The sequence below is a fragment of the Leguminivora glycinivorella genome, chromosome 1 (assembly GCF_023078275.1).
Source record: "Leguminivora glycinivorella isolate SPB_JAAS2020 chromosome 1, LegGlyc_1.1, whole genome shotgun sequence".
Lineage (NCBI taxonomy): Eukaryota > Metazoa > Arthropoda > Insecta > Lepidoptera > Tortricidae > Leguminivora > Leguminivora glycinivorella.
The window spans coordinates 7925593-8042147 of record NC_062971.1 but is presented as its reverse complement, the minus strand read 5'-3'; the positions used below and the strand labels follow the sequence as shown (position 1 = coordinate 8042147).

At 36.0% G+C, this 116555-nt stretch overlaps 1 protein-coding gene and 1 pseudogene across 1 annotated transcript; both read left to right on the top strand.

The window, feature by feature from the left end:
* The first annotated feature begins 5476 nt into the window (after nt 1-5476).
* On the top strand, nt 5477-10780 carry LOC125233617. Its single transcript, XM_048139681.1, has one exon. It carries the CDS (start codon nt 5477-5479, stop codon nt 10778-10780), a length of 5304 nt encoding a protein of 1767 aa, XP_047995638.1.
* A 17030-nt stretch (nt 10781-27810) lies between these two features.
* LOC125230707 lies at nt 27811-94905 on the top strand (annotated as a pseudogene).
* Nucleotides 94906-116555: the final 21650 nt, after the last annotated feature.

Below are 116555 nucleotides of genomic sequence, written 5' to 3'. Positions count from 1 at the left end.
TAAGAAATGCATAAAATAATGCACAGTAACAGAAGCCATGCAACTTAGTGCCTAATTTAAATAAAGCAGTGTGGGATTGCAAGAATCTCAGCATGGTAATGGACAATCTCTCGACCTTGCTCGAGTAAGTGACGTTTACTTTCGATATCTCTGAAAGTGCGCAAGGATCTCTAAGAGCTAACTGGACCTGTAGCCAAAAATGCAATCGCTGACGTTCGGTATTACCTTAACATAGTTACCTCTCTCCACAGACGATCCAGACGTGCAACGCATTGTGAAGTATTTATAAAGAGCGCGTGGTCACCAGACATCATCATGCATCCTGCTTGCGTTATCCCGGCATTTGCCACGGCTCATGAGAGCCTGGGGCCTGCTTTTGACAACTAATCCCAAGATTTGGTGTAGGCTAGTTTTTACGCAAGCGACTACCATTTGACCTTCCAACCCGAAGGGTAACTAGGCCTTATTGGGATTAGTCCTGTTTCCTCACGACGTTGTCCTTCACCGAAAAGCGACTGGCAAATATCAATGACACGAGCTGGGGATCGAACTCGCGACCTCCGGATTGAAAGTCGCACGCACGCGGGTTTTGAACGTTGACACAACTGGATCAGGTGATTGCGATCCCATGTTAAATTACTAAGGGCCAATTGCACCAACTATAGTGGAGGGTTAACCCACCATTTTAAATATGGTATTTGACAGATGACAGCCCACTAACCCTGAGTTAAGTGGTTGGTGCAAGTGGGCTTAAGGGAAACCATGTGTGTGGTGACTTTCAGTTAGCTCTAACAGTTGAGGTGTCCTGTGCCTCTCTTTATCGTTGTTCCATATTGGTCCGAGAGAACCAGTTGCGTTGCGTTGCGCTAAAATGAGAGAGAGAGAGAGAGATAGAGAGAGCCAGTTGCGTATCGTTCGACACGGAGCATCAAGAAATGCACTCTTGGCTATAGGTCCTTGTCTCTAAGCTGGAATTTTAATTAGGTCTGAGAGTACACAAGTGCTCTTTAGGTACTTAGGCCTTCACTCGTATATATATTTAGCTTCCGTCTGATTAAAAACAACATAAATATACCAACCACTTCGAATATAAATTAGGTAGATGCATATTAGTCATATTACATAATATTTAATCGGGTAGAATTATCAGGTTTTTGAAGAAGCAAATCTTCAGTAAAATTAAGTATATAAATTTAAAATTTTGGGGAAGCCAGTACTTATAAATGTTGTTCTGTACACCATGGGTATTCCGAGACTAATTTTCTTTGTGATTATAAACAAACAGCAGCCCGTTAAACTAAGTGAGACACGTTGCGACCTTTGTTTGAAGGCAAAACAATACTTTGTGGTCGGTTTTGACTAATTATATGTAATTTCGGAAGGCTTTTAGATTTAAACTTAATCATTTACTAATACGTGATTCGACAAATAGATATACACAAATTTGATACAATTACAGACTACTTGGCGGTGACCGTGAACGTTATTTTGTTTGCACCCTCGCCTCGTCACACAGACCAACCCTCCTAGATCTCATTAGAGCGCTCTTGCTAAGTAGGTATGTACCTAGGTATTGAACTCTCAAAATAATTTTATCTCGACACCATGCAGCCCGACTATTATGCTTCCAATTTTATCACTTATCTACATGAATAAGGCCTGATTTAGACGACGTGCGAACTCGCATGCGATTTTAATTACATTGCGGGCTTTTGAGGTTATATCGAATTTTGCACAGCCATCAAATACCGCAATGTCAACCGTCCGTCTAAATGGGCCCTAAAGCATCCGTCACGTTCTGGCAAGTATATGTCAATGTGAGAGTGACAGATGTCTTATCCACGTGTATAAGTGATAACATTGACGACCGGTCTGGCTCAGTCGGTAGTGACCCTGTCTGCTAAGCCGCGGTCCTGGGTTCGAATCCCGGTAAGGGCATTTATTTGTGTGATGAGCACAGATATTTGTTCCTGAGTCATGGATGTTTTCTATGTATATAAGTATGTATTTATCTATTTAAGTATGTATATCGTCGCTTAGCACCCATAGTACAAGCTTTGCTTAGTTTGGGGCTAAGTTGATTTGTGTAAGGTGTCCCCAATATTTTTTTTTAAATTTTTTTTTTAATTGTAAGCATAATAGCCGGATGTCTTTGTTGCGGTGTATATTGGACTTGGGGTTTGTAAAAATTATGTGATATCGACGGTACCGCTTATATTGGTTGTCTCATGGCGCTAGATATAAATAGTTAAGAAAAGCCCAGATCGTAGAGATATGAGCAAGCATAGACTGCTCAATTGATCATTCCGTACAAAGATAAAAAACTTTTCAATAAGAAGTTGTTATCAGGGCTTTTCAAAAACATATCTATAAGATTAAAGCTCAGTTTTAAGCAAGTATTATAATGTGTTACCTATTAACATTGGCGTTATATGTCAATACTACACGAAAATTACAAAAAGACGGTAGTTCTCTTTCACGTATTCTGTTTTTTTTTATTATTATAAATGGGCTTACTCTTGGCCAAAGACTAGCCAAAGGCAAAGACGTGGCCTACGATGGAGTGAGCTCGCCCAGGTGATGCCTGTTCACTCAAAGTTCGAATCCCGGTAAGAGCATTTATTTGTGTGATGATGAACACAGATATTTGTTCCTGAGTCATGGACGTTTTCTATGCATATAGTATTTGTATATTATATACATCGTTGTGTGAGTACCCACAATACAAGCCTTCTTGAGTTTACCGCGGGGCTCAGTCAATCTGTGTAAGAATGTCCTATAATATTTTTTCAGTACAGCTGGTGTTTTTTTTACGCACTAGAGCGAGAAGTGGTTCATTATATGTCAGGTCGAAACTTCGGAGGTCCATCTGTACTGAAAAACGTCGTTCGATACCTACACGTGCGAAAAGGAAATTCGTAACTCGTGTAGATTTAAAACACTCCCTTCGGTCGTGTTTTAATTTATCGCCACTCGTTTCGAACTTCCTTTTTTTCGCACTTGTATCGAAATGTACTAATTTATTATAAGAGCTGGGAAATATAGCCGGCGGCAAGGAATTTCATTCCTTGGTTTAAGTGATTATGTATGAAAATTTCTGCTCAGTGAACATAGGCAGTTTATGCTTACTTATTTCTCTATGGCCAGAGCCGCACGATTAGGGCCCCTAATCAAGTCGAACGGCAGATTGACTTAGGATCTATCTGCGCCACGTCTAATTGGGTTCGACGCCTAATTAGAGATGGGTAGTGAGTAAATACTCAAGAGTAAATATCGAGTAAATACTCAGTATTTACTCAAAATACCCGTATTTACTCGTTTTTACTCAAATTGATGGGTATAAACTATTTCGCGTGCTGAAATGGAAATACAAATTAGAAATATTGGTGTATTTTGTTATCGACTACTAAGTTAAGTAATCAAATTTATATTAATTTTATTTTAAAGACGTGCTCTCCATACATGTAACTATTTTTCACAAAAATAAAATTCAGAAATTACCAGTGTGTTATACATCATCTGATAGGTCTTTAAAAATTAATTGAATGTTTCTAAAAAAGTTTTTTAATAATATGAACAGTTTTGGAATAAAACGATAATTAAGGCCGAAATAATGTTTATACCTTTATAACTTTCGAATTCGTTGTTGGAAAAATATCCAGAAACCGTCAAATTATTGGCCATATAATACAAAACACAAAACTAGTACTTTAAACGTCACCAGCTGAGCCATTTTTGAGTTTTCTTTAGAAAACCCTTAATAAAAGGTCGTAAGTGCCACATTAACAATCACTTCCGAACGTCATGCCGTTATCTAGAACATCAATTTCATTGAAGTCTCATACTTTTACTGTAAATACCTGCTTTCTTAAAACAAAACTGCTAACTAAACATTATCACTATTTTTTTCTCACAAAGATTACCTTTTTTTCGACAAACTAAGACTCCCATAAGCTTCTAATAATATAAATCTCATTTAAACATGTCCACACAGTTAAAATAAACACGACTAAGTACTTAAATCTCATTTTTTTAATTATTTTTAGGTAACAGTTTATACTCACCCAAATGAGTAAATACGAGTATTTACTCGGTGCTTTGAGTAAATTACGGGTAAATACTCAGTATTTACTCACCCCTACCCATCTCTACGCCTAATGCTGTGTCCAATTACTTTTTTTGAAGTGAAACTTCTAATGCGACTTGGGTTTAAAGACTTTATTACTCATAAAGAACAAAAGTTCACTTACAATGAGCTTAAGATATAAACAATTTTCTTAATATTTATAGTTTTATCCAGCTAGTCTTTGATACTTAATACACATTGTCACTGATATATGTATTTTTTCAACTTGGCTTTAAACAATTTTAATGATTTGCTGTCTCTCACTTCCAACTGACAGTCTTACTTAAAATAGTTATAAGTACTTATAAGAGTGCATAACCTCGCCGTTAAACTTCGGTTTGGCGAAATTGTAGTAGTAAGCATCTTTGTATTGTTTTTAGAAAAAAAAAAAACAACTCAGTATTGCCAACTCGAATTTTGAAATACCCCTTCCTATTTTCATTTCCACATTAGGAAGTTTCACTTATTCCGCGCGGAGGAACTTCGCGCACTATTATTTAAGTACAAATTGTAGTTTATTTGCATAATAAGGTATTTGACTGAATTTACAATAAATTATTGACATAAATCACGAAAGAAAGCACCAGAAAATTTATAGTAAAATGTAGAGAGCAGTTATTTATGGAAACAATTTTCTTTTTTATAAATTGTACAACTATGAATAGTAGGTAACTCGACCGTAACTACATTGTTTCATATAAATTCCATTGTAACAGGTCGTTTTGAAAAAATGAGCTGATATGATTAATAGTCAAGTGTCTTATTAAACCAACCGTATATCGTGTATATTCGGATACATAACGCAGGGAAGTTTAACTAATTAGTTCGTAGATAGAGTTAAGTGGCTCGCCCCGTAAAGTTTTCCCACCCATCAAGTATACGGTTACAGCGTACACAATATTAACTGTTAAAATTTTAATTCATTTAAGTCCTCGTCCATGTCACCGATACGCAAGATTGCTGCGACTCTGACGCAGGCGCTTTTTTAATTTTAAGTCAAGTCATGTACGTGTCACTTTTGGACATTATACGTTGGTTAAGAGAGCGAGCCGTTTCAATTTTTTCCCTACTCCTGTAATACTCCAATACATGGTCCTGGATCGAGCCAGATTGAGGAATAATCCAGATTTAATAATAAAAGGAGCTGACGAGTGAACGATAAATTAAGAAATTCGTCCGACAAGAGCAAGAGGTATAGAGAAGATCGTGTTCCTGTTGGATTGCTGGACTTGACAAAGTTGAAGAAGAGTTAAGCTTTCAGTTTTCTTAATTTCACCCTTCACTCGTCATACAGGTAGTAGTTAAGTGTAAGGATACAATTTAATACGTTGACAACACACGCCTCTCAAAATGACCGAAGAAAAGGATTTAATCAAAAAACGTGGCAGTTATAAGGGTCGGCTAACTAACTTCTCAAACTACATGAATTCTTTGGAAAGTACTTCACTTACCTCTGTGGCCGCCAATGAGTTGCAGTTAAGAGTCAGTAGAATGGAATCATTATTTAGTGAGTACGATGAAGTGCAGTTAAAGTTAGAATGCTTGTCGTCTAGCATTGACCTTCAGTTATCTGAGCGAGCTGAGTTCGAAGCCCAGTACTTCAGTGCAATTGCTAAAGCACAGGATATTTTACATTCATTTAATAAAAAGCAAGAAGACCTGGGTAGCGAACGTGCAAGTAATTCTAGTGCTAGCAATCATAGGCTTGTTAAACTTCCCGTCATACAGTTGCCAAAGTTCTCAGGTTCATATGAGAATTGGCTCGAGTTTCACGACACATTCCTAAGCTTAATTCATTCAAATGACGAAATCGATGAAATAAATAAATTTCACTATTTAAGATCGTCACTAGAAGGTTCAGCGGCAGTGGTTGTTAAATCGGTCGAATTCTGTTCTAAAAATTATCAAACTGCATGGAAACTTCTGTGTGATCGTTTCGATAACAAACGTTTATTGCTGCAGAATCACGTTTCAGCAATATTTAACATCGAAACAATCACCAAGGAGTCTTCATTTGCGTTAAAACGTATGATCGACCAATTGAACAAAAACTTGCTCGCATTGGAAACACTAGGCGAACCCGTAAAACAATGGGATACATTACTTATTTACATTGTGTCACATAAGTTAGATGCTAAGTCGTATCGGGAATGGGAAGAGTACAAAGGTCGCTTAGATAAAGATAAGCCAATAACTCTCGAAGCGTTTCTAACATTCATGCGAAATCGTTCTGATTTATTGGAAACGTTGGAACTGTCCACTAATAACACTGTCGGTCGAAATAACACTTCTCACAAAAACACTCCGAAGTTGAAAACTTTGTCCGTACAGGACACTAAACAAAACACTGTGGCTAAGTGCCCTAAATGCAGCGGTGAACATTATTTACCTAGTTGTTTACAGTTTCTCGCCCTTAGTAACGCCGCGCGATTGGAATTATTACCGAATTTAAAGGTTTGTTACAACTGTTTACGCGGTGGACATTATGCTAATCATTGCAAAAAGCCAGGATGCAAGCTATGTAAGCGAAAGCATAACACATTAGTGCATGTTACCGATAGCAAACCTACATCGAGCGGAGCCTGCGCGTCCGGCCGCGGCGAGGAGGAAAATGCAACTAAAAATAATAAATCGATTTTTCCTGTTAATCAATCGTTACCTGCCGCGCCCGTTGCATCTCATTCTGGTTTAGGGAATATTTCGCATGATGTCTCGCCCGCCTCGGTACAAACACTATCGGCTCAAATTATGTCTAACTCGCCACCAGCGAAACATGGCATGCTTGCGACTGCGCTAGTCAAGGTTTACGATGGTAATAATAAAGAGCAGGTAGCTCGCGTCATGTTAGACAACGGTAGTTTTGCTTGCTTAATATCTCAGAGTTTTTGTGAGAAATTAAATTTACCTACAAGTCAAATTAACACTACAATTTTAGGTGTAAATAAACAACCTAGTGAAATAGGAGAAATGTGTCTTGTTCCTATAAAATCTTTAAACGACACATATTCAGTAACAGTTAACTGTTATGTTCTGCCATCCTTAACTGATGACGTCCCCTGTCGTCAAATTAATCTGGCAGACCTTAATATCCCAAGCGACATTTGTTTGGCTGATCCAAACTTCTATGAACCCGCACCTGTCGATATTATATTAGGCGCTGAGGTGTTTTGGGACTCATTTCCTACACGACCTCAGATCATTCGACTAGGTATTGGACTTCCGATGCTCTGTGAAACTCGCTTTGGCTATTTGGTTGCTGGTCGGGAAATTACCGACAGTCTACCTTCCAGCATTCAGTGTTTCTTTGCTTCTGGTCTTTCGCACACAGGTGATAATGATTTAAAATGTAACGACGACATCCAAACCCAATTAACGCGGTTTTGGCAGCTCGAAGAAGTTAGCCATAAGTCGTCACATTATTCACCTGAGGAAAAAATGTGCGAAGAACACTTCGTTGAAAATACTTCGCGGCTAGCCGACGGACGATTCTGCGTCAGGCTGCCTTTAAAACAAAGCGAAAGTGTCCTAGGCGACTCATTTCAACGCGCAAAACACTGCATGCTCTCATTGGAGCGTAGAATTAAAACCAAGCCTTCATTTAAAGCTTTATATCATGAGTTCATGGCAGAGTACGAAAGCTTGGGTCACATGTCACAAGGTAGACAGATCGCACATGAGGAAAAGGGTTATATAATACCTCATTTCGGAATTTTGCGCGAAAGCACCACTACAAAGCTTCGAGTGGTGTACAATGCTAGTAGCCCGTCTACCTCAGGTGTCAGTCTGAATGACATTCAGATGGTCGGACCCACTGTGCAAGACGACCTTCTGTCTATTCTGATTAGGTTCAGGCAGCACAGGTACATCATTTCTTCAGATGTTGAGAAAATGTACCGTCAGATATGGGTGCATCCTGACGACCGCCATCTGCAGAAAATTCTTTGGCGCAGCTCAGAGACCAAGCCACTATTAGTGCACGAGCTCAACACTGTCTCATATGGGACAGCCAGTGCTCCCTTCCTGGCCACCAGGTGTCTCAAACAGATAGGCTTAGATTGTGAGGACGATAAGGTCAAAGAAGCCATCGTTCACGATTTTTATGTTGACGACCTGCTGACAGGAGGAGATGACCTTACTGAGGTGAAAACTATTCGCCATAAAGTGACTCAAGCACTTTCTTCCGCAGGAATGAACCTGCGTAAGTGGAAGTCAAACGAGGCTCGCCTATTATGTGAACCCTTTCAATCCTCTGTGGATTTGAATATAGGATCAAATGAGCCCAGCAAAACGTTAGGCTTAGGCTGGCACCCTGAGTCTGACGAGCTGTATTTTCCGATAGGGAAGATAGTCTCTAAGGGAAATACCAAGCGCGACATGCTTTCAGTGATTGCTCAGATTTTCGATCCATTAGGGCTTCTATCTCCGTTCGTAATCACCATGAAAATGCTACTGCAGCGGCTGTGGCTTCAGAAGGTTTCATGGGAGGACGAACTGTCTCCAGAGATCACCACGCAATGGGTAGAACTCTTGGAAGGATTGCCGGCACTGAATAACGTTAGAGTCCCTCGTCATGTTATTTGCAGCTCACACGTTGCCTTTGATCTGCACATTTTCTCAGACGCATCTGAACGCGCGTACGGCGCTTGTGTCTACGTGCGTAGTGTAGACAAGGAAGGTCAGGTGTTAGTTAGGTTGTTGATTGCGAAAAGTCGAGTTAGTCCAATCAAGCCTACAACCATACCTAGACTCGAATTGTGTGGAGCTCTCGTTAGTGCTCATCTGTATGAAAAGGTCACGTCTTCACTTCGAGGTCAGGCCAGAAGCACGACTTTTTGGACTGACTCAACGATTGTGTTAGGTTGGCTCAAGATGATGCCGAGTAGGTTGCAACCCTTCGTGAGGAACCGAGTGTCAGACATTTTAGAAATCACCGGCAGTTGTTCTTGGAGGCATGTTCCAACAGATCAAAACCCCGCGGATTTAATTTCCCGTGGAACTCATGCTAGCGTTATTGACTCGTTAGATTTGTGGTGGTCGGGTCCTAGTTTTTTACAACAGGACTCATCTCAGTGGCCGTCGAATCCTGCCACAAAACAATGCAATGAGCTACCTGAAACCCGCGTTGAGGTTTCCTTGCACGTCAACGAAACTCAAGAGACTCAAGAGTCATTGATAAACTTCAACCGATTTTCCAACCTGTCACGGCTCATTCGTGTTATTGCGTACGCTCTGCGCTTCATTACGAACTGTCGTAAAAGTATAACGTCTACGTCGTCGACGTACCTCAATCACGACGAACTAAATACCTCATTGAAATTGATTACCAAATTTAGCCAGGTCGAATCATTTCCCGAGTATGAAGTTTTAGCTAAAAAACAAAGTTTGACTAAAAAGAGTAAACTTTTAAAATTCAACCCATTCCTAGATAGCGATAATTTAATGCGCGTGGGAGGCCGTCTTTCCAATTCTGAATTTACGTATGATAAAAAACATCCCATTATTTTACAGTCCACACATCGATTTACCAAATTATTATTCAGTTATGAACATAAGAGGCTCCTGCATGCACCGCCTCAGATGTTGTTATCAACGATTAAAGAGACCTATTGGCCCATAGGGGGTCGTAACTTGGCAAAAGCTTGCTACCATCAGTGCATACGATGCACAATTATGAAAGGAGAAACAATGGCTCCATTGATGGGTAATTTGCCGAGTTCTCGGGTATCACCTGGAGGCTATCCGTTTAGGAATGTGGGCGTGGACTACGCAGGTCCACTTATGGCAGCCAGCCGCCAAGGTCGTGGTTGCACATTGGTCAAAGTTTATGTTGCCGTTTTCATATGCCTCACAACCAAGGCAATACATTTAGAATTGGTGGGAGATTTAACTAGTAAAACTTACTTGTTAGCACTGTCTCGATTCATGTCTCGACGCGGACAGCCAGACAACATTTATTCCGATAACGGCACTGCATTCGTCGGAGCTTATAATGAAATCACCAAGTTTCTTAGGGATAACTGCAACTCATTGGCTGAAACTTTGGCAAGTGAAAAGACTAAATTTCACTTTCTTCCTGCTTACGCACCTCACTTCGGAGGCATTTGGGAGGCCGGTGTTAAGTCTGTCAAATATCATTTGCAACGAGTGTTGGGCAATTGTAACTTAACTTATGAACAGCTTAACTCTACACTTATCAGCATCGAAGCACTTCTGAACTCCCGGCCACTAACACCTCTGTCATCACACCCGGATGATCTCTCAGCGCTCACACCTGGACATTTCCTTGTCGGACGTTCACTCACGTCATTGCCGGTGCACGACCTGCGAGATCACACATATCAGCATCTTTCACGATTCCACCGAATTGAACAGCTCCGTCAACATTTCTGGGCTCGGTGGACAAAGGAGTATATCCCAGAACTGCAGCATCGAATCAAGTGGAGACTCAACCAAGATTCCCTGCAGAATAACACCCTCGTTGTCTTGAAGGAAGACAACCTGCCTCCGTTGAAATGGCGACTTGGACGCATTATAGCCACTCACCCTGGTAAAGATGGCATATCTCGAGTGGCTGATGTGAAGACATCTGGAGGAGTCGTTCGACGGGCTTTCAGCAAGATATGTCCGCTTCCTGTGGCTACCGAATCTGCTTGAAAGGCTTCCTTTCAACCCCGGGGGCATGTTAAAATTTTAATTCATTTAAGTCCTCGTCCATGTCACCGATACGCAAGATTGCTGCGACTCTGACGCAGGCGCTTTTTTAATTTTAAGTCAAGTCATGTACGTGTCACTTTTGGACATTATACGTTGGTTAAGAGAGCGAGCCGTTTCAATTTTTTCCCTACTCCTGTAATACTCCAATACATTAACCCTTTGAACATTATATTAAATTACACAAGACGTATATTGTTAGACATTAACTATGAAACAAGCGTTAAAATGAGCATACAGCGTATGTAATAGATACTCATAACGACTAGAGTTGTCCATATATGTTAGCCTATGTCTAGAAAGCATGACTTATGGTGTTTACGTTATTGTCCTTCAATAGCAACAAAGTTTTTACAGCATTTGAATACGAACACAAATAAATAAAACATAAATTAAATATGTTACTGTTATATCGAGTGGAAGATTAAAAAATTATACGATAAATGAGAAATTATTCTAGACTAGACAATCACTTCATAGCATCATATTCGAGTTACAAATTCAATTTAGGTCGGATGACAAATAAAACCACATATCTGCTCGGATTATACATATTTAGTATTAATAAAGGCTATTATTTAAATTAGCACCAAAAAAAGTTTTGGTACCCCAAACTTGCAACCAAAAAAGTAGTTGAGCACCAAAATAATGTTACTTAAAATTATACAACTGCCACCAGTTTAAAGTAAACCGTTCATATTAAGCACCAAAGTTAGGTTAGAACTGCAACCCACACATAGAGCAACTGCTACCAAAAAGCGGGTTAGGTTAGGTCAGAACTGCGACCGACAGCACACAGACAATATTTAGGCCTACAGTATCCGAGTATCACTTTGTATTAAAAAGCGGCAGCAATATTGGTGCTCATTAATTATTTTTGGGTTTACAACGATTATTTTGGGTGTTATGTACTTTAATAGCACGGCAAGATGTTAAAATTTTGGTTTCCATTTCACATTAAAATAAACACCATTTTGGTGATCATTTACAATTTTTGGGTAATAAATTATTATTTCTTTAGCAAAAGTTACCATATTTGGTTACCATTTTTCATTAAATTGGTACACTGATTTTGGTGCTCATTTACTAAAATTGGTGCTAAAATGTATTTTATTTGGTGTGAAATGTTACTAAATTTGGGGCTCAGTTAAACATGAGCCATAATTAAATATATGTATATTCATGATGAATGCCATATGTGACATACCTAACTAACATGTGCATTAATGCATGGGTACATTTATTAACATCCATCATTTTTCCACAAATGACGACCGACCGGTCTGGCTCAGTCGGTAGTGACCCTGCCTGCTGAGCTGCGGTCCTGGGTTCGAATCCCGGTAAGGGCATTTATTTTGTGTGATGAACACAAATATTTGTTCCTGAGTCATGGATGTTTTCTATGTATGTATTTATCTACTTAAGTATGTATATCGCCGCTTAGCACCCATAGTACAAGCTTTGCTTAGTTTGGGGCTAAGTTGATCTGAACATTTTTATATTAAAGGAAAAAATGGAAAAATTTACGCTTCCGGCGGGACTTGAACCCGCATCATTTGCAATCCGTGCAAGGCTCTTAACCAATTGAGCTACGGAAGCCACGCCGGACATCGCAAATCTTTCCATGCCTTTCCTTATGTACACACGTCTTGGGGTGACGTCTAGCGCCATCTACCGACAGACTATTACATCTTGTTACGGCACTGGAGTCTCAAGTTATAGTAACAATGTGCTAACCCATACTAAATTTATTTTTAACAAGCAGAAACGTCTGCTAACGATTCTAAACATTTTTATATTAAAGGAAAAAAATTCAATTGGTTAAGAGCCTTGCACGGATTGCAAATGATGCGGGTTCAAGTCCCGCCGGAAGCGTAAATTTTTCCATTTTTTCCTTTAATATAAAAATGTTTAGAATCGTTACCAGACGTTTCTGCTTGTTAAAAATAAATTTAGTATGGGTTAGCACATTGTTACTGGTGAATTCTCAATATAACTTGAGACTCCAGTGCCGTAACAAGATGTAATAGTCTGTCGGTAGATGGCGCTAGACGTCACCCCAAGACGTGTGTACATAAGGAAAGGCATGGAAAGATTTGCGATGTCCGGCGTGGCTTCCGTAGCTCAATTGGTTAAGAGCCTTGCACGGATTGCAAATGATGCGGGTTCAAGTCCCGCCGGAAGCGTAAATTTTTCCATTTTTTTCCTTTAATATAAAAATGTTTAGAATCGTTAGCAGACGTTTCTGCTTGTTAAAAATAAATTAAGTTGATCTGTGTAAGGTGTCCCTCAATATTTATTTATTTATTTTATTTTTATTTTCCACAAATTACTTATTCCTCTGTTTGTGTGTGTGTGTGTGTGTGCGTGTGATGTATTATTAGGTTAGATCTAGTTTTTAAAGGCCATGCCAGGATAAGCTAAGTGAATCTGCCCCCGGCGAGTTTTGGCTTGAATTTGTTTTTATTGATTCGTCTTTGTATTAGTATCGAGTATGCCAAATTTCAGCTCCCAAAACTTTATAGTTTAGTAATAAAAAAAAAACGAAATTTGAACTTTCTTCGATATTTTTTTTTCTGGGCAGCCGATTTTGACGTGCGTCACGTATATTGTGCATGTAGGTAGGACAAATATATGATATTAATTTTGTGTTATATTGCCATACAAAAACTTAAAAAAAAAAACATTTTCATATATGTATTTTTTTAATTTTTGGGAGCTGAAATTTGGCATACTCGATACTAATACAAAGACGAATCAATAAAAAAAATTCAAGCCAAAATTCGTTGGGGGCAGATTCACTAGCTTATCCTGGCATGGCCTTTATGCATGTTAATGTAAGATTTTTAATGAATGTTTGTGATATTGTTTTGATTTAGTTTGATGTAATTACTCAATATATTAATTAGTTCCATATAGTTCGTTGGGTATATTATAAATGTGATATAAACTTATAACCACTTGTTAACAGTGTTATAGGCACACTGCCTCCCAACATCGATATAGGCCTCTTGGAGAAAGTTATTTAATATCATAGGCCCGAGAGCACAATTGCCGCGAAGACGGAAGTTACGGGTTAAATTAAATCAGCAACCCTGTGACTCATTCAGAAATTAAAATATGACATACTTGTTTATTTATTTATTCTTCATCGGAAAACAGAAAATGACTTAGGGTCCCCCCACATCTAGCGTCTCGCGAACGTCGACGCCTCTCCAACGGCCGCGCGGCGTCATGCCAGGAGTCATTCTCTACTAGGAAACCTTAAACAACATACATATAGTATTATAATAATATGGTTAATAAATACATGAACTTAAATAAATAAAGATTAAGAAAAAACTACGGACACCACCAGTGGCGAAGGCCGGATGGTGGTATCCGTCGTTTTTTCTTTAACATAATTATATGACATCTTTTTTCGACCTTAAATTTATATTGTATATAGTAGTGTGACTATTTAAAAAACACAAATAAATATTTGTAAAAAATATTCTGATTTGTTTCCATAGTTATAAACATTATATGAACTCACTCAAATAACAAATTTAAGATAACATTCAATTCTACCCTGCCAGCAAAAAAGTCGTACACTGATCATCTTCGCTGCGGCAATTAACGTAACTCGTAATTAACTTACTAGTTAGTATAGTTATACATTGAAGAAATAGTACTGATTCGTTGGAATAACTTTTCTGCTAAATTAAAATTAAATATGCGCGGAAGCGAAACACTGACTAAAAATGTTTTATATTCGATTGAAATAAAATTGAGATAATCTGAATGAGGCATCTGCCTTCGCGTCTAGAGATGGGTAGTGAGTAAATACTCAAGAGTAAATATCGAGTAAATACTCAGTATTTACTCAAAATACCTGTATTTACTCGTTTTTACTCAAATTGGTGGGTATAAACTATTTAGCATGCTGAAATGGAAATACAAATTAGAAATATTGGTGTATTTTGTTATCGGCTACTAAGTTAAGTAATCAAATTTATATGAATTTTATTTTAAAGACGTGCTCTCCATACATGTAACTATTTTTCACAAAAATAAAATTCAGAAATTACCAGTGTATTATACATCATCTGATAGGTCTTTAAAAATTAATTGAATGTTTCTAAAAAAGTTTTTTAATAATATGAACAGTTTTGGAATAAAACGATAATTAAGGCCGAAATAATGTTTATACCTTTATAACTTTCGAATTCGTTGTTGGAAAAATATCCAGAAACCGTCAAATTATTTATATAATAATATAATATATAATACAAAACACAAAACTAGTACTTTAAACGTCATCAGCTGAGCCATTTTTGAGTTTTCTTTAGAAAACCCTTAATAAAAGGTCGTAAGTGCCACATTAACAATCACTTCCGAACATCATGCCGTTATCTAGAACATCAATTTAATTTAAGTCTCATACTTTTACTGTAAATACCTGCTTTTTTAAAACAAAACTGCTAACTAAACATTATCACTATTTTTTTCTCACAATGATTGCCTCTTTTTCGATAAACGAAGACTCCTATAAGCTTCTAATAATATAAATCTCATTTAAACATATCCACACAGTTAAAATAAACACGATTAAGTACTTAAATCTCATTTTTTAAATTATTTTTAGGTAACAGTTTCTACTCACCCAAATGAGTAAATACGAGTATTTACTCGGTGCTTTGAGTAAATTACGGGTAAATACTCAGTATTTACTCACCCCTACCCATCTCTATTCGCGTCTGTTCACGACAGTGTAAACTTATCTGAACTGAAATGACGTGCTTTTCCACCACAGTTCACATAACAATCTATGTGTTAAATGTAATTTAGATTTACAATTTAATGTTTATTACAGAGGAAATAATGATTGTATACGCATTTAGTAGACCATTAATGAAATACAAGTTCGAGAAATTAAGTGTGATAAATTTATTATAAATATCAGATATTAAATAAATAAAAATGAAATTGTTTATTTTCAGACAATTACAGTCCATAGTTGTTAGTGTACCTACACTTACATGCTATGTTAGTTACGTTATTATAACCCACTTACATAAAAGTGAATATTACACAAACATGTATTTTTGAAGCGCTGGTGGCCTAGCGGTAAGAGCGTGCGATTTTCGATCCGGAGGTCGCGGGTTCGAACCCGGCTCGTACCAACGAGTTTTTCTGAACTTATGTGCGAAATGTCATTTGATATTTGCCAGTCGCTTTTCGGTGAAGGAAAACATTGTGAGGAAACAGGACTAATTCCAATAAGGCCTAGTTACCCTTCGGCTTGGAAGGTCAGATGGCAGTCGCTTTCGTAAAAACTAGTGCCTACGCCAAATCTTGGGGTTAGTTGTCAATGCAGACGGGGCTCCCATTAGCCGTGGCTAATGCCGGGATAACGCAAGGATGATGATGTATTTTTGAATTCCAACAGATTTGATTTGTGTTTTTTTGCGCAGATTGTTGAAGGGATGGAGAGTGACATAGGCACAAACTACTAAGAAGATACTACGTTGGCGTTGACTTGACATTTGACTTGTTTTAAAAGGGTTAAGTGTACTGGACAAAACTACCACATGCAATTTTAACAAACAAAGGCTTGCGGCGGTGAGAGACAAAAGAGACTGATAGCGACAGGCGGCGGGCGATAAGACAATCATGGACATAGGCTACATTTTGTCACTTTCTAAGCCCACTTCCCTAAAATGGAGGGTGAAATTGTATGAAGCATTCCGCAATTTTAGAATTTAACGCAAAGCCGCAGGCAAAAGCTAGTGTTTTATAAACCAAAGCAAATAAGTTGTAAATTTCAAGATTATCTTGTTAATATTTTACAAAAACAAGAAGATATCTAATTAAAGTTCAAGGATCAAGTTCAGAGAAAGGCGTGTATGTGAGTGTAATATGAGTCGTTATCACAAGGCCGAGAGAGCAAAACTACTGGTACAATCCGATAAGTAATTCTAAAAATGTAAAAGTGGCAAAACTCTAGTGTCATCCCTGTCAAACTAATACGGAAGAAAACGGGACAGCACCACAATGCAAACACATTTAAATACAATTTCTTGTCTGACTGCAGCAGGATACCGTACTTTCATACAAATCGCAGCGCATATGTTGCAATCAGCGACATCTTCATTTTTATAGTGTCTGGCGAATCTGGTAATGGTTCAACCTACTTACGGTGAAATTTTGAGTTAGTAGTTAATGTACGAAATGAGGAAAAAACTATTGAGCAGTGGATATACATATACATAATATATATGGAAATAATCTTGTATAAACGGCAGTAAAATTAATGTCCGCCAATATATTTTAGTGGGAAATTAATTATTTACTTACACGAAAAAATGTATATATAGAAACTTGTAGTAATTTTAATGTTTTGTAATTATTTGAAGGTAAGTGAAAAGATCTATAATTAAATGTTATGACAGTACAGTCACCGTCACCGGCATAATGAAGTGATGATTTCTGTACCTTGTCGCTTTTAATCGTTTCACAATTTCGTAAGACATTTCAAACAAGAAGTTAATATAACAAGGTACAGAAATCATCACATACTTATTAAGCTGATGACTGTACATCTAAACAATAGGTACTTACATCGTTTCTCAAATTTAGGCGAGACAGTTTAGTGAGCCAGTTATTAACTAAAATAAGATTAGTACTCCACTTGCTTTGACATTTAGACAATTAAAAATAACTAGAACAATATAATTCACGATGTCATTAGGTCTTACAGACAGTGGATTTCCAATAGTAGAAAATCTAATCCAGTCAGAGCAGGCAGTGGAAATTCGTGATATTTGAAAACAGGAAACAGCATAAACGGCAGTCCATGACTGGATTGAACAATTATGAGAACGCGGCGACGCCGCGCGGACGTTACTCATTACCACAGCGATTAATTACCTAAATTAACATTTCATTTTACAATTAAAAGATTTCTTGTGCCAGTTCAACACTTTTATGTCTCATTTGAACTGGGAAACTTATCAGCATTGCATCCCCGATTCGCATTAAACTCATTTCTCATTCAGATGGCAAATTATTTAAATCCTGGGCAGTCAACTGAGTTTGTTCGGAGACTTTTATTGCTACGTGAAAATATTTAATGTTATTTATATTTCGGAATTCAATTCGGTTTTGCGGTAATTACGAATTAAGTTTAAATGATAATTTATTTGGCTTTGTGTATGACCAAACGTTTTGGCCGTGCGCGCTAATGATTTAATTTAAAATCAATTTTGAAATGATTGAAAATGGTTGAAAAGGTTGAAAGCTAACTATAGTTAGTCGACCGTGGCAATACCAACAACAGAATCTGAAAAGTTGTTTGCATAGGCGCTAAACTTGTATGCAACTCTATTCTGGTGCCTGCCTATCATCTCTGCCGACTAATCAACCTGTACATACTATTTATATCTACTTCGGCCAACCTACACGAAAACAGTCAGCCAAATATGAATGTTACTAGAATACTTATGCTGAAGGGGATGTTCCTGTAAATAATTTAGATTTCACAGTAGGTATACACCATTAAATGATGATCATGAGTTCACAAGCAGACGACTGATACCTACAACCCTTAAACTTCTCTTAAGTCGTCTGACGGCCTAGACAAAATGACAACCGTTGACGCTAAACGCCGATCGAAATACAGTCTGTTTCTGCCGCGGCAATATGGTAGAACGATAGAGATAACAGGTTACGAAAACAATATTAGGCTTTACGAACCTGATCTGCTTCGTATTCAGATTCTATATTGACATTATAGACAGTGTAGCGGACAAATGCACGGACCTAATAATAATAAAACTGTTTCTTGCAGACAACATAAGGTCCAAACAGTACAATTAAAATAATTAAATAAATAAATCACAGTTCAAAAATACATAATTTAACAGAAATTTAATATTTTCTAATATCTCTCGCTTTAGGTAATAGAAATGAATTTGTTCTTCGATTTATAAGTACCTACTCAGATAAGAAGCTAGAACACTGTACAGTGAATCCTTAAGTTCCTTTACCTCAGATTTCATTAGCTGTGAAGTAATGTCAGGATGAATAATATTTCGCATCTGTCCGTCTTAATATTCGTTTGTAGGCTCCCATTTATCTGGCTGAGAGATTGTATAAGGACATCACTAGTCGAACGTCCCCTTCACTAGCATCGCTGTCAAAAATGGCGGCAGACGGACTCAGAGCGTCACTTGAAGATAGCTTGTCATTGAACTTGTATTTTTGAGATTCCGTTTAATAAACTGTATAATTAATAGTGGTATCCTGGTGTTTTTACTCTAACAGTTTCAGAAGCGCGATATTAAGTTACCCATATACGCCCGTACTATGAAATTTGTCCGAAATTGACAATGTCATCATTCTCGCGCCGCGCTCGTAACCATTCATTGTCATCCAACAGTATTTAATTAACACCAGTCGATCTGATTCGACGAGTAAAGACACTAGCACCATATACTACAGTTAAAAGTCTAAGGCAAAGGCTTTGATCAAATACCTGTCCGTAATTGTGCCAACAAAGAGATAGAACATGCCTAGTGTGCTGGCGTGTCTTGTGTTTTCTTTCAGCTTATTCATTGCAGTTTACGAGATATTCACACTTTGGAGTAATAATTGATCATAATGAGTGTGAAATCGGAAGTAAAAGTGATCCAAACACAGTGTTCTGGGGTTGAAGTGATCAACATCCACTATTAGCCAATAGTGTGTTGTTTCTTTCTTTCAGATCAAATTATGTACATGTTGAAGAAGTACTAATACTTGCTCCCAAAGTGTATCACAATAAGTATCACAGTAACCCATGGACTGTGAGATATGAACCACATCCAAGTTGTCATTCACAAAAATGCTCCGGGCAAAGAATATTATTAGTATAATATGTGTAGAGGGGCCGCAGTAATGAATAATCATTAGCTCACTTGTGTGTTGTGTTTTTGTGCTTCCAGATGAGTTTCAGATTCATAATACATATTGTACTTGGGATATATTGACAATTGTCACGGTGTCACAGTGAAACAGAGTATAAGATACAAGTACTTAGATCTAAATTACACCTAAATGATTCCTTATAACAGGTGACTTTATGAGTTTTATGATCTACAAAGAGAGATGATCATTATCTTGCCCTATTTGTCATATTAAATATAAGTTTGTCCGGAATGACATGGAATAAGGTATTTATCCTACTCAATAATATTGTACCATTGCATCTGGCTTATGTAAGTATACTGACAGTAAATACATTTTAAATTCACTACAGGTTGGTATAAAGGGATGAGTAAATAAGCATAAGAAACTTTGACAACTGTTGACTATAAGTTCACTAACACTTCTCCGGGGCCTGTACCGGGGACTGTATTTTGAAATCTGTCTTAGTGACATTCTTATGCATATAAACTCTGTATGATCTTGCATTTTTCTAAATGAGGAAACATGTTGCTATATTACATGGCACAAATTTATCAAAAATGTTGAGAAAATAATAATAATATTAACATAATATTTTGATGAGGTTAATTATGCATCTTGTTAAAACCATAATGTGTGTCAAAATTAAGGGCATAGCACTGAAGTATAGTGTATTGTTGATGCTGTTTTGTGTATAATAATGTTGGTTTAGCATTGCAAACATTTTTGACAAGAAATGTAATCATGTTCTAAATTGAACCAAAGACAAATATATTCCCTAGACAGACACTTGGAACATTTATTATCATGACATAGTCCAGTGTCCATTTAATGCATTATCAGTGATATAATTTGTTCCTTAATTACATTCCTTTCCAGATTAATTTATTGATTACAGTAGTTGCCTGCCGGTAACCTGGTGAATATTGACCATAAGTTGAAAATACTTGCATTGATAAGGCATGATTCCAGAAGTTCCTGAGGTTAAATCTTGCTAAAAGCTGGAAACACCAAACTGGATATCTATTGAACTATTTATGACACTGGTAAAATTTGTCATAGCTAATGGTAAGAGATTTTGATATTTATAGACCTGATGGACTTTAACGGTCTACATGCTATACTTGTCTGTTACAACAAATCAGTTTGATTTGGAATTGGGCTTGAAACATGCCAATCAGTTAAGTTTTTAACAGATGTGCAATAATCTGAGGTAAATAACTTAATTGGAGCTTCTAATAATTTTAACCCTTCACTGCGAAGGAATGTTTCTAAACCGAAGCATGACAAACAGGTTACCGTTTGAAGTTGACAAGTATTGTCTACTTTTAATATGTTCTGTTCCTTGAAATATATAATATTACATTATTTGAATGTAGTGAAACCTCGATAAGTCAAGCCAAGTGCCATATGATTATTCTTGCTTGACTGGAATGTATTTCAATAATGGTATATATAGTAAGCGTGTAATGGTATATATAGTAAACCTTGTTTAGGGGCACGGGAAAAATAAGACAAGTTGCACGCCGGATTAAGAACCGAGTTGTGTTTTGTCTTATTACTCTCAGATTAAGAACTGAGTTGTCATTACATATATGCACGCCGGATTAAGAACCGAGTTGTGTTTTGTCTTATTACTCTCAGATTAAGAACTGAGTTGTCATTACATATATGCACGCCGGATTAAGAACCGAGTTGTGTTTTGTCTTATTAGTCTCAGATTAAGAACTGAGTTGTCATTACATATATGCACGCCGGATTAAGAACCGAGTGGTGTTTTCTGCTATTACTCTCAAATTAGGAACCGAGTTGCCATTGCATATATACACGCCGGATTAAGAACCGAGTTGTGTTGCCTATACATGATGTTAATAATATATTCTGTTCACAGGGTTTCCTGATAAGCACATTGTACCTGAATCTTGTGGTATCCACGGTAGTGTAACTAATGTGATATCCACAAGTAAAAATGAAGTGATTTCCGTCACTTAAAGTGTGAATCATAATTATAATGATTACTTTAATGTCTGCTATACATTTGTTACTTTGATTATTGTTTCTTAAGTAGTTCTGTTTATGCAATGTTGGCCTTAGGAGGCGGATCATGTGCATAAGACCTATTATTGTGATGCAGGTCTTTGGAGACGGGCCATCATGTGTTCTATAGACTATCCTTGTGAGGTTAGTTCTATTTCTAGTATTTGTGATGTAGGTCTTTACAGACGCCATCATGTGTTATATAGACTATCCTTGCGAGGTTAGTTCTGTTCTGGTATTTGTGGTGCAGGTCTTTGGAGACGGGCCATCATGTGTTATATAGACTATCCTTGCGAGGTTAGTTCTGTTCTGGTATTTGTGGTGCAGGTCTTTGGAGACGGGCCATCATGTGTTATATAGACTATCCTTGCGAGGTTAGTTCTGTTTCTGGTATTTGTGATGCAGGTCTTTGGAGACGGACCATCATGTGTTATATAGACTATCCTTGCGAGGTTAGTTCTGTTCTGGTATTTGTGGTGCAGGTCTTTGGAGACGGGCCATCATGTGTTATATAGACTATCCTTGCGAGGTTAGTTCTGTTCTGGTATTTGTGGTGCAGGTCTTTGGAGACGGGCCATCATGTGTTATATAGACTATCCTTGCGAGGTTAGTTCTGTTTCTGGTATTTGTGATGCAGGTCTTTGGAGACGGACCATCATGTGTTATATAGACTATCCTTGCGAGGTTAGTTCTGTTCTGGTATTTGTGGTGCAGGTCTTTGGAGACGGGCCATCATGTGTTATATAGACTATCCTTGCGAGGTTAGTTCTGTTTCTGGTATTTGTGATGCAGGTCTTTGGAGACGGACCATCATGTGTTATATAGACTATCCTTGCGAGGTTAGTTCTGTTCTGGTATTTGTGGTGTAGGTCTTTACAGACGCCATCATGTGTTATATAGACTATCCTTAAGAGGATTGGTCTGTTTTTGTTATTTGTGATGTAGGTCTTTACAGACGCCATCATGTGTTATATAGACTATCCTTAAGAGGATTGGTCTGTTTTTGTTATTTGTGGTGAAGGTCTTTACAGACGCCATCATGTGTTATATAGACTATCCTTAAGAGGATTGGTCTATTTCTATTATTTGTGATGTAGGTCTTTACAGACGCCATCATGTGTTATATAGACTATCCTTAAGAGGATTGGTCTGTTTTTGTTATTTGTGATGTAGGTCTTTACAGACGCCATCATGTGTTATATAGACTATCCTTAAGAGGATTGGTCTGTTTTTGTTATTTGTGATGTAGGTCTTTACAGACGCCATCATGTGTTATATAGACTATCCTTAAGAGGATTGGTCTATTTCTATTATTTGTGATGTAGGTCTTACAGACGCCATCATGTGCTATGTAGTCTATCCTTAAGAGGATTGTTCTGCTTCTGTTATTTGTGATGAAGGTCTTCAGAGATGCCATCATGTGTTACATAGACTTTCCTTAAGAGGATTGTTCTGTTTCTGTTATTTGTGATGTAGGTCTTCACAGACGCCATCATATGTTATATAGACTTGTTATATACCCTTACGAGGCTAGTTCTGTTCTGTTATCTGTGATGTAGGTCTTACAGACGCCATCATGTGTTATATAGACTATCCTTAAGAGGATTGGTCTGCTTCTGTTATTTGTGATGTAGGTCTTACAGACGCCATCATGTGCTATATAGTCTATCCTTAAGAGGATTGTTCTGTTTCTGTTATTTGTGATGTAGGTCTTCACAGACGCCATCATATGTTATATAGACTACCCTTACGAGGCTAGTTCTGTTCTGTTATCTGTGATGTAGGTCTTACAGACGCCATCATGTGTTATATAGACTATCCTTAAGAGGATTGGTCTGCTTCTGTTATTTGTGATGTAGGTCTTACAGACGCCATCATGTGCTATATAGTCTATCCTTAAGAGGATTGTTCTGCTTCTGTTATTTGTGATGAAGGTCTTCAGAGATGCCGTCATGTGTTATATAGTCCTTAAGAGGTATATCCTTAAGAGGTTAGCTTGAGACCTTGTTTGTCAAAAGCATGTTTTATGACCTTAAAGAGTTGTGATCTCAAGGTTACCTTGAAAGGGTTGCTTGCACTAATACTTTCCAGAGGTTGCTGGTGGAATTACGGTTTCCAATAGAGTGCATGCTACAGGCTGCGCGACAACCTTGTCATGAAGGGCCAACGTCTGCGGTCGTTGCGCCGCCAGCCTCGAAAGCAGCCGTATCACCGTGGCTTGCGTATGAAGCTTTGATATGGTAATGTTTGTTGTCTTATAGCAAAATTGGTGGCTAGTACACATTTGATTATTACCTTTTATTAATTTTATCATGTTGATAGATAAATAATTAGCAGTTGTTAAAGGTCCTGCCAAGGAGCAGCCATGTATTCTGCTTAATATATTTTCATAAAAAAAGATTACATGACAATATTTTCTAATATCTTCATTGTCATTGTTTATTACTAAATTATTTTACGGCTATGTAAGCCGGATCTGTATTTGAGAGCATCGACTATGCCAATTGTACATTAATTTCTCGTAACCTTATCATGTTACTTGAACGACAGTTGTGTTGTACTGATTCTATCACCTACTGGCTTAGTTCCAAGGAAAAATTATCACGTTCTCGTTACATTAAGGAACTTAGTATTTCCCATGTATGTTACAGAGCTTTTTAATAAGAGCTTTCTTGCTGCTTGCTGTGTTAGAAGGCGGCTATGCTCACACATGGAGTGTGTCATGTTCACCTCTCACGAGTTTGATGTACGCGTTGTTGCGCGTGCGGGGAGCTTCACAGCCTACAGTGACGGAGCCAACTGTGAGTTTGTTCCATGTATTTGCTATTTTAACAACGCCAATCATCATTGTTATATTTAGCGGTTAGTTTGGAATGCACCGCTCACGTAAGGTCTTACTTAGAACATAATACTTGCCTGAAATGAAATGTATTGATGGGTAAAGATATTTACAAGCAAATATTGGGTGGTGCTTTGTACACCGGTAATTACCTGCCCGCCGCTATATGTCATATATTTTACATAATTAATTTGACTAATATATAGTATCGATCATGGCGGTAAAACATGTAGTTTTCGTACCATTGGCACCTTAATAGTTTTAAAGCCTTACTGGCCGTGGAATTGTTAAAAAAAAAATGATCTGACTTACTTGTACTAGGCTAGTCTGGTCATGCAATCTTGAGTTAGTTATGTCATACTCTGATTCGACTATAAAATGAGACAAATTACATATCTTGGTGTAAGTTAGCCTTAAATTACACCGGCCGTTTCCAACGGTACTCGAGTTAATCACTTCAAAGGACCAGGGCCTGAGTGTATAGCTGGAGTATACAAAGTTCTTGTTCACTCCGCAGAAAAGAAAAGAACAAATGAACAGATGAAGTCTACCGACATCAGTTGGAGGCGCAGCCTGCTTCGGCTGTGTTGACTGCGGCAGTCATCAGTAGCAGCATGGATAGCAGAGACCTTCGGGACGAAAGGTCAAGGTCAGAATGGTCGAGTATAAGGACATCACTAGTCGAACGTCCCCTTCACTAGCATCGCTGTCAAAAATGGCGGCAGACGGACTCAGAGCGTCACTTGAAGATAGCTTGTCATTGAACTTGTATTTTTGAGATTCCGTTTAATAAACTGTATAATTAATAGTGGTATCCTGGTGTTTTTACTCTAACAATTGTTACAGCCAATTATCTTGCAGGATTGGGTGATTTATCTCGTGTCGTACTTATATACGAATAATAATTAATATATTTTGTCACTGAAGTTCTATTTGAGTGGGAATTAAATAATAAATATACTTAAGTTAAATAGGCTAAATCATATTTATACAAATATATAATTATTGGTAAACTTTATATGAAAAGTTTTACTACTATTAGAAAGGTACACTATTTGTGAAACTCCTTTGGTAAAATGTTTAAACATATAATAATTACTAACTCTGCAAAAATAAGCCTAAATCACACATTAAAAATCGCCATAATCCTGTTTTTCATGCTTTTCCGCTATTTCATCATAATCCTTATATATTAGTAAATCATAATACTATTAAGTTTATTATATTATTTATTAAATACTAACAAACAATGAATAATAATTAAGTAGCAAATGTGATTTTAGATAGCTACATATTGAGCCACGTCAAAGATATGATGCATATATACATCATCATGCATTTAAGGGTTAAAGAAAGCTTTGGCCATATTTAAAAATATTTTGAGCGGGTTACTCCCGTATTAAGTAAGGCGATATAACGCTCGATATGTTTCGATCCATTTCCGAGGATCCTTGAGGAGCCTTGGTAGTGTCAAGTATTTACAGTTAATATTACACATTATTACAGAATTAATAATAAACTATATCAACTTTTTTTTCTACGCTCGACGCACGCTGTTGCATCATTGTTTTTGTAATAACCGTAGTGTTGTGACATATGGATGAGTGGAAAGACAAACATGAGCTCTAATAGTTCCGCATTTGCCATTATGGCTACGTAGCCCTAAAAAGTAAGGAGTAATTAGTTCCCGTTGAAGTCGTGTGTAACAGGGAGTGGCTATCAATGGCGGGCATCGGTGTTAGCTGTTGGCATGCTCCGTTAATTTTGCCTATTTTCTAGCTTCGTTTTCATTTGTTCCAAAGTGTAGGTACCATAGGTCTGTTTCCAGAGTGTAATAGTTTGTCACTAAAGTTTTGTAACATTATTATACGAAACCATCTATGTAGATCTTAAATCTAATTGTAGGTACTCGTAAATAATTGAATAATAAATCAAACAGTACGTGTACTAGGTACGTAAATAAATTACAAACGAACATTCTCTCAAACATTTTTTTACACGAATACCAAGAAAACTGCTTAATTGATATGGAAATGTTATTAAGTATTTATAAACATAAATATTTTTATTGGGTTCGTACGTATGTGTACATCATAAATATCATAATAAATCTTCAATAGTGTATTAATTTACTGTTGCCCATGTTATTGGGAAATTATTTTGTCTATTTTAATTCATAAATGTGAACATACGCAAAATTTTCAAACGGCGAACAGTATTTTGAAGTAGCCGAGCAACAAATTGCATATTTTAATTAAATTTACCAGTTCATGCAAATACGGACCTCCCCGACATTTGCTATAGCATCGGTTCCATAAATTACCTGATAACAAATGAATTGGACCTATTCTGTTTTCAAAAAGGCTTACGTAGACGATAATCTGAACGTGTTTCTGCTTCTTAAGATTTCGAGCTTGATCGATAGAAGCTACACGATACGGGTTAAAATCCTCTCGGCGAGACGCGTTAAAGTCGACCTCATTTCTTGGCCCCGTACCTAACATTGCAGCAATTTATTATCATCTATTTTCTTAGATTAGGGCTTATCTTGGTTAAGGTTGCATCCTCAGGTGCCGCTTTGGTCTAATTTAGTGTAATCTGATAAATCATTCTTACTAAATCACAGACCATCTATCTAGAGGTACTAAACGCTATCGTCGCCGGGGTTGCTGATGGCATAAATAAATCATAGTAATTATGTATAAAAAATATATTTTATAAAATACTTCACTATCAGTACTGTGTGTACCAGCCATTTTTCAAACTTTATTCCAGTTCCATTACAAATAATAACATTGAATTTAGTATCACCCTTCTCTATTATTTAGTACAGGCAAATGATGTAACTGAGCTTTACGATATTATGTTTAAATAAGAGGTACAAATAGATTTATCAACAACCACTCTACAATAATTTCTAATATTGCCGACTGACTGTCGGTGATTGCGTGGAAATAGAACCGACAACATCCACGCGGCCACGATTTCCGCATCGAACATAAAGTTATTGAATATCGCGCGTTTTCGTGCTGATAATCGAGTTATGCGCACATGTCAATTGTTCGGTTGTCAGCATGTCAACAAACCCTTGTCTTCCCGTAGGGCGACCCCACTACGTAGAAAGTGAACGTGCGGCCGGCGCCGGCGCGCGCGCCGCACACGCGGATCGGCAGTGACGCGCGAATCACGCCGCCGCGTTCGAATTTCGAATTGATTCTAAACGAATTATTATTTTTTTTACTTTTTTTGGAGCTGTGATAGTGCTGGCTGAAAAATGAAGACGAAGATTTTTGTACTGTTCGGTAAGTGGAGTTTTAGAATTTTCAATTTTTTTATCATTAGCTTGATGAAATAAATAAAATGTATTTTTGTTTTTTTTTTATTATAGGTAAAGTTGACTTTTATGCTCAGTCAGGTTACTAAACAAAAAGTAACTCCTTTTAATAATATATTACCTAATGCAAAAAAAAAATGATTAAATAAAATGTACTCACATACATAATCGTATACGTGCCTAGAAATGTACATTGTTAATATTACCTTATTTAAGTTAATTAATAACTATGGCAACAATGTAATATTTACAAAAACTATAAAATTGGCAATTTATTCTGACCACCATTATAGTAGTTATAAAATTTTTACTTAAATATTCCACATCATGTTCAATTTTTAATTTAATTCATTACTTTCATTGGTTCATCTTCTCTCGCTAAAGATTTCCCGCGTCACTACTTACCGCATGAAATTATACGCACGGCGCGTGCGCCCGCGCCGAGGAAACCGCTCGGGGTGTAGAAACGGTTAATTTAATATTTATTTTCTTCTATAGTAACAGCACACTTAAGGCGGCACGATTCTAACTTTAAGACACGTTAAATATTAGCTCTTGACTATACCATAATTATTCTGGAGCGACGTTTCTTCAAACAAAACCATCATTTTTGACACGGAAATGAAGATGAAGAAGCTTACACGGATAATTATTTAAGCTTTTTCTTCATTTCTCATGCGGAGTTCCTTTAAATAATGGATGCCCGGAAATTCCAGTGCTGACAACCCTAACCTTGACGTCAGATTCAATACAGGAGTTCGGGCACGCATCTAAAGCTAACATTTGATTTGACATATGCTGCAGAACTCGGACTAGCAAAAATTGCTAACTGGCTACAAAGACATTTGCTCACCCTTAATACCAGTAAAACCAACTACATATGCTTCGCCAACTATAATCGGTCACAGCCAAAATGTGAGTTTTCTATAAAAATACATAACTGCTGTAACCCACTGTCCACCTGTTCCTGTCCAACGATTTGCAAAGCAGAATACACTAAATATTTAGGAATTACCATTGACCAGCGTCTTACGTGGCATCTTCATGCAGAGAACAATAGGATCCGTAAACTGATCTGGACTTTTAGTAATCTTAGACATGTGACTACAAAAGCTGTGCTAAATCAAGTTTACATATCACTGGCTCAATCAGTCATCACATATTGTATCTCTGTATGGGGTGGTGCGACTAAGACTAAGTTTCTTGAGCTTGAGCGGGCTCAAAGAGCACTACTAAAAGTTATGTATCAAAAGCCGTTTAGATTCCCAACTAATGAACTCTATTTACTCTGTGATCTACTATCAGTGAGAAAATTATACGTCCTCCATCTAATTTTAAAAACCCATAAACAAACCACGTACAAACCAGATCATTCATGCACACGTAGGAGAATTAGACTAACGTTATTAAGACACATACAGTGAAAAGCGTATTTGCTAGGAGACAACAACAGGCACAGTCTTGTAATATTTATAATGCAATAAACAAACACCTTGACATTTATTCCTGCACTACACATGAGTGTAAGCGTAAATTAACAGAATGGCTGAAAACAAAAACCTACAACGATATAGAAAAGTTAGTACAAAATCAGTATAAATGAAAAATATTACATACGTACAATTATACATAAAGACACACACAGACATACACACACACACACACACACACACACACACACACACACACACACACACACACACACACACACACACACACACACACACACACACACACACACACACACACACACACACACACACACACACACACACACACACACACACACACACACAGACACATATATGCATGCCTTAAAAATTAAGTTATCTAATATCTATCCCACATTCTCATTATGAGAATGTGTAGTTATAGGTAACAAACTCAAAAATTTTGTTTATTATTTGTATAAGGTTAAGTAGTATAATTTTGTGTTATTAATCTAAATTTACATACCTACTTATAAGATAAACAGTGTATACCGTGGAAGAGCGGTGCTCTCTTAGCACAAGTGTTTCCTCACTTAAAAAGAGACACCAGCGCAGATACTTTGTAAAACATTTGTTGATACAGAATAAAACATTTTTATTTTTTATTTATTTATTTATCTTGAAGTTCGAATCGCGCCGGCAATGAATTGTACAAAATTCAAAACTAAAATTGTTATGAAGGTATTTCAGATACACTCACGTTTCATGTTCATACATGATATATACACCGGGTTTTTATTGAATTCCATTAACTTTATGGGAAGGTTCCTTAGGTCAAATACAATTAATTTCTCTAAGAAACTAGCGTCCTAACTCTTACGATTATCGAATTATTAAAAAAATAATAATGACTGAGCACGTGTGTGGCATCCCTTACCACTTCCTTATGTTATTTGTTTTGACATTTGCCGTCAGACACTTGACACTGACTTTAATATATTGATTTAGACTAACACGATTTGCACTCATAATTTTAGAACAAAACGGGACTTAATCGCGTAAACCAGTCTACCCGTGACCACGAACATAATGTGATGTTCGAAACGTCGGGCCTAATATAAATGTAAGTGTTTACGCGATTAAGTCCCGTTTTGTTCTAAAAATACTGACTTTAATGTTGAGATTAAGGTCCTGTCACACTAATTAATTAATTTATTTATGTAGGTATGGAAAGGAAAAAAAATCGAAAATAACGAAAAGCGATATACAGGACGGTTCCTGATGATAAACCTAACTGCGTGTCGAATTTAACGGAAAACATAAAAAACACGGCGTAATAGTAAAGAAAATGTGAACGTAAACCACTAGGCGCCGATGGCCGATGTGAACGCATAATGTATGCGAATCTTTCTATTGTCTATAGATAAGGAAACGATTGAGAGCGTTTAAAAATAGAACGTTTTCCCATTTGTTTATCGAAAGTAGGTTACAACATAGGAAACTTGGTCGCATCGGGGGAAAAAAACCTTTGTTTTGGAGGAGAACTTCCTGCGCAAAGCAGAATTTATTAACGAAGTTTTTCTTTCACTAATGTTTTTTTTTTTTTTTACCTTTTTACCTCCAGTGAAAAACTAAGAGCTTCTTGTCCGTTTAGGCTATCCTTTATCCATGTATTAACGGCTAATCGAGTGATTTGGCTGACCCCAGTAGCCCTAAGTAAAATTTAGTGTGATTATACTGATTAAAGTCGCCGTCAATAGAATTTGTGAACAATGTAAACAAACCTTGTAGTCAAAATGTTTATAATTTCCATTCTAACTCATCAGATACTGGCTAAATCCATGTGTTATTTAATCTATTCATCTCACATTATGACCCTAAACCTTTAAAATAACAAAATTGTGCTAAAATATTGATATTTTATATAATGGTTGGTTTACATTGTTGGCAATGTCTATTGACAGCGATTTCATTTCTATGACGGCACAGTAAGTAATCTGTGCCTGTTTAGGCCTAACAATAATATTGGGGGCAAAGTTGTATTTTAACACACGAGAAGTAAAATACATTTGCACCCGAGTGTAACACAACACTTTTCCCCTCACTATAGCGAGGAAACTACAACGCAAAAAATGCGTTTATCACTGCTTCCAGTAGTTCCACAGGTGGTAAATCATCTTAATTACTAGATTCACTTACTTTTATCAATTTTAAAGCAGTTAATTTGACTTTATTCAAGGTCAAATTACTTTACCCACTAGTGGATAAAATGCGTTTTTGTCCGCTAGTATTAAAAGACAAAACACGTGTTTCCGAGCTAGTGAGGGGAAAAAATTTTGTTTTGGAAGTCCCCTTCGTCAATATTAAACGCTTCCAAACCTAAAATGTCACGAGCACAAACTAGCAACCTGGTCATTCACCAACTTCCGTACAGTAATAACCGTTGCAGTTACATGAATATTCATAATTAAGATTTGAATTTCCCTATTTTCCATTCCAATTTCAACTTTGTCGGGTAATTCAGCGAAGCACGGCAACACTGTCAAGTCCTTTTTATAGCGTTTCTCGTGAAATTTAATAAAAATGAATTTATGTTCGAATTACTGCGTCCACGGTTCTCTTTATAATGAGATTTGCGTTGACAGAAAATATTTTAGTTTGAATTATAGATATTTTCTATCTTATTTTCATGTAGATATTTTTTTGTAATGCTATGAACACTTTCAATATAAAATATAAATATGGAGCAAATACTTATGCTGCTATTATGAACAACAGTACATAGTAATTTTTTTACGATAATTTATTGTAATAGGAAGAATAATACATATTTATGAACTCAACGGTATTTTCACTTCGTTATTTATTGTGGGGTTGAGTTATATTTGCACAATTTCCTCAATAATCGCGGTTATTAGCGACAGCTATTTAGTATTTCAAAATTAACTTCTTAAATAATATTGAAAAATATGGTGTTTTCTATTAAAAAGTAACATAAATGAAAATTTATTACTTATTTTTTTTTGCTGAAGAAAGTATGAATGTTTTAAGTTTTTTAACCCCCCAAAAACGACGGGGTGTTATAAGTTTGATGTCTGTCTGTCTGTCTGTCTGTCTGTGTGTGTGTCTGTCTGTGGCATCGTAGTTCCCGAACGGATGAATCGATTTAAGTTAGTTTTTTTTGTTTGAAAGCTGAGTAAGGCCGTTTTCACATTATCCGATCCGATATCGGATGTCGGAAGGATTTCAATGGAAAAAATCCAAGATGGCGGCTGTAATGTATGGGATATCTGTCCGACATCCGATATCGGATCGGATAATGTGAAAACGTACTTAGTCGGGAGTGTTCTTAGCCATGTTTCATGAAAATCGGTTCACTATGTCGGGGTTTTTTTCAATTTTTTTTGCTTTAGTTTTATATGATAAACAAATACGATAGCAGCCTGGTCATCTCGCAATAGATAGTGATCATTTTTATGTAGAGTATTCGCATTGTGTAACGCCGGGGTCAATCGTGCAATCGTACGACGTAGTTAGTATCGAATACGATTATCTCCTTACTTTAACGATCGGAATTTCGATAGGCATCCTAATTATTTTATACATGACGAAAGTCGCGTTATCTTCATTGAATTCGCAACATCAAATTATTTTAGTGTCTCAATTAGTGACCTACATACAATATATTTCTTTTTATCGAATTCATTTATTTTGTTCTTTTACTTGATCTCATTTTTTTGTTTTTATTTTAGGCTGAATGTAATCTAACTATTGGTCACGAGTATGATCCTGTTTTGATATGGCTTTTAATATAAGGTACAGCGGGGCAACTCTCGACGGAGGGGCAATTGTAAGTAATCCATTTTTTCCATTATTACACTATGATGTTGAGTTTTACATGTATCCACTGAACACGCCTACTATATCGTCACTACTTTAAAAAAAACTTGTATCTTCATCTGTTAATGAAAAGAAAATTGTAGTAAGTATGTATGGAATGCATATAGACTTACTGCGTTTTAACTTTGAGTAACAGCGTGAGATACGAGATTTTTTAAAAGTAGTGACGATATGTAACCGGTGGACACTCTATTTAATAATGCAAACACTGTAAAACATGGAAAAAATGGACCAGTTACATTTGCCCCCCAGTCGAGATTTGCCCCTATGTACCTTACATAGGTTACGTTCACCGCTTTCCATCAGGCGGACCGTATGCTTGTTTGCCACCGACGTAGTATAAAAAAAATATCTTACCTTACGTGGATGGATGCGTGGGAATTTCAAGTTACATTAAACCTAGACGGCGCTTTGGCGCAAGTGTACTTTAAGTGCCGATATTCCATACATTTAAGCAGCCATCTTTGATTTTTGCCTTTGAAATCCTTCCGACATCCAATATCGGGTCGGATAATGTGAAAACGCACTAAGTCGTGTCATAACTAGATAGATTAAATCATAAATTGGTATACAAGCATATATTCAAAAGTGTCTAGTGTCTAGAGCATATATGTTCTGCTAGCATTACATACACTAGAAAGCCAACTTAACCCTTATCAAGACAAAGGCGACTTAGCATGGACGCCAAATTGCGCCTGCCTTGATATGGGTTAAATTGGCCGACAGTTCTGTTCAAAAATGACAATAGATTGTCAGCCTTCAACATTACGTATTTAACACATACAGAGTTGATGTGTTATCAGGGGCCTTTTGCATAATAAAAAAAGGAGAAATCTTTGTGATTCTGTATGAAAAGTATCGCGAATATTTAGGTACTTTATTAAATATGCATTCCGGTCCTGTAAACAAAAATCATGTCGATTAGGGTTTAATGTGCAAAATATGGATTTGGCTAATTAACCAACAAGCCGAATAAACAGTCAATTAAATAAACGTTGTAGCTTAGTAGAAATTTGACGACCGGTCTGGCCTAGCGCGTAGTGACCCTGCCTGCTACGCCGCGGTCCCGGGTTCGAATCCCGGTAAGGGCATTTATTTGTGTGATGAGCACAAATATTTCTTTGTGAGTCATGGATGTTTTTTATGTAAATATATAAGTATTTGTATATTATACATATCGTTGCCTGAGTACCTGCAACACAAGCCTTCTTGAGCTTACCGTGGGACTCAATCAATCTGTGTTAGAATGCCCTATAATATTTATTTATTTGTTTAGTATAAAATACTTTCAAACCGGCGATCACGGATTCCAACCCAAGTGGGTACCAATGAATGAGCTTTCATTATTGGGTTAAAAAAATACCAGACTAACCCTATCGAGCGGTCCGATTTCACATTATCCGTTCAGATATCGGATGTCGGAAGGATTTCAATGGAAAAATCTAAGATGGCGCCTGTAATGTATGGGATATCGGTCCGACATCCGATATCGGATCGGATAATGTGAAAACGCACTTAGGGTTAGTTTTCACGAAGTCCCCAGGTCTCCTAACTGAACTTAAGCAACCACGTCCGGAACACATTAGGAAGTTAATGATGAAATTAACTTAAGTACTTTGTAGTAATATTATGTGTAACATTAACAAAATATGTATGTGGCCGTACACCTACCTAATATATTGTCTTGCTTAGTTAAAATGGCTTATATTTCGCTCAAGCATAAACGAACTTGTGACGTCCGTAACGGTCCTCATTAGTGATCAAACAATCCACCATCCAACTTTTCTATAATGACGTGACGCTAAGTTTTTGTGAGGAAGTGAACTTGTAGCCTATTCTGCTTGTATTTTAGCCCAGAATTTATTAATAAAATAAATAAAAAAATAAGTTAACTTTCGTGCGACGTATTTTAAAATATTTAAACATGTGCAGTCGCCGAACTACTTACGTGAGTTAAATCCTTACATTTAAAAAGAAACCCGCAATGCAGTGAAGTACACCACATGCAATGCAATATGAATAAATTGACAAATAACATACTTACTTACAGTTTAACTAGCATAAATTACCTCTTGGTATGTAGAAGAAAAAGACTAAAGGATACCAGTATGTTACTAGTACATAAAGCTACAAAAACTAAATTAAAAAAAGATAAGTCTTTATGTCCTTTTTAGGGTTCCGTACCTCAAAAGGAAAAAACGGAACCCTTATAGGATCACTTTGTTGTCCGTCTGTCCGTCCGTCCGTCTGTCAAGACCCTTTTTCTCAGGAACGCGTGGAGGTATGAAGCTGAAATTTATATCAATTACTCAGGTCTACTGTCCCTTGAAGCTGTGAAAAAATCAAACTTCTAAGCCAACGCAATCAAAAGATAGAGCCGTTTATGCCGCAAATTTTCGACACTTGCAAGGGAATCAAAACCTACAGGGTGCTTCCCGTGAACTCAGAATCTTGAAATTTGGTACGAAGCAACGTCTTATAGCATAGATAAAGGAAAAATTACGAAAACCATAAATTTTTAGTTACATCACATAATATATTTTTTTTAATAATTTTAACCTTACTACCCATTTCCTCATAAACGCGTAGAGGTATTAAATTGAAATTCATACAAAATACTCAGGTCTATAATACCTTTAAGCTGTAACAAAATCAAACTTCTATGTCAACGCAATCAAAAGAAACAGCAATTTAAGCTGCATATTTTGAAACTCGCAAGTACTCGCAAGGGAATCAAAACCTAAAGGGTACTTCCAGTCGACCTAGAATCTTGAAATTTGGCATGAAGCAACGTTTTATAGCACACATAAAGGAAAAATTCCGAAAACCTTAAATTTTTAGTTACATTACAAAATATATATTATGACTCGATTGTCGTAATGAACGAACTTTGTAAACCTTGCAGGTTTGTACGGAACCCTCGGTGCGCGAGTCCGACTCGCACTTGGCCGGTTTTTTTTAAATGCAGGACTATATTATATCAGTGCTGCAGTGCCACTGCCAACCAAGAGCTTGTCTGACTTCTGTCTAATATTGCGGTTTAGCGCGCGTTCTCAAATGAATTCATATTAAACTAGAAAATGTACGAAATAATAAACGCGAGTGCAAACCAACGAGGTCCTATCTCGTTAACTTAGTTGCGCCAAATATGAACTTCATCATAAATAAATCTAATATTTATAGAAATGTTACATATCTCGTATTTAGCCATTGAACATCTAATAATATAGGTGGTTTATTCCCTGATCCATATAAGACTGGTTAACCTAGTTTAAGGCTTAGGACACTAATCCGAGGCTATTATTTACATTATTTCTATATTTACTCATAATACCTACTTCTAGCATTAGAATACCCACATCTCATGTAACAAGCTGCATTCTGATACCTACATAAGTAAAAATCATTCTTCATTTTAATTTTTCATAGCTTCCAGAACCCTTCACCTTCGCTGCGGCAGTTAACTCGCAGTTATCCATACTTTGTACAAGGTCTTCCGGCCGGGTCCATATTGGCTCATATAAAATTATTTGTTATAAAATTATTGTTTATACCGATTTGTGCTCCGAATGATCATTTCTCATAATTTTACTTATCATAATTTTGTTTCATTATTATCAATAGTACTACTATCACTGTTCATAATAATCATTTAGTCGAAAATTTTTAATCATAAATTCTATACAAATATTTAATAACATTCATAATTTTGTGTTTAAGAAAATCATTCATCATAAAATTATTTAAAAAGTTTTGGGGAAGTTCTATGAAAAACTTGTGCCATTTATAGAAGCGCGCTTGAAGCTTTTACAGTGACATATACAATTTACATTAAAAATTCGTTTCTGGTTCGCTCACGGTCAACCTAACACGCTCCTCCTCGCTCCGCTCGGCCCGGTACCGCAGAGAACGTGTTAAAATTAAATTTCATATGGTAGTTAGACAACCCTTCAAAACTTCCCATTAAGTACCCATTAAGTATTTTTCTCGATTATACATGCGACACGTGCTTTTAAAACAACAACTCTAATTTTGTATGTGCATAGAATTTAAAAACTTAAATTTTATTGCTTCATTCTTTTTACGGCGACGGTAAACGCTTGTTGAATTGCAAGTTGCTCTTGTCTTGTAGCATTGAAAAGTGCGTTTATGAATAGCGTGGGAATTTGTTAGTGTGTCAATATCACTATTAGGAACATTAGTACAGAAGATTACTATTATTAATTATAGTACAATTCATACTTGATCGTTGTATGTATATGACTGAACAAGTGCATCACAACCTTGATTACTTCGTATTATTATTTATTTTGACATACTTGATGCTAACTAATTAATTTTAAATTTCTGAGAGAAACTTATTGAGTTATTTATTATGTAGGAAAAACATTGTATTTCGAATTTAACGTTATGTATCAGGTAACTTCTGTTAATGAGCCAAACGATGTATCGTATTTATCGTAAAACAAAAATTACACGGTGTTATTACAAGAATATTGCAAATGTTTTATATAACAACCGTCCTCAGAGCAGAGATAATTTCCCGAAACACAATATGTTTTCAAAAGAGATCGATAGGAGGAAGTAATCAGATATTCCGGAATTGTATTACCTTGTTTTCCAATAACTTTTCATGATTGAGTTGTCAAAACTTTATAAAATATTCTCAAAGCAGTACGTAAATGAACAACTGTTATTTTAATAGAAATTCTACGCCAGTTTTAAACGAGTACACGGTCCGACTGATGGTAAACAGTCTTTAGTCTATGAACGCCTGTATCTCCGGGAACCTGGCCAAATGTTACAACCGCCTACTCTTATATAGTAGGTAGCTCTGACTCGATAGAAAGCTAGCTACGACGACGATATTATCGTAAGCAATTATCGTAAGCAATTGCGATGTTGAACTATGCTTTAACTATGAGCTAGAAGTACCATGTTACCATGTTACATGCGCATTGCCGACCTTAACACTCCGCAATCTCGTTGAGCTTTAGCATCCTCACCAGCAGGAACACAACATGATAAGTAGGTACTTAACAATTTCAAAGCTATAATTGTCATTAGCTAGAAACATTACCTCAACAATCCACGTAACATGAACACATATCAGCACCTTATCTCATGTGCGAACAATACAGACAGACAATAACTAGACATATCGCAGGTTCTCATGAGAGCCTTTGCCGATTGTGGCGGAGGTCATGCATTATGTGCAAACCTGCGGTTTTTGCGCGGTTGGCCAACGCCTATTGATCCTGACTAGTGTTACTACATCCGGTGAAAAATGGTGGGTTTTAGTTCCGAGTTAGACATAATACGATTGCAATGGAGTTCCGGGAAGTTTATGAACTGTAATAAAAGTTTGATTTGATTTTTCCCACGTGTTATTGCTTTCAATGCTCTTAATGTTATAGAAATGAATTAGAAGTGTGGTAAGGTGAATTCACGGTTTATTAGACATATTGTAGTCGAGCTTCCGATATTTAGACGCAGGTGCATGCATTAGGGTCACTAGGGAAGTAATTTTGTGAATAAGAATAATTTTTGGGATGAAGTGATGGAAACAGAAATCATTGTTCAAAATGTATTAAAACAACTTAGTGCAAAAGAAGAGCTTCGTTACGAGAGTCGATGTGGAAATCTTTCCTTGAAATTTGATAGCAATCCGGCGCAATCCCTAGTACAGTAAGTGTAATATGTAGGTGTATTTGAACATAATAAAATATTATAAAACATGGTCTCAGTATCTAATTAGATTCATAGGAAATAAATAAAATGTAATGAAAGCTACAAAACTGGTCGGCTCCAATTAGCCATATTTATGGAAAACATTGCTATTAAGTATATCACATCTCACAATGTTGACACAGCATTTTAATCTATGCAAATGTCAATAAAAAAATAATACAGTATAGTTCTGAATCTAAAATCAATTTCTGAAATGTGTAATCGTTGGTTTGATCTTAATAATATTTACTCGTATAGGTAAATATTAAATTATTGTGTATTTTTTTTGCTTATTTCACAAAACTGATACGAGTAGGTATTAATAAAATGTTAATTAAAGCAATACTATGAAATGAATGGCCAACAATACAAATGCACATAACAAACAGCCAGTAACGGTGTCTGTTACAATGTACTGTTAATTCCACTCTTCACTTCCCCGGCTATAAATATTTAAAACGTCAAATTACGAAACCTCGACTTTCAGGAAAATATATCGGCAAATTAATGTTTTTCCGATACCGGGCGTTCGGTAATCATCGGCGTCGGCGCTTGGCGACAGGATATTACGAACTAACGAGTCTTCGGCTCGAGACTAGGCGTGGGTTCCTGCTGCAATATACTAAGCCTACTTAGTCCTACCTATCTTTAAAGCATTTTGACTAATATACCTGCGATCCAGCACAACATTGCGCTCTCTCGCGCGAGTCCATAATTTTATTGAGGTCACGCTAATAGATATAGTAAAAACATGTTTACATGACATTACAGTAAAACCAATGCGTCAGGTTTACTGACGATTCGCCGAAAAACGTTTCCCAAAGTTTCACATCCCAAACTATTATTCCCAAATTATCATTTACCAAATAAACGTTTGGCAAAACAACTTATCGCAAATTGACATTTAGCAAAACTTTTTTTGGCAAGTAATTTCCCAAAATATTTACTTGGTCAAATTTCATTTTACCAAATATTATTTAGTCAAAGGTGTTAGGCAAAATTTCCATTTCTCAATATATTGTAATTAAATGGCGCACTAGAAATGTGTTTGTTGATATTATACTTTGTGTCCAAGATTTGTGTGAAATAATGTGATTGTCGTACTTTTTATTTCCTCCTGCTGCAAATCTCAAGGATGACATTTTCACTTGCATGTCCGGGTACATTTTATTAAAAAGAATTACTTTTAAAAGTCATTTCCGGTTTGCTCACTGTCAACCTAACACGCTCCTCCTCGCTTCGCTCGTCGTCGCACCTAAACTGACTCTGTAACACACGAGTTTTCTGTCACAATAGTAATAAAATTATTACATTACATTTATGCCTTTTAATATTTATTGTCAAACGTTGTTTTGCATGATAGGTATAATTTGTAGAAACATTTTTTGACAAAAAAAATAGTTGACAAAATAATTTTGTCCAGTAATTAATTTGAGTAAAATAAAGTTGAGCAAAGTTAGAGAAATAAAGTTTTCTTGTCCAAGTGAAGTACTTGGGAATAAAACTGAAATTATCATTTGACAGATTTTAGGTTAAATTTGGCAAAAAAATCTTCGGTAAATTAAATGGATCCCGTAGAAATGAAAATGCAAATGCCTAAATATTTTCGAAATTTGCGATGTGAAATTTTTACCAAACATGTTTTTGGGATATAAGTTTGCCATTAAAAACATTTGCGAAATAAAGTTTTGTCTAAATAAAATTTGACTAAGTAAAATTTTACCAAATGATAATTTGGCCAAACAAATTCATTGCGAAACATACCTTTGCCAAACAATACTTTGGGAAATGAAACTATTGCGATATGATTATTGGGAAATGAAATTTGACGAAACGTTTTTTGGCGAAATGGCAGGACACCCGTCAGGATACTTAGATAACAAAAAAAAAGAGAAAAAAGAGAACAATAATCATAGAGAGAACAATAAAAATAAAATTAAACAAATGATTTGGGCGATGACGTCACAGCGTCAAAGCTCCGTTGCGTCGTTTGTCCCGGTGTGGGATTTGGCAGGTATATATACTTATATATATGTAATTATTGTAATTATGTACATATATTACGTACTTGCGCGGGAGAATGCAAGCTGTGCTTAGACCACCTGACCACTGTTTGCTGATATATCTCGATCACTTCCTAGTATCTTTGTAAACTAGCCCAGCAATTTGCCGCCTTTATCAAAGAAACGTGATTGATATAATTTCCGTTCCCTCTAAAGCCATTTAGATCTAAGATTCTAAGACGTAACGAAACAAGGGCAACTCAGTTGTTTAGTGCTTTGTTTCGCAACAAAGACAACAGTACCTTATGCTAGTGGACTACACAAAACCCAATTTTCACATACGCCTGTTTATGGCGAACAACGTACAAGGTCGACCTTTTTCACATGCTGAGTGACCGATGGTATTATGGGTAGGTACTCTACTCTCAATATAATTATGCGACGTACCGTACTTGCAATATAATGCGATATGCGTAAGAAGGATAACGTTTACCAATACATAATTGATTATTTTTGATTTATTTCTGCACTACAAGTATAAATAGACCAAAGTAAAGGTTAAAGTTAATATTATATTACGGAGTAGGTAGAGCACTGTATTTAAGAAATATGATGTAAGTACAATATTTTGGAAATACATACAAGAAAAAATAAGCTTATTGTTGATATTTAAAGTGAAAGTCATAGGTAACATGATTATAATTATAAATATCTACATTGTCACATTATAAATTATTCCACACACGTATAATCTAGTGAAAACGAGATGGCGATCTTACCTACGTTCGTAGGGTTTTTGAGGCGAGGCGTGATAAGGCCTAGCGGCCTTGGCGGTATTTCTCCGAGTTTCTCCAGAGATGCGCCCGCCATGCTAATGAGCGTGACCAGGGTGGCTAGCCGAATGGCACAATCGCTCACGAAACGCTCACGAAACGAAGCGCTAGTAGATATCTATCTCTATCGCGCTTGCGTATTGGCGCGACAGAGCCAGCGGCGTATCGCTTTCGTTTGGCGTCGGAGAAATGCCATTCGGCTACGGGGCCTGGCCGGGACGAGTAATTACTGGCTATTAGACGCAGCTTTACAACTTTTACGGGTACCTACTTAGATTGATTCAAAGTGCAATCGGTTGTTAGAACGACAAGTTTTATCTATGTAATAGTACATTTCGATACAAGTGCGGAAAAGAGCAAGTACGAAACGAGTGACGATAAAATTAAAACACGATCGAAGAAGTGTTTTAAACCGACACGAGTTACAAATTTCCTTTTAGCACGTCTATCGAACGAAGTTTTTCAGTAGGGTAAACTCGCCTCATTCGGTGACACGCCTAATTCGGTGAAACAACCAAAAATGGCCCTACAGATGGCCCTCCGAAGTTTCGACCTGACAAGAAATACTTCGTACGATACACGTGCAGTACGGAAATTCGTAACTCGTGTCGATTTTAAACACCAATGGAATTAGTCGTGTTTTAATTGATCGCCACGACATAATCTACAATTGTAGTTTTAAATTTCGGTGGAAGTACATGATACATTGTTTTTGTTAATGTGATTTCCTTAACATGTAGATACCTACGAGTAGCTGCAATAAAAAGTGTTTCACGTGACACGAAAGATTTTTGCGTGACAATTTTGTTGACTTTTTAGTAATTAGTCGCGTGTGGCTAACATCTATTCGATGACACGAAATATGGGTTATCTGTATTTTCCCAGTTCTACTCTAGTATAGGTACTACCTAGGTACATGAGTATGTATATAACTATTATTGTTAGTTAAATAAAGTGATGTTACTTATGACAAGTATCCATCTGGTTAGTATAGTATGAATGTATTAAATAAGCCGGTATAAAGTAGAACACTTCGTGACTGAAAAGAGCGAAAAGAGCTAAAATATGAAATGCATTTAATACGAGGTTCTCACATGAAATTATCTAAATATTACTGCATTGCCAATTCCAATTACAACTAGAGACACGACTACATAAATCTAGTTTATTTTAAATCTGCCCTCAGGGGTCCAGGCGTGCTGTAGAACTAAAACTGCAACCTGACCCATATTGAGAATTCAAATCAATTTCATATGATTTGTGCAACCCGTTCACGGGTAATTTAATTGGTGCGACAATCAGTCCGGCGTGTAATTTGCCTTTTTGCAACGATGCCACTTGCATATGGCCGGCCTGCGTGGCGCAACTTCCGCGTGATGCCAAAATAAGTGCAGTTACCCAATGCGGTTAGTATTAATGACTATGAGGTCATAAACAACCTATGAATTATTTTGTTCTTTGCCGTAACGTAACTGACTATAAAGCTATTACGTTTACAGCGCCGCGTTAAAGATTTACATATTTAAACTACCTATATTGTGAATAGAGGTTTATAGTGTCAAGTGCACCAGATAATAGCCGATGTAACAATGATATTTTATTAGGACCTTTTAGGTAATTTTGTGGTACTTACCAGAATGCATACAACCTATATATGCTACTGCTGGTTTGCATCCTTGTAACTGAAAAAGAAACAAACTGGTATACCTAGATAATATGTTCAAAAGGTAATAGCAATAAAAATATTCTAACATTATCACTAGGTACCATTTGTAATCTTTTTTTTTTTTAATTTATTTATAATAACAATATAAAGTTCCTTTCTACTACAGTTTCACCAACCAAAGTTTAACAAGTCGTAATCAATATCTCGTTTAGAATTCCTGCGCCTGTCAACGCCTCTACAAACTAATAGTAAACTATGTAATTATGTACTGAATTAAAAAAAAACTACTTACTTAATTTATTAAAACGTCCTTGTGTAGTGTTTTCCCAATTATACCCGAATACCACCAAACAACAAACCAACAAACCCAACCAACAAAGATTATCGCACACTTTGTAAGACAATGAAAAGGACAAAAGTAACAGATATGCCTTTTTAGGGTTCCGTAGTCAACTAGGAACCCTTATAGTTTCGCCATGTCTGTCTGTCCGTCCGTCCGTCCGTCCGCGGATAATCTCAGTAACCGTTAGCACTAGAAAGCTGAAATTTGGTACCAATATGTATATCAATCACGCCAACAAAGTGCAAAAATAAAAAATGGAAGAAAATGTTTTATTAGGGTACCCCCCCTACATGAAAAGTGGGGGCTGATATTTTTTTTTATTCCAACCCCAACGTGTGATATATTGTTGAATAGGTATTTAAAAATGAATAAGGGTTTGCTAAGATCGTTTTTTGATAATATTAATAGTTTCGGAAATAATCGCTCCTAAAGGAAAAAAAAGTGCGTCCCCCCCCCCCTCTAACTTTTGAACCATATGTTTAAAAAATATGGAAAAAATCACGAAAGTAGAACTTTATAAAGACTTTCTAGGAAAATTGTTTTGAACTTGATAGGTTCAGTAGTTTTTGAGAAAAATACGGAAAACTACGGAACCCTACACTGAGCGTGGCCCGACACGCTCTTGGCCGGTTTTTTTCTCAAGATTTATTCAACTTCGCCAAAAATGTAAAAACTCGACCCTAATTTATAGCCCGCACAAAACTTATCTTTCAACTGTTTTCCCTACAATAAATCAATATAATAGGGTTCCTATTATTCTAGAAATAAATAAATTGCTTTTCCTAATGACTGAATCGCATGAAACTTTCGCAACTCTGTTGTGAAAAATACCTACGGTCTACATTCTAAGGTGCTATTAAGCAGTATAGTGTAGCAATATTAGAGGTAGTTGGCACGTTATCGGATTGTTGCTGCTACAAAGTTGGGACAATGCAAACCTTCAATCACCATCTATACGGACGTAGATAGCAATCTAAACACAATTTGAAATTGTTATGACAAATAGGAAGGTACTCCACTCAACAAAGACAGTGAATACGATGCCAAAATTTACAGTTAAAAGGCGCAATGGCTGGCTTTGTTTTTTTTTTTAACTATCAACTATGTTTTTAACTTTTTATATGTGTTGATGATCTGTTTCTATTCTTTTAGATAATGTATAAGTGTTCTTTATATTACTAATTAATACCTGCCGCCTAGATCTTGATGAGCACGCAAAGCACGAATGTAGGTAAGCCACACGTGGGATTAACGTTTTTGTTCGGGATTAAGTGTTACAGTAACCTGCGTACGGTAGAAGTAGGCAAAATCGGAGGCCGATTCTATTGTACTAGTTTGACATGCTGATGCTGATATGACCAAGAAAAATAATCAGCATAAACGGCTCACGTTCATTGACATTCACTAAATGCATGCAAAAGCTTCGCGTAGGGAATTTGGCTCGAGCTTATGGAAAATTGAACCATATCCAAGTTTAACCATTTCTAAAACTACGTTGAGTGAGAGGCTTGCAAATTGGCTAATTGGTGGCTATGTAAGCTTTTCTACCGCTCTAGTGACAGCTTGCAAATTTGATCTGTGTTCTTTATTAGAATTTTAATTGTACCTATTATAATAAAAAAAAAAACAGAACATGAAAAAGCATATTCGTCGAATGGAGTAAATTCGGCCTCCGATTCGTCATTAGCTCGCTACGATTGGTTGAATCCAGGACGAAGCCGCGGTTCTGCAAATCTAATCATCTCCGATGAGAGTCGCTCGTGGCTATGTCAGCTTTTCTACCGCTCTAGTGACGGCTTGAAAATTGGATCTGTGTTCAATTGACTGAATTTGAATTCAAATTTGAGTTCAACTTTAACGCCTTATCTGAACAATTGTATTATTTAATTTAAAATCTTGAATTAGGTATTTAAAAAATGCGATTATTTTGACAGGCCTGCTTTGACTTGGGTTTTGAAGAGTTAAACGCATTGCGTGTGTAAGAAAATTAACTTTAAAACGAATTTTAGATCCATTATTGAGTAATTTGTATTTTATCATTATTAATATCTTTAAAAATGCCAAACGTGACTATCACGACCTTGATAGGATAATTAGTCTTGATAAGTAATTTACTGTTGTATTTTATATAAAGAGTGAATGCATTGTATTTGTATCCTTGTAAGTGCTATCCGGTTAAGGATATGACGTGTCCATTGTAAATAAATTCCGATTTGTAATTATTGATTTTTTTAAAACAATTCATTTTTGTCCTGTAAAACTCCGTCTCATTGCATATGATAGCCATTTAAATCTTCGCCTGCTGGCTTTACAAAAGATGAAATTACTTAGTTTCAAATTATTATTATCAGTTCCGCAAAAAACGACATTCTAATTTTAGTAATTTAGTAAATTTTGCGCTAAAAACTAGGCTATATTCATTTCAACTTTTATTTTAAAGCCTCGCCGAAGACTATCCTAGGCGAAGATACACCTGGACATATCCGAAGAGAAGGGGTCTTGTCGTTCATATCTGTATTTGTAATTAGTTCATTACATTTCTCATTCATCTTATCTTACATCTTACTATAAATTCAGTTGCTGGTCGACAAATTGTGACCTTCCGTGGATTAATGATTGTGGGACACGGATCTGCACCGCGGGCCGGCCTCGGAATCCGTTCGCACTGTTTATTGCCGATCATAAATCTAAAGTGTAATGAATTATCTTTTGTTTCTACATTCCGACGCGTTGTACAATTGAGGATTTGAATGAACTTGAAGATCAAGGAAAGCTTTTATTTGAGAGTCAGGATGTTTTGTTATCTTGTATGTATATATAGTATACATATAATACAAGTTTTTTAAGAGTTCTGTGCGATTACACGGTTAGTTTCACTAGATTCATGGCATCCTGTGTATTAAGCCGTGATATATTTATGTGTATTTAAATAATGAATATTAAATACCTACCCGTAGAGTTTGTTCGGAAAGAGAAGAGTCGTGAAATGTATGGGGTCCACTACATTCCACGACTCTTCACTTTCCGAACAGACTAGTTACCTTATCTACCTGCTCAGACATAATACAAATGTAATTGTTCTAATAATTACTTATACAATTATTTATTATTATGTCAGTATTTGGTGATAGCTCTTTTAATTATCAGAAGAATTGTTTGATGAATTGTTTTGATTTTTCCATTATTTGTCATAAAATTATTATCCGTACAGCCTTTGTAATAATTGGGCTTTACTCGAAATAAAGCAGAGTATTTTCTTATATAATAAAAACATACATAACATCACTCGATGATAACTTTGCTGTTCTTATGTTACTGGAGCGTGAAACGTTTAGTCAAAATAAGCGGAACATAAAACAAACCTGTGTTTATGTATGTAGATTAACTTGTATCATTATGGAACCCCGAATTGATTCTAATAACTCTTGCGAAAGCAGTAGGGTTCACAGCCACGTAGTATTTTACTTGAATCAACAGTTTTATTTTAAGGATATAAATACTATACATACTCTGCACATAATAAAAGATGGAGGAAAATATTTATGTCGCCGACATCAATTTGAAAGAAAAAGTAAAAATATGAAAACATCGAGGGATGATTATCCAATTGGCTTATTTTATACTCTATATATACAAATACCCCCCAGTTTAGGGAAGTGGGGGGTTAGAAAGAGACAAAAAGTAGCCAATGTCATTCTACATCTCCTTAACTGTCTCCGCGTAATAAATCTCATTAATTCGTCGCTCTGTTTTGGCGAGAAAGACGGACAAACAAACAGGCACACGTACATACACTTTCCCATTTATAATCTTAAGCATGGATTAAATATTAGTCACATTTTTATTATGATAGAAAATAGGGTAGTCGCTAAGCGGTTAGGTCAAACATCCGAGACATGCGACTTTGCCGCGCGTCATTTTGTTCAATGTTCCGCGCCCGTAATTGCCAGTTGCACCTCGAGATTGATGACTCTGGATTCTTGGGGGTAATTAAAAATCTACGGTAAAAGGTGATAAGCGAGAGAATGCTGCTTTTTGTTTACATTCGGGTAGGAAGAAGGTTTGTCGCGTACTCGTATTTTTTTACGAGGTGTATATAGTCATTTTTGTTTCCCTTATTTAGCATAAATAAGATAATTTATGTGCATGATGCCTATTACAGATTCTGTATCTAGAAATAAGTAGGCATGTCTCTGACATTTGGAAACTTCCATAAAACTTAGTCGGTCACTACGAATCTACTTGTTATCGAATTGAATGAAACTTTCATTAATATAGCTACTGTTTTATAAAAAAAAACAGAGTAAGAATGGCGGAAGTTTGCAGAGCTTTAAAATTGCATTTTTATCATAATTACGCGTTTATGTACCTACACGTGGAACTAATTTAAAATTTCACCACCGGGAAAGAAAATTCTCAAAACAGCACAGTTCAAACACTTGTTCAAAATACCTACACCACGAAAAATGGAACATGTTACGAGTAGGTTGCACAATATCATCCGAATAAATTGAACATTTTAACATACATAATCCTAATATATAAGTAGACGACCGATCTGGCCTAGCGCGTAGTGACCCTGCCTGCGAATCCGGTGTCCTAAGTTCCCGGTAAGGGCATCTACTTTTGTGATGATCACATATATTTGTTCCTGAGTCATGTATATTTTATACGTATAGTATTTGTATATTATAAATATCGTTGTCTGAGTACCCACAACATAAGCCTTCTTGAGCTCACGGTAGGAATCGGTTAATCTGTGTAAGAATATGCTATAATATTTATTTATTTATTTTATGCGATGAAACTAGAAGAAACATAAGTAAGTATTGCTAATTCCTCACCAACAGCCAATTCCTTGTTTCCGCAACAATAAATTGTGCCCAGTAATTAGTCAGCCGTCTCAAACAAACCATTTATTTCGGTGACGCCAATAAACACCAATCGAAGGCACTCCCTTAGTACGCATTTCGCCTATTTTGGACTTGCAGAGGCAAATAGAAATAAATTGTTATGAAAGTATAAGAAAAAGTTACATTTACCAAGACATATCGTCACTACTTTTAAAAAAACTTGTATCTTCGTCTGTCAATGAAAAGAAAATTGTAGTAAGTATGTATGGAATGCATATAGACTTACCGCGTTTTAACTTTGAGGAGCAGCGTGAGATACGAAATTTTTTAAAAGTAGTGACGATATAGACTTTAAAGAAATTTAAATAGAAAAACGCTGTGCCCCGAGGACCCGAGGGTTAACCCACCATTTCACCAGATGACAGCCCACCAACCCTGAGTTAAGTGGTTGGTACAAGTGGGCCTAAGAATTTTTAGATTAATCTAAGCATTTTAAGCTCCACGTTTAGGTTAACCTAAAACCTGGAGCTTGCAGCTTATGAATTAAACCCTTATCTACATATTAGACAAAGATTCCTGTATTACAGTTAACTAGCTACACATATTATAAAATATGATCATTGAGTGAATATTATCGGGCAAAAATTCGGATGATCACAATAGGCTACTAGACTGAGAATTTAGAAGTATTGTTTTCTGTAGTATTTGACTTAAGAAATCAATATTTATAGCTTGCGGGGATTAAAAGTGCGTGATGACTTCGTATTTTTAATTAAAGATGAGTGTATGTTTTTTTGAATTATGGACTCCGAAAACGGTGTTGGCCATTGGAGTGACGTCACATAATTCAAATCAACTATGGAAATTAGAGGTACTAATCTAATCTCCATATATAGCAGTAACCTCTATTGCAATGTGACAGTGTCAAATATTTTTTCTAAATATACTGACGTTGAGATATTCTATAGATTAATATGGATGTTGTTTTTGCCTGATCAAGTAAAAGTAAACTTTAAATAATTTTTTTGCAGGTTTTTAAGTCGTAATAAAATATGGTACTATTTTTTTTAGTTTAATTAGACAGTAATTAATAATATAAGACATACTTTGAAAAAGGGTCAAGTAGCCTATTATCAACCGATTTTCATGTCAGAAACTTGTGACTAGATATAGGATTTTTTTCAAGATGCGGTAGTTACTATTAGTACTTAAGCGCCTATAGTGCCCTAAATTATAGTATGTACACGGTTACGATTTAATTGTTCGATTGATTTAATTGTGGTAAATGAGTACTATTTAAGTATTTTTCACTTTACTTTTCTAAAAATATCTTGAGGTGTGCCGTTCATAGATATACTAGGAAAATAGGTTCTAGATAAAGCCCCGCTGAAATGTTTGTATCTTCCTGTACAAAAGCTTTCTTTGTTTGGCAAAATAAATGAGTCAGGGTAAAGTATGTACCTGGCAGTGCTTACAGAATGCCTTCGCAGGGACCATTATGTTCCACGTTCAATCTAACCCAGGACAAAGGCCGCAGCTTACAAAATGCCTACAAAAGCGCTGAAAACTAGGTATTCGATAAATAGTTCTATTATCATATTGTATAAATGTACCAGTGACATAATTTTGTTAAGGGTCTGGCATTGTTAAGGTTATCAAATAGATGTAATCGTTTTAATACATTCCGTTCACTTAAGAAAAAGTAACCAACTCCATCAAGCGCCTGAATTGGGAACCGAACCTGTAACTTCAGCTTGTGACTCATCATCTTTATCACTAGAACGCATGGCTTTTGCGTAACTACTTTAACATATTTCCCGAAACATTTTGACTTTTCCCTCATCGCTTTACAAAGTTTCGTTTACGATTACGACGACACGCGACTAAGGGCCAGTTGCATCAACCACATTTGACAGACACATCACGTCACGCAGTACACGTCTATACTTCAGCAGTTCTCGAAAAGTTTGTACAAAAATTAAGGAAAAAATTAAATTTGTTTTTATTATTCCTATTTTGTTACCAAGATTTTTTTGATGAATTGAGATTTTAGTAAGTTTTATTTCGTCATTAAGGTTCTCTAGTATTTATATTTTCTTAATTATATTTTGAACTTATTCTCCTTATTATAACATTATGACCGAAGTCCACTCTGTATATCTTACGAGAGTCGACTTATATTGCTAAATGTTGGTAACAAAATAGGATCAATTAAAATTTGTTGACGTGGCTATGTACAAAGTATTCGGGAACTGCTCACTTCCCATAAAATAAAGTTTAACGAACGCTTTAACGGTGACAGACGGTTTGATGCAACCGGCCCTAAATCATTTTCATTTAAAAATAGGATTTACTAGAAATATATAATCTGATACAGCAGTAAGTAATAAAAGTATCAAACTCTTCAAATCGAAATAACAAGCGTCAGTCGAGACGTCACACTCCACAGCATGCTTTCCAGACACATTTCTCCAAATGTAAACCGACACCTGTGTATTTACGGATCAAATTATCGCCTCTCCAACGCCAATTTAACTTTTCATATTTTTCCAACAAAAATGTTTCCTTGTTAGCTATAATAGTAGGTTTTCTCTATTTTGTGAGGCTAGGGATTGTCGCGGCCAGTCGCACGATTGTCTTGAGCGTGCGTAATTATACTTCATTGTGGATAGGAAGTATTGCTGCAAAAAGTCAGTGTGTTTTGTGGTTAATAAAATACGGTCATGCAATTGAACTTGACTACTTAGTTCTTATGAACGGTTTTTGACGGTTTATTTTTATTATTGTATTGATGTATTTGCACCTGAACGTAAAGGGCCCTTCCGAGTTTTACAAGGCTCCATAAGTGGGTATTTTAACTGAGATGAGATATACATATATATAGTAATCAACTAGATTCTGAGCAACATTAATGTACGCAAAGAAAGTATATAATTCCTACATACTGTATTCCTATTGGCGCTTTCTTTTAAAAATAGGCCAAATGCGCAAAAAAGTATAAATGTATAATTGCTTTCTTATAAAAATAGATCAAGCCCCGGGGCCTTATAGTATTATCGCACGTCTTCCTTCCGTGGCACGTGATTGGAGCTAATCGGGGACGCTTTTCGAAAATACTCCACAATCCACATAAAATGAAGCTAAACTGACAGACATTAGAATTAAAATGATAAAAATGAAATGAACGAACATTACTTAGTTATCTGGTAATATACCTACATACGGGACGTATGGACGAGTTAACATTAAAATATTAATAAAAAAGTGGTATAGCAATAATAAATATAAATACAAAAAAATGTTTTTATTCAAAAACTTGAATACAAAGGGTTGAAGTTGTAAAGTTGAAATATATTGCATAGTTACATATTGATTATAGCTATGCCTGCGATTTTTTCTATACTATTATTTGCTCTATAGAGCAATCAAAGTTAGTTATTTAAGTAAGAGATTATATTTATACCGCCATCTATCGTGAGATAAACTCGTAAAACGAATGTCTACAAAAAACGTCCATCGCATTACTATTTATATGGTAATACACACTTTATCTTGAGTTACTAAAGTATGAATTAGTCTGATATTTATTGGTCTTTTATCATACGTTTTTTGTTCAATACGACAAAAAACTTCTTCGAACACACGTGAATCAAGCAAGAAAAAGGTCTCTAGATCCGCTACTAGAAATAAAATGTGTAGACAAGTTAGAAAAAAACGTAAAGTAAGCATAATATTTAAGTAAGTAATAAGGGTTCCGCGTCTATGAACAGAAAATAAAAACTTAGGTATAACAGTTATATTTTTAATAAATGTATGAAATACGCAATCATGTGTTTATTACCATATAAATTGTTTTTAATTTACATCGCCGACTTAGTGCGTTTTCACATGATTCGATCCGATATCGTATTTCGGACCGATATAATTATCTATTTGCGCCGCCATGTTTGATTTTACCCTGAAATTCTTCCTACATCCGAATTCGGATCGGTTCGGATAATGTGAAAACGCTCTTACGGTAACATTATATCGGTATCTACGTCTAAATATAACTAACAATACTTTGTACTAATGATAAAAGTAAACTTATCAAGCTAAGATCTGCTGTTTATGAGGTTTTTCTATTTATGGTTCTTTAACATAACATTAAGAATTCCGATAGGTACGAAGAGCATAAAGCCGGAAATGCTTTGACGTGCTACAAGAAAGTTAATGAAAGTCCAAAACTGTTTATATTCAAATAGTAAACAAAGTAGTTTAAAATCAAAAAAATCAAAATAATTTATTCAGCAAATAGGCCATACAAACTTTTACACGCCACCCCCCCCCCCACACAGTTTACTGGATAGTTTATCAATTAAAAATTATGATGATTTCTTACATGTCCTCAAAACTTTCAGTTTTAGTTAAATTCGTCGCTTCGTTTTGCCCCCGGACAAACAGACGCACAGAATTTTCCATGTATAATATTAGTGTGGATGGATTATTCAAACAGTGGAATGTTATATTCAGGAAAAAGTACCAATACCAATAAAAATAATAAGATAATTAATTCAAAGAACCCTGATCACTGTGCCGTATAATAGAAAATTATGTTGGTAAAAAAGCTAATTTGCGAGAAGCGGTAGTTACTCGCATGAAAGACTTGCTGTGCAGGACGCCTCAAGTTTTACGTGGCGGCACTATTCCACTAATTTCTCAACATACAACTATGAACAATACAGTTTTTAAACATAATTTCTATATGATACACCCGTAAGGTTGCTCTTTTCATGAACACAATGGTTAACATAAGAGGTTTGTAAAATTACTAGTGGATATTCAATTAAAGAGGAATTCTGCAGTGTGAGTGAATTATGAGTTATGACGTTCCTGACACACTTTTCGTGTTTATGTTTACAATTTCAGTGGATTTATAGTCGGAAGAGACATTTTTAAAATTGCAAGATTTTCGCATTATAAACAATGCGGACTGTATTTAAGCAGTGAAATGGCGCAAAACAGCTATTAGCGAGTTCTAAGAACATATGCGGCTTTCAATTAGAAAAGGTTCCATCTGTATAGACACTGTTTTTTTTGTACTAGAGTGTACTGAGTGTACTCGCATGTGTGAACAAAAAAATAAGTAAACGCTTGACGATACTTGAACACTTTTTTACATGTCAGTGAAATGTCTGAGTAAAAGTAAGTTTTTAAAATAATATAAGATACAGCGGGCAAATCTCGACAAATGGGGGCAAATGTAACGGGTCCATTTTATCCATGTTTTACAATGTTTGCATTATTAAATAGACTATCCACCGGTTCTATATGGTAGGCGTGTTCAGTAGATACATGTAGAACTCAAAATCATAGTGTAATAATGGAAAAAATGGATTAGTTACAATGGCCCCCCAGTCGAGATTTGCCCGCTGTACCTTATGACATGTTTTGGTATACAATGCGTTAAAGGCATTATTAGCCACATCATTTCACAATATTTAAAAACTGCAACCTGCTCGTATAAATTAACATTACGAGTAGGTACTTATTTCATTATTATCACTCTTAATTAATATCAATGGCAAGTAAGTTATATTGCAAATTATTTGAGTAATGATCCACCAAAATTAATTACACCCCGACTTGTAAGGAAGCTTTGAGCAGCAGGATTCCTGCATTCAAATTGCAATAATCTTCATAATGAACGTGTTAATCACTTTGAGTAATTTCAGCCCAAACTGGTTTCCATACGAGACCGCACTTATGTTTTAGACTCTGGTGCCATCTAATCAATGTTCTGTCAGATATATAATTTGTTATTTCCCAATGACATAATAAGTATGTAAATAAAATTAATGGCTCGGCCTTGCACCACATAGAACTGGTGAATGAGATGTTTTGGATAACAGTAATTTATATGAAAGATGGCGAAAACGTAGTGGTAATAAATAAGTCTATCTGCGATCTGTGGGACCGCTCTAAGGCCTTCGGGCTGGGGACTGCTTGACATCCGGCGACCGGGGCGCCGATCTTGATGGCACGCAATGTTTTACGTCAGTGTTGGTTTATTTTATAGTATGTTTACAAATAAAGAAATATGTTTACATTTTCAATCTTGTGTTACATTAAAACAAAGACTATCATTCTGTTTACACATACATTGTGACGCATACTGTACTTATATCTTTACATTTAATGGATTTTGGCCGATTTTTTTAAATAGACGCTGGTTAGGGCGTACTGTGACTGTTATACTTTATTTATACAGAAATGTCATAATAAGAAATAGGAAGGTATACAAAGGGATGTTTCAAAATTTAGCCACTAAGGTTTCATGAGTTGAAACTGACTCCACACAGCACAGCACAGTTATCCATTATGACTCTATGATGGTGGCGAATCACTTAATTTATGTATAACATAAAACCGACAGGAAGCCAGTAGTTAATAGATCGGTATTACAATATTTACGGAAATAAAACCTGTTATTTCAATAACATTTTTGTGAGAAAAATATCTGTAGCAACCCAACAACAGTCCCTAGTCAGAACAAGATCATATACATGTTTTTTGTCGTATAAATTCACCAAGATACTAGTCTTCTTCTGCTTAAGATGACTATAATTATATCATGTAACTATAATACACAATTATATCATATGAGCATTATGACATTATGTTGAAATTTTTATTTTTCATGTAAATTGATTACAGTACCATAAGTAATTCGCCTATATGTATCTCCGAATATGCACATATTATTGTTAGTATACTGAGTAATAAGCAATATTGATATAGCTTAAACATTGTCTTACATAGCCCACTGCCAAATATCAATATTTCCTATTGCATAATGTGTTATGAATTCTGTATATGAAATATACATTTGCCAAAACAATTGAAATGGACGCTTGAGTTGGAAGAAATTGCACGCTATCATATGTTAATTTGCAATGTATACCCACATCACGATAATGTATGCGTTACTGCTGGACTGGTAGCAAAACTGCAAATAAGATGATAATGATAATACATTTTCAGCTTCTGATTGAATTGACAATACCATGGCCATGATTAGCTAAGGATTCATATAATAAAAGGTAAGCTCCTACTCAAAGTCTTTACGAGAACGGAAACTATGCAAATTTTTCCTAATAAATTAAAAGGGGTCAACTGAGCAAAAAGATTTGGGATACAAGCGATTGAAACGAATCAATGATCTAATGAGTCACACATACTTAGGCAAAGATCAAATGAAGGCAATTATTTCTAATTAAATTGACTTTGATACTTCCATGAATATACATGAATGTTAATGCGGGAATCCTCTCTACACTGTACGCGTCAACTTTATTTAGTCTTTTACTATGTCTAGCTAGTATGCTTTTTTCGATATTTGAAATATTTAATTTGTGTTTGAATAATTATGAACATGTGATGCATATATTTTTAGGCTTATCATTTTTATGACTTTGTGCTGACTAGCCGAATTTATAAAGGCAAAATTGTACGATTCGTGAACTAGTAATTCTAAAACATTACGACTTATGGCTCTTTAGTCCATTTCGATATTCTAATAAGAATGTAAGACGACAGATAACTCTTCAAATAAGGGTTAATGATTACCCATTTATAATTAAAATTCAGTCATCAGCTTAAGATAGTAAATAGTTTTCTTTTCAGAACTTTCGTAATTTATCACCAAATTGCAAAGCATTATATTCTATATTGTTCTTTTGTGTGAATAATATAAATGTCTCACGTTCTTTATAAACTGATGTATACACATAAACATACAGGTTAATACGCAACTATGGGAACAAATCAAATTATTTTAACAAATATTCTGATTTGTGTTTTTTATGTAGTCACACTACTATATATAAATTAAAAAATAATTATTAATTATTTATTAATTTTCTTTAATATATGACATCTTATTTCGATACAGGTTAATATTTACTGTTTTCTTGCTTATTTCCCAAAATCCATATGCAGCGGGACTTCCCATAAACAAGATGCAACTGTTATGTAGGGTAATACCTGATTCTAGAATTATATCGAGATGACAATTATTTATTTATCGTATGGCATATAATTAGAATTTTCTTAAAAGTCGTACGTGCGCACGGCTGTAGCATGTAGCGCCACGGACGATGACAATGGTATTTACACTTGCCTGTCATTCGAGACCAATAGGTCAAAATATCGTAGCTATAAGTACTGTGTACCTTAAGCGCTGAGCTTTTATTTTTCATTTAGGTTTCAAGACCTTACTTCTGATAAATATAGTTCATCAATATCTATTTAAACGGCAATAATTTTAATTTTTCTGTTACCACTAGAAACCTATTTTGCCTAGAATCTGCGCTCCCTTTTATGAGTGTCCTAACAAATTCTTGTATGTCAGGTATATTAGGAGTCCGAAGTCTTCTAAATTAAGTCATAATCTCAGTAATGTTATAACATCATATTTCTAGTTCCTTACACTAAATTCAATTGAGACTGGGACTCGTCCTCTGACCTTACGAACCGTTTTTGAATAAGTTGTGGCGTCTCCTCTGTTACTGACAAATAGTCGCGCCGCAAAATTCTAATAAATGGCGCTTAGTAAGCCACTGCGGAAATGTGTATCGATCCTACAACGCGCTAATGGAGTTCCAAAAGTTAATTGTAAATATACAACTTCTGTTAATCTCTCTAGGCCCCGGAAACCTATTCAGAAAACATTTGTCAAATGAAATAAACGGGAACTTTCTGTTAGTAATACCGCAGTTGCGGGCGATAATTTTAGGATGCGAGCGCCTCTTTATTTGTAAGAGGAAACTGTGGTCTAAAATCGAAGGAGATTCATCCTTCAATTTCCGTTTAATTTATTATATCAGAAACAGGCCTCCACATTCAGTGACTACCTTTTAACATTTTATCCATAAGAGTGCCTTAGCAAATTGTGAAAATCGGCTTCTCTCGGAAAATGTATTGCCCTATTGGTTTTAATGAGCTTAAAGTGTTTTCGATATATCATACTCATACAATAAATAAGCACTTTGAATACAATTTACCTACACGGTTTCTTGCTTTGTTTTGTGTAGTTGTTTAAGTTTAGGACCAACTTCATTTACTTCGGTCAAGAGATGTAAGCCATAGTTCTTCGCTGTTAATAGTTTGAGAATATTATTCGGTCGTCTCTTTAATCTAATTCGTTAGTTATTTATAGAAACATAGAATTCGTAACATTACGCCATCTGACTGGGCAACCGACAAATCCTTTTACGACGAGAGTCCGTCCTGAGTAGCAATGCAACAAGGCATACTAAAATGCTATTGTACTAAGTCCTTTAAGTCATTTTGTCAAACTATCCACAAAATATCGTGTATATTTGGGAGTCAGATTTCCGGTACGAGTTTGTTGTCTTTGTAATTAACCTCTTCAAGGATTGTCTGTAACCTTGGTCTAGCTAACGTTAGTAATAATGCATGATTGAGTATTCTAACCGTTGGTCGATTAACGGCAGTTTGAGGTCAATTTGTAGTACATATATGTATATATCGTACTTAGAAAACTTTCCGAGCTGTAGCTTTTTATTTCTAAATGAATTGGTTCAGAAGTCTCTACCTACTGGGTCGATTGTTACAGAAGTAATACTTTTGTCAGTTCGGTACTGAACAACATATACTGGAACATTATCCGCCATTAGTCCGACTGGATGTTACAGCCAGACAGCTATAAGTTTGCTGAAATACAGACGAATATCCAGGTTTCACAGAGTAATGAGCCTAGTACAAGATTTTTCCTTTGCAGTAAGTTATTTTGTAGTTAAGAGTCAACATTTGCTAGGTACCTGAGTGGTTCTTCTGCATTTCTAAAGTCCGTATCAAGACCCAAGACCATGCGTCAATTATTGACGCCCGTGAGTTGATGAGACTAGAGCTCTAATCATTCATTTAAAAGAATCTGCACTCTAGGAATAGCGTAAAACAGTGGCATAAATTAATGGATTTTCTTTTTCTCATTGGTATCTTCGCCGCCCCCTCTCCCTTTCTGATTGGGCATGAAGGGCTTTGTAATATAAAGTGGTTTTTCATTCTGTTTAGCATCACTATTATGTATATTTCTTAATTAGCTTAGTATCTGGCAACAAAGTGCTAGTTAATTGCTACCGAAGCTCCACCCACACGTTTTTAGATGTGGAAGTGGATTTTCACAACGTCAAACCTGCTAATAAACCTCTATCATGACGAGCATTCTAAAAGTTGACATGACAAATTAGGTTGGCAATAACGGCGTTGCTTTACAGTAATTGGATCACACATTCGTCATCATTATGGCCGTTCAGATATTCACGAGTGAGAGAAATTTGGACATTCCTCACAATCATTCATCTGTTGGTCAGGTGACCACGCTGATTATGTATTAGCTAATTAGGCAATTGAGACGACGCCGATGTCGTTCACTTTACCTGTCTAAAACGACCCCACTTATGGGAACCCATCACGTGATGATTTTTGTCTAATAAGACAATGACTAAACTGTGTAATTGTGTATGTCTCAGGTTAACACGTACGCTGTGGTTCTGATTCGAAAGACCTTCTACGAAGTACATATGTTTAGAAATACCTTATACAAAGTATGTTTAGTTAAGAGTTGTGCTAATTACCGCAAAGTAGATGTTAAAGCGACATAATCTCATTGAGATTCGAGTACAAATACAAAATTTTGCCTCGTGATTATAACGCTCGTCTCATGACACGAAAGGTGAATTAGTGCATAGCATGTAATAACCCAATGGGTTCTCACAGGATGTCGTAAATCATCGCATAGGGCAATGAAATCCAAATTCCAAGTCGCTGCAAAGTTTAATCTTTTACGGGGCGACGCTTGTCAATTTATATGACAGCATACTTTTACGCACAGCACAACTTTACTCATGTTGTCTCTAATGACGAATCATGTCTGCACAATGAATGATCTCCTTTGTCATATCACGAGGCGATGCCCTATCGGATCGTGGGCCCTATCTTTTCATAGGCCAGGTTATCTAATGGGACCTCATCTGTCGTTTCAAGACATCTCTTGAGTCCTGTCACCTCACAAGGCGAAGCTATGACTTTTTAAGGGACGAACCTATGTCGTCTCACGGGACGTCGCTCTGTCTCGTCTTACGTGAGTGTGGCATTTGACGGTGACTTTATGACGGTGCATAGGATTACACTGCGTCCCATCGCTGTCAATTTTCTTCATCGTCTCCATGCCACCAGACAGGAACAACCCCGTCGTCTCGCGGGACAATGCAATGTCGTCTCATTGGACGACGCCTGTCGTGTCACGGCACGACGCCATGTCGTTTAACGGGACGACACGTGTCGTCTCACGGGACTATGCCATGTCATCTCACTGGACGACGTCATGTCGTCTCACGGGACGACGTCTTTCGTCTCACGGGACGACGTCTGTTGTCTCACGGGACGACATCTGTCGTCTCACAGGACGACGTCTGTCGTCTCACAGGACAACGTCTATCGTCTTACGGGACGACATCTTTCGTCTCACGGGACGACGTCTGTCGTCTCACGGGACGACGTCTGTCGTCTCACGGGGCGATGTCTGTCGTCTCACGGGACGACGTCTGTCGTCTCACAGGACGACATCTGTCATCTCACGGGACGACGCCATGTCAGTCTCACGTGAGTGAGGCATATGTATCCGCGTACTTATGACGGTGCTAAATAGATAAATTCAATTATGCCGTTTTGTTAATCTCATTAGTGGTTGAAGGCACGGGAAGCCGTTTTGATTAAAGAGGAAGCCAGGAGGGCCTTTTTTAAACAATCATGATTTTGTTTTTAACTAACATTACCCACGATTTAATGAGTTTATTAGACAAACGTAAAGTACGTATTAATCATTAGTAACTTGTACTTTAGTTGAATTCATATTATTTATTGTAATTGTTGACATGTAAAAGTGCCGGGGTGTGGCCTACTTGCTAAATAAATGTTTTTGATTTTTTTTTTAAAGAAAAGTCTAATATAAATTGTATGTTTTCTGTACTAGCAGTTCGTATTTCCCATTCCTGTTGCATAATAAAATTAGCTAAGCTTAACCTATATATTTATGATAAATATTCGTTGCGGCTCAGAAAATTATGTTTACATATATTAATGAATTAAATAAGTGTAATGTATGTTAAGCAAATGTAAAAACTGATAATCGGGATGTATATGTACCTATATTATTATTTATATAACTTGTATGTTAGTGCAGTTGAGCGTGCAGAATTTATTGAACGGCAATTATGTTAAGTGCATATTGTAACAGGAACTGGTGCATATTTATAAAATAAAACTGTGAAAAAAAAACATAATTATGATCACATCAATTCAACAATCGTGACCTTAAAAGCCGACCGTTTACATAGTTCCAACAATAATTTGAACTGCTCGCAAAAAGTGAACAACATACTTCGAAAAAACACATAATTCGAACAGTCGTGATTTCAAAAGCCGACATAGTTCAAACAATTGTCTGAACTCTATTCGCAAAAACTTAACCACATACTTGGAATGTCCGTCACGACAGAAAAGGGTTTATCGCTCAGAAACAGAACAAGTGACCTTTCGCGAGGCGCTAGAATTCCTTGGCATTAGTACATTCGATACGTAATGCTAGTGATAGTGACCGGTTGATTTATGAAGTAGAATAGATTGAACTGGAACGCTTAGGCCATGTAGTTCATTTGACAGATCGTGAGAGTATGGTATCCAAAATTCTTCCAATCAAATCAAATCATTTTTATTTTGCATTTTTCATTTTTATTATCCTAAATTCTGTTCCACCATCCGACCGGTCTCCCAACGCTGCCTTCATTTGATAACATGCACCCTGTGTTTCATTATGTCTTCTTGTTCTTAAAGATCACCACTTTAAGACACATTCATACGAATATTATATCACGCGCACTGTCGCATATCTGGCAACCCTCATCAGATCATACTTTATAATTTACGGATGTGCTCATTTCAATTTTATTTTGCTCCATTGGTCTTTCTTAAATACAATTAGCTTCAATAGATGTTTCTGTGCCAGAAGGCATGCTTTATTATACAACGAAGGCCTATTCATTTCATTACATTTGATTTCATATTTTTGTCATCCAATTACACAAACATAAGAGCAGTTCCCGAATACTTTGTACATAGCCACGTCAGCAAATTTTAATTGATTCTATTGTTACCAACATTTAGTAATATAAATCTACTTTCGTATGATATATACATGATAATTGTTATAATTAAGAAAATATAGATACTAGAGAATCTTAATGACGAAATAAAACTTAATAAAATCTCAATTCACCAAAAAATATTGGTAACAAAATAGGAATAATAAAAAAAATAACTATTTCCTTAATTTTTGTACAAATTTTTCGAGAACTGCTGATAATATTTTTTTATTTATTATAGATTGCTCAGCGATTGACCCTAGTCGCACCTGATGGAAAGTAAATATTGCTACCTATATAAAAATCTATCACATACCCTATGCACATGCACATATATAATGTGGGGCTACAGTGTTGGATATCTATAATAGTTCATCATCCAGTATCCTAATTAAGCAGATCGGTCAAGTGTTTAGTAATACATACATACATACATACAATCACGCCTGTATCCCATAAAGGGGTAGGCAGAGCACATGAACTAATCAAGTTTCAGTGCCACTCTTGGCAAAAAGGGGTTGAAATAAAACGAAATACTATGTACACTATACACTACTATATATGTATACTATATATGTGTACTATGTATGTATACTATATAATATGTTTAGTAATACCTATGCAAATTAAGCCAATCTGATTTGATGTGTATCCAAATGCACTCACATATAATTTGCGCAACTGAAGTCGGTATATCCAGACTTAAAATATTATTAATTCGCTTTGTACATCATTTTTATTGCGTATTTTGCAATTTTGATATAGTTAATTATTTGTTTCCCTACTGCTACTCGTATTTCATTGGTCATAAACATGTTTTTCAATGAATGCTTATTTTAGATAATGAAAGTACCTACTCATAAAATAATTTCCCTGCATAATCACGAAAATCGAGTCGATTCTTCTTCAAAAAACAGCAGAGATAATAAAGTCATTAGGCACTTACATGTCAATTTTTAATTTAAAGACATTGTTGAACTAGCATGAAAAATACGAACGTTTCCGAGAAAATGCGATGGAGACTATTATACAGGATGTTTCAATGAACGTAATACAAAACATGTTTTTCAAACTCGTCTTCATATTGCTAAAAGGGGTTAGGTCGCGTGTTGTTCAACTAGTTAATAATCATTAATACCATTGTTTTCCTAAATCCTGTTATTCTGGTCACAACATGGTTACTCTACCTAAGGTTGTTAAGAGAAAATAGTTCGGACCTAGTTTTCCAGTATAAACTCACCTTTTTGTTTATCTAGACTGACATATTTTATGAATAAAATGCATTCTGACATGTTACCTGTCACAATAATCAACACCTTGATAACTGATAAGACACCTACAACTGACGTATGGCAAGACATGCCATGACGTCACAATGAGTGACAACACTTTGAGAATTGGACTTATTTCTTTTGTTAGAAAATTAGCAAAATTTAATTACGTAGAATTTAAAGACATGAATACGTGCATTATATTCTTCGTAGTTAATAGAGCCGGAATCACTTATTTGTATCACGTTCATTGAAACACCCTGTATTATGTACCTACCTACCTACACTAAATCTCCATCATCATCAGCTTCCGTCTTGTGCGATTGCCCGCCCGCGGGCACAAATCCATCAAACATCCGTCGCGCGCTTGCTCATACTATTTTTCAATAGGCGTTCATCCGCTATTTGCACCCGACTAAAACCTCGGAAATATATTCAGTATTTACTCTTATTGTATATTTAACGTAAGTTTCCAGGCATTAAACGGGAACTAAATTATATATGTACCTACTAAGTAAATAATAAAATATAAATAATAAATATTGGGGACACCTTACACAGATCAACTTAGCCCCAAACTAAGCAAAGTTTGTATTATGGGTGCTAAGCGACGATATACATACTTCAATAGATAAATACATACTTATATACATAGAAAACATCCATGACTCAGGAACAAATATCTGTATTCATCACATAAATAAATGCCCTTACCGGGATTCGAACCCGGACCGTCGGCTTAGCAGGCAGGGTCACTACCAACTGCGCCAGACCGGTCGTCAAAAGTACATAAATTATTTTCATCATTCGATATTCAACTGTTTTTATGCACCACCAAGAAAACGTAAACGACGTTACCTACGTAAACGACATAAACGTTACATCACAGACAATAAACAACATTATAGCCATACTTAAATTCTTAGACAAGTAACCGCAGAAATACGTACTATAGTAATAATAGTCGCAAGTAGGTACAGGTACCTTATGAGGTAAATGTAAAAGTAGGACGGACTCTTGGACGGAACTGACGGCCTAGCCGAAATGAACATCATGGACGTTAGACGCCAATCGCAACGTAGTCTGGCTCTGTCGCGTTAATATAGAAGAGCATTAGAGATAGCTAGCTACGAGTTACGACAACGATATTATCGTAAACGTTTGTGAATTTGGCTACGTACTCTGGCCCTCTAGCCAAGAGAGCAACCGTTGACGCCGAATCGTATTGTTCTCGTCTCTATATATATTGTTCTTCCGTATTAGCGCGACAATCACGTCACGGAGCGTCAGTGATTAAGTACGTTTGGCTTGAGGTCTATCTATGAAGTTATGATGATAATTACACCGTGGGTTTCGCGAGGTCTATAGGTTATCAAAGCAATTAGTTATGAGTAGTATCACTTAGGTATACGTGATGACTTTAATATTTTTAGCCAAGCAAGAGTAGTCTTCAGGAATTGCAGGATAAATCTAGATTGAATGCACTAAACCTTGCGAAGTTATTTACCCAACACCTAATGACAGCTTTGTATTAAGCCGCATAATTTACGGAAACCCTGCAATGTTATAAATACGGTGTAACCGCACGTTTTCTTCAAGGAAATGTGTCGTAACGTAACGGTGCTTTAGACTGTATTTTGTATCTCATTTTCTTCCATTCATAGTAAACGTATATTCCATTCACAGTAATTTATTGACACTTAGATCAAGTTTCCATACTTCCTTACTTATTAGATGGCTGATTAACTAAACGGCTAATCGTCGAACTAAAAGGTCAGGTTGTATAAATAGCAGACAGTAGTTATACAAATACATACTATATGATAAATACCCATAGCCAGTGTGGAAATACGCTTGGCTGGGATACTTTGAGATTGTTTGCTATACAGAATAATTTTTCAACCTCCTCAGAAAACTATGGCAAAATTGCATTGGACGAGTTATAAAACTGTCAAGAACTGTGCTTTAAATACATGTATGGGGGCTTGGAAGTAAGGATTTACTAAGAGTATATTATAGTAAAGGAAAAAAGACTTTTGAACCATGTTTAAAAAATATGAAAAAAAAAATCACATAAGTAGAACTTTTTTTTAGAAAAATGTTGGTATGAGAAAAATAATGTAAACGGTTTTTTTTTAAATGTTGGTATAATAATGTAAACTCACCCCAATTTTCCCAACGACGGTCCCAAAATAGTAGTAACCATTTATCTGTAACAGAAAGAAATACTTAAGTCACATCACTAGGTCATTTTTTAGACCAGTAAGCCTCACATCACGAGATAGATACGTCTTCTTCTAACTGTATTAATGACATAAGGACGGGTAGTCTATCTCGCGGCGACATACTCTCGCGGCAATCATGTACTAACCCTGCTGTTGCTAAATAAACTTACTTAATTACATAATATTATTTATCGGTGCGGCTGTTCACATTATTTAAGCCTAAGTATGTGTATTACATAAAGGTCCAAGACACACGTTGTTTTCAATATCGAATATTAGTTTACCCAAAAATTCTGTTATAATTTATCAGTGTGTCTTACCATTCATTAAGTATTCAATCTTCTTAAATAACACTCAGGTAGATACTTATGCTTTAAATTATTCATCGGTATGTGAAGGAAATAAATTATTGGAATAAATAGTATACCTAAGTCCTATAGGTATCTCCTCGTTTGGTTGGAATGAGGTACAGTGTCAGTGTCACGTCAGTAGGTCGGCCAGATACTTTGTGATACGAGAGATGTGTCCCAATGAGCTCAGACAGTGATTAATGAAGTCAACAGACGATATACCCAACGATTTTTGAATCTTAGCAAACTTAAATCGCCTTAGGGCCGATAAAGACGGACTACAACTCATTAGCAACTCAGAAATTATGCAAAAAGGCATGTTATATAAAATTAGAACGTAAAGTAAATTGATTAGAGCTATAACAGGTTACATGACTTGTTAGTTATCTCAGTTACTTATCGGTAGCGGCGCGTCGTAAATATTGGTAAACAAGCCGGAATTCATTTGGTTTAACTTTTCTTCGTGATTTGTAGGGAAATGCTCCAGGAAATTAAGCGTAAGAAAACCGAGTTTTATGAAAACGCAGACTTATAAATTTCGTTTTGCTGTAACGTAGGTATACTATATTTATTTTTAAAAAATGCTAGACAAAGGCGGAGATATTCCATAGGTAAAAAAAAATCATGATTAACATTAAGCACCCGAAATGACAGAACGCTAAGTGATAAATTGAGAATTTTCTTAAAATCCTTGAGTTACAAAAGCGCTTTGAATAAATCAGAACGTTCCCAGAAATCGAGGACAGAGAGTGGAATATAATAATCAATGATTAAACGTATTTGGAACACACCTGATGCTATTGATTCTTTATGGAAGTAATTATTGTCAAAGTAAAGGCTAAAATAAATCAAGTCAAAAGTAATGTGTACATCAAATTTCTTCAAGAATAAATGCTATTAACGATATCTGAGGCTTTCTTAGACTTATGTCTTAACTAACATCTCGTACCGGGTTACAGTCGGACCTAAAAGAGAAGCAATTAAAAAGTGATAACATTGTAGTGTCATCCCTTTCAAATCAATATGTGTGAGAAAACGGGACTACACTACGATGTGGCCACTTTTTAATTTCTACTCCTTTTGGTCTGACTGTAGATAATAGCCACACTATTAGGCCTACAAAGGCTTTTTCCCCTCACTAGCTCGGAAACACGTGTTTTGTCCTTTAATACCAGCGGGTAAAAACGCATTTTATCCACTAGTGGGTAAAGTAATTTGACCTTGAATAAAGTCAAATTAACTGCTTTAAAATTGATAAAAGTAGGTGAATTTAGAAATAAAGATGATTTACCACCTGTGGAACTACTGGAAGCAGTGATAAACGCATTTTTTGCGTTGTAGTTTCCTCGCTATAGTGAGGGGAAAAGTTTTGTGTTACACTCGGGTGCAAATGTATTTTACTTCTCGTGTGTTAAAAAACTCGCAAGTTCAGGATTCTATCCTCGAACCACTCGCTTCGCTCGTGGTTCAACTATAGAATCCTTTCACTTGCTCGTTTTTCAATTCCACACTCGGCGTTAAAATACAACTTTGCCCCCTTGTATAACAAATAACTATTGTATCGTGATAGGCGACCAAAAGGGAGGAGTCAAACAAGACGCCGATAGATCAATACAAGTGGCTGATTTGGGCAGTCGGGTTTCTTAATCGTATGCATTGTTCTGAATCGCTATGATAGATTAGTTGGTGCGATGTCGATCGGGAATTTCATGAATAATAATATATTTACAATTTACGGCTTGCAAGTAATTAAACTAGGAAAAACTCTCCACCGAGTGTATATAGTCTGTGCAAAACTGCTAAAATATCGATGAAAAATTATAATTAACTTTTTAAAGAGTCTTTATGATTCATGTCATATACAATTTACACTGTAAGTGGAAGAAAGAAATTTAACCCATTCTTTGATGACTATTCACCAATACATACTTATAGGGATCTAAATGTCTACCTCAAGCTTAATGTAAATTTGAATTCTAAGCACACCACAGATGTCATATATACCATAGATCAAGCAAACGTATCTACTTAGCGTGTCAAATGAACTCAGTGAAATCCACTGAGTTGTCCGTCTTTACTCGCAGCTTGCAGCTTTCGGGCGTCAATTTTTGTAAGTTGAAGTCAACCAAAACATAAAAAATGCCTCGTTACGTGATATTCAATTGCAATAACACAAAAATTATGAACAATCAAGAGCCTGAGACATATTTAAAATTACAGGCAAGAATCAACTTCAGTACAAAATTTGACACGCTCGGCCCCTCTACAAATATATGAATTTGTTTCTTCTATCTAAATTAAGTTCTGTGAAGCACACTGACTATAGGTACTTAAATACTTGACACTCTTATTTTTATGAGAGGTTCCTAAAATCTTACATTGTTTACTAGGTATATCAATTCAATCATAGATAATTCAAGACCAAATTATAATAAACAAAGTTATAATCTGTAGTTGCTCTCGAAATCAATTTTTATTTATCTCTAGTCACGAGCGAGTTAATAAATTCTCGTATCTATTTCACCAAAGAAACAATGTACCGATGACTCATTATACGTTAAGATCTCTTGGTCTACTTACTCGTATACGCATCTCAATTGACCGACAATGGATAGCTGGTGCTCAGCGAGTGAGTAGTAATAAATCACTTTGTAATCGATGCCAAATAGTTTTGGATTCGATTCTTATGAAAGAGCGTATGTAAATAGTAATTGCAGGAGGCAGAAACGTGTAGTTAAAGAGAATACTATATCAGAATAAAATAAGGTACACGGACAATAACATATGCATAGCCTAACTTGAAAAAAAGAAAATACTTCGGCGGCACGGCGGTAATGGCAGTTAATGTTCTTATGATAGTTCGAGCCAAACGATAATGCGGTGAACATTGGAATGTGTCCTTTGCTTAAACTTGTGCACATACTGTACTCATGATGAAATTATCAAACGATCAATATTTTTATTCAAAATATGGCTATAATATATCTATAACTAGGTACTTTGTGAACTACTCGAGATTTCGACGAGATCCTTGAAGTGAAGCAATTTGGTCTACCCAGAAATGATTCAATGGAAGTGCTTGTTACCTTTGCCACTACTGGTGTTTCTAGAGTGGGAAGGGGCGCTTATAAATCTGAATCTCTCAAGGAAATATATTTAAGTACGGATGCGATAAGTAAATTGCCTCTATACTAGCTCTTAATTTGGAGTATGTCTGCAAGATCTGTTCTGAAAACGAAATTGCTCTATGACCTTTCATCATCATTACAGGTAAAACCTTCCGTAGTCTGTTAAATACTATGACTGTGTAAATGAATTAGATTCTTTCTCTGATGCCCAAAAGAATGCGTAAATACAATTTCGCGTGGGAATAGCACGACCTCCGAAATGCTGACACAGTGTCCCAAATATGTGCCATTGTTGGCGATTAGGAAGCACCAGTTTACTTTTACTGGCTCGGAACGCAACAGCGCACGCAATCACTTTCGACTTTCTGCGCGCGCGCTACCCACCGCGCACGACAAATGATTTTTTATCATTCTTTAACTAATATGATCATCGCAGGAATTTATCGGAACGAACTGACAAATAGGAGTAGAAAGTAAAAGTGATAAGGACTGTATCGTTAATTATAGGGACACAACAAACCTCGTCTAAATGTTGACATGTGCATAATTTTGTATTATTATGGTCCGAGAGTATGATCTGAAGGTATTGGTAAGTACTATTTGATATAAGAAGGTCTGATATTTTTTTTATTTTAGGGACTTTATGGTACTTTCATTAAGGTCTAGCAAATACATTTCGGACAACCCCTAATCTGGCTTCATTTGAGAATATCTCAAAGACTTTTTGTACGATTTCGACAAACAAAGGTTAATATGCTGCCAAAATATATTTTTTAAGGGTACTCTTCATGGTTGTTCAATTGGGTACTTGCAGAATAAATGCGGTGAATTTATATAATTAAAAAAAACGCATTTTTGAGCAACGTTCCGGTTTGCCGTAAATTTTTGATACAAGCAGGATGAGAGAAATAGATAAAAAAAATTAGGCATAGGCCAATGTCTAATAGACATTCATGGTGTTTGAACAGTGCCTAAACCAGATCGATATAAACAGTGTATGATAGTTAAATTCGACATCAAAGTCGGAGTTAGCGTAAGCACCATGCCACATTCTCTAAATGGCCGCCATACACAGATCATGAACTTTATTTTTTTTAAATAACAGTGGCTAGACTATGTCTAGATATTCTGCTTTGTGGATCATGTGTCGTTGAGGTTCGCACTGTACAATTTTTTTTCGCAATTGTGTCGTCTTGTACGCTCTTTGTGAATTTTCTAGTAGCATTTGTCCGAAATCGTAATTGGTACTCGGGAGGATTAAGTCAATGCTGTCTAAACCACATGCTTTACGTCGAGTTTCTAGGACAAAATGCGTACCTTATTATGTGCCTTATTAAGCCCATGTCTTGTTATAAGAAAAAAATATAACAGCAAATAAATACGGCTACTCAAAGTTGTCCCCATATTTAACGATACAGTCCTTATGACAGGAAAATTGACGATATTAGTGATACTGGCGCATTTCTCGGCGAATTAAAATTTTTAATCGCCGTATATATTGAGTTAGTCGCGGTTGGTGTGGCCCGAGAGGAACTTGACCAAGCGACTTGGGTTGCTTTTGAACACGTTTTCAATTGTTCTCGAGACGGCGCGGGCTTGGAGACTTACGTTGTTATCGTTTGCTTTTATTTGCGATTTCGTAGTACAGTAGTATTATTAAAAAAAAAGGAAATAGGCAGATGGGAGATGAGTCAGATGAGTAAATAAGTTATGTCAATGAGTCAAAGAGGGTGTGGAGTGAAATACCATTACAAAAAAAGAAATAAAGAGCAGAGAAGCAACAAACAGTCATACTCAACAAATTGTCGCTTTATATCTCCGTATATTATTGTAACGACTCATTCACGATATCATATACACTAGTAGCACGTAACTGAAACAAAGACATCATAACAAGGATAATAACGCAGTCGTATCCGACCCAACTTGCCTTTGTCTACCGTTGAACAATATCAAAGTGCCATAAATTTTCAGCTTCGTGGGTACAAAACGAACGAACGTATGAAAATAAGGACTGATTTTGATTTGTAGCCCTGGAATATCGGGAAAATATAAAAAGTAGCAGTATTTATTTATTACTTTACATAATTATTTAAGAATATAGGTATAATAGTAACGCAACATTAATTTAATTGTGCATTAATTGTCATTCAGCCTGATATATTTTTTTTATTAAACTGACGTCAATAATTAGATCTGTATACAAAATATACGAATATCGCACAAATCAGAGACAGTCCTAGTGCCGTAGCCGAATGGCATTTCTGCGATGCGAAATGAAACGCCGCGAAAGGTTGTCTGGCTCTGTCGCGCCAATACGCAAGAGCGATAGAGATAGATATCTACGAGCGTTTCCTTTCGTGAGCGTCTGTACCATTCGGCTCCGTATCTAGATGAGTGTTAACAGTGACGTTTTTATTCAACAAATTTTGACGTGGTTAAATTTAATTACAATCAGGCCGAATGTCAACTTCGACGGCAATCGATTAAAAGAGTAACCGGCTGAATTATTCTGTGACACATAATAATAACATTGAATATAATGCAATTTAAAAATTTGCTATGAATTAATTGCATATGACAATTTATGTTAGAAAAGATAGTGCGTGGAGTCCATCCGCGAGGAAAGAGTGAAACTTCATAATGTGTTGTTTTTCGAAATTCGAGTTGGCAACAGTTAAGGTACTTAATTTATTATTTACAACAATTACTTACATTATTTTCCACTTGAGTGTGTTTAGCCGAAAACTATGTAAGTAAATTCCCACAAATAAATCAGCTGCGTCGCTTCCTTGATGGCGTCAGCTTTATTACCACAAGTGCCATAACGCACGAGTTGAGTTTACATTTCGCGTTGTTAGTTCCTACTTTTACGGGCAGAAATATTCGCATAGAAACATCACATTGCGTTATCTGTCTAACCTTAAAAGTTAAGGAGCCTTCACGATTGGATTATTATGCTTATACAGAGTGGGGCCTGTAACAAAGGCGAAGAATTGAACTCTAGGCTATTCTCCTTATACTGATCAACATTTGTTCGGCGACTTTTAAAAATAACTTGTATTTTGATTTTTATCACCCTTGAAAGTTTTTTCTAAGAGGTAATGTATTGCGAATTCTGTTAAGTCTAAAGTGTGACAGACAACGTCAATGACAACAATAATGGCGTACATTGAAGCTAATATTTATTTTGTATGAAAAATTAAAAATTTAAAGACTTCATAATTTTTAAAAGTCACTAATGTTGATCAGTATAAGGAGAATAGCCTACAGTTCAATTCTTCGCCTTTGTTACAGGCCCCACTCTGTATACGGAAATATAGACTGGAAGAAAACAATGTTATAGTGAATTTCCTTTAATAGTAATCGAATGATGATTTGTGTGGTAAATCCACCACCAATTGGGCCTCATCAGATTGAACCCGAGTGCACGGCACGACAGGCCTCAGCGATGTTGGCGAAAAGACCTTAATGACATGGATAAGTACGTACGGTGGAAACGGGTAGAGATCGGGATGTGTAGAATGGGGAATAGGCTAAGCAGTGGGATGTGGGGTACTCAAATAAATGAATAAAAAAAGTTATAGAGGTAAATAGTATTAAGACATATAAATTGCAAAACGTAGGCACTCACTTAAAGAAAGTAACGTAAATACAAAATAATATTACACGTATATTTAGTTAAAGCATTACTCAATAAAATCAATATCTGAAGTATTCGTGACTAAGCATGTTTTAACAAGAACACATTATTCCCACGCGAGCCAAGTTGTCGACAAAGCTAGGTAGAATATTAGTAAGTTGCTACCTAAATATGAGTGAACTAGATAAGTGATACTTGGCTGATCGCTCTGGGCATAAGCATGAGAACTGGGGCAACTACGAGCAAACCCAGCTGCCATTCGCAAAGTTTTCAAGTTTTCTTGAAGAGTAAATACCTAGTAATTAATAAAATTAAGTGAAAAATACCTACTTATAAGTTTATGACTTGATTCACCGCCACTATTACCAGGCGGGCAATATGTTTGTTTGTCACCGTGTGGTACCTATATTAAAAGTTGCAATTACTTAAGTACAGTTACTAGGTTACTAGAACTACAAAGGCAACGATGGAAATTTTACTAATTTTTACAATAATACATGTATTACGTATTAGGTTCCTACATGATTTATTTAACTATAATTTTAGCCATTTAACATTCCTTTAAAGTACAGTTTTTATTTTTTTACTTATATAGTAATTAAATTGAAAATAAGTAATTTTCAATAATTACGTTAAACGCTTAAAATGTGGACTTTATAAAACTTATATATTTTTAAAATATTTTATGTTTGTCTATTCCCTTAACCTGGAAAAATCTAGTACGTATTAGGTAGACATGGATAGTCAGTAGTAGTCCTTCGCAAAAGAGGACACCGGACTTCAACTCTGAAAGTGTTCCCGACCATTCAGCTTATGTAGGTGTGTTCAAAGGTATTATAAATAATTAACTTTTCCGCTTAAAATGTTAATATCTATGTATGTATCCCTTAATGATGATGGTATGCTTACTTAGGGACCCCTCGACGCGTGAAATAACAACTCTTGGATCTTATGGCTTCGAAATAGGGTTGACATGACATGAGGTGTCGAAAGGTTGGCATAATTGACGGTCTACCGTGTGGATGACTGTACGTAAACCCATGTAAACTTTTTTGTTGTAATACTAGAGAAGAGAAAAAGAATAGAAAAGCTAATTTAAGTAAGAGCTGCACATTTTCCGAAATGTCTTTTTTTTACACTACGTCGGTGGCAGACAAACATACGGTCATCGTAACCTATGGATGCCTGCTACTCAAGAAGTGTCACCTGCGCTTTTCCAACCCATTAGAAACTTGTACAAGGAGTGTTAAGTACACAGCAAAAAGGAGTGTAGAAGTTCGAAGTAAGATTCGGGTTTCCGACGACTCAAAAAACGATAGACTGAACAAATTTAGTTCCGTAGGTCCTTCCGTTACCAGCACACCGCACCCTCGTTGAGCTCTGACAGCCTTGGTCACCGGCAGGAACACAACACTATGAGTAGGATCTAGTGCTATTTGGCTGCGGTCTTCTGTAAGGCGGAGGTATTTCCCCAGTTGGGCTCTGCTTTAGATTCGAGCGACATAATATCCGCTATGCTGTGCCCTACCACACACAGCGGAATATCATTCGCTATTCCCTACCTCCTACAAATAATTTAAACAAAGGTATCCTGTACAATGTGTGTATATCGACTGACGATGAAAGTCTTTGGGTTGAGATTGAAATTTCGAAATAGATCGGATGCAAATTTCTGCGATTCTCATCATCAATTACAAATTTGATAATGGTATCAAAGATCGTGCGAACCCAGCTTTACGCGTACCTAAACGTTGTTTGCGACATGTTTAGCGAGGTCCTGACAGCGTATCTAGCCACAATACAATCGCTTACGCTCGGTAGCGTATCGTAAACTCTTTTTCAGTAGAGATGGTCGTTTTTTTACGCACTAGTGCGAGAAGTGGTTCATTATATTCCAGGTCGAAACTTCGGAGGCTCATCTGTACTGAAAAACGTCGTACGATACACGTGCGAAAAGGAAATTCGTAACTCGTGTCGATTTAAAACACTCCCTTCGGAAAACTTCCTTTTTTACGCACAAGCTTGTATCGTAATGTACTATTTTGGTCTTACAGAGCCCCGTTTCGATCGCCACGTATCGTCAACTATTGTCACTTCGGCTAGACTGGCTGAGATAACTATCGGCGTGCTTTGGATGTTTTCCTTTAATCGGTGCTAGTGATTTTGTACTGAACTAAATAGTTTAAAGGATTTGTGAACGTATTTGGCACTCGGAATGTAAGCTATTTTCGGTGATAAATTACTTTTGGGTAGTTAAACTTCTAGAGGCATATGGTATTTCACGGGAGAGTGCCGTATTCGCTATGTTTTACTGGTGCTGCCTCCATTTTGTATTCCATTCCAAGTTATTTTTTTATAATGTACATTAAGTTGAAAATTTATTTAACGATGAGTACAATAATGGATTAACAATCTATGTACAATTTCATTATTAGACTACTTTTTCCACGGTAACTAGTATTTATTCAGGGGCTATATGTATATCCAAGACATGATCATGCCGTAATCAAAACTTGACTGCTTGTCCTAATAAGTCACTGCACAAAATCACAATAAAAAAATCCGTAAAAAAATCCCGATAGCTTAATTCCATAGCAGCCTTCAGTTACTTTTGTTCCCAGTATATCTACACCGTGTTTTTTTTGTTTTCCGTTAAATTGGACACGTAGTTAGATTCATCATCAGGAACCACCCTGTATATCACTTTTTTGTTAAATTCGAAAAAAAATTTTTTTTCGTTTCCATACATAATAAATGAATTAATTAGTGTGAGAGGACCTTAATCGTAACATTAAAGTCATTGTCAAGTGTTTGACGGCACATGTCAAAGCAAATAGCATTAGGAAGTGATAAGGGATGCCACACACGTGTTCAGTAATTTTTTTTTTTTAATAATTCGATAACCGTAAGAGTTAAGAGGCTAGTTTCTTAGAGAAATTTATTGTATTTGAACTAAAGAATCTTCCCTTAAAGTTAACGGAATTCAATAAAACAGGGTGTATAAATAAAAAGCTCCAATTAGGAAAAATGGAATAAATAGTGTTGACCTTTGGGAATGGCGTGGTCGTTAAATCGTTCCCCTTGTGGTTAATTGCGAACGCTCCGGCGTGGGAGAGAGCCGTGTGTTGTGAAACCTTTGCACATTTTACAGAATCTACAGAGTACTAGGTACTAATACTCGTAAGAACTAATACAAAGAAGAACTCGTTATCTATTATTACTGAAACGGTTCCTGCAATAACTGACCTGAAATAACTAACATCATCAGGCCGACCCTATCGCACTATTTGTAAGTGTGATACGCGACCATACTTGCCTGCTAGCCTGCTTCCAACTTTATCACTTATCAACTTGCCGGCGTATCATGCTGCCAATTTTATCACTTATCCACTTGGATAAAGCATCCGTCACGCTTTAGGAAGTATGTCAGTGTGAGAGTGACAGATGTCTTATCCACGTGATACGTGATGGAAAAGACATCTGTGACGTACTTGCCAGAACGTGACGGATACTTAGATAAGTGATAAAATTGCAAGCATCATATGCCTGCTGATCTGTTATTTTTCCAATATAATAAATAAATAATATTCACTGCATTTGAATTTAGAAATATAAAATTTTAAATTATATTTCTTTCACAATTTGCCTGTGGGCTGGTTTTTCAATCGCCAGATAAATAATATCTGTCAGATAAATGTTAGCTGTCATTGTCATTTATACGTGTGATGAAAAGGATAGTGATAACTTTATCTGATAGATATATTTATCTGGCGATTGAAAAACCGGCCCTGTGTCAACTCTTATTCTGTAAAACAATTAAACGCAAAACGGTCATTTTTATATTACTAAGGCGCTCTATCCTAAAACGTAATAAAATAAACAAAGCTTGAAATAGCAATTCGTTTTTCAAAGAGAATATAAACATCCATCCATAATTTAATATTATAAACGGGAAAGTGTGTGTGTCTGTTTGTTTGTCCCTCTTTCACAGCAAAACGGAGCGTAGATTTGACGTGATTTTTTAAGTGGAAATACGTAGTTAAAGGGATGGAGGGTGACATAGCCTACTTTTTGTCTCTTTCTAATTCTCCACTTCGTTAAAATGGAGGGTGGAAGTTTTTTTTTCTGACACCTTACACAGAACAACTTAGCCCCAAACTAAACAAAGCTTGTACTATGGGTGCTAAGCGACGATATACGTACTTAAATAGATAAATACATACTTATATACATAGAAAACATCCATGACTCAGGAACAAATTTCTATGCTCATCACACAAATAAATGCCCTTACCGGGATTCGAACCCAGAACCGCGGCTCAGCAGGCAGGGCCGATTGAGCCAGACCGATCGTTTGTATGGAGCATTCCGCAATTTTCAAATAAACGCGAGCAAAGCCACGGGAAAAATCTAGTATCTTATAAAAAAGCGAAAGAGAAAATTAATCCGTAATATTCGTCCAAATCCAAGAAAATCCAAGAAAAAAGGTCTTGATCCAGCCTCTGGAGCCGTGTTTATTGAAGTAGATAATTACAATCGTACTGGAGGAGCTTCGATCGTGAATTTCGTATCTATTTTTCCCTTGCGGATAAGTAAATTTATGTAGGGAGCTGAGTTGGATATGATAAGCGGTTATTGTCTTCTAAATCTTAATATTTATGACAAAGCAGATTATTAATGTTATGTATGTATGTTTTATTTTACTTTATTTGTATTTAATTACTCCAACGGAAATTAGAATTTAACGATGGTACGACTATGTTAGAAAATCAAAAAACGATGACAATGCACAAGAAATTACAAAACAAGATTTTTTTTATTGTAAATCATCTAGCTTAACTTTCAGCTAAGTAAGACCTTGACTTTGACAGTCATACGAATGACTGATGACGTGTTGACTCACGGGGAAAAGCTTTCAGCGCTTCGTTTTCGATGAAAATAATCATTTGATCACTGGATCACCGATCACCGGTCACAGAAAACTCTAATTAAAATAACGATCATAATTTTAACTCAATAAATGTATAACGGAGTACGCTGGTTCGAATCCAGCATTGGACACTTGGAGGCCTTGGTAATTTTTTCTTTGTATATGACATTTATTTCAGTTTATAGTCAATAAATGTATCCCTAAAATACATTCAAACTCAAATAAGTAAACATCATGGTTCGCTCACATGACGACTAACAATTGTTAATAGCGTCCACCGCAATGGGTTTCATAATCCTAAAAGCCTTTACACACGCCCAATTAATATTTCTTATCTCGTTGTTCCAGCAATAATCCTCTTCGCTCACGCAGCCGATGTGAAAGAAAAGGAAGATACAAAAGAGCCTGAACAAAACAAGGACAAACGGCAAACGCAAGAAGGAGTTCTACCAGCTCACCTCGTTTACAGAACAGCTAGAAAACAGGTAAAATATTATCATTTTTGTTTAAGGGGGATACGGAAAACTCTCTACGAGAGTTATGAATTGACTGGCTTCTAGGAGCTAAGATTTCCAAGATATACTTCCTGCCATAAATATAATTATAAACAAGAATTTAAACATGAGGTGCGTGTTTGTTGCATGTGCAATTAGATAAAATATTTCCATCATGTTATATGATATAGCTATTACTTTATCAGCTTTGACCAATAATCCTTATCATTATCAATCCCGAATGAAGCATTTATGCATGCGATGGGAGAATAATTTGAATGTTGTTCAATCTACAGACAGCTCATAGTACCTAATGAGCCAGACACATTTACCAAAAAAAAAAATGATGCTGTAGTCAGTTCTACAATACATACATCAGATATTGTAGTGAACTGAACACCTCATTTGGCTCCTCCTTCATCGTTAATCTCAACATTACTTACCGGTACAAGTCAAGTTGAAATTAAATAGGTAGCTATAAAATTACGTGAAATTCTTAAATAACATTTTCCGTCAGATTTTTGCCCGTTCTTACATGTGCATTTTCAAAGCAAATGTAAATTCAAAGGTTTGGGTATTAACAAAAAAATCGGTTTGTTTTGATCCTAATATTCACTCAACTGTACAGTCAGCCAAAAAAGTGGTTTACCACTTTTCGACCTTGTGTGTTTCAAATAGAGTCGAAAAGTGGTAAACCACTTTCTTGGCTGACCGTACATTATATTTAAATCCAACTATTCAACATCCAACTTATATAGATAAAGAACTTTCAGTCAAATTACTGCATACAAAACGATGTCTTTTAAAAAGTAGTTAATAACCAAAGATTTAAGGTTCTGTTGTTTTGTTACTGTCGGCGCAACCCTGTGCAATGCATCTTCCATTGCATTCTTTTGGTGCAACCTCATAAGTCACCGCCTTTTCTGGCAAGCACAGCATTATTCCAATATTAATTGTTTAACTTCGCTAGAAAATTTTCCCCTAACTTTCAAATTGCTTTGTGTTTAGGTGGAATCATAAATTCTTGCGGAATAGCCGAAATTAATTAGCACTTCAATGTATTATTGTGTTCATATTCTACAAATATTCTTTTTAATAAACAGAGAATAAACTTTTTCAAAATTGTTTCAGTCAGGGTCACTTCTATAGGTAGGGCTTGGAAGTTCGTAATTATAAAATTATATAAACAACCCTAAAATAAACCCTGATATCTTAAAAATCCAATCCTTAAGGGCTCCTCACTACATTTCAATGAAATTAGAATATTGCTATCGCTAAACGGTATCAGGTTACCTAACATAACATTATGACTTAGACCTGCGAATTTATTTGCAACGGCTATATAATGTCCTCAGTTCGCCCTTTCACTTTTGTGCCCTAGATTTCGTCACAACTAGCCAGTACTTTATGCCAGCGGATATGCAAAATTAGCCTGACACAACATCTGCCTAGTAATTGTGAGTGGATTACATGCAGGAAATAGAACCGGAGGCAAAATTCCAAGCAAATATGGAGCTGTAAGACATTAGGCACGCGGCCAATTGAATACGAATCTGAACTGATACGAGCTGAATTTCATTTCAAATCTTTATTTTTTTATGGACAACGTCGATATCGTCTAAATTACATATCAGGACATATCATATTGTTTTTGTAACACATCTTTGTAACTGCCTCTTTTAACAGGCATGACGATCATGCTTTTTGAACGATAAAATCTACAAATGAAGTGTGGTTATGATGCTTATCATAAGATTACTAATTACGTAATTCATAATGAATATCTATGAGATTTGACTCCCCATGTTACCTTCATAACATAAATTGTCATGACATTCCTATATGACGACTTTACATGGGTATACATCTACTTGTACCGTCCGAAGCATTCGACGCAATAAAATTGTGAAACATTTTCGCCGGTAAGTTAGATTACTTTTTCATTTCATCAGTGCGTTTTTTTGTTATTCACGTATGACAGAGTCTTTAATGTCAGACTCTGACTTATTATTACACATCGTAAAAATTGCCATTATTGACGTCCCTAATCACCGGATTCGCAGAGAAAGCCGTTTGACACCAATTGCTAAAAAGCAGTGTTCTTTCTATTCCGCGGTTACAGCGGGATTTGCTCATAAACCACAGTCATTAATAACTATTAGCAAGATCATTTGCTATGTATAAAATAAATAATGGAATAACACGTATAAATATTATAGGACATTCTTACACAGATTGACTGAGTCCCGGTAAGCTCAAGATGGCTTGTGTTGTGGGTACTCAGACATTGATAATGTATGATATTTATACAAATACTTTTATACATAGAGAACATTTATGACTCAGGAACAAATATGTCATCACACAAATAAAAACCCTTACTTGAGATTCGAACCAAGGACCCTAGCAGGTAGGGTCACTACCGACTAGGCCAGACCGGTCGTCAAACGTATTATAATCAAATTGCAATTAGTTTATTACGTTGTGAATGTGTTGCACAGGGCTAGCGTTGTTTTTAGAAAAACTATTCAAGGCCTATGATGACGATGATGGCTAAATACATAAATTGGATAGGTAGTCCTTTATTTGCATTGACTTAAAATATTAAACGAACTATCGTAATTTTAATAAACATCAAAAATTACAGTAATTTTACTTAACTTCAAATATTTTCTTTGAATAACAAATTCGATGTATTAACAATCTTACCAAAGTAAATTTCAGCCCCCATTAAGCCCAATAAATAAGTACTTATTTTCATATTTGACGGCAATGTGAAATAATGAGTACATAAATACTTAATTATTTATAAAACATTCATATCTCAGTAGGTAAATACATCTGTGTTCAGCCTACAAATAAATGCTCATACCATACATCATCGAAATGAGGACATTATTATTTATTTTGTGAGGTAAAGAGGCTTCCAATTTTATTTTCTTTTATAATACGTCTGTCAATGGTTTTTTTGTCACAATCACACAATCACAAATCATTTATTTGCCAAAAAATATCTACATAGGTACATTTTTCAAGCAGAACTTAACATAAATCAATAGCTACCCACACAAATTTGTGGAGAAAATGAAGTCTCTTGACTCTTTGACTCATTCGTCACATATATATTACTAGCTTTTGCCCGCTGCTTCGCTCGCGTTAGAAAGAGACAAAAAGTAGCTTATGTCACTCTCCATCCCTTCAACTATATCCACTTAAAAAAATCACGTCAATTCGTTGCTCCGTTTTGCCGTGAAAGACGGACAAACAAACAGACACACACACTTTCCCATTTATAATATTAGTATGGATAAAACACGATTCACCACTGTGAAATTACTGCCTTTACCAAGAATATTCTTCATTCGTTTATTATTAAACCACATTTTGCTATCACCAGATGGAGCGGGGTTCTTCTTAATGGTTTTAAAATTTTAATTAAAATTTATTTCAAACCACAATCCTTTCGCAAACGTCGTCGGAAAGATTAGTAGATATTTCAATGTAACACACTTAGATGTTACACAAGCCCTCATATAAGTAGTAGATCATCTTTTACTAATCAACCTCATTCTGCTATTAGGTTATCTCTTATCTGGCATTGTTCCCTGCGAAGTCTTCTCACTATTGTGCGAGATAAGGCGTTGCGAAAATAATTGACGGAACACTTTAAACCAATTCTGAATTTAATTGAGCCTCATAAATTACGCGATCTTATAAGGAAAATAATAGGAATAGGTAATAATGATAGTAAATATTTATAAAACATGTAAGAAATATGTTAAAGCTTTAAAGAGTGTTTGCACAGCCTAATTTATAACGGCAGAGCGTTATACAGCCGAATAGCTTTTTCGTGTAAAACATGTCCATCAAGACAAAATGGCAGGGAGATACTAATAATAAATTACTCTTTTAAATTTAATATTAATGAGTAAAACAAGAATATCATATTTACGACATATTTCGTTGGAAGAATTGAAGATTTGGCCAATAACAAAACTTACGTGATAAATTTTGATAACAACGGAACTGTATTTTTTATGAAAAAAATCATTAAAGTTCTTATTGGTTCCACTTATTACTGTCATAAAATCTGAAACGGAAGTTTATTCGACTTTATCGGTAAAAGTTGAAGGAGTTAGCCGTAATAGTACGAGTACATCTGGCAGGCAACTTCGAGCCGAGTCAGAACACTCGGAACTATCGGAGCGGCGCTGCATTGAGCGGTGAACATCTGTCACAGGCCGGCTGCCAAGCTGCGGACTCGGGCGGAGATTTTATTTTATTCGAAAACTATTATCCCTATGAAAGAAATATCACAAAATTTCTGACGCTCCGTATTTTTTTAATACAATGTTTTATGACCCTTACCTGGGCAATCACGATCTATACTTAATAAATAAAATGACGTGAACAATATACGTATACGTACTCACAGTGTCGCTTCGTTGCTTTCGGAGCTCTTCTTGGTAATGCTTATCACGCAGACGAACTTCACGTCCTTAGGTAGAATTTTCGCTTTTGTCGAGGTGTTGTCTCTTTTCTGCCATCTCATAAAATCTGTGTCTCGTTTCTTGATATAGTCTGCGAAGGAAATTTGTATTTTATTTTAGACATAGATCATTAGGGACCGTCCACACTCAAGAGACGCATGTCCGCCGACGCGGAACGGACGTCAGCGCCACGCCGCCTGAATGTAATTTAAAAAACGTCTCCTCAGTACATTTTTATAGGACGCGAAGGCGCGCGCGCCGCCTGGGGGCGCGTCGCGCGCCAAAATGCGACGTCAGGCCTTGCGTCCGTCCTCGGCGGACCCCGTGGACGGTCCCTTAGGTATCTAAATTAACATCATTCGTTAGTTTACTCCTTAAACTTTATGTAGGTATGTAATAAATATTTCAACAACGCCGTAAAACGCGACAATTAAAAAAAAAGTGGATTAATTTTTAATTTGACCCGACATAAGTAGTCCATCAATACGAGTACATATTTGGTCGTGTCCGAATAATAGGTGCCTACCTGGTGTACCTAAATATGCCTAATTGAAGTACCTAAATAAAAATAAGAAATAACTAAACTTTTTTTGCAAAAGTGAAAAATGAAATGCATATTCGTTCGTATCCTAAAGGTCACCTTCTAAAGGTATCTTTTACCAAAGTGGAGTGTATTTTTATGATGTATTTAATCTGTGATACAAGTTTATTGTAAGTATTTTATGAAGGTCGCATTTATGCCGGCGGCCATTACGGCCGTTCAAAAGATTCGATTTTCTCAACGGATATTAAAGTGCCAAAGTGTTTTAATGTTCGTCGTAATTTTCTTTTAATACGGTAGAAAAATACCGTGTCATTTTCAGTCACAGTAACTTATTTTATTGATTTTTATCTAAGAAACTATGTACATTTTAGTATACAATGGCTTGGTTTGAACTTTAATATTATGTTCAACATTTTAATAGGTAATAAGGATCGGGTAATATGGATGTCACTGTAAAACCGACGTATCTTAACATAAAAAGACGTCACTTTTGACAGATTTTTAGTATTACGACCACAGATTCTGTGTAGTAATGTCGATTATTGACATTTGCCCTACACACGATATGAATACCTACCTACTTTAAGATATTAAAGTTCGTATCGAGCTGAGCAAATACCCGTAGACTAGGTATGCAGTAGTTGATCAACACGTTGTGCAAAAGATATAGCCGCATTAGCCGCGTCCGCGCAGTTTCGAAAATGGCCGATAATCGCGGCATTGTCTCATTTTTCCTCGGCTTTCACTGCGTAATTGTACGCATGTTATGACACGTGCTGTTGTCACATCGCTAATTTGTCGCGTTAGACCTACTTAATTCTGTAAGTATTGTGTTTAATTTGTCTCGTGTGGAGATGCAGTTTTCATATGGGTATTTTAAAATACGTTTATTACTCAACTGCCATAGTTCACGGTATGTAATGCTTAAAATATAAATCAAACTCACGTATTTTTAGTTAAAATTTTAGGATACGTTTATTACTCTGCAATAGTTACGTATGAAGATTAGATCAAACTGCGCCTTTTTAAAGGATCAACCTCAATACGTGAAGATATACCATTTTTTCGCGATTTATGGGTTGGTTTCATAATACAAGTTGCTCAGTGTGATTGTAGATCAGTAGGTACATTATAATTTCAGCAGGTAGGTATAATATTGTGTCATATATTGCCTATTACAAGTTTTTACCTTTAACATAATTATCGAACTCATTGTGAAAAAGTAGATTGCCACCTAACTTTCGATCTCTAGAGGAATAGTCATCAATCATGATACGATGATCATATTACTATAATGGTGGAGTGTCGATTAGGGAGATTAAGCACATAGTTGCTTCATTGCTTCCGTACGAACTGTACGAAGCACATAATAGGCAACTTGACTGTACTAAAAATTTTAATTATTTTTTACCATGCACGAAATAAAGTATCAGATAATTATAAGAAAAACAGTGACAAAAGTTATTTTAAACTCTAATTTATATTTTATGAATGAGATAGAAATATATAAAGTAAATCAGTTGACCATGACGTCACTGAATTCGATTTCATATTAATTCCATATCTAGCCTTGACCTGTGTCGCCATCTAGTGTTTGCAATAAATTGTACTTACATCGACCGAAAGAATTCTGTCTTAACAGTACAACTACTGCACACGAGATGGCGCGCGAAGAAAAACGCATGAAAACTCGAAAATTCGCGTTTTCCGGGACCTAAGGATAAGTTAGACCGATTTTTCACCCCCAAAAACCCCCACATAACAAATTTCTGCGAAATCGTTAGAGCGGTTTCCGAGATCGTCAGTGTAAATAAATAAATATATAAATAAATAAATAAATAAATAAATAAATATACAAGAATTGCTCGTTTAAAAGTATAAGATAGTAGCAGGTCGTTCAAAATCGTTTTGACAGTTCTTAAAAAGAAGCTGATTTGACTACGAGGAAAGTAGCCTATTATGATGTACAGTTTTGGGACATGTCTAATTGCCATAGGTAAACTTGATATAAATAAATTAGACCACACTTAGTTTCAACATGTCGCTCGTACAATGTAGCAATAATTTTAAAACTTTAAAAAGCTTAGCATTATTAGAGAAGTGACGGTTATCACGTGTTCTTTATTTGTACTTATTAATGATTTCCACGTTCTGAAAAACATGGAATGTTACTTAGTTAGATTAAGCTACATAATTGAATAAGCTTGAACAAAAAAGCGGTATTCGAATTAAAATTTAAAGTTGATTTTTTTTCATACTGTATTTATATAGCTTGCAACACAATCTCTTGGAAATCTTGGAATAGTGTAAATAATAAGTGACATGCAATGCGAGTATTGGAAAAATGTTAATGTTGCTAGACTTCGTAGAGTTGCAGACTAGAGAGACTGAGCTGACAGTGTGTTTCCAGCATAGGCTGACCAACGAGACGCTGCACAAACGTTTTTTTTTTTTCAGAATTCTATATAATTATGGCAACAACTTTATCTATCAAACTGACTGTCAACCTCTTTTTGTACGTAACCTCGACCTTTGTCTTAGTGCATTTGTTACGGATGTTATAATGGCTAAACCGATCGGAGTAGTGTGAGAAGCATGCTATTTTCGATAATCTGTAACTGGAATCAGGTTCGAGCAGTTTTTTGCATTATGATTTGGGTTACCAGCTATAGATTTTTTGAATTTGCCAGTTTTTTATTGTGTAGCGACTCGATGGTAAGCCTCTATACTTCGTTTCTTTTAAGATTAGAATTATCTGTCAAACTGTCAAACTTATAACTTATAATACTATGTACATAAGTTCCAAGAAATCAGTGGTATCGGCCGAAATCGAAGAAGGAAGGTCTACGACCACTGCTTCTTTGTTTACCCGTTTGACAGATAATTCTAATCTTAAAAGAAACGAAGTATAGCGTATTCCAATTCTTAGTACACTCAAATCCACTGTCACCAGAACTTCAGAGACGGGATATAATATTTCGACAGCTACGTTAAAGTCGTCGCCTACGTCAAATGTCAGACGGGAAAACACGGTAGCGTTATATAGGTTATCGCGTCACTGCGTATTTTCTGTAAGTGCAAAAATGACGCACCGACGCGATAGACTATAATCACGTTAGTGTGCTGGTCAACCTGCTCTAAATACATCACTGTCAAAAGAGACCATCTTCTTTAGGAAACGTCATTTGACACTGACTAATCCGACCCCATATTGTATCTAGAGGGGTCATACCCAAACGCATGTTCGGACCAAAAAAAAAAAAAGAATTGCGCACTGGATCTTGTTATATTTTTTTATGCATTGTACAGTATCTAGTGTACAATATTGATTACTCAGATATAAAACAAAACAAAATTAATACCTGAAAAAAAAAACAAATTGGTGGTAAAAGTCCCATCTGTGGGCTGTTCAGATTCTTGGATAACAAGTTCAACGTATCACAGTTTTAAAATTTATAGCGTAACAAATTAGTGTGGTTTGTGTAATAATTATGTTCATTAACGAAATTGAATTTTCCGATTCATTTGCTCCAAAATTTGTAATCCTCTTGACATGAGAGGCAATAAACGTAGGGTTATACGGTTGAACGACTACTCTGTGGACCTTAAAAATCCAACCAAAATCACTAAAATAATAAAAACTTCCATAAACAACGGAGTATTATACTGGCAACACTTTCAAGCTGTCAGTCGCCATTTTGAAGGTCGTGAGTTACAGTGCGAGAATTGTGCTCCCGACCTTTTTGATAAATAGTTAGTCCAAATGTCAGATATCGGTGCATCTTTTCTGTGATTTGTGTATATCGGTAAGTAAATATTTCAATATTTATTAAATATGCCTTAAGAATAGCTCAGAAGGGCTATTTTGCATAACCGAATCGGCTTGGCTTCTAACCTCAAAACACATGCGTCAAATGATATTTTTTGTATTAAAAAAACCCTTCTGTGGAAATCTTTTCTGTGGTATGCTGAATTTGTCACTTCTGTGGACACGGATCTCTCGCGTGGAATTGGTCCACCCCAGAGACCTATGTCCACAGAACGGTTTTTTAATTTAAAATAACGGAAGTTATCTTTCCTGTGGTCAATACTTTACAGGGTGTGTGCATCACAACTGACGTTTTTATCTCACAATGACATAAAAAATAAGGCACCGTTCAATTTAAATATGAATCCATTCGGAAAAATTAGTACTTAAAACACTTTATGCCCTTTGCTTTAGATATGTCCACAGGAGAGACACAAACCTATATCTGTGTATGACCTAAATATTTATTTCTAATATATTATGGCGTGGAAGTTTAATGAGAATGTTTGTGGATTCGAGTTATTGCTTTCGTTATCATGTTTTCGTTTTCGTGGTGCAAACATAAGTCCATTTTAATAATTAATAATATAAAAAATCACTTTATTATAACTTCTTCGTTCACGCTAATTTTGATAATAATCGTGCAAAATGGTGCTTGTTTGGGGCTTATTGGCATGAAGATATTGTTGTTTTTTCAGTTAGAATGCCAAGAAGCAGAAGAACTGTACAGTTGAGCGAAGAAGAGAAGAAAAAACGTAGGCGTGAACAAAAAAAAATGAGTATGCGCAGAAGCCGTGCGAAATTAGATACAGCCGCTATTGAAGACAGGCGTAGGAAAGATAGGGAGAGATACCAAAAAAAAAGAGGAAGGACTAGTGAAATCAATTAAGGACTTTACCCCAAGAGAACAGAGGAAGATTCGAAAAGTGTGGCGGGAAAAATCTAAGATAAGGCGTGAGAAGGCAAAATTAACAAAACGGACGGAGGAAATATTAAGAGAAGAAACACCTTCATCCAGTCCGAGTACATCGTTTTCACGAATAGCTGTAGGAAGGAAGGTCAGCGCACGAAATAGACGCCTATTAAAAGCTAAAAATATGCGTCTGTCAAAAAGATTGGATGGTCTTGAGAAAAAATTGGCTAAATATAGGATGCGTTTATTAAGACTAAAAAGGAAGAAAGATGATAAGACTGAAAATCGAAGGAGGCAATACGAAAGCAAATTACAGAATTCTTACTTGACGATGAAAATAGTAGATTAACAGCTGGGAAAAAGGAAACCATTACGCGAAGACAAGTGAAAAAGCAAATACGACTTTTGAATGATTCACTCTTTAACCTTCATAAGACGTTTCTCAACAAAACGGGAGTAATCGTATCATATGAAACTTTTCGACGATGTCGTCCATTTTGGGTCGTTTTACCTAAAGCGGCTTCAAGAAACACTTGTTTGTGTGCTCTTCACGCGAATAATGATTTTATTGCACAAGCTTTACATAAAGCAAAAATATTGCCTTATTCATCAGCCACTGATGTTGCTAAATCACTTTGCTGCAATAAAATTCTTAGTGTATCTTGTTTAGAACGAAAATGCTTACAATGCCGCTCAAAGGATATTGATATTGATAGCACTGATTTAAGTGACACAATTATTTACCAAAGATGGATTACAAAAAATGTTACGGTGACTACTAGGGGTCAAGAAAAACAGTGTAAGAAAACAATAAAAGAAACTGTAAGAACAACCCAACGATTGCTAATACAAGTTTTTCGATCGAATTTACCCAAATTCATGCAACATTTAGCCAATATTATCAACCAGTTTAAAGCTGTTCGCTTCATAAAACATAATATGTCACCCTCAGAAGGATTACTTCATATCGACTTCTCAGAAAACTACGGATGCAAATATGGGGAAGAAGTTCAGTCAGCACATTTTGGCGGATCCAAAGCTCAACTTTCCCTGCACACATGTGTTTATTATTCAAGCGACTCTCACCCTCCGGAGAACCGAGTAAAAGCAACATCATTTTGTACTGTGTCTGAAAATTTGAGACATGACCCAGTCCTTATCTGCGCTCATCTTAAGCCCGTAATAGAGAAAATGAAATCCTTGACGCCAGCCTTATCCTTCCTGCATATATTAAGTGATGGACCATCCACCCAATACAGAAATAAAACTATGTTCTTTATGATCGCCAAATATATAAGTAAAATTTCTCAAGCTGACACTATTATTTGGCACTTTAGTGAGGCAGGCCATGGCAAGGGGGCACCTGATGGCGTTGGTGGGTGCATCAAACGCGTATGTGATAATGCAGTCGCAAATGGCAAGGACATCACAGGAATCGACGGTTTCTTTGAATGCCTGAAACATAATATTAAAAATATAAATATTATTCGGATTGATGACGAGTTTGTTGATGAAATTCAACAATTAGCAGCAGCTTGTAAACTGCGACCTTTCAGAGGAACATTTCAGATACATCAAATTGCGTGGAGCAAAATAAAACCAGATTTACTTCAGGCTAGGAGATTAAGTTGTATAACTTGTCCAGCTTATGTTGAATGTCCGCATTATAAACTAGGACAGATCATTATGCCAAGTGTCACAAGTTTGAGAACTCAATCAACAAGAGCCCATTCTGAGCAACTTAATTATGTACCAGATCTTTCGAATTCAGCTGCATCTAGTCCTGTCCGTTACAGTTTTGACTCTACCGGTCATGTGTCTTCTGGCCATTCATATCCTCCTAGGCCAGCTTCTTCTAATTCAGATCCTCCTAGGCCAGCGTCTTCTAATTCAAATCCTCCTAGCCCAGCTTCTTCTAATTCAGATCCTCCTAGGCCAACTCCTAGTCCCCTAACGCCTGACGCTTCGACTGTCACTGGACCTAGAACGCCCCCAACACCAGAGCCTCCAACACATATACCTGAACCTCTTACACCTAGGAAGAGACCTTATTTTCGTAATACATTCTGCGATGACTCTGATTTGGCCCCAAAAAAGATAAAAAAAAACATTGCAACATTGAACATTGATGACGACAGTGATGAAGATATTTTTTGATTAAATATCAGAATATTAAATCAATAAATATCATCATTCACGTTCACGTTATAAAACTAAACGAATTCAGTTTGACCACAGGAAATCTCCAGTGGTCAAACTGAAATAATTTCTAAAGACAATTGTTTTTCATACAATCATATCATTATTGATTTTTTATTCGTTTATTTTGATACACGTCTATTAGATTTCAGAATCTTATTGAAATAAAAATAGATATAAGAGTACTTTTTGTGCTAAAACTGATTTAGCTCAATTCTGTGGAATAGCTGTCGCTCCTGTGGTCAATATTTTGTTATTATTTTTTATATTTTCTTAAATACCAAGAAACTATCTAGTTTTTAATTATGATACTCTTGTTTGAAGAGTAGTTAATAAAAAATCATGTGATTTAAAAGAAAATATAAGGTTTTCAGTACTTAAAATGAACAATGCTAATTTTGTATCTATTCTGTGGAATAGCTGTCACTCCTGTGGTTCACATTTTTTTATTATTTGATATATTTTCCTAAATACCTACAAACCATCTAGTTTTAACTTGTGATTATCATGTTTGAATACATATCTAATAAAAATAATCTGATTTTCAAGAAAATACACAGTTTTTTATTTCTCAAAATTTGCAGTGCTAATTGTGTAACACCCAGAGCCCATAAAAATGTATCATTTGCCATAAGTGTGTACTTTAAAGTTCGAATCTCTCCCTAAGGCGCTTTTCCGTAGTTTAAGCAATAGGAATGGGATCCCTGGACGTTAATTCCATATCGGCCATTGGATTAAAAGCAGTGCCGTGTTAAAAACCCATCCAGATATTTCAGCACCAATTCGAAGTGCATTTTTACTGTTCTTTCTTTAAGACTTTGAGATGTGCTGAATTTTTCACAGTACTTATAAATTTTAAGCTCAATAAAATTCTATCGAATTCCAATAAGTATTTGACGACTGTTATCTACCGCGTCTCAGACTCTAGTACCGAATAATTAATGAAACGAGTAGTCGATGATTTTCTGAATGCCTATAATTTTTTACGTTTTTATTTATATTTTCAGGAACAAGTAGCACCTGTTGAAGAGCCTCAAGACGATGACCGGGACTCAGGTAACTATTCTTTATCTTATACCACGGTGGCAAACAAGTCGCATGTCCGGCTGATGGTAAGCAGTCACAGTATTCTATAGACGCCTGCAATTCCAAATAATACAAGTCCATTCAAATTTACACTGATATTAGAATAAAATCTAAACGATTTCATTCAGGTATCGTACATTTTGAATGGGCATCGTTGACAAATATTTACCTAACTTGATTCTTCAATATCAACAAGCCGAATCCTTTGATGTTCAAGTTTTATTTGCTCGTAGCTAACAGTTGAGACGAAGTTTTTTTAAATAAATGCTAATTTATTCAGGTTTTATTGGCTACGTGCCAACCAGGCCTTGCTTTCATTTGTCTGAAATCCTTTCTTTTATCTCATTGCCAGTTTCAGAGGGCACTGGCCTCAAATAAACGTTCCAGATCCCAATATCACTCGGACTGATTCGGGTCTCAATATTCACTTGACGGACGCCTTCATTATATCAATCGTCGGAGTCCATTAATTAGAATTTACTTTAGGCCCTTACTGGAGTCAATAGTTACAATGTTTGATTTATATTGTCTTAAATCCACACTATATTGTCAGTTTCTCTTAATCTACAAAGTTGTTCTCTTGAATATGTTAATATCTTAATTCAAATATTTTTTGTAACTATTTTTATATCTAACGTATTTTTTGAGAGTTTATACACAACAAAAGATTTCTGGAATATCTAGTAAGGCTAGAAGATTTATAGCATGTACCCACTTAATTAATACATTAAAACTCAAACAAATGTTCAATTATTATATACCTAGCATTGTTGACGGCACAAACAAATCTAAATTATGATATTATTTTTCAGTTAATTCCATATAAAATTAAGTAATTCTTAGAATCGTGTCTTTAAAATGAAACTACATTATAAAGTATGACAATAACCGAATAATAACGTGTTAAGATTTAAATAGGACAAAAATATGAATGTTTGAAGTAACCCTTATAACTCAATATTTCAGCCGCTCTGCCACGGAGGAGTACCGGCCAGGCCAGGTGTACTCCCTCAACGCCCAGGAACTGCTGGAGCTGCAGCCGGAGAGAAAAGCACCGATCAGCAGCGGGCAGCAGCTGCAGCAGCTGTTCAGCGACCCGCAGCCGCAGCATAAGGAGAATCTGCAGCAGTTCTACTTTGTAGAGCCGCAGACTGCGCGACAGGTTATATTCTCTTCTTAATCCTTTAAAGTACCAATCAGCAGCGGGCAGCAGCTGCAGAGCAGCTGTTCAGCGACCCGCAGCCACAGCACAAGGAGAATTTGCAGCAGTTCTACTTTGTAGAGATGTTTTATGAATTCATTCTCTGCAACGACACCTTTTAAAAAATATAACCTAGAAAATATCTTTAACATTTAGCTTTAGTAAGTTGATTCAATTTTTAAAAAGTTGCAAAATGAAGAAGACATAACCTTTTTCAGCAAGGATAAGTAAAATATTGCAAATTATTAAACCGTTTTACAGTAATATTATCTTATTCAGACAGGCACAAAATAAATTCGCAAGGGAAAGAGCCATATAGGTTATTTTATTTCACATTCATAACTTTTCCTTATTGCAAATCTACGAGTAAGCCATTAAGGAATAAGTATATTCCGGGTATGAAATCGGATTTCAATTTCGATAAGTGCGGTACGTGAGAAGATTTATCTTTTATTTCAATCCCAAAGAATAACATTTATCATGTTGAGCAAAAAACCTACTCACCACTAAGTAGTATTACTTGAGCCTAAGTGAGCCTGAATCCGCTTTGGGAGCATGATTTGTGCAATTTTCGCGGCATTGGTCCAGTTTTTGCGGAGAATACATTAGGGAATTATTGACATTTGATAAGTCATCAATTAATCATCGTTTGAATGAAACTGAATCCTTTAATGGGTATTTTTTGAATAGCACCGTAACATTTTAGCCCTATTTACATTATTAAACTAGAGACTCATTAATACTCCCAACGAAATAAATAAGTACCTTTGAAATAGTAACTGCAATTATTTATTTACTAGCTTTTGGCCGCGGCTTCGAACGCGTTAGAGAGAGACAAAAAGTAGCCTATGTCACTCTCCATCCCTTCAACTATCTCCACTTAAAAAATCACGTCAATTCGTCGCTCCGTTTGGCCGTGAAAGACGGACAAACAAACAGACACACACTTTCCCATTTATAATATTAGTATGATTTATTTATAGTATAATATGAACACTAATCAATTTATTTGCGTAGTGATCGCCTCTCCAATGGGCCGAACGATTCGATACAAAATGATTTAAATTCTCAATGTATCTACCTACACTCATTTACAGCAGCAGGAAGTGTGTTAGTGTCAATTTTTTCAACAGTATTTAAATCGCTTTTTTTACTTTCAGGTATCTCTGCACCCATCCACGCCGTGATCACCCGTCCCCACTTCTCCGCCAACGGCGGCGAAGCGTCCGTCGGCGCGGCCTTGTCGGTTAGCGATACCGGTTCCAGTCCCAGCTCCTTTGATCAGAGAACTCCTGGCGCTGCTCGGGCAGCCTGTGGGACAAGACCAGGGGCCCTACGCTCAACAACAGATCCAACAGGTCTCCACGCAGAGTGTTGCACCTCAGTATCAACAGGTACAGATAACAAATTTTAAATTTATTAAAAAAATCTTAATTTCTCCCTACTTAATATTATAATTTCGTGAAAGTAACTTAGGTACAGTATGTACTCGTATACAAAATAATATTATTTTCTAATATTACAGGTGGACAGGTACATCACTAAGCCGAGCAAAAAGCCAACTAAGCTCCGTTCTAAGGTCCAAATCACTCCGCCCCAGGCTTCAACCGCCCCGCAACAGTACTTAATAGAGACAACCAATGTCCAACAACAACAGCCTCAGCAACAACAACTGTACAGGCCAGCTCCTCAGCCTCAAGCCCAAAGGACTGTACAAGCTCTCCGCTATACTCCGATTCAGCCAACTCCAGCTGCCGCTCAACAAGTTTTTTACCAAAACACAGAACCTCAAGGTCTTAAGATTGTACCAGCGCCCAAATTACAACAATCGCGCGCTCAAATCAATTACCGATTTGTTCCTCAATACCAACAGGTTGAAGCTACTCCTAAACAATACAGGATCATCGAAGCTCCTAGACTTCAGCCTGTCAGGCAAGAACCTCAAAGAATCTCTGCATCCAGCATAGAAAGGCCTGTCACTTATTTGAAGAGGTTCCCTGAGCCTGAGAAATTGCGCGCAGTCAAGTACTACGAACAGCCTGCATCAGAAGAAGTTCGTGCCTCACCTCAACCGACTCCAGTTCTTGGGGAACAATATTACCTTCGACCTCTGTACAGAGGAACAGAGCAGCGACCGCGTTATGATTTACAATCTTTAGGTTTAGAACAAACCCGAGCTGATCCCACAAAACCACCTCATTCTGCCATATACGTAAGCCAAAATTTGGCCCGAAGAAATCACTAAGGCAACAACCGACCCTGAGAGTGGACCAGCCCCTCAAACTTGAGACGCAACAGTACAGACAAGAAGTGCAACAGTACAGAGCAGAGCAGCCCAGGGCTGAACAAGTGAATATTGAGCAGCACGGACAGAGCCTTGATGAGCAGCGGGCTCACTTGCCTCCTCCGAGAAATAACAAGGCATATACTCCTGAGGAATTCCAAGCTTTAGTAGCGGCAGGGTATGCCGTTACCCCAATTCCTGTAGGTTCACTAAGCCAGCAGGCGCAGTCGCGGTCTTCCGTGGAGCCCGCGCCAGCCCCCGCACCGGCTCCCCAACGCAGGCCACTGTACAGCAGACGCCACCAGTACCTACCCTTACGATCAGACGAAGCACCTTAAAATGGAACAAATTGTACATACTATAGTTTTAATTTTGCAACTAAAGATAGTGATAAATCCTAAGTGTTGTTTAATTTACAATCGTAAGTCAAAATTAATTATACAATTTTAGGAATGTTTTCTAATCGTAAACTTAACTTAGTTATTCTGTGTAATAACGTTACAAAGTTACCAGTAGGTCAAGCACGTGTAAGTGACGTAGTGATAAAAGTAACGAATGGTGTCCCAGATTCTCAAAATTTTAAATACTTAATACGTTAATGACTGATGGATAATTTGGAAATAACGTCGAAACAATATAAAATGATATGGTGACAGATTAAAAAGATAATTCTGTCATTTTTTTCAATAACTTTTTTGTGTTTCGATGAAAAAAACAGTTTTACCTATTTTAAAATTGTTTTAAAAGTTCAAGTAAAACATTAGAAAATTCAAAAAGTTTGAAAATTGCAACTCTCCGATCAATAAGTATTTATTCATTAGACTGCAGATAGCTTATAACTCGATTTGTCTGTCCCATCACTCCTAACAGACACGAGGCACGAGATTCGTGCTTACATCGAGCCGACATGTGACAGACGTCCAAAATCTGGCTAAATTAAACACGATATTTGAATTTAATGAAATGGCACCACGTCACATTAAATATTTTTGCCAATAAACATTACTTTCAGTAGACATGATCTTAACTATGTTGTGTTTTGGCTTTGACTAAATCAAATTAATTGTGTAAGAACACTTTTAAGTAAGGTATGTGGGCCAAAAACCATTCAGGCGAGTCCGAATCTGTATGAAATATTGAATATCTGCCTAAACCTATTTCTTTTTTTTTATTGTAATTTTTAATTTATGCGTTATACGGCAGCCATATAAGCCCAAAATTGACTTCTCCCGCGCCTCCACATTCACCACAAAGGAATTTTGTAGAGAAATTACTGCCTAAAATAATATTAGTGTATAAAGTCTGGAGATACGATATGACATAGCTATGGTAAATAGGTATGTAGGTACGCACAGGGTAAGTAACGCCTGGTAATAGCATCGTGAATAATTAATGACGGTAAGTACCTAAGTTTAATTTGATTATAAATTAAAATAACATTTTGTGTGAGATAATAGCGTAAGTTTGGAGTATTGAAGCTGAAAATGGGATATAGTATCGCCTATTATCCAATGTTTCAAAAATTCAATGGAACACAAATGGAACTTATCTGTTTTGCCATGGTGAAAACAAGACACCCGGTTCGATCAAGAAATATCACATTCATATTCAGAAGCTGAGGAGATTTCATAATTTCTACTCTTGGATCAGTGTTATTTCTAGTACGAATGAGGGTGACATGCCCAGAAATTATTATAAAAAAATAAATATCATATTTTAAAATAATGTAATCCTGAAATCCAACTGTAGGTAAGTACCGAATTTATATGTGCTCTCCAAACCAAACTAACAAGTTTGGTCGCAAAATGTCAGTCACATGTACTACAAATATTGGTCTGCAATCTTTAGATGTTATATTTTATTTTGAACATTTTATAGCCCTCATTCCTGTAATAATATTTTTTAGGCAAAAAACTAGACCGACTAGAAATTGAAGAAATTAAAAAGTGGCTGCATTGTAATGCTTTCCCTCTTCGTTACATGAATTGATTAGAAAGAGACGACACTACAGTATTTCGACTATTTAATTTCTAAAATTTCTTCCTAATATTATTTCGTAAGCTTTCTTCAGTCAAAAGAAGTACGCTGTTCGATGTTACAAGCAGACGAAGAGTTGTTCGCCGCAGGCCGACCTTCAATTACCTCAAATACGGGCTTGTTTTATTTCAGAGTTATTCCCTCAGACTTTTGGAAGATATTTTTATGCAGTAAGTATACTAATACTACAGTAGGTCATTTAAGTTTTATGTTATTAGATAAAAGTAAACTAAAGGCATATTGCACAAATATTACTTAGATCACAAAACATGAAAAGATAAAATGATTGAGTAATCCATACAAATATTATAAATGGGAAAGTGTGTGTCTGTCTGTTTGTTCGTCTTTCACGGCAAAACGGAGCGACGAATTGACGTGATTTTTTAAGTGGTGATAGTTGAAGGGATGGAGGGTGATATAGCCTACTTTTTGTCTCTTTCTAATGCGAGCGAAGCCGCGGGCAAAAGCTAGTTTATATATATATATATATAAAATATATTTATTTATTTTATATTAATGAAATAAATAATAATTGTAACTAAGTTTTGTCGTTCACCTTCCGTGTCCCAACGCGGAGTACTCATGTTTCGAGTTGTTAAAAGTACACAAATTATTAACTTTACTTACCTTTATTGCTGTATTTTATTTGCATATATCCTTAACTTTTAAAACTAGACTATCTGATAATAATATTACACTTATGTTCCAAGTTATTTGTATATATAAATATATCTGTATATCTCTTTGAAGATATACAGATAGAATAGTAGTTAATTTAAGATTTTTGCATGCTAGTACAACCTGTATAGTACAAATAGCAGAATAAGCAACCAAATGTCACCTACCAACTAAGACACTAATGTACCTACTTATTCTTCGCAAATAAACTTACTTACTTACTTACTTTTTATAATATGGTTCGATGCTGATAAGTTGATCAACCGAAACATATAATTTTAGGAATTGGACCTATTGTGTCTGTGTTCACTATACAAGATTCTTTTGAACTCGTCGCATTCTAACAAGTCTTTAAGCCACCTTTACTCACTACAATTGTATACCGATCTGTCGTCAAAAATAACGTATTTTCAATTAAATTAAATTTTTCACTTTGACATAAGATATCCGTTCCTATACAATATCCATATCGTATGTAGATCTAATAATAAAGTTTGAATCGGGCCGTTAGAGCCGAGAGGGACGCGTTAACTTCCTATTCCCCAAGACGAGGGACTAAGAGAAAAAGACAGTGTAAACTAGTTACAGTTTATAGTTTGTTTAGATGTTTAGGGGTAGGGATCTTGGAGAAAACTTTTTACAAACAATTACCTACTTAGTTTAACCCTTTATAGGGCAACGGTCTCAAAAAAGACCACCCTGTATGACTATATTTTTGTATTTTTTTCTTGTAGAGAATTTTTAGTACTACAGGATGGCGATGAGGTTTGAACTCACGATTTTTTTGAGTCTTGCCCGTTAAAGGGATATAGGCCCGTTGTTCGTCAAAAAAGTTAATAATCACATTTTTGGTGTATGACGCTTTCCTTTTTTCTTTTTATTAATTTAATGTGTTCTGTCCTGTTCTGTTTGTTATTATTCTTTTGTATACTTAGATCTTGCTTATATCACAGCCTGTTGTTATTTTTCTTGTAACGTTTTCAATTTTATTCTTTTTAACTGTAGTCCATTTTTCTTGTATATGTGTTTTGCATTTCTTCTGTCTGTTACCCTCCGTGAATCTTTCTCACTTGATGGTCTCATCGGAAGATCAGTGCTGGAAGCCACCAGCAACACGCTGAGATGAGGCCATTTCGTGGCACTTCATTACTTTCTGTCTTGTTGTTATTATGTGTTCTTTGTCTTGTCTGTGTTCACGAATAAATGTTTATTCTATTCTATTCTATTCTATTTAGTTCTGTTTTGTGTCCTGAAAGGTTTTGGAGCTCTCGACAATAACTTTTGTACGCGTCTCGAAGTCGTAATAGTCTTCCTTTATCGTTATTAAAATGCGAGGGTCCCAGATATTGAAAAGAATCAAGTCCAAGATATTTGAACTAGGTACTTTATTAAAAAGGAAAGAACTATTTTAATAAAAGCGCTATAAAAATAGCAATTTTAGTTCAGGTAAATAAGTGACTGTAGCTAATATGAAATTATCTATAAAATATTTAAGCAGGTACTGTGGCTCTTTTTGTTAGATTGACTTTTTTTACAAAATGGTACACTCTCGGTTCAAGTCTCCCTTCTAGACAAGTCTCCCAATTTCCCCCTACAATACAACTAGGTAAGTATTAAAGGAATTTGAAAAGTTTATCTAGGAAACGTCGTATATTGAAGATTTTGATTAAATTTATGCAATAAAAGTTCCAAGTTATTCTCCGCCTGACGAATGTCGCGAGCGAATTGATTAAATTATGGGATTGCCAGCGCAGACCTCCGCTTAATTTATTTTTAGATAAGCTCAAGTCAACAAAACGTACAAAGAAGAAATATTTTGTGATGAAATACTAAATATTACTTACAGAGAAAATTATAAAAAAGTAATTATTGTTAAAATCGTCGTCGCAGAAAGGTAGCAAACGTACTTATCTTCACAAATTGAGTCATCCTCCTTGCTAGGAGCATTTGCCACGGCTCATGGGAGCCTGGGGGTTTGCTTTGACAACTAATCCCAAGATTTCGCGCAGGCACTAGTTTTACTGCCATGTGACCTTTCAACCCGAAGGGTGACTATGACTAGGCCTTTAGCCCGGTTTCCTCACGATGTTTTCTTTCACCGAAAAGCGACTGGCAAATATCAAATGATATATCGCACATAAGTTAAGAAAAACTCATTGACTACGAGCCGGGGTTCGAACCCGCGACCACCGGATTGAAAGTTGCACGCTTTTACCGCTAGGCCACCAGTGCTTGAATAAACACAAATTGAATATAATATATAATACCTACAGTAGCCACCTAGATACATACTTCTCTAATAAAGCATTTCAAATAATGTGTTATACATACATACAATCACACCTGAATACCATGAAGGGGTAGGCAGAGCACATAAAATTACTCAAGTTTCAGTGCCACTCTTGGCAAATAAGTCGATTATATGTCGAGCTATTTCAGTTTATGGAACGTCATTAGATAATTATGCCTAACATGCTAACTTTATTTTCTACATTGTTAAATAGAGGTGTAGACATCGATAACACGGCATACCTATCTTATACTTTTAAACGAGCAATTCTTGTATATTTATTTATTTATACCGACGATCTCGGAAACCGCTCTAACGATTTCGCTGAAATTTGTTATGTGGGGGTTTTCGGGGGTGAAAAATCGATCTAGCGTAGCCTTAGATCCCGGAAAACGCGAATTTTCGAGTTTTCATGAGTTTTTCTTTCGCGTTTGTAAACGTAAAATATGGTCGTTAATTTCGCTTAGCTCAGTCGTACGAGGTCGGTCTAATGTACGCAGATAGATCGTAGGTGTCAGGGTTTCGAATCCCGGCCAGAAATTAAGTTTTTGTTTTCTGTCTTTTTTTTGTTTTTGTATTTATAAAAGTTTTTTTTTTTATCTAAAGACGTGATATATTAAAATAGAACCGAGCGAACTCGATCGCCCAGATATTATTACATTATACCAGCTACACGAGTTACACGTAACATCCCACACAAAACGTTACAAACACAAGCCTATATCAACAAACAACTAATTAAGCCCGGTTAAAGATAAATCGACTCTCCCATCATAGCACCGCATAAAGCCGGATTCAAATGGACTCGCCATTAGCACCGCAAAATGAAGACTGAAATCTATTCGCACTACGTCCGATCGAATCTGATACGAACCTGTGAAAATAAGGTCCGTAGTAGCCGTATATTTCTATGGTAACTTTAGCACTAGATCCGAAGATTGACGGAAAGAAATCGGATGACGGAAGTCGGATTATTTTGACGGTTTCGCATCGGATTCAGATCGGACGTAGTGCAAAACCGCTCTTACTCAAATGACACGTGTGCGGAACTTTTTCTCATCAACTAGAAATGATCTATCTGGAACTTTGTTTTGAAACTCTACGCAAACTATATCGGGAACAGTGCGTCAAAGTTTGTACATGCTTTTGACCTCATTGCCTTTGGTAATTACTTTGGAATACTTACTTATAACATAACATAAACATACAACATACAATCACGCCTGTATCCCATGAAGGGGTAGGCAGAGCACATGAAACTACTCAAGTTTCAGTGCCACTCTTGGCAAATAAGGGGTTGAAAGAAAACGAAACTGTGACATTGCAGTGACAGGTTGCCAGCCTCTCGCCTACGCCACAATTTAACCCATATCCCACAGTCGACTTCTTCACCCATGGGAAGAAAGGGGGTGGTGAAATTCTTAACCCGTCACCACACGGGGAACTTACTTATATATTAGATTTATTTGAGAAAGATGGATAATAGTTATACTCATTAACAAGACATAAATATGTATACAAAATATAAAACTATATGTAATATTGTCTTCGGTTACCGCGATAGTTACTCATGATAGTTTGTTTTTGTCAATTTTGTGTAGATTAATTGATTAATTGTTTTTTAACATAGTAATGGTAATTTTTTAGGGTTTCGTAGTCAACTAGGAACCCTTATAGTTTCGCCATGTCTGTCTGTCCGTCCGTCCGTCCGTCCGCGGAGAATCTCAGTGACCGTTAGCACTAGAAAGCTGAAATTTGGTACCAATATGTATATCAATCACGCCGACAAAGTGGTAAAATAAAAAGTGGAAAAAAATTATTTGTTAGGGTAGGTCCCCTACATGTAAAGTGGGGACTAATTTTTTTTCATTCCAACCCCAACGTGTGATTATTGTTGGATAGGTATTTAAAAAAATGAATGAGGGTTTACTAAATTTTTGATAATATTAATATTTTCGGAAATAATCGCTGCTAAGGGAAAAAAAAGTGTGTGTCCCCCCCCTCTAACTTTTGAACCATACGTTTAAAAAATATGAAAAAAATCACAAAAGTAGAACTTTAAAAACACTTTCTAGGAAAATTGTTTTGAACTTGATAGGTTCAGTAGTTTTTGAGAAAAATACGGAAAACTACGGAACCCTACACTGAGCGTGGCCCGTCACGCTCTTGGCCGGTTTTTGAATATTGTATAACTAGCTTTATTAATAGTGTGTGAACTTGTCTTAAAAATCTATATTATTTGTGGTCATGGTTCGTTAATATTTCTTGTATGTGGGTCTCATTCACCTGTTATTTTTTTTTATTTTTTATTTTTTTATTTATTAACTTAAGTGTATACAGCTTATACAAGTACAGTGTCCCACAAAACAGTTTCCACGGTTTGACTGTGGGATCGTGCAGTCTCTACTCTCTTATAAAACAATATATATCATTAAATACTTATGATAAACTATTTTTATACACAATTTATGAGGTAACTACGCAGCTTTTTACCAAATTTAACTTTGTTAATGCTGTAAAGTGTTCGAAACGTCGGGATGAATTGGCGTGACAGAGCCAGACTACCTTACCTATTTTATATAAAACCATGTAGAAGTTAAATTGCCCCCATTCACGCTCAAGGTATTAAATTGCATATCAATTACTAAACTCCTAGTTTCGTCTTATGTGACCCTGTCTGTGAAGCAAAAGGTCCCGGGTTCGAATCACAATACTTAAGGTTCTTAAGGGAATTTATGTATGTTCTTGTTTTTGGTGAATATTTTGATCCTGGGTTTTTGATGCTATATACAGTTTACTAATTATGTAGTTAGTAATAACGAGTAAGGACTGTATCGTTAAGTATAAGGACAAAACAAACCTCGTCTAAATGTTGACATGTGCATAATTTTGTATTATTATGTTCCGAGAGTATGATCTGAAGGTATTGGTAAGCACTATTTAATATAAGAAGGTCTGATATTTTTTTTATATTAGGGACTTTATGGTACTTTCATTAAGGTCTAGCAAATAAATTTCGGACAACCCCTATCTGGCTTAATTTGAGAATATTTCAATGACTCTTTGTACGATTTCAACAAACAATGGTTAATATGCTGCTAAAATATATTCTTTAAAAGTCCTCTTCGTGGTTTTTCAATTGGGTACTTGCAGAATGAATGCGGTGAATTTATATAATTAAAAAAAAACGCATTTTTGAGCAACGTTCCGGATTGCCGTAAATTTTTGATGAGAGCAGGATAAGAGAAACAGATAAAAAAATTAGCCATAGGCCAAAGTCTAATTGATATTCGTGGTGTTTGAACAGTGCCTAAACCAGATCGATATAAACAGTGTATGATAGTCAAATTCGACATCAAAGTCGGAGTTAGAGTAAGCACCATGCCACATTCTCTAAATGACCGCCATACACAGATCCTGAACTTTATATTTTTAAAATAACAGTGGCTAATGTCCAGATATTCTGCTTTGTGGATCATGTGTCGTTGAGGTTCGCACCGTACAATTTTTTTTCACAATCGTATCGTCTTTTACGCACTTTGTGAATTTTCTAGTAGCATTTGTCCGGAATCGTAATTGGTACTCGGGAGGATTAAGTCAATACTGTCTAAACCATATGCTTTACGTCGAGTTTCTAGGACAAAATGTGTACCTTATTATGTGCCTTATTAAGCCCATGTCTTGTTAAAAGAAAAAAAAATAATAGCAAATAAATACGGCTACTCAAAGTTGTCTTCATACTTAACGATACAGTCTTTATTACAAGAAATTGCTTATACTTATTGGAGTTGTTTAACCGATCCGTGTCAAAAAACTCCCCAAATAAAAAATTTACAAATGCACCTGTTAGGGAATGCATTCCGGGTTATAAAGTATCGTCTTCAATTTCAGGGAGATAAAACCAAAACTCAAGCTATAGGATCAGCGGCTGAAGCATGGTCGCGCGATAAATGATAAAACATTAGGCCGTCCTTATCGCACTTACATATTTATAAGCAGGCAGAAGATTTGATGTTGCTATTATGTTCGATCTATACGGGGACTCGTACCCAATAAGGATTTTTTTAGATATGGAACATCACAAATGATACGGTCTAATAACCCGTTTAAAAGGAAGCACTGCGATAATATAAAACTGTCGTGAAATTCAATCTCATTTTATTATTCGTTCGTTTAGTGCGAGTATAGTGACGTTATTCGACAGTCTTTCTGAGGCTTGAATGCACGGAGGCAATCTTATAGCTTTCGTCGTTTTATTGGCGACGTATAAATTCGGCGTTATTTGTATTTGCTACCTACTAAACCTATTATTATAATAATAGGTTCTACGAGTATATTATACTATTTCGGAATGTTTCGGCCTGAGCTTCCGTAACATAAGCCAAACTTCAGTTTTCAGCTTTTGACCGAAGTCAAGAACAAAGTCTGGGTACATAGCCAAATACATAAACGCTTACGATAATATCGTTATCGTAGCTAGCTATTCCTGTCGCTCTTCCATATTGGCTTGAAAGATCCAGACTGCGTTCCGATCGGCGTCTAGCGTCAATGATTTCGGCTATGCCGGCTGCGCGGAACGAGAAAAGTCGTAGGAACCTATACAATCTATAACTCTATCTAACACGACTTTTGCACGATCATCTCGAATTCTCTCACAACAAACGAGTAAAATTAAGGTGACCTCGCTTGTTCAGCATTTCCAATGGAAATTTAAACCACATCTCACACATGTACACGTTGAAGACGGAGGTAATGACACTCGCCGCCCGAGCCTCCGCGCGAGCGTAAATGCGGGGGGATAATTGGCACTTGGCCCTTATTGTTGGGCGCTAGGCTTGCGTCTAAATACGGGGAATTAATGGGTTAGTAACCGCTGCTAATCCACTAGCCTGTTGATGCACAATATAGGGTAATATGTTAAATGTAAGATAGAGGGTAGGTATTCTACTCTACAATCTAGTTCGTCTAAACCGACATCACCGACACTATACTGTGACACCGATTACAGTTCTACTACGCCACGACAAAACACAACAAGACAGACTGAATAAATCACCTATCTCACAAATAAGATCAAATCCTACATAAACCACAAATCTTAAATCTCAGTGGTTCAATGTTAAGGAACCCTGTCCTATAAGACTCAGCGAGAGGCAGATTTTTATGGGTAGGTATAAAACACTCGTTTATTTCGCGCCGTTTGCGATTTATGGGGAAGCACTTACTAGAAAATGATTCAGCCACTTTAATGCGTGAACATATAAAACTATTCACTGGGGGTTGTGCTATTAACTAAATGTTTTAGCCCGGAGTTTGCTATTTGAAATTAATTAAAAAAAAAATCTTATGAAAATACCTAGACGATCAAAATACTTAAAGGCAGTGGACTACAAGGTGTATAAAATGAAGGAATCTTGTGTGTCTAGGATTTCATGAAATGGAAAAAGCTACAAAATTCCTTCAAATTGTAGGCTTAGGTAAACTTACCAGCGTGCTTTCTTAGTTCATGTTTTCATAAAACATCATGTCTGCATTCTCTCGAACTTCTTATGAGTCTTATGACGCCGGCGCCTGCCGGATGTAGGCATTATATTAGGGTTATTTTTACTTTCCATCTCCAGCTCGAAACAGCGATCAATGTGCGTAGCCGAATGCACAAAAGCTCACGATAATATCTGTTTCGCAGCTATGTATCTCTATCGCTCTTGCATATTGGCGCGACAGAGCTAGACTGCACTTCTGTCGGCGTCTGGCGTCGACGTTCTACGCCGGCAGGTGTTCATACATAATATTTAAGCAGAAACTGAGGTTTTTGAGCCACGATGTGTCTTCTTCTAGATAAGTTTTGGAATGATAGGCTAGATGAGATGGTTAGTGTAAGTCATTTTGCAACATTCTTAAATATAGACACTTTTATTTTACTACGAGGGTGGTATATCCAGACTGAAAGTAAACACTCTCACATAAAAACATTTACACGAAGCGAAGCCAATTCACTCTTCACTTAGTTTGTTTTGGAAATTCGATACCATATATAAATGATGACAAATATAACGGATTTATCAACGATAAAGATAATCACTACAAACGTAAATAATACACCTTCATATATTTTATATAATAAATATGACAGAAACAGATATATCAAAATTGTACTAATCATTGACCATGAACAAAGTTTACCTCCTTAGTCTTAAGAATAAAATAAATATCATGCCAAAATTACACATAGTTACGTAACGAAGCATGTTAGCCGTATACTATGCTAATTCCAAATAATCCCAATCAAAGAATATAATACTCACTATCCCAATACGATAGCAAGTTTTCGCCAAAACGTAGTGATTCAATGCTCTTTGGTTTTCGCAGACTATTTGATTACGAATGTTTAGCATGCATCTGTGAAGTTTTTTTTGTATACTTACCTCTGTGATTGATTTTCTAGTAAAATCATAGACTACCTCGTGTCATTTTACTTCGCTGTAGTCAAATTTATGTCTGTCATATGCTATGTCATATGGATTAGACTGGTTATTTTTTCTTCGCTTACAATGTGGATAATTTTCTTTTCAACGCCACTGTTTTAGTTCATATGTACTAAGTGTATTCAATGAGTGATTGTGCATCTAAATTAAAATTGTTTGTGTATGCGTAGTTGTTCCTGTGTTCTTGGATTTTGCAATCATTAAAAGGTTGGTGTCTTGTTGGTAGTTCTTTATTTTAAACTTCATGTGAATTCAGTTAGATCGGGATTTAGATCGGAGTTCGCGTATTTGATATTGATTATTGCATGTATTTTAAGAACATAAGTAGATACCTAAGGTATATAGAGCTAAAAGATTAGATACCTAAGTTTATTTTCAATAAAACAAATAAAGTAATGTGATCTCCGCACAAGTTTGGCACGTAATAGCCGGAAAAATATCTCCTGGTTGTAATTCTATACAACCAGAAGGCATAAAATGGCATTCTTTCCAAATTTTCGAGAACAAAGAGAATGTAAACAACAATCTAACTTGAAACAAAGGCCGAATGCAAAGAAAAGTAATGCCCTATAAAAAGTTACTGAAACATTGAAATCCCCAGCTGTAAGTAAAATATACCTGCCCAGAAAAGTGATGACATCCCTACATAAAGATTTACATACACCAATCCTAAGCTAAAAGTAATGCTGACTGCTATAGGTATCTAGCAGTCAACATTTCTACAGTATCCAGTGAGGGTCCTATATAGTTTGAGACAGCTATCTCACCACCTACTGTTTAAAAGTCTTTAAACAATATTTGCTAAATATTATGTGACTTAATTAACATAGTACTACAGTTGACGCGATTTATTTATAAGCGCTGCGCTGCGCCCAGCGGTAACTCGGTAAGTACGTGCGACTTTCGTTCCGGAGGTCGCTGGTTCGAACCCCAGCTCGCACCAATGAGTTTTCGGAATTTATGTGCGAAATGTCATTTGATGTTTGCCAGTCGCTTTTCGGTGAAGGAAAACATCGTGAGGAAACCGGACTAATTCCAATAAGGTCTAGTTTACCCGTCGGGTTGGAAGGTCAGATGGCAGTCGCTTTCGTAAAAACAAGTGCCTACGCCAAATCTTGGGATTAGTTGTCAAAGCGGACCCCAGGCTCCCATGAGCCGTGGCTAATGCCGGGATAAGACACACCAAAGGAATATTTGATTCTCTAACATAACCTATAAATAAAGGCGATGGGCCTTTGAAAAACTTATACTAATATCCATACTAATATTATAAACCGTCCCTCCAACGTATTTAAAAGTTCGTATGTTCTAATTTAGAGTAGGTACACAATCTCTCAATCTATTGTCATCTATTTATATAAAAATATTTATTCAATTAAACTTATAAAGTAGGTACAAATTAGACTACAAATAAAACTAAATTAAAACTAAAAAATCTAAATACTTAGCTCTAAATAACATTCAAGTGACATGATTAATAAATAATACCTCATTAATTTATTCAGAGACCATATTCTCAAATCCGCAACGCAGGCTTCGTCACCTGAATACAAAATCCGTTATTAGCTACAAGCTTCGTCAAAAAGTAAGACAATGGAAAATCCGCAACATGCATCGTCAATAAACTAAACCTAAAAAACTACATACTAAAAAAAAAAAAAAAAACACACACACACACACACACACCTACAACTCAAAAACACCCTGCAAGTCGCCACCAACAGGCAGCGTGCCCAAAAGGCTGGCCGCATTGCCTCGCTGAATGGCGATGCTTATTCTCTGAGCAAAATACTGGCCAGCCCTTTTGTCACCCGTCACATCTACCAAACGAGACGCCAAATCTTTATAGAGGCGCCGAGCCCCGGGCCCCCAAGGTCCCATCGTTTCGACCGCAAACGCCTCAAAAATATACCCACTGCCCAGCGTATAAATAATTACAATAATCTTACATTAACATGTATAAACTTAAAAACTAGATCTAACCTAACAATACACACACAGATACAAAAACCTAACCTACCAAGCCCCCCCCCGTGAGCTTCCCGATGCAAAAGTACCCATAACGCTTGCCGCATTACCGCGTTGAACCACGATGGATAATATTATAAATGGGAAAGTGTGTGTGTCTGTTTGTTTGTCCATCTTTCACGGCAAAACGGAGCGACAAATCGACGTGATTTTTTAGGTGGAGATAGTTGAAGGGATGGAGAGTGACATAGGCTACTTTTTGTCTCTTTCTAACGTGAGCGAAGCCGCGGGCATAAGCTAGCTCATTTTTATTAATACCTATCATACTAGTTCCAGGTACTACGCTAAGCTTTCCCAAAGTTGTCAAGTGTTATAAAGATGTCGCCTGGATATTCAAGTCAAAAAGTCATTGAAGTTCGGTCTGGAAATAGGTGCTGGAACTTTTCTCGTTAAGGAAAATTTTCGGGGCTTCTTTTCCAAATAATAATCGACATACCGGCGCTGAGCACCTCCGCTCCCATATTCACTAAGGGTTGCTAAATTATACAGCGCTTTTGCTGAAATAAATGCAATTACCTACCCTTTTCATTTAGCGGGGTGATATGTCCTTCTTACGTCTTGTCTCACGGGTCTCTTCATTGTGGTACACTCACGGACTTTTAATTGTTGATCCACTCAGAGACCACAATAATTTTGTTTTGTCATAGTTAAAGCTGGTCTAGCTCAGTCGGTAGTGAGCTTGCCTGCTGAGCCGCGGTTCTGGGTTCGAATCCCGGAATGGGCATTTATTTGTGTGATGAGCACAGATATTTTTTCCTGAGTCATGGATGTTTCCTATGTATATAAGTAGGTATTTATCTATTTAAGTATGTATAATGTATATCGTCGATCAGCACCCATAGTACAAGCTTTGTTTAGTTTGGGGCTAAGTTGATCTGTGTAAGGTGTCCCCAATATTTATTATTTATTTATTTATATAAAATGGGCTAGAAGTGAAACAACAATTAAAGTCCGTGACGTGAAACTAGTAAAAAAAACTCCGCTCAGCGTCATTCTATTTGTAGACATTTTCGCATTCTATTTGTCACGTACTAGAATTATGATAACGATGGTAGTGACAATGCAACTTTACTATGGCCATACTGTAGCTAGTAACACACATTATTTGAGGGTATTACTTATTTCATGTATTTCCTGAAATATTTAGCCTTTTGCTCAACGATAATCTAATATTACTCAATTCATATATGATGACAAATGTATAAATATAGTACGTTCACATCCTGATTGTATTGATAATTTTCCAGCAAAATTTATGCAACTGAGTTGCTTATAACACTTAGAAATACCTACATTTTTTGCATTAATCTCACAATATTACTTCATAAAGAAAATAGGTAGGGTTGGAATTAAATTAACACAATAAGACTAAACGACTGCGTTAAAGAAATCTTTAGCTAACTTTATTTATGTAAATTGGGCAGAGAGATTAGCGAAATCAATTTTAAATTGTTGACTGTGAAATAATAATTTGAAAACATTTAAATTAGAATAATATGAAATTTACCACCACGGCCGTATACTCTATAGAGTAAACATTGTAAATTCCGATTGTTTACGCTTAAGGGGTTAAAATCGTTATCAGCGTGCTGTATTGGTGGCAGAGTATTTGCAAAAAAACAAATGTATTAAAACATTATATGTAACTTGACATATTTATAATTATTTATCTAATTACATTGAATAAATAACTAAAATTTGTTCAACAGACCACTACTTTTGACTTGCTTGAATAACAATTCTAGATAGTCTTATCTAGAGTGCATAGATTAGATTAAAATAATAACATTGTAAATTTTTATGACATAATTAAGTCATTTACGTACCTATATTGTTTTAAAAATATATAGTTCATCGGAAAAGGCGTAATACTAAGAAGGTAAGTATTTATTTTGTAGTTAAGAACAAAGTGAATATTGAAATGTAAGTATTTGTTTTTTTTTGCCAACCGTACCGTTTGCCACGAAAAGTGCACCTTGATAACGATCTCTATAAAGTGCTACACAACTGCTGTAATAAGTCCTCAGCGTCCTTTTTATACGTCAGCGGTGAACCACATCTGTTGGCTGTAAAAACAAACTCGGCCAAATGCAAGAGCTTAAGGCCTGATTTAGACGGTGTGCGAACTCGCATGCGATTTTAGGTACATTGCTGGCTGTTGAGGTTACATACAATTTTGCACAGCCATCAAATACCGCAATGTATTAAAACTCGTATGCGAGTTCTCGTACCGTCTAAATGGGCCCTAACTCGCACCGAAAGCTTCATTGATGTTACTCGTATTACTCACCTAGAGGTATATTTAAGCTTTATACTTTTACAAACTTTCGATGTGTCTTATTTTGGCAGTTAAAATAGCATTATTTGCCATTCAGTGCTGCCAGTAATATAGGGACACTGAAACACTTGAACCGGGCAGCTACGATTCGGGTATATAAAGGTATGTGTATAATATATGTAAACACCTTATTGTACATAAGATAAATAATTACAAAAAACAGTTGATACAAAAACTATACAATGGAAGTACAAAGTCAGCCTTATTATCAGGCTATACATATATCTTTTTTTTTGCAGACGTTTCTGCTAATCAGAAGTTAAAATTTATACAGGTATGTCGTATCATTATGTGTATGATTGAGAAATGTCATGTTACTGATTTGCTTCCTGAAAATAAGATAGAATTGCAATATTATACTACTTATTTTTCTAAGGCGAATGTTATCTACTTGAAGATTCCGTCAAATTGTCTGTTTGTCAAGCTATCCGCAAGGTTTGTTCATCAAACAGTAATATGGTAATAGCACGTAATAGAGAGCCGTTGCAGCGGGCAACTCAATCTAAGTTTACCTCCCCACTAGCTGGCTCGTGCAAGTTTTAAGCAGGCTGCTCGCCATTATATTAACTGCTACTTGTCAATTTCTAAAATACTTTTAACAGTTTGAACATTGATAGATCGTTTATTTATTATTTTGTTTATTTACTAGTAAAAAACTCAATTACTGTTTAAGTCTGCTTTTTACACTTATTTATTAAAAAAAATTACATCAATTAAAACGTCCTTGAAAGCAGTGTTAAAATTTTCGGTATACACTAAATAAAAGTAACCTTAGTTTTTCACCACACCAACTGGTAAAGGCTTTCTTTGCTATTCGAAAACAGATAGCAACATTGCATTTTATCCACAAGGGGGCAAAGTAATTTTATACAAATTTTAACTCGATGTCTTAATCTGGCTGCTAGATTTTACCTGTAAATGATCATTTTGAATCATAAATATTGAATAAATTGATGGATTTGATTTATTTTGATGTTTTATAGTCAGTATTTTGTTCGTTTTGGTGTGGTGAAAACGTTTGTGTTTCACTCGCTACACTCGTGGTTCAATATTGGAATCTTTCGCTTGCTCAGGTATCAATATCGGCACGGTAAAAGAAATAACTATTAAAGCCTTGTAGAGTTTCATTCCTTTAACAAGATTCCTTTTTGTAATTTTATTTACAGCTGTTCTTGCACGTGTACGATATAAAATCTAAATAATAATTTCATAAAACATAACAACTCCTTTCTAACATAGGTCTATAATTCAAATTGTAAAATGCAAAAGCTTTAGAGAGCACGACCTGTTTAAAGAGCTTAACTGGCTTACAGTTTTTAAGCTTATCCTTCCGACCATGTTAGCAATTCTCAGAGCCGTCCGCGAAATATGAACATGAAAATATCGTTATTTTCCTCTCTATCGCTCTTAAGTATAAAAAGAAAGAGATGGAAATAACGATATTTCAATGTTTATCATGTGTCGCGGTAAAAATCCTTTGAGCACTTCTCTTCATAATTTATAAACTTATTTCACATCTGTCGTCCAATTTTATTTCCATAATTCAATTTTATTTCATTTTAAGTAGGTATGTAATAAGTTAAAAAGCCTGTGAGATTTTAAGAGGCCCTTTCTCTTTTTCAGATTATCTTATTCCCGTATTATCGCTCTAAAATGCAAAAGTCCTTTTTAAAGCTCACGTACTGTGTAGGAGTATGTTAGTCTAAGAATAATATTTTATATTTAAATTTGGGCTTTTTTGTAACTCTAAAAATACAAACACAAAAAAATAAACTATAGTATTTTATGCAACCGACGTTTAAAGGAGATCCAAAAAGGCGAGTGGCGTGGGTAACAATTTGAGGCGAAGCCCAAAAATTGTTAATAAAGACGCCACGAGTATTTTTTGACTCAGTTAAACACCGTAATACAATACTTTTTCTACGACTTTTTAATAGTTTTCTAGAATAACTTTCGTAACTTTCATATTGTTTCCAGTATTTTGACGCGTAGGCCGCCCCTCTGTTTTTCACTCAACGCTGTAGCGAGTGCGAGCGCGCACTCCCCCGCCCCGCTGCCAGCCCCCGGCCGGCTCCCCGCGCACTCGCGCTATATCCATTAAAGGCTTCCTAACAACGCATACGTTATAGCCTAACGTATGCGTGCCTAGCTATAACGTATGCGTGGGTGCGCGGGGAGCCGGCCGGGGGCTGGCATCTTTTATGTGGGGTTTTAAGATCTCTGCACGACACTGTAAATGACGAATAACAACAGTACGGGAGTAGAAAAAATAAATACTTGTCAAAGTATTAATGTGAGTAACTTAATGACAATTGTATCGCTTAACTTCAAACTTGGGTAAATGCATTCTGTTATAAGGTGGATTATCTTTCAGATCATAATATACTTTTTTAATGTAACCAACCTTAAGCAGAATGTATTTAATTTTGAAGCTACACAATTATAATTAGCTGATATATTTTGCTGAAATTATAAAAACAACATGCAAATAAATTCCCACTGACGTTCGGTGTATTGCGGTAGCTGCGGCATTAAAGTTACGAATGCAATTTTCTTTTCGCGTGAGCAACAGGCATTTACATTAACGGCACAGTGACTTAGTTTAAATTATGCAAGGAAGCTTTTAACATCCTAAACATTTGATATACCTAATACCATAATATGCATAGTGTCAGACCAAGATATTTAGCTAAATGTTATATAAACTTCAAAATTTGACAAAATTATGACGTTTAGTTAACCCTTGCAGAGATAGGGCTATCAAGATCATGCAAAATTATCTTGGTCTGTGTAACTAAAGCATCTAAAATTACATGCATGCATTATCAAAATGTAACTATAGCATCTAAAATTACATGCATGCATTATCAAAATGTAACTACAGCATCTAAAATTACATGCATGCATTATCAAAATGTAACTACAGCATCTAAAATTACATGCATGCATTATCATCATATTAATGCATTGCGACGTTAAAGATGCGCTGCATATTTTCTGACAATTTAGCCCACCACTGTAACAGTGAAAACTTTGTGTATAAATAAGTGTACCTATTTTTAATTTATTTGTAAAACCAATGTTATATAACCTTTACAAGAGCTTTTAACGTGAACAAATTTACAACTCACAAATAAATTTCAGTACCGACGTAGCAAAGTCAAGGAATATTTACAGAGCACTTTGTTACCCGCAAAGAGTTCACCGCGGAGTTACAGAGGCCCCCGCGGAGTCGGCCCCAAATAAACTGCTTGGTTGAGTGTACCTACCCACAGATGTAGGCATGTGTGTATTTATATACGTGCCTACCTCTCAATAGCTATATTTTTGGTATTTTGCCACAATGACCTGCATAGGTTGCTGAGCGGTCAGTTTTTATAAATGGGTATTCAGTTCGTCCTAAGGTAGGTTTGCTAAATTGCGGGGAAGGCCCAAATTATATAAATAGGTCTGGTGGTAGGTAAAACAAACAGTATTAATGATCTTGTAGTCTCTGGGGCATTTAAAATTTAAAATGTATTTTGGAATAAGTAATGCATACACCGTGTTTTTTTTGTTTTCCGTTAAATTCCACATGTCGTAAGGTTCGTTATCAGGAACCATCCTGTAAAACACTTTTAATTAAATACTCAAAAAAAAATCTTTATAGTTTTCATAATAATAAATGAATTAATTAGTGTGAGAGACCCTTAAAAATAATATTCAAGTTAGTGTCAAGTGGTTGACGGCACATGTCAAAACAAATAACATTGGGGAGTGGTAAAGGCTGTCACACACGTAATCAGTAATTAATTTTATTTTTGTAATAACTCGATAACCGTAAGAGTTAAGACGCTAGTTTCTTAGAGAAATTAATGGTATTTGATATAAATAACCATCTCTTCAAGTTAAAGGAATTCAATAAAAACAGGGTGCATAAGTAAGCTTCCTAAATTCAAAGCCTGGAGAAGATAAGTAAATTAAGTTAGCTAAAGTCAGTTATGTAAATTGTGCTAGTTTTCAAATACACGGTAAACTATCCACTTACATACTTATTACTTAATGAGCAACATAAGTTTTGTAACAATATTACCTGCTACATGAGTAACGTGTAACAAAGTTAGACTAACATGCTGGATAAGGTCAGCTCGGTTCTAGTTCAAAATTGAAAAATCTCTTAGTTTTTGAAAATAAAAAACATATATACTTACATGTTTTTTTTATTTTCAAAAACTTTAATTATATTCTCTTGTTCTCTCAAAGGCGAAACTAATTGATCACTTTTCACATTTAAAATGCACCTATAGTGACTTGCATTTACCGTAACCAAGCTGCCTGAATTCACCCTGATATTATCAGACGAGAATTCACCAATCTGTGAATTGCCTAGAAGGATTTTCTACAAAAAGGCGATATCGGATTAGGCTTACCCGCGGGAACTAGGCCGGTCAGAGCTGGAGCACATACACCCGACACGAGCCCTGAGCCTGATTGATGAATTACGATCACTTACTGCCTTTTTATTCAATGCCAATTATCTACGATAGCAAATCGATTTATTTCGCGCTGACTGTGATGTGATTTCGTTTAGGTATTACGCTAAAATACACGAAATCTTAGTTCAGACCTGTGTGCGCAGCCGAATGCACAAACGCTCACGAAACGCTGACGATAATATCTCTTTCATATCTATCTATCTCTATCGCTCTTGCGCATTGGCGCGACAGAGTCAGACTACATTTCTGCGACGTCTCAGTGGCGTTTCGCGTCGCAGAAATGCCATTCGGCAACGGGGCATGTAATTCTTCTAATAAACGTACGCCGATTTTAACGAAATCTGACTTATTTTTAGGGCTCTAAATTAAGCCTTTAAATCTTAAGCACCTAAGAATATTTTACCGTGCGTAACTAGGAAATAAATAAAGAAATAATAAGTTATATAAATAAATAAGTTTTCTAATACTGATAAAATCATAATGCCCGTTTTCAGACTCTACGTAGCAACACGCAAGCAAAACCAACTCAAGATTTATCCGTTTGCATATTTCAAATTCAGGCTTTCTGCTGTAAATGTAATAAAAATAAAACACTTTTATTTACCTGCATGGTACGTGCCGGAGGTTAGCCTGTAAAGAGGCTCATTTCCCGAGGGATTAGGCCTTTACTACGTTTGAGTACGCAAGGGTTCGTCTTTATTTGGCCACGTGTAGTTTCTGTGCATAAGAAATGACAACTGTGACATATATATATATAGGTAAGATTTTTCGTTTTACTGTAGTCCTTTCCAGATTAAAATAGAACATAAAATATTGCATAATATTCTTATGATTAAAATAGCGCATATTCTTATTCCATCTAGATTAAACAATGACAACCATGAGGGTGATAAAGAACAGTCACAAAACATCTGGTTTATAACACTTATTTAGGTTCTAATTTGTATTTTTGTGCCCAAAAGTAAAGAGCAATTTTCTGAAGCCGCTCTTTGATTGATGAAATACTTTTAGCCGATAAAAGCCACAATGAGAAATTAAGTATTCGTCAATTTCTTGTCTCATTACCTTTTTCTTCAGTCGTCTTGAAGCATTTTGAGAGACGAGAGTTATGAATTAATAGGTACTTTTCCGCTTTTTAGGGTTAAAGTTATTAAAACTATATTGTGTTGTATATCAAATGAAAGAGCATTTTATGAACATTTGAAATATATTTCTTTTTAATTTTTAATTTTGGTACCTTAGAAGTAATTTAAGAAAATAGACAAAAAATGACCATTCCCCCCCCTTATCTCCGAGACTACTTAGCGTAAAATTTTCAAAAAAATACACGAGATAGCCCTCTACTTGTAGATTACAGGAAAACCTATTAGAAATCTACAGTCAAGCGTAAGTCGGACTTACGAGAAAAAAACTCAAATTAAGATTTTCACTCACTGACGCTGCAAGCAGTTACTAAACGTCTTAAAATTTTGAAAGCGTGATGGACAGGTAGAAAGAAATTCATTTCTGTCTTTTTCTTTTTAGAAATTGTTCAATTTTTTTTTTATTTGCCAAAATGACTTAAGTTCCTACTAAAAAGGAGGCGCTTAAGACCGTTTGTAAGTGGACTGAGCAAAATTTTGTTCAAATCGGTCCAAAAAAAGGTCTCTGTTGACGTAAACATAGAATTTGTGCCAACGACAGCCCAAATCTGAAGTCCATTTTGCTCTATCTCTTATCG

Coding starts and splice junctions, on each gene's coding strand:
- LOC125233617 (XM_048139681.1), top strand. CDS start 5,477: ATGACCGAAGAAAAGGATTTAATCAAAAAACGTGGCAGTTATAAGGGT.